Source organism: Natator depressus, chromosome 12 (assembly GCF_965152275.1).
Source record: "Natator depressus isolate rNatDep1 chromosome 12, rNatDep2.hap1, whole genome shotgun sequence".
Classification (NCBI taxonomy): Eukaryota; Metazoa; Chordata; order Testudines; family Cheloniidae; genus Natator; species Natator depressus.
This window is the reverse complement of record NC_134245.1, coordinates 12,088,937-12,233,115: the sequence shown is the minus strand read 5'-3', so window position 1 is coordinate 12,233,115 and position 144,179 is coordinate 12,088,937. Positions and strand designations below refer to the sequence as shown.

General features: G+C 41.8%; 3 protein-coding genes across 3 annotated transcripts in view; all 3 read left to right on the top strand.

Annotated features, from left to right (window-relative positions):
• MMP2 (matrix metallopeptidase 2) overlaps window positions 1-42,225 on the top strand; it is a 51,087-nt gene extending 8,862 nt beyond the window's left edge. Inside the window, exons 4-13 of the mRNA XM_074968597.1 lie at window positions 287-415; window positions 2,665-2,838; window positions 16,286-16,459; window positions 21,159-21,332; window positions 22,750-22,905; window positions 26,391-26,520; window positions 32,547-32,683; window positions 34,971-35,130; window positions 39,047-39,156; window positions 41,039-42,225. Of these exons, the coding sequence (XP_074824698.1) occupies window positions 287-415; window positions 2,665-2,838; window positions 16,286-16,459; window positions 21,159-21,332; window positions 22,750-22,905; window positions 26,391-26,520; window positions 32,547-32,683; window positions 34,971-35,130; window positions 39,047-39,156; window positions 41,039-41,142 (1,448 nt within the window). The 3' untranslated portion in view covers window positions 41,143-42,225. The remainder of the gene's footprint in view (window positions 1-286; window positions 416-2,664; window positions 2,839-16,285; window positions 16,460-21,158; window positions 21,333-22,749; window positions 22,906-26,390; window positions 26,521-32,546; window positions 32,684-34,970; window positions 35,131-39,046; window positions 39,157-41,038) is intronic.
• A 48,720-nt stretch (window positions 42,226-90,945) lies between these two features.
• On the top strand, window positions 90,946-138,414 carry LPCAT2 (lysophosphatidylcholine acyltransferase 2). Its single transcript, XM_074968595.1, has 14 exons — window positions 90,946-91,081; window positions 96,760-96,899; window positions 97,991-98,208; window positions 100,253-100,365; window positions 103,680-103,740; window positions 105,169-105,227; window positions 113,488-113,522; window positions 119,392-119,446; window positions 123,527-123,609; window positions 124,218-124,343; window positions 126,095-126,248; window positions 134,629-134,727; window positions 136,745-136,886; window positions 138,075-138,414. Exons 1-14 carry the CDS (start codon window positions 90,974-90,976, stop codon window positions 138,314-138,316), a joined length of 1,635 nt encoding a protein of 544 aa, XP_074824696.1. The 5' UTR covers window positions 90,946-90,973; the 3' UTR covers window positions 138,317-138,414.
• CAPNS2 (calpain small subunit 2) lies at window positions 128,032-129,776 on the top strand. Its single transcript, XM_074968596.1, has one exon. It carries the CDS (start codon window positions 128,497-128,499, stop codon window positions 129,238-129,240), a length of 744 nt encoding a protein of 247 aa, XP_074824697.1. The 5' UTR covers window positions 128,032-128,496; the 3' UTR covers window positions 129,241-129,776.
• Window positions 138,415-144,179: the final 5,765 nt, after the last annotated feature.

Sequence of the window (144,179 nt, the reverse complement as noted above, 5' to 3'; positions counted from 1 at the left end):
TGAGTATCTCACAGAGCTTCACTAACTCCGGAGTACCTTCCAAATATCCTTAGTGCATATAAAGAAACATGCTGTAATACACACACTAATCTTGTGTGCTTTCTTTTTTATATGAAACAGTTTCCTCTCCTAGGGTCCAATCCTGCAAACTTTCTGCATATGATGTATTCCCAGTGATGTCTTCATTGGGAATACCCATGTGACTATCTTTACTCACGACTGTGTTTGCAGGGTTGGGCCCATTATAACTTGTAAGTGCCCCTCTTCTGTGTTTTCTCTTGTGCAGAGCATGGTGATGGATATCCATTTGATGGCAAGGATGGCCTCCTAGCTCATGCTTTTGCACCTGGGCCAGGTGTTGGAGGTGACTCCCATTTTGATGATGATGAACAGTGGACTCTGGGAGAGGGACAAGGTACCCAAACATTTTAATGTTTCAAAGCATTTGAAATATAGACTGCTGTGTCTTAAATGGTGGCCAGAGATCTGTTACTGAAATGACTTAAGTAGTAAATGCTAGAACAGACCTATGACTCTGGAAGCTGATGGTTATGCATTTTAATAATTTGAAATTCTGCTTTTATTGAACGTTTATATAACTTTTTAGAAAAAGTTGAATATTTCTCCCCAAAATTAGAATTAATTATGGACCTGATCCTGCAAACCTTTACTCATGTGAGCAGAGAGAAGTGAGTAAAGAGCCCTCAAAGCAGAAGGGCCAGGCCATGATTTTCAAGAGTGACTAGGGATTTTGAGTGCTTCCATTTTTGGGTCCCAACCACTGAGATACCTTTAAAGGGGCTTCCTTTTTAGAGGAAGAGAGCTCAGTGCTTTCTGAAAACTGGGCCTCTCTAAGTTGGACACCAGAAATTAGTGATCACTTTTGAAAATGTTGCCCCATTATCTTCAGTGGGACCATTCAGATGAGTAAGGATTTGCCGGTTCATGTAATCTGTCAAAAGCTTCTGAGTTCTGAGCTCTGCAGGTTTATGACTTGAATTGAAATATAGATCCATATCAGGGCTGAGAAAAAACGGGACTTAGAGATGTCTGCAAGTTTGTCTTCTGGAGAATTAGGGGATGTTTTCTTTATGCAAACTATTGACCAAATACTGTTTGCCTTATTCCTTGTGAACCAAACTCTGATCTCAATAAAATACTCACCTGAGGCATGCATGATTTGGCCATTTCTTTCACCTTTTAGAAGTAAATATTACTGATGTTTATTGTCATTTTTTCACTTTAATTTGACAAAAATAATAGTCTACTGATTATAATTCTTTGTGCCAGAAATTTAACAGGAATGGAAGCTCACAAAAGCAGAATTTAAAATGCATACTTATTTCTTTATTTCACTTCAAATTCAAAATTTCTGAAGTCATTTGTTCATTGGAAAAATAATTGAATCCTTATATCCTGGTAGTCAAGTTCCATCTCTTTTGGCTTTCTTCAAACTTTTGCAGAAGCCATAGATTTGTGGTTGTCATTATTGGACTGAATATTTGCCTAAGAGTAACAATGAACAGGAAACAATGAACAGGAAACTGTATTTGGATTTATTCTACAAATGGTCAATTTGTGATTGAGGTCTATAAAATCATGACTGGTATAGAGAAAGTAGATAAGGAAGTGTTGTTAACTACTTCTCATAACACAAGAACTAGGGGTCACCAAATGAAATTAATAGGCAGCAGGTTTAAAACAAACAAAAGGAAGTATTTCTTCACACAGTGCACATTCAACCTGTGGAACTCCCTGCCAGAGGATGTTGTGAAGGCCAAGACCATAACAGAGCTCAAAAAAAGAACTAGATACATTCATGGAGGATAGGTCCATTAATGGCTATTAGCCACGATGGGCAAGAATGGTGTCCCTAGCCTCTGTTTGCCAGAATCTGGGAATGAGTGACAGGGGATGGATCATTTGATAATTACGTGTTCTGTTCATTCCCTCTGGGGAACCCGGCCACTGTCGGAAGAGAGGATACTGGGCTAGATGGCTCCTGAGTCTGACCCAGTAGGGCTATTCTTATGTTCTTAATTAGTTCCTCATATTGAGAAATCACTAAGGGAAACTAAGGTCGAATGCACTTTAAAATAAGTTACCATGTCAGTGTTGTATTCTTAAGGAAAGTTTCTATATATTACAATCTCCTGAAATAAAAGCCAGGTTTGGGGATGTATGCATTAATGCATCTGCTAGCACAGCAGTAGATCAGATTAAATTCTGACTGAAAATGCCAAAATGGATTAAGAGGCATGTTAAGATTACGCTGAAACTACTCCCTGGAACCTTTTGAATTATAGTGCACATTTTAGATTATGCTATTAAAGGATCTAAATTACTAAACAAATTAACAGCTTGGGTATAAATTTGCATTGTTATAGCAACTACTATAATTATCTTTCTGGGCCCTTCAACACGAGTAATATCGATGCTTTTTTTTTTCAAAATTACTTGTTACAGTTCAGCTTTGGTCATCATGCCAATTGGGAAACCAGCAGAATTTATTAGTTCAAAGTGTAAATGCACCTGAAATTTCTATACCAATGTCCCTTATAACTAAAGTTTCACTGCAGAAAAGAAACAAACCTGTATGCAGACACCATAGTGAATGAAAACAATTGGTGACGGGATGCACTGTTGTGTTTTCTCCCTTTACAGTTGTTAAGGTGAAGTATGGGAATGCAGATGGCGAATACTGTAAATTTCCCTTCCTGTTCAATGATAAGGAATATAACAGCTGTACTGATGCAGGGCGCAATGATGGATTCCTTTGGTGCTCAACCACATACAACTTTGATTCTGATGGCAAATACGGATTCTGTCCCCATGAATGTAAGTTGAACACTTGGGTTGGAGGCTTGTCTCATGGCTGATTTTAGCCAAGAGGTGTCAGCTATAGTTATTCTGCATGTAAGGATATCATTGTACCTTTCTACTTTGAATGCTCTAAAGTATGTTGAAACAGATATCGAGACTTCAGTCCCAGGAACAAGTAGCGGTATCAGCTCCTTTGTGTCCCTTCCCTTCACCCTTTCAGTGCACCCAGCAGAGAATCTGGGCCACTATCCTCAGCTCCTGGAATCTAATTATAGCATTGACTTCAACGGGAGCACAGTCGGTCCTTATTAACTACATGAAAAAAAAATCAAAAAAAAGGAATTACGAGGAGGATGTCAACAGAAAACGCTAGCTAAACAACTCCCCACCATCTCCTTCTTGGCATCACAGACGAAATTTGTGCTCAGGTCAGGTGAACTGAATAAAGTAAATGATCTGCCTGCTTAGTAAGAAATCCTCCTCTTTTTTCAGTCCTGTCAGTTGGCCCCCTCCAAAGAAAGGTCCACATAACAGGGGAGCAATGGAAAGGACTAGCATTTGGTTTTTGACTTCAGTGGGACCAGGATTTGGCCCAAACTGGGCATGCAGCCATTGCAAGGGTAAGCACTCACATTTTAACGAGCAGATTAGCATTTTCCCCCACACAGCACAAGTGAGCATTGCAAGGAACTAATCTTGATTTATACAGGTCCTAAGTTTCCAAATGTCTTATGGCGCATCGAGGTCAGCTGAGGAAATCACAGGCTTTTCCCCTGGATAACAGTCGCACTAAGGGTGTGGTGTAATTGCAAAGAGAATGAGAACAGATAAAAGAAAGATTTTTTTCACTTGATTCACCATGCCTAGATTTTTGACTTGCTTGATATTAAATATCACCAATATAGGACCAGGTTGAACCTGCTGCTCAGCAGGAGGAGATAGCACAAGAAGCCTCCTGTGCGCTTGTTCCTTGACACCTGGCAGCCAAGTACAAGCACACTCCCCAGGCTCCCTGAATCATAGGGTCAGCTTCTCCTAGCAAGATGGGGCCAGATTCAGAGAGGGGAGTGTGCTGCAGTTATCTACGCATTGGGGCAGCAAATCTTTCCCCCTGAACACCATGCCGCTCCAGCAGGAATTGTAGCTCCCACAAAAGCAACAACTGAGACCATTGTTTGTGAAACTCACAAGGTGAAGGCAGAAAGAGTCAGAGGGCCAGAACCTCTGTACCTCCATTGACGTCACTGAAGCTCTGTCAATTCATACAGCTGAGGATCTAGTCCATTGTCTTCTGTTACAATCCAGGCCCCCCTTCTCTGCAATGGAATACATTGTTACATCACATCACATTACACTGAAATGCTCTGACTCCTTTACAGAATTCTGATGATTGGAAATAAATGTTGTTATGAAGTGTGACAAAGTTCCTGCTCTATCTTGGCAGGTCTTGCGCTTATTGGCAGATTTGCTCGCCTTGGAGCTTCATGGCAGCCCTCAGCTTGGCCGTTTTTCTGAATTCACAGTCCAGGTCAACTCCTCCTGTGTCTGACCAGGAGTTGGGAGGATTTGGGGGGAACCCGGGCCCACCCTCTACTCCGGGTTCCAGCCCAGGGCCCTGTGGAATGCAGCTGTCTAGAGTGCCTCCTGGAACAGCTGTGCGACAGCTACAACTCCCTGGGCTACTTCCCCATGGCTTCCTCCCCACACCTTCTTTATCCTCACCATAGGACCTTCCTCCTGGTGTCTGATAATGCTTGTACACCTCAGTCCTCCAACGGTCCGCGTTCTCACTCTCAGCTCCTAGTGCCTCTTGCTCCCAGCTCCTCACACGCACACCACAAACTGAAGTGAGCTCCTTTTTAAAACCCAGGTGCCCTGATTAGCCTGCCTTAATTGATTCTAGCAACTTCTTGATTGACTGCAGGTGTTCTAATCAGCCTGTCTTAATTGTCTCCAGAAAGTTCCTGATTGTTCTGGAACCTTTCCTGTTACCTTATCCAGGGAAAAGGGACCTTCTTAGCCTGGGGCTAATATATCTGCCTTTTATTACTCTCCTATAGCCATCTGGCCTGACCCTGTCACATATCCCCCCCTCTGCTCAACACTACGGGGATGGGCAACTTGGGACGTCAGGCAGCGTACTCATGACAAGCCATCTGCATTGCCATGGTGGCTTCCAGCCCAGTGTTGTATGGTGAATTGGAAAGGTTGTAGGGACAGGAACCATCTGGTCACCCTTGTGTTCTTCTCTTTATTTCGCTGCATCCACTGGAGGGGTGCATGGTCAGTCACAAGGGTAAACCGTCGTCCCAGAAGGTAATAACGTAGTGTTTCCATGGCCCATTTCACAGCTAGGCACTCTCTTTCAACCACGGCATACTTCTGCTCTCTCGGGAGGAGTTTCCTGCTGAGGTAGAGGATTGGGTGTTCTTCATCTCTGACCATCTGCGATAGGACAGCTCCCAATCCTACTTCAGATGCATCTGTTTGTAAAATGAATTATTTGTTGAAGTCTGGGGCTATAAGCATGGGATTACTGCAGAGGGCTGTCTGTAGATCCATGAATGCTTTCTCTGCAGCATCTGTCCACTTCACCATGGCTGGACCCCGGGATTTTATCAGGTCTGTCAGGGGACTCACTCTGGTAGCAAAATGGGGAATAAATCGTCGGTAGTACCCCACCACACCCAGGAATGCTCGGACTTGCTTTTTCCGATTCGGCCGGGGCCAATTTTAGATAGCCTCTAGTTTGTTTAGCCTCTACTTGGGGCTTGACCATGCCCCTTCCTACAATGTAGCCAAGGAATTTAGCCTTGGCTAGCCCTATAGCACGCTTGGCTGGGTTGGCTGTGAGGCCAGCCTATCTTAGCGTGTCCAGAACCGCTTCCACCTTTCCTAAGTGGGTTTCCCAGTCGGGGGTGTGAATAATCACATCATCCAGGTATGCCGCTGCATAACTGGTATGGGGCCGTAGGAGCTTGTCCATAAGATGTTGGAAGGTGGCAGGTGCCCCATGCAGTCCAAAAGGAAGAATAGTATATTGAAACAGACCCTCTGGTGTAGAGAATGCCGTCTTTTCTTTCGCATCTTTGGCAAGGGGAATCTGCCAGTATCCCTTTGTTAAATCAAGGGTGGTCAAAAATCGGGCATTGCCCAGGTGGTCAACTAACTCATGGGTATGGGGTATGCATCGAATCTAGATATCTCATTCAGCCGGCGAAAGTCATTAAAACACCTAGTGGTGTCATCGGGTTTGGGCACCAACACAATCGGGCTTGACCACTGACTGTGGGACTCTTCGATGACTCTTCCAACATCCTTTTTACCTCTGCCTTGATCTCCTCCCTTTTTGCCACTGGGACCTGATAGGGCCTTAAAGTTACCTTTGCCCCAGGGTCTGTGATAATGTGGTGATAAGCTTTGGTGGTCTGGCCTGGTTAGGTTGAAAACATGTCCTGTTGATCATCTCAGTTACCTCCTTCTTCTGGTTTGGTGTCTGATCAGTGGATATCCTGATCTGCTCCTGCATATTATTTCCCTGGATCGGGGTCTCTTGGGCCACTACACACGCCTCTCATTTGGTGCCAAGGCTTTAAGAGGTTAACGTGATAAATTTCCGGCGTCCTGGCTGCCGCACTTCGTAGGTTATTTCCCCCGCGGGTTCAACCACCTCATAGGGCCCCTGCCATTGGGCCAAAAGCTTGCTTTCTGCCGTGGGCACCAACACCATCACCTGATCCCCTGATTGGAACTGTCGGACTTTTGCCTGGCGATTGTAATGGGTTCGCTGGGCCTCCTGCGCCGTTTCCAAATGTTTCCGCACAATAGGGGTGACCGGGCTATCCGTTCTCGCTTCTGCAACACATGGTCAATTATATTTCTCCCCTCATTGGGTTCCTCTTCCCAGATTTATTTTGCAATATCTAGTATGCCATGGGGGTGGCGTCCGTATAATAATTCAAAGGGAGAAAACCCAGTTGAGGCCTGAGGTACCTCCCAGATTGCAAACATAAGGTAGGGTAGTAGAGTGTCCCAATCCTTCCCATCTCGACTTACCACTTTCCTTATCATTGTCTTGAGGGTTCGGTTAAACCTTTCTACCAGCCCATCGGTCTGAGGATGATAGACTGAAGTTCTCAGGGTATGTATATGGAGCAGTGTACAGAGGTCCTTCATTAGCTTCGACATAAATGGGGTACCTTGGTCTGTTAATATCTCCTTTGGTAGCCCCACTTGGGCAAAGATCCCCACCAACTCTTTAGCTATCGTTTTAGAGGCCGTGTTCCGCAGGGGGACGGCTTCTGAGTAGCGAGTAGCATAATCCAGAACGACAAGTACATATTGGTGGCCCCGGGCTGTCTTCTCCAGGGGTCCCACTAGATCCATGGCTATTCGCTCAAAGGGGACCTCTATGATGGGAAGGGGTACTAAAGGTGCCCTCAAGTGGGGACGGGGACTGTGAAGCTGACACTCTGGGCAGGACTCACAGTACCTCCGCACTTCTTCATATACTCCGGGCCAGAAGAATCGTCGCAGGACCCGTGCCAGGGTCTTCTCTACCCCCAAATGCCCCCCAAAAAGATGACTATGGGCCAGACTTAATACAGCATTCTGGTGTTTTTGAGGTACTAGGATCTGCTGTACCTTCTGCCCCTGTACTGGTGCAACCCGGTATAAGAGATTCTTCTTCATTATGAAGTAGGGTCCTGGTCCCTGGATTTTCCCTTCCACAGGGACCCCATCTATTTTGGTAACCTCCTTCCTAATGTTGCCGTACCTTGGGTCTTCAGCCTGGTCCCGTCCAAAATTTCCTCTCCCGGGGATAATCTGCCCGAGATCTAGAGGGCTAGTCTCTGTTGCCTCTACTGGTTCAGAGGCGTTAAGGTGTGGGTCAGACTCGGGTGCTTCTCCCTCCTGGGTGGTCTCCTTTTCAGCTGCTCAGGTCTGCCTACCTACGAGAGCGACCCTCTGGCTTTGGGCCAGTATTCGGGTTCCCAAGGCCTTAGTGCCCTTCTTTCCCTTTTCATCTTTCTACGCTGTCTGGGAGTGGAGAACAAATCTGGGGATATTTCAGAGAAGGTTGGGGGTTGACAGTCTACTGTGGATGCCTCACTACTTTCAGGGCTTCCCCCTTTCTCCAATTCCCCTACCGGGAGTAAGTGTCCAAACCCTGGGAAGTCCCTCCCTATGAGCACTGGGTATGGGAGTTTAGGGACTACACCTGCTGCTACCTCAGTAGTGTTCCCCTGAATCTCGATTTGTACTGGGATGGTGGGATAATAACCAACTGTCCCATGGACGCATGTTATCCCCATACGCTTAGCCCATGGCAGCTGACTACGCTTCACGAGCTTCCCCGAGACAAGCGTGATAGCACTCCCTGAATCAACCAGTGCTGTGGTCTCTACCCCATTTAGCTTCACTGGTCTAGTGTACATATGTGGGGTTAGTGACACCCCCACAAGGTGGATTAGAGAGCATGGGTCTGCCCAGTTCCCCAGGTTACACTGCATAGCCTCCTTGGCATTGGGACACTGTGCAGCTATGTGTCCCCACTCCCCGCAGGCGTAACATCTGTCTGGAGCCCTAGGCATTCCCTGGTCTCTTGGTTTGGGTAGTCTAACATCACGATCCTCTTCCCCCTCAGTGCTCCGATTCTTTGTGGCTTCTGGTGGGCCTTCAGCCCCTCTCTTTTTCCACCTGGGTTCTCCTGGTGGCCCAGTCACCCGAGCTCTAGAGCTTGGTGCTGCTAATGTAACCCGGGGTGCTTCTTCCTTAACTGGTCGGGTCAGCTCCCTCGCCGTCCTTTGCCTTTCTACCAGCACGACAACCTCGTCGTAGGTGGAGGGTTCGTTCTGGCTTACCCAGGTGCGAAGGTCTGGCAGTAGTCCTCTCATGTACTGGTCGATGACCAGAACCTCTAGTATCTCCTCCAGACTCCGGGACTCAGTTCATAACCACTTTCGTGCGAGATGGATGAGGTCACATAATTGGGACCGCGAGGTTTTGTTTTCCTGGTACCTCCACTCATGTTACTGCTGGGCCCGCTCTGCGGTCATTACCCCAGATCTGGCCAGGATCTCTGCTTTCAGCTGGGGGTAGTCTGCCACAGCCTCTTCAGGCAAATCATAGTAGGCCTTCTGGGCCTCCCCACACAGGAATGGACCGAGGATGCCAGACCACTGTTCTCGGGGCCAAGCCTCCCGCAGGCCAGGAGGTATGCCTCTACATCATCCTCCCGCATCATTTTCTGCAGCCAATTGCTAGTCCGCATGATCTGCGTCCCATCGTGACCGCGGTTCAGCTCTGTAAGGGCCTTTACCTGGTTTACCAGTTCCCGCAATATAGCCCAGTCTTGAGCAGCCTGGTCCATCAGCAGGCGATTAGTCTCTTGCTGCAGCTGCACTGCCTCCTGCTGGGCGGCTGCCTGGACATGAGTAGCCTCCTGCTGGGCAGCCATGGCTTGTATCAGTGCCTGCACTACCTCCTCCATTGTGGTGAAAAAAAATAAAAATAGACCCTCTTCCCTTTTTTTTTTTTTCCTTCCAAACACCCTCCTTCTTCCGCCGCGCTGTGGACACCAGATTCCACTTCCGACACCAGTTGTGACAAAGTTCCTGCTCTACCTTGGTGGGTCTTGCGCTTATTGGTGGATTTGCTCACCTTGGAGCTTCACGGCAGCCCTCAGCTTGGCCGTTTTTCTGAATTCACAGTCCAGGTCGACTCCTCCTGTGTCTGACCAGGAGTTGGGAGGATTTGGGGGGAACCCAGGCCCGCCCTCTACTCCGGGTTCCAGCCCACGGCCCTGTGGAATGCAGCTGTCTAGAGTGCCTCCTGGAACAACTGTGTGAGAGCTACAACTCCCTGGGCTACTTCCCCATGGCTTCCTCCCCACACCTTCTTTATCCTCACCATAGGACCTTCCTCCTGGTGTCTGATAATGCTTGTACCCCTCAGTCCTTCAACAGTCTGCGTTCTCACTCTCAGCTCCTAGTGCCTCTTGCTCCCAGCTCCTCACACGCACACCACAAACTGAAGTGAGCTCCTTTTTAAAACCCAGGTGCCCTGATTAGCCTGCCTTAATTGATTCTAGCAGCTTCTTGATTGACTGCAGGTGTTCTAATCAGCCTGTCTTAATTGTCTCCAGAAAGTTCCTGATTGTTCTGGAACCTTTCCTGTTACCTTATCCAGGGAAAAGGGACCTACTTAGCCTGGGGCTAATATATCTGCCTTCTGTTACTCTCATATAGCCATCTGGCCCGACCCTGTCACAGAAGTTATATAGTTAATGGTATATTGCAAAATGCTAGTCAGGTAAGTGAGCATGCTTTTAGAATTAGGTTTTTATTATTAACAAATGCCAAATGACTCTTTTATTTAAAAAGCACTTTCAATTGCCTAGTGCAGACAGAGGAATGACACTGAATATTTCAGAAACCATATATTAGAAACCATATTAATGGAAAAATTCTAGTGGGTTTTGAAAAACTGAGATCATATGTAGGATATTTTTATTAAGCTTTTTGAATTGTGAACAGAGTGCTAGGACTCACAGATAATTTGGAACTTTTTTTAGGAAAGATCATATACAGATGAAATAATTTGTATAACAATTTCATTCACTCAGCAATTTTTGCACATATACGTAATGTGGTGATTGTTTTTAAAGTAACACTAATATGGTGAACATTTTTCCCTTCATACATTTTTAATATGTCCATTGTTTAAAACTTGAGGGTGAGTCTGCAAAGTAGAAGATTACAGAAAACTCTTATGTTATGTGAACTTTAATTTGATGTAATGGATGTCAAACTGCAGGAAATATTCTGGAGAGGAAGTGTGGCCCTGTGAGTAGGGCTGGGGCCTACAGCTCAAGATAACTGGGTTCTATTTCCAACTCTGCAACTGACCTACTGTGTGACCTTGACCAAGTCATTTTACCTCTACATCCCCCTTCCATTCTTTTTCTACTTGGATTGTAAGATCTTGGAGTCAGGAACTGATGTGTTGGGGGGAATCGATCTGAGTTACACAACTTCAGCTACATGAATAACGTAGCTGAAGTCAATGTACTTAGATTGACTTACCATGGTGTCTTCACCGCAGTGAGTCGACTGCTGCTGCTCCCCCGTCAACTCCGCCTGCTCCTCTCGTGGCGGTGGAGTACAGGAGTCGACGGGAGAGCGCTCGGGGGTCGATTTATCATGTCTAGACTAGATGCGATAAATCAATCCCTGCTGGATCGATCGCTGCCCACCACTGACATATCCTCAGTGTTGCTCACAGCTGTACGCATGTTGTGTACCATTGGCAGGGGCACCAATTGGGGGACAGAGCTGCCCAGAACAGGGGGAAAAAAGGGGCCCCATTTGGGAGGGCCCCCAAACTGAGTGGCATTGCAACCTGGCACACAGGCTCATGGCATCACTCAGATTTCACCCGGCAGCCCCTTGACAGAGGGTCTGCTGGGATAATGAGTTGTGCTGAGACCCCACGCTCCAGGTCGCAAGCGCTGCTCACTGAAATTTGGCCCATCAGCCCCTCTGTCATGATTTTTTAAGTTAAAGTGAGAGTGGTTCAGCTGTGCACAGCATATGAAAAATTTCTGGAGGGTGTCCCTGGTGTGTTTTATACTGTGCCTAGAACAATGGGCTCACAATCCCATTGGAAGTCTCCAGGTTCTACTGTAATACAATAGTTAATAATAATAATAATATAATGAGTCAGAAAGGAATGATTGAATGAAATATATTGGAGGTTTTGTTTGAAACCAAAAGTTGTTGGAATTATGCTGTTCCTCCCTGGAACACTTGAAGTGCACCTATTTGCAAGGTTGCGGCTGGAGTATATCTAGACTGTAGATTGTATTGGGAAAGGGAGTGCATCTTAATAAACATCTTATCCAGTGCTTAAAAATAAAGCTAATAAAACCAGATATGCTCAGTATCTTGCAGGATCAAGCCCATGCCAGCCCAGTCTAACAACCCTAACTACCATGTAACATATACTGCGGAGATCAGCAGTGGCTCACATAAAACAACTGCCCACATGGGTATTTCTATTTATATATTTATCAGTCCAGCAACCATAATTTTTGAGACCATAATAGCTGTTGTGTAGAAAAATGTTTTCTCATACCCTCCTTTTCAATGCTTTCCTGCTTGTGTTCTTATCCTACGAGTAATCAGAGGCAATCATCATCTGAGGTGTTTCTTGGGCTCCCTTTTCAGAACAGGAGGTTTTCACTATTAGCAAAATGAACCAGGGTTTTTCAGAGTCATCAGTAGTTTCAGGTATAGTGGCACATACTTCAGTATTCCAACCCTGAGGTGACAGAAGGGGGTCCTTCATTTCTGAGGGCATGTCAATATTGCAAAGCACTCTGAGGTGCTGCGTTCTAATTGCCCCAAGTAAACCCTGCTGGTGCACTCAGAGAGGTAGCGAGTTCACATCATCTTAGTGCGCACTAGGTACCTCTTGGAGTAGGTCAGCAGTTACACTGGGCAGTTCGAGCTCAGTTCATTAGAGCATTCTAGAAATCACCCCGCTGTGGGGCACTTTGCTTCATCCATGTCAGCAAGCCCTCAGTCTTTCCGCCAACTTCCCCACCTCCCCGAAATCACTCCCTTATAAACTCATCAAGTTACTTTTCCTTCAAGCTGGAAAGGAGGAGTAGAGAGAACTTGCTGTTGTTACTTCTTTAAAATACTAGAGGTGTTTAGATACTGCAGGGACGATGGTTAGGTAGGTAGGTGGACAGATAGACATTCATGTATCTTGGGCTATTTCTGGGCCTAAAATTACATGGGTTAGAGAATTTAAACAGCCTTGTCAAATGTCAAGGGGAGTTATGATTCTGAATGGCCAAAATTCTGGTGTCAATGTTTTGAAACTGAATTGGTGGTTTTGAGCTGTTTGTTTGTGATGTAATTGTTTTGCAAGATCCTTGAACAGCTATGCACAGATGTTTCTTGTTAAACACGTGGTATTGTTCACTTATTATTCCAAGACACCATTTTCTAAAACCTAGGAATACATTCAAATACGGCAGGATTAGGGATTTACATCATGGAGTCCGTTGGGTCAGGAAAGATTTCTAATTGGCAGTAGGTTGCTCTTTTATTTCTGAAGTCAGTGTCTTTAGTTTTCCTGTAACATTATATAACCAGAGAATACATGTGAAATGATTAAAAGAACTGTTTAAGCCCTGAATATGCACTGAAGGCTTTTTTAAAGCTATTCTGCCCAGAAAAAGTATAGGTATTTTAAACACTATACGTGCACCTTTCAGAACGCCAACCCAGCTATCAACTAACATATATAAGTCAGGTTTCAGAGTAGCAGCTGTGTTAGTCTGTATCCGCAAAAATAAAAGGAGTACTTGTGGCACCTTAGAGACTAACAAATGTATTTGAGCATAAGCTTTCGTGAGCTACAGCTCACTGCTGAGAACATATGGCCTTGGTTCTCATTTACACTGAAGTCCTTCGACAACATTCTGGTAGTGTAACAGGGCCTAGGGTATAACCCACTTGAAGGCCCCTTTATACTGCCTAAGTGGTGTAGAAGGCCCTTTGTGTAAAGGATAATCAAACCCAAAGGTTTGTTTTGTGCAGTGGGCAGGATAGGAGTAGAGAACCTTTATCTCATTTTGTGGGGCCCATGTGAAGGCCGAACTGCATCGCAGACCTGGTGCTCCGGGGAGTGGAGGGACCGTGGGAAAGCCGTGCCTCAGTCCCACACACACCAGCAGCTGAGAAATGTTCAGGGTTGAATGACCTTCCTCAAAGAGTTGAGGGTGCTGCACCCCTCACAAGTTCGATACTTAATTGAGGGCTGGAAATACTGGACCTGATTGTACTCTGACATTAGTGTAACTTTGCATTAGCATTACTCCTGATTTACCCTGCTTTAACATCAAAATCAGGCCCTGGATGATGGCTTGATGATAAGTAACTGCACGTTTATTTCAGTTCTCTGAGCAAGTGATACATTTATTTTTCATTTACAATAAAACTCAAAGAGATTTAAAGTTTAAAAAAACCCTGTAAGAACTTTGTTGGAATGAGGGACTTTTAGCATCACTTGTCGTTACCCGTGGGTAAATTGAAGAACCTTATTTTGACTGTGTCTTAATATTGTACTGAAATGATTTTGCAATGTATCCCTAGAATCATAGAATATCAGGGTTAGAAGGGACCTCAGGAGGTCATCTAGTCCAACCCCCTGCTCAAAGCAGGACCAATCCCCAGTTTTTGCCCCAGATCCCTAAATGGCCCCCTCAAGGATTGAACTCACAACCCTGGGTTTAGCAGGCCAATGCTCAAACCACTGAGCTATCCTTCCCTCCCTTCCTCCCTGTTCAAACCAATCAAAAATTCTACTCATAGACCAAGGCTGCCAGATCTGTACCTGAGAGCCGAATATGCAGCAAATGAGTCATCCAAACAACTCAATTTTGTTTTGCTTTCCAAGTGTCTTTTCTCTTAAAAATCTTTCACCAATCAAAATAAAGGCAGCACTGTTTAATGTATGTGTCCTGACTAACTCACCACCAGAATCTGAGACATAAATACTGAGTCAGACACTTGTCTCCGGCTCTGTCACTTTTGCCCTGCTCCCCCAGCATAGGGGCCATATGTTAGGACATTGCCAGAGCGTCTCGAGATCCAGAGGTCCCTGAAGGATGCAGTGCCCCCTAGAGATAGGTTCCTAATGTGGCCGATTGCAGGATCAGTGAAGCATAAATATGGCGTTAAGCCCCACTCTCTTGGATCCTGTGCAGAGGATAGCTTGGCCAGACCAGAAGACCATGCTTGCTACATTTAAGCAGTAACTTGTTCTTTTATAACTTCTGACCCAGTCCTGGAAAGTACCGAACACCCTCCCCCCAATGGGTCCAAAGCACGCTAACTGGAAAGATTGGATCCTTAATGACCTAGTGAGTACGTACTTTAACTTGGAAAGGGAGTCATCTGTGTCACAATATTTCCCTATTCAGCAGTGATGCCACTCAGTTCAGTTAGTCCATAGAGCTAGAAGGTGGTTTTCCCCCTAAAAAAAGCAAATCAAGCCAAGAAACAATGGATTTGTAAATACAGCCATCTTGCTGCTTACATAACAGATTAAGCCCAGGGAAAAACTAATCCCACAAATACAAAATGTCTGTGATAATTTTTCAGTAGTCAGAACTGGCTGAAATATAGACTTAAAAGTAACATACACCGTAAAGGAAAGATACCGTGTCCTAGGTGCAACTCTCTTACCCCCTAGATTTTGATGCTCCCTTTAGATGGATACCAGGTCATTATCACACACATACATTACTCATTTTCACACCTATTTTTAAAAATCAGGCCAAGACCATTTAATTGCCCTTTCCTGGGCCACACAGGATGTCTGTGGCAGATAACCCAGATCTCCAGCCATAGAGTTAGTTCTGTGGCTTCACTTCAAGACCCTTCTTCCCCATTTATGTGATAGAAGGAGTCATGATTCTCAGGGACTATAGAAATCTTGGGAATGTTCATAAGTCATGAGGCTTGTTTATGTGTGTGTGGGTGAGAGGGAGGATGCAAACCTGAACTTCTTGAAGAGGAGCATCTCATGTCCAAAACTATTAACTGGGAGGGAACTCAGGAGGCATGCCCATCTGTCCCTCTTTGTCAGAGGAGTGAAGTTCAGTCTATCTAGCTTGGCTATTTATAGAGTGTCAATCACTGCAGCATCAAGTGACTGTTGTGTGGGCACTCAGAAAAGTAAAGCAGAGCTATTGAGAAGTTAAAGGAAAGAAAAGTGGGATAGTAAAAATGCCAGGGTATGGTCTCCCCTGCTTGTATCTTCTGTTGCAGTCTGCAGACTAAACAAACAGAGGAATGTCACATAACATGCTCATTAGGAAAACTGTCATCTAAAGCGACAGCGGCAGGCTACAAACCTGTCCACATGTTTAAGATGCTATTTTAGCAACCTCTGTAGCACAGTGTAAATTAATTAGCAAAACACTAAGGAAAATATATGGCTTCCTGGAACACTCCTTCAAAGCCTTGTTTGAAGCAGAAGTATTAGCTACAAATAGGCAGTAATATATTATGAGGCAGGGTATAAAAGATATATTGCCATAAACTTGAGTAGCCCAGTGGACTTCACTTGAGCCATGTTAATAATTATTGTGAACAAGTCACTTAATCTCTGTGTGCCTCAGTTCCTCCATCTGTGAAATGGGAATATTACTTCCTCTCTCCCACCCTTGTCTGTTTAGCTCATGAACTCTCTGGTCTCTTACCATGCGTATGTACAGCACCGAGCACAATGGGCCCCTCATGTTATTTGGGGCCTCTTCATGCTGCCATACTACACATAATTAATCAATAATGTTTTTTCTTACCAATTTCTAGTTATAATGTATACAATTACTCCTTAAAAATATTCTATTTTTTTTTCTGCTTCACTTTCACTTCAGCTCTTTTCACGATGGGTGGAAATAGTGAAGGGCAGCCATGTAAGTTCCCCTTCAAATTTCAAGGCACATCCTATGACAGCTGTACAACAGAAGGAAGGACAGATGGGTACCGGTGGTGTGGAACTACAGAAGACTACGACAGAGATAAGAAATATGGCTTCTGCCCAGAGACTGGTAAATAGACATTTGCTATGCTGGTCTAGTTTGTCATTGATCTGTATGTCGCACAAGTAATTTTCCATCCTTTAATTGAAGAGTTACAAGTAGTTGAGTTAGGGGCATATGTGCTGATATTTCCACTTTATTGAAAATCTGCTGATTGTGGCTTCTAGGTACATGCACAATATAACCTATAGATAAGCCCATTCATAAACCTACATGAGTTTATATGCAATATAATATTAAACCAAGGCAACGTCAGTTAACAAGAATAAAGAACTACTGAATTCCCATCTGACCCTCCAACCCCCAGAAAGAACAAAAATCCTCCAGTCATTTCTGCATCTCAGGAAAAGTCAGAGAAAATAAAATAGCTGTTCAATATGCCTGGCAGGTAGGGAGCAGTGCTCTGTCAGACCAAAAGGGAAGTGGATTCCAGAATTCTGTCCCCTTTACTGTGTATGCTCTTCCAGCAGGCCCCAGATAAATAAATCTCTGGACTATCAGCCCAAGTGCTGGAAAATAGCTAGGGAGAGCTGTGCAGTACAGATCAGAACTAACCCCTTGAATTACACCCAAAAATGAATTGAGGCCTTGGTATGTCTTTTTCCTTCACCACTCTAGTCACCTGACTAGCAGTGAATATATCCATTCAGATGTAATCAGAACCACACTTGGAACATTGGACCAAAGCTCAGAGCTGAAGCTTTCCTGAGGTTTGAAAGAGTTTGCTTGCATTTTTCTAACATAAGTCGCAAATAGCAACTTTCCCAGATTCCTTGGCTCTTTCAGCTTCCAGATGGAAATGGAATTACCCACAACAGTCATATATCTGAGGTATACTGCAGGCCAACCAAAGGATGGCCCAAATTTGTAAACCCATATGCATCTAAGGTTGCATGCAATTTTGCATATACCCAATTCAGATGAAAAAATCTTGGATGCATACACACAATCCTAGATAGCTTGCCCATGGACATCAGGAATTTGCACAGCTAAATCAGGAATGAGCATAAGCACACATGTATGTAGGAGCATGCCTTCAAATTTTAGGGATAAATGTCTACCACTACATGGTAAATGTGGGTAGATGATTACTTTTTAATATCCCTGAAACATGAGCCGCAAATGAAAAAAGCAGTACAAAGGAAATGTGAAACTTAAACAGCCAATGACTAATGCTCAACATTTAATTTTTTTCTTTTTTTAAAAGGGTGTTTAGCACAGTCAGATTTAACTCAATAAACATGCCTTTATGAATTTACAACATACTAGGAAACAAATTGAAAATTATCCCTTCACTCCAGAAGAATGATCTTTCCTCTTTCTTGACAATTTTTAATGCTTGTTAACTTCAGTCGTTACTACGTAGCGTGTCACAGGGACAAAATTAGTTTAGAGGCTTGTATAACTTGGCAGGGATCGTTTTTCTGAGATACAGACTAACGGCACAGTTACTCATTTAAACTGCCTATGATGGTTCAGCATTCTTGGCACTTAAGGGAGCCGAGGTGAAGCCACCAAATGTAATGAAACCCAAACTAAATGTAAGCCTAACTCTGGAGCAATGGCTGGCTGATGAACAAACAGATTGACTCCATTTCCAGGCTTTTTAAAAAGCCATCTCTGTTTAAAATAGGCACTTGGAGCATTTTGATTGGTTGCTGATTATTTCTGACCCTCTGAGCCACCATTCTGCTTAACAGTAAAAAAGAATGTAAAAGTATCAAACTTTGCATAACTGGTAATGGGGACACAGAAAAATCTAAGTGATAGTTAAATGAGCAGGAGAACATTGGAACTAATATACTGAAATTCTTACACAAAACCTTAACAATAACTAGAAGTAGTTCAAACACTTACCTGTAAGGACCCTCTTTTTGTTTTTTGGACAGTATCTAGCACAGTGGGGTCCTGCTCCAAGACTGGGGCTCCTATGTGCTCTGGTAATACAAATAATTACTAACTTTTGGGCAGAAGTTACTACATAATCAGACTGTTGTGCTTTGCATTTGTTTATTGTTTATGTCTGGTTTATGCAAAATACCAATCTTCTAAGTGGCCCGGTTAGTCCTGATTCCAGCTCTCTATAGATTTACAGCAAATATAGGAGCTCTTTCCAAATTATGGCATAAAGCCCCCTATGCCATTTAAGCCCAGTGACGCCTCGGTACAGTGGGTGTGGAAGTGGAATGACCCTATGGCTTTGGCATAGATTCTGCAAATCCACAAAGCAAACCCCAAATCCTGCCATATTTAACTCTCCTATTTTCACAGCATGAAAGTCCGTACGTCCCACATGAATCCTGTACAATCTACATGCGAGCTGGCTAAGCCAGGCTCCTGCACTGTAGCTACTCAATACCCTTCATTCCAACCTTGAGCAACAAATAGGGTGCACTGTTCTTCAGCATCCTTTCCCTGAAGGTTCTGACCCCTTGGCCATATTTAAAAGCAGATCCAGCTTCCTCTCTCTCAGTGGCCCGCACTGATCTGGTCAGAGTTGTAATGCAGCCCCTTTCCACAGTTCACAGCAAGACCTTGCCCTGCCTACCCAACTCCCAAGTCGGCGATGCTGGCTTCATGCAGGAGGTAGTGACTTTCCCACTGTGTAAAGAAGAGAGTTATGTAAGGCAGGTTTGGGGTTTGCTTGGTGGATTTGTTCGTTCCATGTAGGAATGGCAAAATTAATAACAGCCTAAGGCCCAAGTCTTGAATCCACAAGTGAAAATTCCACTAAACACTGAGGAATAAGGGGAAGAAACATCCACCCTACAGGCCTATAAAGTTGGGCTGCAGCACATTATAATCAGAATCTAGAGCAGGGGTTCTCAAACTTCATTGCACCATGACCCCCTTCTAGCAATAAAAATTACTACATGACCCCAGGACGAGGGAACTGAAGCCTGAGCCCGCCTGAGGACCACTGCCCCAGGCAGGAGGGTAAAAGCCTGAACCTCACGGCCCTGGGCAGGGAAGCCAAAGACATCACTGTCCCGGGTGGGGTGACCAGAGCCAAAGCCCAAGGGCTTCAGCCCCAGTTGGGGGGCCTGTAACCTGAGCCCCGCCATTCAGGGCTGAAACTCTCAGTCTTCAGACCCGGGTGGTGGGGCTCAGGCTTCAGCTTTGGGCCTGGGCAGTGATCCACTTTGGGGTCCCAACCCACAGTTTGAGAACTGCTGGTCTTGAGGCTGGAATAGCCCTAACAGCCCATGGATAGCCACTAAGCAGTTTTATGGTCCAGTGGATCTGTTCTAGTTTTGGATGCTGTGGCCATTTCCCTGGCCTTCTCCCAACGCAGAGAGCTGTAGAGATGGTCACTATGGCATGCAAGGGAATATGGTGTCTTTTTGCACTGAGTCTCTGTAGCCCCTGTAAACCTGTTTCACCCACTTCAGTGCTGTAGGTGGAGGATTTTGCTTCATTTGCCTAAATGCCTTATATATTTTCCTTATGTCCATATAAAACAAATTGTTGATATAAAATGAATGTTACTACTTGCATTAGCTTCCGTTCAGGAACCTTTACCACATAAACAACTGACAGTATGTGTCCCAATTAGAATTAAACCTGGACTTGGAAATATTTGTTACTGTGCTGTGTGTATTGTATGCATTATTGAACACTACTAGCTGGAGTTTCATGACTGCAGGAGAATTACATATATTCCACCACTACATAATTATGTATTTAAATTTCTAAGGCAATGTTCGGCTGCCAACTATAATTTGAATCCTGTACAAGAACAAGTGACTTTACAACAGCTAGCTAGTACTGTATATGTGTTAAAAAGGCAAATGATTTTTTTAATGGGGGGGTAAGGGGAGTGTATTCTCTGTTTGTGATACCTGCTTTAGAGTATAATTTCTACTTTGGGTACACACAAGTACAACTGTGGTCTTCCTGATGCACTATGCTCAAATAGACATACATGTTTGCACACACAAACATATATACATCTCTCTCTCTCTCTCTCTCTGTATGTATGTATGTTTACACATGAGTACCATATGTAAGTGTGGGTGGATATGGTAGAGTAGGAAGACAAAAGTGGTCTCCATGAGTACCAAGGTAGAAATTTTACCCCACAGCAAGTATCACTTATGGCTTATATCCTTTTCATTAGAGTTAGTTTAAAAACTACAGCTTTTAAATTGATCCTTTCTATCAGTACACCTCAACCATCTCAGCGTGCAAGACCTGACTTTTTGACTCCTCTAAGATCTTTTTTTGTCCTTAGAAGCTAATTAAACCTCAGTTCAACATTGCACAATCTGCTGATATATAACAAAATTATAAAGTTTCTATCAATAAATCTACTCGTGGAAGACACTTGAAAGCATTATCAGAAAAGATCTTATTAATTAGGCTGATACCAGGTCATTTGTTAACCAGTTCCCCCTCCAATTGCACATGCCATTGAGCTGCAGTAGAGTAACTGCTTCTTTCAAGTGGTTGCCAGTTGCAGTTTTTGTCTTTAGCTTCAGTGGCTTTAGCAGGAACAGTTAGACTTTATCTCTCTTTTCCTCTGTTGCAGGCAATTTCCTTTTCAAACTGTCATTTTCAGTCACAGTTTCCGTGTTTGTTACAACAGTTCAGATTTTCCAGTTGCTTTCTGGGCTTAGGTATGATTTAAGAGAAGGTGATATCAGTTTTATGTCACAAAAGCTGGTTGATTCTCTACTTATTGTATTTAAATATTGTTTCGCCATAGCAATGTCAACGGTTGGTGGAAATTCAGAAGGAGCTCCTTGTGTATTTCCTTTCATTTTCCTTGGCAATAAGTATGAATCCTGCACAAGTGCTGGACGTAGTGATGGCAAGATGTGGTGTGCTTCCAGTGGTAACTATGATGATGACCGCAAATGGGGCTTTTGTCCAGATCAAGGTAACACAGTTTCTTGAAATACTTGAAACCCTTTAACAATGTGTATTACTCCCGCCTCTGTCTCAGGCTAACCAATGATAGAAGAACATTGACCAAAATGCTGTGAGTAATGGATGTAATTGCCATGACATCCTGGATAAGTTTGGGCCCATATTTATAATTCATGTACACTTGCATGACTTTCCCTAAAAATTTGGGAATGCATATTTTACTTTTGAAAATAAAAGAACACTCTCCGAGTGCATCAGGCACCCAAAGTTAGGTTTTGGAAAAAGCTTGTCAAAATAAATACATACAAATGTTCGCATAATATTTTTAAAAGACAACAAAGGAAAGGTTTTTTAACCATAAATGTTCCCTTAAAGCAGTGGTGGGCAACCTGTGGCCCGTGGGCCGCAGGTTGCCCACCACTGCCCTAAAGGCTAGCAGAAAAAAACCCCCAAAGCCCCCCCAAAACCCACATCTCTTGAAAATGTGGGGAAAAGATTTTTTAAAATAAATTCTTTTCATTTTAATAATCTTTGGTGTTATTTGTAAATAAATTAGAGATTTTTTTAAATGCAGTATTTGCAACTTTTACCAACAATTGCTAAATTCGGGTATCTGATATACAGAAGCATTTTCCATTTTCTTAGAACAGGAAATAACTGCTATATTCAGACACTGTGATTTGGTAACTGTTGGTAAAATGCTGCCCTTTTGCAATATGGAAGATTTTTTACCTATTGGTAGTACTTTAACAGTACTGAATCAATGCCTTTCTGTACTAATAAGGATTATGGAGGTGACAACGTGGTGTTGACAAATATGTACTAGACTCTAAGATGGCAAACAAAATTACTAGTGACCTAAGGTAGGTTTTAAACTCAGAAATCCAGAGGTGAAAGGCTACTGCACTAATCCTAGGCCTCCTCCCACCTCAGCTTATCTTCAACTCAAGCAAGACAAATAATGAAAACAGCTATTTTGTTAAAATAAAATAAAAAAAAAACAGTAGATCTGTATATCCCCTGGATGGTTTTTAATGATTGAAAGCAAGATTCAAGGTCCAGATTGTGGTTTAATTCTTCCATGCTAAATAAATCAAACGTTTCACTTAAACTACTTCCTTCCTTCTCAGAAGTACTAAGTTAATGTTCAAGGGCACTTTACATGGGAGACAGTGAAAGTACATGCACGTGTCAACTGTACAATAGGATTTAAAAGAAATCTTTCTGTAGAATGAAATTTCCTAAGACTTGGCAACATGCATGGCATGTTTATTATTATTATATGAAATTCCACATCAAGCAATATTTATTATGGGAATCTTTTGGTGGAGTGAGGAGTGGTGGCAATTTTATGGGACTAGCATAATAGATGTAATATATCTTTATTTGGATACAAGCAACCTGTGTTGACTCATTGTGTTGTTCAGGTTACAGTCTTTTCTTGGTTGCTGCTCATGAATTTGGCCATGCCATGGGACTAGAGCACTCTGAGGACCCAGGAGCTCTAATGGCTCCAATCTACACATTTACCAAGAACTTCAGACTATCTCAGGATGATATTAAAGGAATCCAGGAACTTTATGGTAAAGTATTCAGCATTTATCAGAAGTACAGGCTGCTCTATTGTTTTCAGATGCTATTGTAAATAATGTGCACTTCTGACCAATTAAGGATGCAAATTTCCATTTCCTCGCCTGCCTCACTCAAGATATTGTTAGTGTTCCTACTTCCCATTAATGGTACAATTCAGTAACAAGTGGCCACTTAAGCTTCTGAGCTGTGAAAGCCCCAGAGCTGCAGAGGTTAATCCCAGATCTTTAGGTGGAACTTTCAAAGGCCCTCTCTCTCTTTGGCTGTGAAACGCCACGCTGGGAATTGTGGGCTACTTGCTCTCTAACATGGAGTCCCTAACTCAGGGGTCATGACAAGGTGTCAGGGGATCATAATCTCCTTGCCCTACATATTGCTAAATGGGGTGGTCTATCCTGACTAAATGGCAGAGGGCAGTGCAAGGGTCCTGGTATGGACCCTCCCCATTCTCCCCATGGGCCACAGCCCTGGGGGAGAGGAGCTCTTTCGTTCTCCCTGCTGAGGAGTTCTACGTCCCCCACCATGCCCCACCCCCAGTGCAGGACGAGCTCACTCTGCAGCCCCGGGGTGGGAGAAGCTCTCTGCCCCCCACCCTTTTTTCTATTATAGTATTTCCTCCTAACATGCAGTGCACAAACTCAGTGAGTCATACACGTATCCCCATAATGTGAGGTTATGGATGCACGTACACCTACTTGGTTTGCACATGTTCCCCCCATATGGTTAAGGAGCCCGTATTCGAAGTGGATTAAAGATACAGTTCATTGAAATAGTGAATACGTAGCTGTTTATTTCTTTGCATATGATGCATGTGCATGTGTTGATATGGTTTAATGTGTATAATGTGTGTGTGTTTAATGTGCTCCCCCCAGCAAGAGGTAACATTTAAATTCCTGCCCACACCCCTGTTTCTATGGGAGATGTGCATGCACAGTTCCGGGCAGAACCTGGGCCTAACATGCGGGTAGACATTTCCCAAGGACAGTGTACTACCTACCATCAGCCAGAGAAAACTTCATGCCAGATATTCAGCTCTTCATTTAGTCTCCTTAAAGCAATGGGGTGATAAAGGTTAATGGCTGGGTATACACTTTTCTTCTTCTGACACCAACTAGGGAGGTCACTCTTTTAGCCTGTAAAGGACATTTAAGTCTGTACTCCAAGGGCCTTTTTTGTCGAAAAGCAATGCAAAGAGGGTAAAGCTATTTCACAGATGGAGACACACACGTCATCTTCATCCTCATACAATTGTTTTCAAAGATGGATGCTTCAGAAGATGAGCAATTCTACCTTGTTCATTAAGGAGTCACTCCCCATATCTCGATGTCTGTACTCTGACCGGTTAAACTTTCCCCCCAGTCGGGGAGATTGCAGATTATTATGTGATCCTTGTTCCACCAGCTCCTAAATCGCATTTTGTACCCCTTGATAATCTGTACCTTATCCCCTGACAACCAGAAACTTCTATGCTTGAACTCTGTACCGTTGCTTATTTCAACATTATCTTAATAAAATTATTAAATCTGTTCTTATCAGTTAGATACTAATGATTGCTGGTGGTGGTTAAAATGAAAATAAATTGTGCTGGAGGGACAAGTTGCTTTTCATGAGTTTCTTGTCTCCACTCTGCTCAATTTAGTGATTATTCTCCACATGATAGATGTTTCTTGTTATTTCCTGATAAGTTGCAGAACGAAATGTGAATAATAAACCTCCTCACCTGATTGATTTATTGATGATGGACCAGAATTTGCTTGTATAATGTGCAGTCTGTTACCTCTATCACGGTCCTATCAATCAGCCAACGATTTAGGCCGTACAACAGGAAAAACAACATGTGTAGATAATGTGTGGAAGGTGATATCTGTATATACAAGATGTTTCTTGTGATTTCTGTGGGGAAGAAGGGGATATCAGATATTTGTATTCTGCGTTCATCTTTAATATTTATTTATTTTTCTCCAGAGATCATTTTAGCTTATAGTTCATGGTGGTGGTTTTATGACTTTGATCAGTTAAAATCTATTCAGTCTGTACACTTGGTAAACTACTGTGTAGGGTTGCAAATATCTCTGAATAGAAGGCTGCTGATCAGTTTGAAAGGATCATATCATTTCTCTAGCCAGGCTTCTCACTTTTCTACCTGCATCACTTCTTAATTACTGGTGCCTTGATTCTGTAGTTCTGGACACCTTAGAAATGCTAATAATAATACCAAATAACCACCAGGCATAAGTTCTTTATTCAAAAACCTGACTTGGATCTTCATTCTTTCCAATTCCTGGGCTCTTTAATTACAATTATTTAATCATTTGTGTAAAGTCTGGAGAGCCCAACCAAGATTGGACCTCATTGTGCAAGGTGCTGCACATAAACAGAAAAAGTATCCCTGCTTGGAATATTTTACAATCTAAATAGACAAGACAAAGGGATGAAAGCAGAAAAGGATGCAGCATACTACCAAAAGACTGGGAAGTGAGGCACACTAAGGTTAAGTGGTATTCACAAGTTCATAGAAAAAAGGCTCTGGAAGAGCTCAGAATTTAACCCAAGTCTCTTAAGTCACAGGTCTAAGCCTTAACCAGAAGACCATCCTTCCTGCCTCTTTAAGTAACTGAAGTAATACTTTAACTCAAAGAACTTTTCATTTCTGTAAACAAACTTATATTTTGCTTTTGGGATTATGTTCATTACACATTTCCTAGCATTATTCAGAGCTACATCAAATCAGCGGAGTCACATTTTGTTTAATGATGTAAAACCACCTGATTGCTAAGGAGCAGCCAGATGCTACACCAGGCAATGCAGCTGCAGCCAAATAACAAAACAAAATAAAATCCAACAGATGGCAAAGTGCATGTTTTGAAGAGAACATTTTGATTCTTAATAAGGGGAGAAAGGCTATAAATGGCTCAAAATGGGTATTTATGACTTGCAAACTATTAGCAGGCTGGAAAAACTGCAGTACAAAAAGCTGGTATGTATAGTACTCCTTATTCAGAATTATCTGCACATCAGCTCAGATACCACAGCATACACTGTTTTAAGAAACTTTAGTTTGTTATATTTTAAACTACGCCATCACTGAGAAAAAAATTCTCAAAGTTAATAATTGCAAATTGCTACCAAAAATTGTCAGCCCTGAAAATCTTCCAGACTAAATAGACAAGATCAACTATGGGTAGGAGGGGAAATACAGGCACATAGAAGTGACGTGTCTTGACAAAGGTCACGCAGCAGGTTAGTGGCAGTGCTTGGAATAGACTCCTTCTGCCCCAAGACCTTCTGAGTCCGAATCTAGTGCCCTGTCCACTGAACTACACAGCCTCTGAAACATTTTCTAATTTCCTTCAAATATAACCTCCAGACAACTGAAGTGATTGCTTCCCTTAAATGATTTATAGCAGTTGGGGGTCTTCACATTATTAGAACAACAATACACTCAAACATTACAGTATAAATCTGTTCTTCATTGTAGGAGGATCCACTGATTTTGGGCCAGATCCAGCTCCAACACTTGGACCAGTCACCCCAGTGTTATGCAAACAAGACGTTGTATTTGATGGTATCTCCCAAATTAGAGGAGAAACATTTTTCTTCAAGGACAGGTAAGTGAGAGAAATTGCTTAGTGATAAGAGGCTGCCATAAAAAAGACGGAGAAAAGTTGTTCTCTCTTGCCACAGAGGGCAGGACAAGAGGCAACGGGTTCAAACTACAGCACAGAAGATTTAGGTTAAATCTCAGGACACTAGTCCTAACTGGAAGAACAGGAGGACAATGGAGCAGACTGCCTAGGGAGGTTGTGGAAGCTCCTTCACTGGAGGTTTTCAAAAGGAGGCTGGAGCATCTGTGGATCTTGGCAGGGGTTTAGACTAGATGACCCTTGTGGTCCCTTCGAACCCTGCGATTCTATGATTACTTGGAGCAGAAGGAAAGTTTGTGCTATACTGTCAAAGCAATTCTGTAAAATTCTGGTCAAAAACTGGAATTTCCATCCAAGGGAAAATTCAAAATTCTGAACAAACCGAATGTTCTGTTTCAGAACAAAGTGGAAATGGTGAAATTTCCAGTGGAAGGGAAATCAGGAGGAGGGGGGGATTTAGAAATAATCTTGTTTGTTTGATTGTTTGTTTAAATGACAGAGAGCCAGGAACCTAGAAGTCCTAGGAGCCTCAGATTTTCAGGGCTTCCAGGCTCTCCTCTGCAGGTTTGGGAGGTTTGTCTAGAGCTGGAGCTGCCAAGGGCTTCCAGGCTCCCATCTCTGCAGTAGCTTGGGCTCTGCCACAGGGAGCCTGGAAGCTCTGGGGTCCCCAACTCAGAGACGGTCTGAATGGCAAAGGTGTTCCAAGAGCCACTGGCCTTGGGAGCCTGGACTTCCCAGCAGCATGCCAGGTAAGGTGGCAGGAAACCAGGCAGGGTTCCATTGGAACCCACTTATGTTTTGCCAGAAGTTCATTGAAACAAATATGTTTCTGCAAAATAGTTCAGTTTTGATGAATCAGTCATGAAAAAACATTTAGTCAGAAAATTCCCAACCAGCTCTAGTTGGGGGGAGTATAAACAGCACCTTTGTGCTCCCCACCCCCCATTGCTTAGTTACACCAAGCATTCGCTGGCTATAGCTAAGATTCTGGCCATGTGCATAGTGTGTGTGTGTGTGTGTGTGTGTGAAACTCAAACACAACAGCTCAGATTTAGGACTAGAAAGTGAACCTGGCCAAACTATCCAATGGAACCGACCCATCCAATTTAGTGTCTGAGAGTTGCAAAAAGTAACACAAAATAAAAGAGTGAAAAGTACATTCATTGTTCCAATAATCCAATGTTTTATTATTGCCACAAAAACAGAGAACTCTGTTATACAGGAGAGTAGACTAAATAATGATAATGGCTCTTTCTGGCTTTAAATCTATGAACCCAGCTTATGCGTTTATGTACATGATATGTGTGGGGGAGTATATATGTATGCACATTCACACTCATTTGTGCTTGAGTAAATTCATTTTAGAAATTATGCTTTTTAATAATAGCTAAAAATGTAAAAACGAATCTAACTTGTTTAAAAGAAGCAGACTCCCTTGTTTAAAACTGCTTATGCAGTGCTGTAAAATATGAAATTGGCATGAATCAGAATGTCAGTGGTTATATTATTGTCCCAGATAAACAGGCACAAAGGCCATTTTTCCAGCAGTACTGGAAACCACAACAGCTATGTGCTCGGCTGAAACACAGGAGACTTGGATGCAGTGAACAGAACTAAATAACCAACTGGGCATGCTCACAAAATATCCGCAGTGGAGCTTCCGATCTCAGGCCATTCAATAATCATTTGTGCCTGCTGGTGTTGTAAGCCCAGAAATCTCCTCCACGTTTAATTTGCAGCTGGAACACTTTTGATTTTCTGCGAAATAATATTGCCTAAGCCATGTTCTTTGATCCCATCCTTTCGGAGAAAAAGAGAGAGCAGAAGGGAGAAGCAAGCTCTTGGGGCCTGATTCACCACTATGTAACTCCACTGGTATAACACCAATAATTTAACGGATTTACTCCCACTTTACATGCATGTGAGATCCGAATCAAGGGCCAAGGTTCAGAAGATTTAACTTTTGCTCTGTTACTGGGTTTCTGGTCGAGTAACAGAGACTGGGGTGACAGATGGAGGAGAGAGGAACACAGTAAAGTAACTATGAAGATAACTCTCGCTGAAGCTTCTTTGTGGTGCTATCGGTATAAGGGGCCTCAGGAGATTTCCCTTGGGAAGGAATCTCTGCTGGCATTGGGGCACATAGAAGTTCCTGTGCTATTCCTTTCAGCCCCCCAAAAAGTAGGTGTGGCCAGGGTTTCCCTACAATCTGGTGATGTGCAGCTGCCAGAATGGTCCCTTGTGGGCTGTGGGCAGTTGCACAAGCAGTCCATGGATGGCAAACATTGCAGAAAGCCACCTTTGGACCATTCCATGCCTGAGCTGCAAAGGGCTGGACCCCAGGACCTGAACCACTTCCTGTTTACCATACATATGGCACACACTTCTGCTAGCCTCGATATTTGAGGGCAACCCTCAGCTCAGGCTTCCTTTTAACTAAACACATGGCCTTTCAATAAAGTCGATCATTTTTAAACAAAACAACAACAAACTTTAAATGCAGGGGGAAAGAATCTGTGGAGTCAAATTTGTTTCATTGCACAAAAGTAACTTGAGACGTTTGCAAAACCTGCCTGACTGGTGGCTATCTCATACCATTTCTGAATTGTGGTATTAAAATTGGTACTCCAATGCCACACGTATCATTTTTAGCACCCAATTGTCAGCCAGGCCCCAAGCCAGCCTCCATTTTTGCCAATGGAATATTGCTGGTGTAAATGGGTAGTCATTTAGGCCCAGATTTGTAAAGGTATTCATGTGTTCAGCATTGCAACACCTAACTGACTTAACAGTCTAAGCACCATTTTCAAAAGCGATTTAGGCACTTACATTCTAAGCCCCTTTGACTTTCAGGTCCTGATTCAGGAAAGCACCTTAGTACTGCACTGGATATTAACATTGCACAAAAATACAGCCATAATTATTTTCTGGTACTAATGGAGTTCACAAATAGAGGCCATCTCTAAAAACAGATCCTACTAAAAACAGTTTCCCAGCCTTTAAAATCCAAGATTCCTGAAGAAATCTCCACTCAATCTCCTGGGAAAGAGAGAGGAGGCTGTCAGGTGTATAAATACGCCATACTTAGTTTCCTAATGTAGGGCACCTCTGCTGAGCCCAGCAACAGCCTCTTGCAGTTCCTCTCCAACTCGCTCCCCTCCTTCCTTTGTTTGGCAGCTGCTAGTGGGGGTAGTGCAAGTCATAGCATTAGTGTAATCAGCAACTGCTTAGCTTTAATCAACTATATTATTCACATAGGTCTCTTACACTTGAAACTCACGGGCAAGTATGAATGTGTATATACGAGGCATCAGCTGTGCCAGGTCAACATTTTATAAGATACAAAATCATAGGGAAATATGAAATTCAACATGCAGTCAGTATAATTTAGTTGTTCCAAGAACAATATAAAAGACTAAAACAAATTGTTCAAACTGATTCATACTTTATCTAACATTCAGCAAAGACAGGGTGTGACTACTTATTTGTTTTACTTTGCAATTCATTTGCCTATCAGTCTCCTGGATTTCCCAGCATTAGGGAGAGAAGGCAGAAAACAACCTTGTGATCCATTTCTGGAATTAAGAAATAACCCTGAATCATGGGGCCTGTGACTTTTATGACTCACCCACCTTAATAATAAAATTTACCAAAGAATCCAATTTTTATATCACACAGATAGAAGACTGAGAGAGGACTAAGGAGAAAGACTAGATGAGCTCTTCAAAACAAAGGGTTTTGTTTTTGTTTTTCCTCTCCATACAAATGTATGTAGAATCAAGAAATGAGGGAAGGGAAATACTGTGCATATGTGCTACTCTACATAAGCAAGAGGTCTGGTATTAAAAGACCTGCCAGCCCTTCCAGTGAGGATGTATGAAGCAATCTTATGAATCAGTAGAGCTGGGAAGAAATTGGAATTTGTGTTCAGTGAGAAATTCCAGCATTTAGAAATGTTTTTTCATTCAATTGGAACAAAAAAAAATATTCAAAATTTCCTGCAAAATGAAAAGCCCAAAAAATTTAAATTCAGAGCCACTGAATCATTTTGTTTCACTAATGTAAAAACATAATATATTGTATGCATTATATGTATATGTAATATACACTATTAAATTAATATTTCATGTAAAAGTCTAAACAATATGTTTCAACATTATTGAAATGAAACAAGAAAGTTCATTTCTCCTTTTTTGCCATTGAATTTTTTTGCTGGAATCAACACGTAACCACAAAATGTATCAATTTTGACTAAACTGCATTTTCCAACAGCAAACTGTTGTGTCAGAAATGTGGGCTCCATTCATTAGAAAGGGGCTTTCGAACCCTTCTGGGCTCTGGGAGGTTTAGAATCCTAATGTGGATATGGATCCCTGGCCCTTTTCTCTGACTAGAGCCTAAATCTGATCCAAACTTAGCAAAGGGGAGCAGAGTCACTAACATGGATCAGAATTCTGCAGTTTAGGTCCTTCTCTAAGGCTAATCATTTATTAAAAGCTATATATGTAGTGGCAGATATGTGTTACATGGAGTTCCTTATGTCACATGTGATCTGCTTTTCTGTGAAAGAAAAGAAACATATAATAGGCAATAGGAAAAGGACTCTTTTCATACAGTGTATCAGTACATTAGCTTTTTTTTTTTTTTTGTCGTCCTGCTATAGCTCTGATTACTTCATTAAAAATAAAAATAAAAATGAAATTGATGTTTATATCTGTGGAAAAATAGAACACATTAAGACATCATTATCCCAGTTATTAAGACCGTATCTCAGGTTATATCGAACAAAACTTTTGTAAAAAAAGAGGAAAAGTAACACACATTTAGCCATTTGCTGTCTTGCTCATATCAGCTACTACACCCGATTATCATAATTGTTTAATTTTAAAAATGAGACAAAACCCTGTCGTACTTATAAATACATATTAAAATGCTCTCAGTGTGTGTCCTTGCTAGCTCCATTTGTTCATTGTCAGATTTCAGCAGATGGTGGTACAGCAATCTATAAAGGCCACTTAGGGCCTGATCCTCCAATATTTAGGCCACCCTGAAATACAATTTCAGACTCTGAGAGTTTCATGAGAAAAGGGTTCCAGGTAGGGGTGAGCAGAACGGGCCCATTTTTTCAGCTCCTACTTTTCAGACTGATGAACACTGGATTTGACCTGAGGATTTGTTTACAAGCTACCAGCTAATGTATGTTGCAAGAGGGATTCAGCTAGCTTGTTGATTTTTCATCTTAAAAAATTGGCAAACTGCTGTAAGCTTTTGTTCTGTTGAGGGGGAAAAGGCTGTTCCTTCAGCAGGGGAGGAAAACAGTAGTGCCTTTGTTACTATCAAGTGCCTTCTACAGAATGCCCTGCCACTGAAAGACGATTACAGGTTTTAAAATCATAAATCAAATTGAGGATACCGCTTGTACACAAAATAAGCATTTCTCTAATGAACATTTTTAATGTTTAAGGTTTCTCTTACAGCCAAGCTCCCTTCCCAGCTGCTTGATATATAGTTCTTCGATTTGAACTTTTCGTCACTACAATAATAATGGCAAGAGCAATTCATGGAATGCAAATGTCTGCATTTGTCAAATGCTTGTCCATCTGCTCCATACACAACAGCAGGATAACTGTAATCATGTCACTGCCTTGTAAATGGTTCTATTTGTACAAGTGAAGCGCAGAATACATTTTACTCTGGCGCAAGAAGCAACGTGAGCCCTTCAGCCATCAATCTACTCCATTTCAGTGAGGTTCCGGCGTGCGGCAGATTATGCAACCATTCCATTAGCATGCGGCAGGAGGATTCATTTAACCTCTCAGGCACCGTTTTGAACGTATAGCCAAGCAGTTATAAGTTTGTGCTGCTGTTGCTAGACCATGTGAGAGCATGTGCGTGTGCTTGCACATAGGTCTTTGCCAGATATTATGAGAAACAGATGTGCTAATGAATCAGTTCATTGTAAAGCCTGTGCCATTTTCTGTTCTGTTCAGATTCATGTGGAGGACTGTAAACCCCCGAAATAAACCCACAGGTCCCTTGCTTGTTGCTACATTCTGGCCAGAGGTGCCAGAAAAAATCGATGCTGTCTATGAGGCCCCTCAGGAAGAGAAGACAGTGTTTTTTTCAGGTATTGGTTTCAAGTTGTAAACATAGCTTGTATAAGCACTGCATTCAAATTCGATCTTTTAAATGCTAAGCTGGATCAGGGACATGTACCTCTGAGGACAGCCATATCAGATCTGTTATGAATGTCAGATTTCAGCCATTCCTTTCCTAGGACTAAAGGTCCAGAACCTGCAAGTTGCTGAGCACCCTTCACTGCCATTAACCCCCTGGGAGCTGAAAGGCTGTTAGCATCTTGAAAGAAAAGCTCAGCAACATGCAGAACCTGGATTACTCAGAGAGGCAGAGAGGATGCATGCGGGCATGCTAGCTAGCTTGATGGGAGAGGATAATAATAGATACAAATCAGTATACTATCCATTTTAACACGGTTGGAGCCATATATATGCTCCAGCTAGCCTAGCCAAACTAGTGCAGCTGGGAGGTTGTTTTCAATGTTTGGAAAACCGAGCCAGCAAAAACTAACCTCCAGAATCCATTGCAACATGACTAAACATCTCCAACCATGGAAAAAACACATGGTTGATGCTGCTGTACATTTTCTGCACAGGAGGGGAAAGTATTGGTAATTTATTCCACGTTTGATTGGCTATTGGATTAAGCTACATGATAAAAAATAAAAATTCAGCACAGTCAAAATGCTTTGATATGCCATCTCCAGTAAATATTATTGTTAGTTGCTGGGGACTTCGGAGATTTATTTTGTTTGGTTTGGTGTGTGTGGGGGTTTTGTTTGCTTGTTTGGTTTTTTTGTTTTGTTTTGCTTTTGGATTTTACATTTTCCAGGGAAATGCAATTGCTTTAGAAGAATTCTAAACAGGAAAGACTAGCGAACACTAAAAGATCAGCAGGAAACTGCCTGTAGCCCAAGTACCCTAAAATCCTTTGTACAGGAGCATCCACATTTTGCTCCTGAAAGGCCACACTGGTAACTTACAGGGTGGAGAAGATTATCCTGGGAAGCTGTGACTATAAAAAGATTTGGGGGTTGTAGTGGATAATCAACTCAACTTTGAGCTCCTACTGTACTCTGTGGCCAAGATAGCTAATGCAATTCTGAGATGCCTAAACAGGGGAATCTGAAGTAGAGCAGAGTCTATGAGTACCTACAAGAGGAACAAATATTTAATAATGGGCTCTAGTCTAGAAAAGAAACGTATAACCCGATCCAAGTTCAAGCTAGACACATTCAGACTGGAAATCAGGAGTAAATTTTCAATGGTGAGAATAAGTAACCATTGGAACAATCTAATCTGGGCATGGTGGATTCTCCATCACTGACCATTTTAAAATCAAGATTGGATGTTGTTCTAAAAGCTCGGCTCTAGGAATTATTTTGAGTTAGTTCTATGGCCTGTGTTGTACAGGAGGTCAGACTAGATTATCACAATGATCCCTTGTGGCCCTGGAATCTGTGAATCTATGAGTTTGCTAAGAACTTCACCTTACACCTTTCTCGTGTTATATAACTTACTTCCGGATCCAACTCCCAGTGAAGTCAATGGAAAGCTTTCTGACATTCATAATTATTGTAATATAATTATGGCCAATAGAAATATTCTCTCATGGTGAAAGCTTCCATGGTCACCGGCGGGTAATCTCACTGGCATCAATGGGAATATTCACTGAGTAAGGTACCAATCAATGTAAAGGTTGCAGAATTTGGCCCTTTGATTTGTATGTATTTTGGGTCATATTAGAAAGTTTTCCTGAATCAAGGACCACAGAATCAGGGCCTTTTAAAATGGAGATATAGATGACCACTTAATATATGATATTCTTGTATCTAACTTGATGGATGAATAGAAATTTCTGAAATAAACAAACCACAGATACATGGAGAGGGTGCGTGTGGGATATGGGCTGCATTTGGCCTTCAGACTATCCTGCTTTAAGACTTCATCATCCAACCAGATTATCATTGTTAATTATTTGTATTACAGTAAACCCAACTGACAGCAAAGCCTATGCATGCTCATAGTCAGAGGCACTCCCTGTCCCCGAAAGCTTACAATCTAAATAGACAAGCCAGATGACAAGCAGGAGGGGAAACAGAGAGGGGAAGCTATATGTCCAAAGCCAAGCATCAGGTCGATGCCAGAACCAGGAACAGAACCATAATTCCTGAGCCTCAGTCCAGTGCTCTGCCTACTGGAACACACGATTTACTAGTAATATAAGCAGGATGATAAAAGATCTTATAAAGTGTCACAAAACAGAAATAGCTTTTTCGGTTAATCCACTTTGTAACAGAGTTAACTACCATGTAACTAAGTGTTTTTCCCACTTAGGAAATGAGTACTGGGTTTATTCAGCCAGTACTTTGGAGAGAGGATATCCAAAGAAACTCACCAGTCTGGGGTTACCTCCCGAGGTACAACACGTCAATGCAGCTTTTAACTGGAGCAAAAACAAGAAGACATACATTTTTGCAGGAGACAAGTTTTGGAGGTGAGACATATTACAGTTAAGGTGGTGAGCCCTTAACTAAGCTCACAGCTGTTGCGGTGGATCCTTGTTCTCATTTAGGCTCAGGTGTTTGCTGCAAAATGTTTTGCCAGACAAGAGCCTAAAAAGATTATATCCCTTGGCAGCACAGAAACAAGGTGGTCAGGTGACAAGGCCTGGAATAAATCTCTGAGATTTTCAAAGGCACATACAGCAGCTAGGTGAAAGTCACTGGCAGTTAAGCATCTAACTGCCATCTGTGCCTTTGAAAAATCTCCCCTTAAACCACTATTCCTGAAGGGCATTGGACATAAAAATGGGGAAACAAGGGATGATATAAGGATAGCAAACTTTGGGATAGCTGCTCTTCTTGTCACAACAGAAATAACAAAGGGCTAACATATTTGCTTTACTTATCCAGTTGGTGCTGAGGGGAGCTGGGCACATCCTGCCAAAATATATCTGTTAATCGTTTGTCAAATCTTAATTTGAAATTTATTTTGACAGCATCTGCAATCCTTTTCATATGTTTTCTATGCACAGAGAGGCAAGCACCTTTTGTAAGGATGTCCACAGATACCCAGAAATACTAGCGTGTATATTAATGTACCCTAAGAGTCATGTTGGAAATGCCTCTCAGGGAGTTAAAATAATGTTATGCAACATAAGTAACCAAATGCAGAATTCAAATGTCATATTATTATTTTTGTTATTTATCACATATTATGATGGTGCCTAAAGGTTCTAACAAAGATGGGATCCTTTTATGCTAGGCATAGTAGTTACATATAGTAAATGACAGTTCCTGCACCAAAGAGCTTATATTTTAAATAGACAAGACAGACAAAGGCTGGGAGAAATTAAGGATTATCCCCATTTTACAGAAAGGGAATTGAAGCACAGAGAGACTTGACTAAAGTCACATGGAAAGTCTGTGGCAAACCTGGGGACTGAAACCAGATTTCCTGAAAATTATTCTTCCTTCCCAAATAATCAAAGTAATACTCAAAGAGTTGCACAGCAGGAAGTTTTGGCTAACTTTGTGCTACAAGGAAAGGACAGCTCCTTCACACCCATCCCTGACTAGAAAGTCTAACTGAGTCCCATGCTAGAAGGAAACGTTTTTAACCGTGGGTCTATGAGTGTGATTAAAATAGTATCAAACATCTTATGTTGTATCTGAAGAAAACTGGACCCATTTTATTTGATTTAGTGGAGTTGCAGGAGTATAACTGTCAGCAGGTTTGGGCACAAAAATAGGTTCTTAAAATTAGTCACCGGTCTGAGTGCTTTGCTGAACTGCGGTGACTTACCTAAGGAATACACATCAAGAAAGGAGTAGAGCTGGGAGCAGAATCCAGAGGTCCTGACATCCTGGCTCCTGCTTTAATCTCCAGACAGACCTTTCTCGCACATGGAGTTAGGGCAGGGTTTGGTTTTGAGAACACACACTTTACATTCCAGGTAGAAATAAGAGCCAGTCATTAATTGATAATATAGAACGACGGAAAAATCAGGAAACTCCTACTACAGATGTAATATATTCCAAAAGTTTCAAGTATTCTTTCAGTGAAATGTAAGCTATATCACACATCAAAGGTATATTTAGGGTGTGTGAATCCTTTTTATATGAACAATAATTTCATGTTGTGAACAGAGTAGATGAAGTGTCTTTTTTATATCCTAGTAGCTATGAATTCCTATAAGTACATAAACTATCCTTTCAGAAAGGTTGCCATTTGAAAGACAAGTATGATTAATTACCTTTGAGAATAGCACTCTTCTTTTCCCCATTATCTGAAAATACAGGCATTGATCTTAAAAAGCAAAAGATTGCTTATCACTCACTTTGAAAATATTAACTATGCAGCTGATCATGTTTCATGTTTTCAAGTATTTACAATATAGCTACTTGTAATACTTCAAATTACAGACCGTGAGTTAGCAAAGCCGCTAGTTTGCTCCTGAGCACTCGCTGTTTTGATTAACTGTACATTTGGGTCTCCAAGAAATTTATCACTCTGATCTCAGACACTATTTCGATCAAAGCCCCTTCCTTATCAGTTGCAGTCACTGTAGAATGTATAATTTATTGTTAAGCAACTAAACAGCTTAACTGATTTATATCTGTATAAAGAAGATAGCAAGCAATCAAAAAACATTTGGTAAAAGGCAACGGTGTTTAACACAGACATTATAACCGTTAAATATGCAGCTGCTTTATTTTATACAAGTACTCTGCCAGACAGAATGAAAATAACTACTTGGCAAAGTCCTTTTCATGTCATTATCACAAGCTTTAAACTGAGGTATAAGAAGGAAGCCCACTGCCTCCCTTTCAGTGTCTTCAGAACAGGATGGTTAAGCCAGGGAGGTTTACTGGGCTGGTGGTGAGGGGAGTTGGTTCATAAATTCCACAGCTAAACTTTACCGCAGGATGGTTTAGCCCCCCAAAGTGGGTTTTGCTTAACTAGTAATAGAAAAAATAGTCATGATTTTAAACCTCTCTCTGAATATATGGGCTTAATTTTGATCTAAGTTACATCAGTATAAACCAGGGGTAACAGTCAAAATCGAGAGGAGTTTAGGTGTGTAAAACTAGTAAGGGAGAGGAGAATCAGGCTCTATACAGAACAGGAATATAAACACTTCTGTAGACTATTTGTGTGTAGGAAGTGAAGATGACCATAAAGAGATCAGTCCACTATCACAGTTTAAAATGAGGCTCACTGATGCAGTCCTGTACTGGGGGCATAGGTACATCCATTGCTACTGTCCCTTGGTAAATCCTGCATACTCTCCTCTCTCCTCCCTCTGGGAATCAGTCTCAGTTACTAGGTCCATGTGAGGTGGCGAGCCAGGCTATAGCTTCCCTGCCCCCTTGGGGATATCCTTAGGGTGACCAGATGTCCCGTTTTTAAAGGGACAGACCTGTTTTTTAGGACTTTTTCTTACATAGGTGCCTATTACCCCCCACCCCCTGTCCCGTTTTTTCATAGTTGCTATCTGGTCACCCTAGATATCCTTCATCCCGAGGGTCACAGAATGGGATTAGTCCCTGTGCTCCTATGTGCATAGGGACAGTCACTTGTGGATTAACTCTATGTGGGCTATGAAAATGGGGGAAAGGCTTCTTACATCTTTCCTCTCCCTGTGCACAGGCTAGTCTAGAGCGAAGTGCCCAAAGTGAACAAAGCATCAGATCCTCAACTGGTAGAAATCGGCAAAGCTCCAGTCACTTCAAAAGAATGTTGGAAAGTAGATATGAGTTCAGTGGAGCTAAACTGATTTATACTAGCTGAGGATTTGGCCCCAAAAGTATAATGAAGGAAAGTAATTGGGATGGTTTAAATTCTCTGTTTTTCCAAGCTAAAGTATTACTGGTAGTAACACATGTAAGGAAGTTTAGCTCTTGTAACCTTTTTTATCATCACTGGTAGGGCTGTGTGAAAACGGTGGAGATTTGGGGTGAAATTTCATGCAAAACTATTTATAATTTCATTCTGGGTAATTTTTATGGCTCAGAAATGTCGCTTTGAACGGCCATTATACATCAAACTGTGCCATTTTGAAAAGTTGCTGGTTGCAGAGCTCCTTCACTGGAATTACGTTTTGAAGTTTAAAATATGAATTTTGGGAACTCGATGGCGTTGCTCAGAAAAGACGATCTGTGAGTGAAAGCGAGGTCCATGTTCAGTTCAGAACTGATTGCATTTTCAAACGGAAAAGCTGAAAAAATTCACAGGATTTTCACAAAATTGGACCAGTTTAGTGAAACTCAAACAGTGTGAAAACAGAGTTACTGAATTTCACATGTGAATGTTTTGTACAGCCACAGTTACTGGTGACTTCCTGAAAGGTAGTGTCAGACGTTACAATTAAATAAAGCCGTGTGATTATGGGGTTTTATCTTCTGCAGGTATAATGAAGTAAAGAAGAAAATGGACCCTGGGTTCCCTAAATTAATTGCTGATGCTTGGAATGGAGTTCCAGATAACCTAGATGCGGTGCTGGATCATAGTGGAAGTGGTGAGCGGCAGTCTGTCATAAGTCATTATAGAGCTTCCTTTCAAGAGTGTATTGCCCTTGTCTACTTCTAGACTTCCTGGAGACATTCAATTCTAGTGGTTAATGAACATGCAGCCACTCCGTCATTCTGCTTGGCATGCTGCCAGCTGAAATAAGTTTTTCAGTTAAATATCCCATTGCTCTCAATTTATTCTTTAGGAATTATCAAAAGCTTTAGGAATTATTACATTTCCTGAACGTTTCTGGTTCCTGTAAAAAACAATCATCCTTTCAAATCAGCACCACTTTCATGCAGTACATGTATTTAAAAAGTCTGCTACCATTGATATTGAAAGTATTTAAGCTCCCCTGACACCGGTCCCTTAGAAAGGAAGTCTCTTAGAAATAGGGATTTAGTAGCAAAGGAATCCTTTGATTTTTGGTTCTCATTTTCCCTTTTTAGAAATGGGCAAACCAAATTAGATAACACAGTTCCTCCCCATTCCAAAACCATATTTAAAACAGCCCATTAGAGAACTGGTTGGAGTAGAGATGGGTTTAAACCATATTGTGGAATATGGAATCCTGAGGGGAGTCAGAATCCAAACTTGGGCCCAGAGCCAAATTTTGTCAACTGGAACATATCTCTACTTTGGAGGAGTTTTCTCCACTTTGTTTCCATTGTGGACCGGAAGTGGAAGTAATAATATACCTCAGGAAAGGGTCTTCTTCCAGAATACTTGACCAGAACCAGAATGCCAAAAACCTCATGGGGAAAGAGACTTCTCATGAGAAAGTCGGTGGAATGTTAGATTTTGTCTAAACACCTGAACTTTTGAATTGAATCCAAATTCTGAACTGTTGGGGACTTACCCGACATTAACCTCATTGTCAATATAATTTGTATACTGGGTCTTCTTTTTGTCTTTATGTTTTATATGCCATGTCTTGTCCATGGGTAGCTTGAAGGCCTTAGTTTTTTTTCTGTCACTATGCTCCAGGAGGTTACAAACCTGTTCTATACGTGGAGGAATGTAAAAAAAGAATCAGTCACACACACGCACTATAAATGTGTACGACATAATCCTTAAGGCTTGGACTGGATGTCTGGGTCCACTTTCTCGGCTTTGCACCAGTCTGGTGGTGTGAAGCCTGAAAACCAGATTAGCTGCCTTCCTGTGGATTCTCCTTCTAGTCCAGGATAGGGTCAGCATAAGATCATGCCGCATGGCCTCTGATATAAGAAGTGTTCCAAGAGGAAAGGGCGTGACCAGGAACTCCTTGTGCCCAGGAGATTTCCCCACATGGGTCCTTGGAATCATGGGTGGCCAGTTAGAGCATGTTCCAGCACTGCTCTAATTCTCCCAGGGTCTGAATCAGACCATGGTAAGCTCCAGGACTGGGGGAATATATACAGGTAGCTTGGAGCCACCTTTGCTTCTTCCATCTTTGAATGTATCTCAGCTGCAGCCAAGGACCTAGTCCATGGTTTTCAGAAGTGGCCTGCCATTTTTGCACTGACAACTTCACAGGCACAAGTGTTTGTGAGATGTCACGGAGGTGCCTACCTGTTCGCACCTTCATACCACGTAGCTAAATTTTAAAATGACATTAATTGTGCCAGCAAATATTTGTGTGCATAAAACATAGGCTCACAAAATCGGCTTCCTTCAAAATAAGGCCTCTCTTGATAGCCACTCTGGATTTCATATATATAAGTTATTAATACAAATGTAATTTTAAAAACCCTGTTAAAAACAAAACACAATTTCTTCTAAATATCCTTAGAAAAATTTCTTCTATTCCTATAGGTTTAGCTGAAATAATAAAGAAACAAACAAAAACTATTATCAAGAATTGTGTTTTCCATAATATATATCCTTCTTTTTTTCTCTCTTCACAGGGTACAGCTACTTTTTCAAGGACTGGTATTATCTAAAACTGGAAGACACTAGCTTGAAGATTGTTAAAGTCGGCAATGTAAAATCCGATTGGTTGGGTTGCTGAACTGTATAAAATATTAATAACCAAATACTTACTCTTTTTCTTATATGCCTTTTCTGTAATTAGAGATAGATCTGAATGCTAATTAATGGACCAGTCTGGTACTGGTACCAAAACACTAAGTACCAGTACTCTACACTTTCTTTCATCAGATAATTTAAGAGCGTGCACCTCCTAAGTATACAAAAGATGTTTACTTACGTATCCCAAAAATATGGTACAACTTTCCAATTTTCATGATCGTCATAGTGATGTTAGTAGCAGAACATCCATCACCTTGTATTCCCCTGGTGCCTGAATCAAAATCCAGTGAAGTCAATGGAAACTGACGTCTTTGGACCTTGGTTCTGTCTCCTGTAGGGTACCAGTCCCAAATAGGCCCAAATGAGATGTACCAGCAGTGCACTTTGAGTTTTTTTTAATACAACTCTGAATATAGATGGACTTGTCTCAACGCTTGTCACCTTCTTGCAGGTTTTGGTCATCGTTTCCATTTATTTACATAGTAATACGGAAAGACTGTCAAAGGCACAGGTTGCCTCAGGATTTGATTTGTGTTGATGCATGATGGAATCATGGCAAGAAACTGTATTAAAAGTATTGTTTTAAAGTACTTTTTATTTTAATATCTTAGTTAAAATTTAGCAATTTGCTTCATGCACTTTGTTACTACTATCACTTGTGTATATGGACAGAATGACTCAGATTTTTGAGGTCGATGCATTATACATAAAAAGCCAAGTACTAATGTTTAACTTGTTTTATTTTATTTTGTTTTGTTTGTTCTCTATAACATTGGGGGCTTTGTTTGTTTATTTGTTTACCTGCTTGCTTATACATTGGGCGATGGAAAATTTTCAATCTACTGCCTGATGGAATGTTTTTATTCATAAAAAAAAAAAGAAAATCACACACACAAAATGCCAGTGATACAAATAAAACCAAATGACGCTGTCAGTGATTCTCATAGACATGCTTCCTTGAATTGTTTGAATTTACAAAGCATTTTGGTAGCATGTTAAATTGAGTGTCTGTCAAAGGAAAGACAATATTACCCCACAACAGAAATGCATATCGGAAGTGTTTAGGAACTCAAGTTCAAATGCTCAGTTGGTGACTTCAATAGAGCTGCACCAATTTACACCAATCCAAATATTTCATAGAATCGTATGGTCAGAAGGGACCGCAAGGGTCATCTAGTCTAACTCCCTGCCAAGATGCGGGATTTGTTGTGTCTAAACCATCCAAGATAGACAGCTATCCAGCCTCTTTTTAATAACCTCCAGTGAAGAAGCTTCTACAACCTCCCTAGGCAGTCTGTTCCATTTTCCTACTGTTTTAACAATTAGGAAGTTTTTCCTGAGATTTGATCTAAATCTGCTATGCTGTAGTTTGAACCCATTGCCTCTTGTCCTGCCCTCTGTGGCAAAAGAGAACAACTTATTTCTATCTTTTTTATGGCAGCCTTTCAAGTATCTGAAGTCCTCTTTCATATCCCCCCTTAATCTCCTCTTTTCCAGACTAAAGATATCCAGTTCTTTAAGCCTTTGCTCATATGGTTTGCATTCCATCCCCTTGATCATCTTTGTCTCTTGCCTCTGGATCCTTTCCAGTTTCTCTACATCCTTTCTATACATTGGTGACCAAAACTAGACACAGTACTCCAGCTGAGGCCTAACCAGTGCCAAGTAGAGCGGTTCTATCACCTCCTATGACTTGCATGCTATGCCTCTGTTAATGCAACCTAAAATTGCATTTGCTTTTTCTGAAACAGCATCTCATTGCTGACTTCTGTTGAGGTTGTGATTCACAACTCCTCCCAGATTCTTCTCAGTAATGCTGCTGCCAAGCCAGTTTCCCCCTATTCTGTATTTGTGCGTTTGGTTTTTCTTCCCTAAGTGTAGCACCTTACATTTGGCCCACAGCTGCAGAAGAGAGCACTGTACTTCAGCATTTAGCTTCCATGTTTTTCCACTGTAGTAGCCTTTCCAGACAGTGCCATTTGTCCATTAGCCATGCCTTTATTCCCTCAATAGCCTCCTATCACCTTGTCTGTTACTGCCATTGGTCTACAACTTACTTCTCTGGTTAAAGGTGTAAGCAGCCTATGGCTGATGATGTAATTCTGGCATCTGTCAGGAAATGATTGAATAAGATTGGGTATGGCATCTGAGCAAGAGACAAGACACATTGCTTCTACAATAGATGGCCTTGCTGATCCCAAAGAGTTCTCCATTCACTCCCAAGTCTTGATTCCAGGCCTTCTTCACAGACATAGAAAGACACAATTGAATAGCAATGCAAAGTCCCCAATCTGAAAAGCAATGCTGGTGGGCCACCAAGAATGTGTAGTGTTTAGTGATTTTAGTTCAAATGGACAAACCCCACGTACTGTTAAAAGAGAACACTGAGAATATACAAAAAAATCATAGGACCAGTTGTTAACATGCGGTCAACTTTATCACAAATTCATCACACACATCTAATTATCTACTGTTGATTTATAATAATGTGATTTTAAAAAATCTCACAAAAGGAAACAAAGTGCAAAAACACATCTTTTCTCAATAATCTGGGGATGTAAAATTGAACCGAAAACTAGAATTAGCACTGCTGTTGGGGACCAAATACTGGCTAGTGTACAGAAAGTGGTTTAGCAACTTCTCGGACTTTTTGGAGGGCCCAGAACAGAGCTCTTATGGTATGTGCACACATCTAGTGTATAAATCCATGATCACAAACAGGACACAAACTGCCAGCTAACTCTCACCCCTTCAGCACTGGGGCTCAAAAATAGCAATTAATCCAAAGACCAGACCTCTACAATTTGAGTAAAGGTGAAGTCTCTGCTAGCTGCAGTATGATTAGGGCTATGTCCTCTGTAGGCCAGTCACTTGAGGTCTGACATTTTATCCAGGAGAAAGTGATTATACACAGAGCTAGGCAGAAGATTTTAATCTGATATATCTGAGTGTCTGGGAGTTTTTGTTGCCATGTTTTGCAGGTTTTAAAAAAATTTGGTGCAACCATTTTGTATTGGAAAGTAGTGACTCTAACAGGAACTTTAGGGGTCATGGCGCATAACCAGCTAAATGTAAGTCCCCAACACAATGTAGTGGCTAAGAGAGCTAATGTGATTTTTGGATGATAACCAAGGGAATATTGAATTGTATTGTAATTGTATAGAACATTAGTGACACCTTTACTGGAATACTGTGTCTAGTTCTTGTGTCCACACTTTAAAAATAATGTTTTAAAATTAACAAGTGTTCAGAAAACAACTACAAAAATGACCTGAGATTTGGGACACAAGTCTTACAGTCAAAGACTAAAGAAATTACTTGATCACAATCTGTAAGTACTTACATGGGAAGATTTCTGATAGCAGAGGGACCTGTAATCTAGCAAAGACATAACAAGATCCAGTGGCTTGCAGCTGAAACTAGACACATTCAGATTAGAAATAAGGTGCAAATTTTTAACTGTAAAGAGAATGAACCATTGGAAAAAACAGACCTAGGAATGTAGTGGATTGTCCATCACTTGAAGTCTTTAAACAAAATGGGATGACTTTCATTAAGAAGTGATCTAGCTCAACTAGAGTTTATGGCCTGTGTGATGCAGGTGGTCAGAATAGATTATCATAATAGTACCTTCTGGCCTTAAAATCTATGAAAGTTCGTGTCAATGCTTTTCTTCTGCACCCATAGAGGAAAAAATATAAATGGTATGATTATTTTAAAAGCACAAGAAATCACACTATGGACTACAATATTTTCTTTCTTAAACTAAGATGGGAGCAATCATTTATCTAATTAACTCTTAGTATAAGTAGAAGTCCAAGAGACGGGATTTTTAAAAACCATATGAAACCTAAATGTTGCTTTTCCTAAAGAATGTCTAATTTGGTCACATTCAATCCATTTAAGTGTGTTTAAACTGAAAAACAGAGGGATCTGACTTAGAAATAGAGTAAGAAACATTAGAAATAAGCATATACATCGGGAAAATGCTCAAATTGTTGATCGCTAGTATTTGACAATGCTGGCCTGCTCTTGTACAACCAGGGGGCCGCGAGCAGGTTTCAGGGGGTCCGCCAAGAAGGGATGGCATCAGACTTGCTGGGGCCCAGCGCAGGAAGCCGAAGCCCAACTGCCTGGGGCTGAAGCCGAAGCCTGAGCAACTTAGCTTTGCAGGGCTGCCTCTGGTGTGGGGCCCCGGGCAGTTGCCCTGCTTGCTACCCCCCTAACACTGGACCTGGCTTTTATATGTGGAAAAACAGTTGTCACACAGACGGGCCGTGGAATTTTTATAGCATGTTGGGGGGAGTGGGGGAGCGCAGAAAGAAAAAGGTTGAGAACCCCTGACCTAAGAGACTCTGGTATTTGTTGCAATAAAATTAGGGTTTTGATTAAAGAGCATTTGTTGACGCGAACAGCTGAAGAAATGAATGGCTTTGTACCGTGTTTTTGTTTAAGAGGGGATGAATACAAAAAGTCTTTCTTATTATAGTTGCTTTAGACCAATTGTAGTATACCTGTATCCCTGCTTTTAAAAAACATATGATGAAAAAGCAATTTCTAGTTATAAGAACAAATCTCCAGGGAATTGATCTCTACCTATATAATTTTCTGCTTCTAGGAACACTGATCTATTCATATGAGAATGGTTTGGAAATCAGATGTCTGTCTGTTTACTTCAGGGCAATGAGTGCATGCAGCTTCCCAGATTAGCCTCTCACTTCCTGTGTAGAAGTCAAGTCTATTAATTAGGCTGCTTCCCATTAAAACAAAAACAAAACAGGTTGACCCTGGATCACCATTTGTTGCCCTGCAATAGTCTCAAATACAATTTTGAATCTTTGTGACCAGTTAACATGGGCTGATAAAGTCAACATGTTGGATAACTAATACTGTTCAAGGAGCAACCTAGCCTAATTTTGCATACATTGTTCAGTGTCTGAAGACTCCATATTTTCAAAATAAGCCATATGCACAATGAATCTATGAGAGATCTTATAGAGCATGGCTAATGTCTTCATGAAACAAAGTGAAAGTAAGGTGATGTTGCAGATGAAGTTAAAGCAGATCGGGAGACAAAGAATATATCAGGGCCTACATTCAGAGATACTCAATGACGGGCTGGCACAAATAAATGTTAGTTTGAGCCATCAGAATGAAGCCTATCCTTCTGAAAAACATTTTGAAGAATTAAAATGGAGATACAGACTGAAATTCACATATATATGGCACAGTACAGACTTGGTTACAAGTGCTGTAGGCAAACCACAAAAGACATGGAGGACTGGTGTGGTTTGGTTCAGATAATCACCCGTGAATAGATCTAGGCATTCAGTTGGATCTAAATTTAGTTCAAACTACACATCTGATTTGTATAATCCAAAGTTAAATAGAGCATTAAAATTGAATTAGTGCAGCAGTTGGATATGGAACACTTAGTTATATTGCAAAACTCTTTGCTAACACACTCTTCGTATGCACAAAGCTGTAAAATGCAATGGTTGAGAGATTTCTGAAACACAACTCAAAAGGAAGTTTATATTGCAAATCTCTATCCTTCAGCTTTCAAACTCTGCTGACGTTTTCTGTGCCTGTGTAACTGAAAGGGGCAGGAAGCTGAATAGTGAGCAAATGAGGGAGTTAGATTTTCAAACACTGATGCCTTAACCACCCTGACTTTGGCCAGTCAAATCACATGTCGTGTGACTGCCCATTTTAAATGCTCAGCTACAGAATTTGACCAGCATGTACAGGTGCCCATTTCAATACTGAGTCCACAGTCAAAAATGAAATAAAGTAAAAGGTTCTATGCACCATTGATTCTTTCTTATTGTAACGTTCCAGGATATCAACTTCAGTGACAAGCTGTAACTTGAGGATGCACCATTATTATTTTCATCCCTATCACCTACTTAACCAGAGTATCTAGGAGAAATCTCCACATACAGAAAATCTTATGAATTCTGAGGAGGAATTTGGGTCTTCCAGTGGGTTCTCCAAAAGCTAAGCTTTCATTATAATTTTTTTTTTAAAAAAGACTTCTGATTTCAAAGACAATGTTGACTAATTGTTTCTCCTTAATGAGACAGAATAAAACAATTGTAGTAAAAGAAATTATTTCTCTCAGATACCACAGTGATGAGTGTGGTATAAATCTCCTTAAAATAGAATATCTCAATTAACCATAAAGTCCAACTGTGGTCACTTAAATACCATCATTGCTAATCACTTCACTGTTGATTGTCCAGTGCACCATAAATACCAACTCAAAATTCATCCAGTATGGCTAGATGCACAGTATCTTGATGGTCTATGTGCTTGCATAAGCAATAGAAAGAAGTTTTTAATGTTCTGAATATGCAAACAGGCAAATAAACTTTCGGTTATACTGATGATCAAGGTGATTGTTATTAACCTTAAAATTATGGTGAAAGTGGTATTTAGAGTCATGTCAGCTAAAAACCTGTGGACTCCTGAGGTGCACTTTGTGGCATGCTAAATGACGTTACTTGATTTTGTGGGTTTCCTCTTTTTAGAGCAGGAAAAGCACACACTTCACATTTTTATTGAATGATTTATATTTAATTATACTGATACCTGGTACTGACTTTTCATGCAAAGCATTTTTGATCTTGTATTTCTAAAATAGCTCACAGATCTCTAACGGACTCTGACTGTGACCAGTTTGGAAGTGGAATCAGTCATATTGTCACAGCACCGACACAAGCAAGGTCTGAACCCCAGAGTTTCTTGTTTCCTATTGGGACAGAAATTTGTTGACTCAGACAAAGGATCCTAGTCTAGTTTACCAACAGTAGATAGATATTTTTAACAGAGTTATTAAATGTGAAAAGCAAAGGATATCTTCTTTCAGTCTCACATGTAGCACGCCATTTCCAGAACTCAACAGAACAGCTATTTTCAAACCCTCATTTACAGTGTTGTGCTCTCAGACCCAGTGAGTTTTATTCTCCACTCACTGGGGTTTCACACCAATGCAACTCCATTGACTTAAATGGAGTTACTCCTGATTTACACCAGTGTAAAAGCTAGATAAGGCCCTGTGGGTTTAAATCCCTCCACAAGCACATTAAGGGCATGTCTTCAGTACATGTTAACTGTGCAACATCTTCACCCAGGTTATTTCTCTCACATTATGCTAGCTCAGGTTAGTGCAGCCCTACTATGAAATAACACTTGAGCCCCTGTGTCCACACTGGTGTGCTGCACTCACTCATGTGAGACACTGAGACTTGGGGTTGGGGGCGCATCCCATGGTTCTTTGTGCTGCAGTAAGATGAGCTGCTCTATAAATTCTTTCCCAGTGAAGTGTGAGAAAACTTGTCTACCTAAACTTGTCTGCCTTTTCTGGGCTCACGGAAGGCAGCGGAGGACTAATGGCATTCAAGTGGAACTTGCCTGTGTCCACAGTCCGGAATAGTTGAATTAGCAGCCAGCGGGTTGTGCTCACTCGAGCGTTAGCCTGTACCCCCTCTTGGGTCAGGCAACTCAAGTCAAAAGCATCACCACACTTGAGTTAAGAATTTCTGTATGTTGACAGGACTCAAGTGAGGAGCAACACTCGAGTTACAACCTGAGTCAACTCCACAGTAAAGACAAGCCCTAAATCTTTTGTTATGAGCATGGGACTGGGCTGTCACTCAAAAGCACTCCTACCTTGAGAAGCTGAGTCTGAACTACCCCTTTTCCACTGTTACTGCCTGTGATGGGGCAGAGTGGCCCCGCACTGGTACCACAGGGGTTAACCCTTCCTTCCTGGCAGACAAAGCCCCGCCCTGGAAGCCCTGCTGGGCATGCTCCAACTGGAGACTAGGTATAAAAGCCTGCAAAGCTGCTCGGTCTGGGCTGACCATTGGAGGAGGAGGTGGCACACCACCAGCTCCTGAGGAGGGACAGCCAACGCTCCAGGATCCAGGGGCCAGCCAAGCCGGGATACACCCGGCATCCCAGACAGAGGTCTCGACAAGAGGGGACAGACCGGAGGACCCCCCCTCCCCCAGAGTGGAGAACACGACGTTGAGGGTAGGAAGTGACCTAGGGGAACTTTAGAGACAAGCAGCGTTAAAGCTGCACTGATGCTCGGCATGTTGCGGGCGGATCCCCACCGAGCTAAGCACGAGGGGGAACCCCGCCAATAGGTGAGCCCTGGGTCGGAACCTGGTGGAGAGGACAGACCCAGGTCCCCCTACTACTCTGGCCATTGGGCCACCCTGCCCTGATACTTGGGGTGCGACACATGGACTTTGACCATTAGGGCCTGCTACCCCAACCAAGGGGCAAGCACGGGGAACCCAGCCATTGGGCCACATTGGGATGCCCTTAAAGGGACGGGTGTGGGAACTTAAGAGTAGTGAGGCCCCGACACCCATTCCACCCCTGCCACAAAGGGGCGCTGCGGTGCTGGACCCGTCACACTGCCACCAGTGCCAATCTACATGTGGCAGCAGCAGTGACTGGCCTAGCATAGAGAGAGCACTAGGCAGCCACTGGAGTCTCAATCCTTGTTGTCTAACCCTGCACAGAGCAAGTCTAGATTCAATGCCAATGCCTTGTCTCCATTAGCATTCTCACCTTTGCTACCACTGCTGGTGCTTCTCCAGCAGTATCAATGGTAGGAAATATTAGGGGGAAATGGTGAATATAGACAAGACCATATAGTGCTTTTCCTGCACAGGTCTCAAGACCCTCTACAAAAATAAGTAAGCATTATTGACACCCTTTCACACAAGGAACATACAGCCCATGAGTTTAAGTGACTTCTTCAAGGACACATAGTGAGGAAATGGCAGAGCCAGGAGGAGACCTCCAGCTCTCTCAGGCGGGTGTCTTAACCACTTCACCACATTCTCTCCCTTCTATTATAATGCTGGGATAAATTCAAGTCCACTTAGGACTTTCCAGTGGTCATTATGCTATAAACCATGGCTACAGGGATTTTGGCAACCCTGGAGGTTGAACTAGGTACTCCTGTTCCAAAGCTTAACCCTTGACCTGAAGGAGAATTTCCACTAGTTGTTAGCAGTACAGGGTCTATGACACACAGTGGGGCAGTTCCAGTTCTATCCAGTCAAGGGCAGCGGTGTACATTCACTAACCAGTCTGTTACAATACATACAACTTAGAACATAGCAGAGGTTATAGTAAAATGCCACAGTTTACATAGACTAGGTGGATGAGGTAACAGCTTTTATCCGACCACCTTCTGTTGGCGAGATCGATGAGCTTTCGGGGCTGCCCAGTGCTCTTCTTCAGTTTTGGGAAATGTATTCAGAGTGTCACAGTTAAATACAAGGTGGAAGAGATTGTTTAGCATAAGTTCCTTTCAAGGTGTGGGAGTCCTACACATGCCTATCACAACACGTGCTGTACCTCATCCAGTGCACTAAATGCCCCAACAACAACTAAGAGGGTGAAACCAGACTCTTACTGTGCTCTTGAATGAACTCACGCAGGAAAATAAGAGATGAAAACATCCTATCACCTGTGCATGAACACTTTTCACAAAGCGCGCACTCTATATCTGACCTATCAGTCCTCATCCTCCAAGGAAACGTGTACAACACCCTCAAAAGACAAGCCTGGGCACTTAAATTCATAATTTTACTACACACTAAAAATCATGGACTGAACAGACACTGGATTTATGGCTCATTACAACAATCTAAAACCCACTAAACCCCCACCCCACCCACAGCTGCCTTCCTTCCCCCGCTATGACTGGAGAGGTGTTAACAGTCCACTTCACCCTCAATGGCCCCTTGAAATATGCATTAAACATCTTATGCTAAACAATCTGTTCCACCTTGTATTTAGCTGTGAGACTCTGAACACATTTCCCAGACCTGAAGAGCTCTGTGTAGCTTGAAAGCTGGTCTCTCTCACCAACGGAAGGTCCAATCAAAGATATTACCTCATCCACCTTGTCTCTCTAACCTTCTGGGACCCACACTGCCACTACAAGAAGAACGCATATGGTTTACATAAGCAGTAAACACACCAGGCTAAAATAGAAACTATAGTAACCATATAGTTAATGAACTCTTGTTGTTATTTTTCTTCTTGCCATTTTGTTGTGATTTGACAAAGCAACAGTTTCCTGTGAATTTAAGCAATTGTCATTAACTAGGCTGTTCTTTACATCAGTAGCAAATCGATCCTCTGGGCCCATTTTGGAAAAATGACTTCTCTGCATGGGCTTGCTTTTAACAGTACAAAAAACAACAACAACAGAACAGGAGCCTAAGCTTTCCTCTGTTTTAGGAAGAGATTCACGCTAACAAATGACCATGCACTGGGCTCTGGGGGATCTCTGAGGCCAAATATATACATTTACATCTAACTGCCTACATATACAAAGGGGAAATATTCTGTTCATTATTGGCTACACAGAAAGCTCATAAGATATAGCCATGAAAATCTTTTAAGTTTAAAGGTAGGGATATCTGTTGAGAACTAGAGGGGCAGGACCCAGAAACCCACAAGAGAAGAATAATGCAGTCAGAAAGACAGACCTGGAGGTGTGTCCAAAGCTGTCCGCTTAGCTTCCTGCATACCAGAGTCTGTCAAAGAGCTGCATGCTGCTATTTGAAACATACTACCTTCTGAAATTGCAATCCAAAAAGGAAGGGAAAGCAAAAGAACAGCAAAAATGGCATCCTAGATTAAACTGATAGCTTTGATATTTACAGTTGCACACACAATTACTATGATTTCATGCACAACCAGCCAGGTAACTTGGCCTTTTACACACACAATCAGTGCAGTTAAATGTGCATCTGTGATGGTTACACATAATTTTGCACACAGAGTGTATGCAAATCTAAGCTTTTTTGTGTAAAAATTCTGAAAATGCTTTTATATTTTAATGTATAAGACAGCTTTGCATAACAATATATTCTAAATATAATTGTTCAGAAATTAAACATTTTTTAAAATAGCGTAGGTGTTTATTAAGTACACGTACAACATTTTAAAACAGTGATTATGTCGATAACACATACAAATAGATCATTGCTAACTAACAAAGTTCAATATCAACTTCAAGACATCCGCTTCAAAACCTCACTCAACACCCCTGCCTCAAAAACAGATGGGCCACGCTCTGAGCAAGGATAAACAGCATAGTGACAAAAACCTACACTCACATTTCCCCAATAGTTGTTAGCAGTAGCACAGCCATGGTGGGAGAATTTCAGAACCTCAGTGAAGAGGCAGCCTATGGGACTCACTCATGATGCCCACACCCCGAATACAGGCCTCCACATTCTTGCAATGCCGAGATGATGAAAAGCACTCATCAATAGACACTACCTTGGCAACTTGCTTGGCTGGCTGCCTGCCAAAGGGTGAGCATTCCCCATCTATTGAGGGTGCTGATTTAATCTATGCCCAGTTCTTCTGGTTGCTTCCTCAACTCTTTAAACTTAACCTCCCACTTCAAGTAGGCCACACCCAGACTCAGTCTCTATTAGAGGATGGACAAGCTGCTCGCCTGCACTTGCAAGGTCAACAAAGATTGGAAGATAAAGCTGTGTGTCTTCCACATGCAGTACTGAAGACACCACAGCCTGCATTTTCCCGTCACTCCTAAAGATCCCATGGAAACGGAGGGTGGCAGAACAGAAACCTTTGGAACCTTCAGCTGCCTGTAACTGCCCAGCGCTACCCTTTGGCACTTCCAAAGGAAAGGAACAGAGCCACTCCAAAGCGACTAACTCGCTTTCCGATGAAGAGTTTGTCAATCTTGCCAAAATAAACTCAGTATTAAAAGGATAATAGTTTAAATTTGCATTAACCTGAAGTTTGTCAAACTGATCCCAGGGGTTATCCAGAGGTGGGTTCCTTCTCTACGTGACAGGAATTCAGAATATTATGGTAGTGGGGTTGTCTTTAGGTTTTCATCCACTCCTTTGATCTTGGGCTGCGTGGAGCTTCATAGCCATGTCCCGCCTTCCATATGCCATCACAGCTGTAGTCCTGATGCCAAGAGGGCTGGCATTTTCTGAATCTATAACGCAGTTGAACTATCTGCAGTAAGATGCTATACAAAGATGAAAATCCTGCACCCTCCCTTGTACAAGACTTCAAATCTCCACCAGCCTAAGAATTAAGAAACTCAAGGTTAAATCTAAGCTTAGGCCTCCCACCCAGTGCGATGTCAGCCAGCCAATCAAGCCATGGAGACATTATTAAATACTCTGTGGTTGCCCCATGAAAGATCATGCTGACTACTGCCTTTCTCTTCTTTGTCCACCTTTTCAGCTCGTTTATTCCCATTTGTGCTGAACATTGGTGCACTGGAGTGTAATGCCTAAGCAGGGCAAATGACTGTTGTAGTAAGTAAACCAAGTTGAGGCCATTTATTTAAATGCAAGTTTTGCATGGGATAGGAAAAAGCCAGACCATTTTTCTCTCAATAGTCAGTGCACTAGCTGCTGCACCTCAGTCCATCTTCTCTACAGAGTTGGAGAGAAAGTTCATTACATATTCCCCTCCTAGGATTTTGGTCCATTCTTTCCCCAATAATATATGTACCCTTTTCTGAGGCCTCTGCCAACTCTCTTGTTTGGCAGTGCCAGAGATGAAATGGGAGGACATCTTGGTACTTTGTAGGAATGTGGATGTTTCACACACACACACACACACGCCATCTGACTTTCTTTCAGCAGCTTGGGAAGTCCATGTGCCAAATGCAAGGGGTTTGTGTTACTCCTATTCAACAGCCTAAACAATATGCTGAGAAGAGGAGTAGCCAGAGAACCAATGGACAACATGATGAAGTTACCTGTGCCTGTCTCATATCAAGGTGACAACACTAGAAGGAGGCAGCCTTCTGTTTCCTCAACAGCCTCCCACCATAGGGCAGGCAAAAGCTGCAAGTCCTCACCCTCAGCATACTTGTATGGTACTTATTCTGTCGTCCCTTAGCTGTTCTCATTTAAATGTTGTCTCTCCCTTCTGTCCCACTGAAGCATTTGATTGATTGAGAAGCCAGAGGTCATCTTCCCTTCCTTACATACTTCTAGATGGGTAACCATCACCGACCAGATCAAGCTCCCTCTGCTGGACACTCACCAGGCTGATGGGTTCAGATCCAAACACTGGATCCTGTATGCTTCTACCCTCCGGATCTGAGCAGTGTCCAAGCACTTGTTCTGGCCTCTCAGGCTCACAGCTAGGGTGCAGACACCCTGTCTAATATCCATTCTTGGTTGGCCTTCAGGTTTGCTCTCTCTGTCCCTGTAACAAATGCTTTCTCTAGCTAGTTCAGGTCTGGTAGCTCAGAGTACATATCTTTTTAATGGAAGCTTCTACGGGGGGTCCCTGGTATACATCTCCCTCTTATTCGTTTTTTAGGATATCCATTGCTCATCAATAGGGGAACGTGTTTGATTTATGTTGGTCCTGATCTGCATATCTGTCGTTTGCATGGATTGGCACCGACATGAATTGGAACATGTTCCCCTGTACTTGCATCTGCCAGCTCTGTTCAAGGCTTATTACCTACAGAAGATGTTCTCCATGCTGATTAAGGAGATGGCAGGTGAAGGAAAACCCAGTATAAAGGAGTTTTGGAAATCCTGCAACATTTTGAATGGCGTGGAAAATAATGATGCATCGTGGGAAGAGGTCACTTCTCAATGTATGAATGGCATTTGGTGCCGTGCATGGCGGGATGCTGTCCACAGCTTCGTGGGATTTGATGCCATTCCTCTTCTCGAGCAAGAAATTGTCAAGTTGGTGAAAGATGTCAGGAGGTGGAGGAGGAGATGTACAGGAGTTGTTGGAGTCTCACCCTGACCAACTGACAAATGATGGAACTGATTGAGCTGGACCAACAACGGATATGGGAGGAGTGGTAGATATGCTGGAGGGCAGGGATAGGATACAGAGGGACCTAGACAAATTGGAGGATTGGGCCAAAAGAAATCTGATGAGGTTCAATAAGGATAAGTGCAGGGTGCTGCACTTAGGACGGAAGAACCCAATGCACAGCTACAGACTTGGGACCGAATGGCTAGGCAGCAGTTCTGCGGAAAAGGACCTAGGGGTTACAGTGGACGAGAAGCTGGATATGAGTCAGCAGTGTGCCCTTGTTGCCAAGAAGGCCAATGGCATTTTGGGATGTATAAGTAGGGGCATAGCGAGCAGATCGAGGGACGTGATCGTTCCCCTCTATTCGACATTGGTGAGGCCTCATCTGGAGTACTGTGTCCAGTTTTGGGCCCCACACTACAAGAAGGATGTGGAAAAATTGGAGAGAGTCCAGCGAAGGGCAACAAAAATGATTAGGGGTCTGGAACACATGACTTATGAGGAGAGGCTGAGGGAACTGGGATTGTTTAGTCTACAGAAGAGAAGAATGAGGGGAGATTTGATAGCTGCTTTCAACTACCTGAGAGGTGGTTCCAGAGAGGATGGTTCTAGACTATTCTCAGTGGTAGAAGAGGACAGGACAAGGAGTAATGGTCTCAAGTTGCAGTGGGGGAGGTTTAGGTTGGATATTAGGAAAAACTTTTTCACTAGGAGGGTGGTGAAACACTGGAATGCGTTACCTAGGGAGGTGGTAGAATCTCCTTCCTTAGAAGTTTTTAAGGTCAGGCTTGACAAAGCCCTGGCTGGGATGATTTAATTGGGGATTGGTCCTGCTTTGAGCAGGGGGTTGGACTAGATGACCTCCTAGGTCCCTTCCAACCCTGATATTCTATGATTCTATATCTGAAGAAAGCAAGGACGATGATGACTGTGACATAGGGCAGGAAGCCAGGAGTCTGAAAACAAAGAATCTATCCTGTTTCTTTGGATTGCTGGATGAGATGACAGAAATCATACAGAGTGGTGATCCTTTTTGTGAATGGTCTGCCAAAGTCTCCAGGCCTCTCATAGAATATCAGGATTGGAAGGGACCTCAGGAGGTCATCTAGTCCAACCCCCTGCTCAAAGCAGGACCAATCCCCAGTTTTTGCCCCAAATGGCCCCCTCAAGGATTGAACTCACAACCCTGGGTTTAGCAGGCCAGTGCTCAAACCACTGAGCTATCCCTCTCAATGATGCAGTGGCTTGTTACAGGGAGCTCTCTTATTCAAAGATTCATGCAGGAGAGCAGACGTCAATAAAATCCTTTTTAAAGACTTCTACAACCAAAAAGCCAGCCACGGAAAAGCCAGCCCAAGAAAACCCAGCTGCCACCCCTACCTAAGTTTAGTATAATTGACACTGCTTTATACTGTATTACTGTACTGTATTGACTATATTAAAATGTTCTATGTGTTTGAATGGTGTTAGGAGGGTTCTACATTATTTTATTCAATGTTTTATGTGTACAATGTGTACTGTATAACCTGTCATTGTAAAAAGATACACTGTTTAGGCAAAAAGAGCATTGTCATAGGCGAGTGTCATGAAGATGTGAACACATCCGCCCCCTTATTCCATTATTTCTTATGGGGAAAAATTCCCCAGTATTCGTCATTTCGGTATCCATCGCCCTTTAGAAGAACGCAACCCCAGTGTATACAGGGGATCCCCTCTAACACCACTTCTTCTAAGCTTCTAATACCTCTTATTTGTTCTCCTTTTCTACTGTGGAATTTCCACTGCTCCAACCCCATGATCAGCAGACAGCTTGGGATAACCAGTTTCTTTCAGCTTGGCCAGTCTCTTTAGCATATTCATTTTTTTTTACCAGGGCAAAGACATTAGATGTTAATGACTTCTTTGATTGTCCCATAAGCTGCTTCTAGACAGTGTGCATAAATGTGAAGTGGCATGCTGTCTGTGTATGTAGGGCATGCATTGCATGACCGACTGGCTGTGCATTGTCCAACTGGCAGCCTGCGGGCCACATCCAGCCCGTGGGATGATTCCATCTTTCCCTCATGGAGGACACCACTTTGTAGAATATGGCGTCCTCCACACTGCATGACCTCACATTCATGGTATGTGCAACGTCACTCTGCCTGGAGGATGCCATTTTGGGCCAAGTGAGTTGTTGCATACCTTACTAAAACTGTCGTGGAACAGCACTCCACTGGATAGGGGACATGCTCCCTGTCAGCAAATGGCTGATTCCATACACCCTAAGGATTAGAGTTATACATGGAGTTCATAAAAATCAATCAGAATTCATAAGTCTGACGTCGACATATATGGGGCTCAATCCTACCCTACCCTAATAGCTGAAGAATGGTGGTTAAAGCACTGACCAGACTCAGGGGCTCTGGGGTCAAGCCCCTGCTCAGCCCCAGACTTTCTGCATGACCTGGGACAAGTCACTTAGTTCCATATCTTGAGTAAAATTCTGTGGTTTGTTATGCAGCAAGTCAGACGAGATGTTTATAATGGTTCCTTCTGGCCTTAAAAATCTATTAATCTATAAGAAAGCACATGTTTCCACTTAGCCTGTGAATTCCATGACGGCACAGTAGCTGATTTTTAGGCATGTAGTAATGGGCTTGCAATACTGTTTTGTACAGATGAAAGACGATGATGAGGTGGCTCTGTAGTGTTGCGAAGTATACACTGCCATATGGGAACCTATATTGCAAACTCCACCTTACGTAATTGTTTAGGGATCTGATTCTGAGAGGTACTGAACACCCACAAGTTTCTTTGAAGTCAATAGAAGTTGCAGGTGCTCAGACTCTTACAGTAAACTTGTTTTTTATACTGTTGATTTGTTCAGTTTAGGCACCAGGTAATTTTAGGTCTACTTACCAATGGAAGCTTCCATCACCAGGACATTACGGTGTGTGGCTACAGAAGCTGAATAATGACATTGTCCTGGTTCTCTGAGGAAAAAATTATGCACAAAACTGTTTGTATATTAAACATTGCTACACCTTCCAGCCAGTGGCATCATTTGCTATGGGACAAGCGGGGGAAGTTGCCCCCTCAAAATAAACTTTTGATAGGTCTATGTGCTCCATTATGTCTTCCACTTTCTGCCCCACCCAGACCTTGGTCACAGTCGTTAGGAAAGCAATCATTGTCTAGTTTATCTCCTCCATGATACTGTTCAGGACAGAGAAAGTTCTATATGCTGACACAATTTTCCCACATCAAATTTCTCTCAAATGATGCCTCTGCTTCCACAATCTACACCTCATTGCATACCATTTTGAGAGTGAAACTGGTCTAATTTCACCCTGGCATATGTTCAACTCCTTTCAAATGAATGGATTTTTTCTGGCTTATGCTCACAGTAAGTTTGGCTCCTTGACTCTTGTTCAGTTATTTTAACCCTCTGATAGCAAAGGTAGAAGAGAGAATCTGACTGACAGGGCATGGCAGAGACAGGAGAATGGCTATCTGTAGCTGTGGTTTGCAACTAGGATGAAAGGAAGAGATAGCAGAGACTCCACACAGCCCTAGTGCTGTATTTTTAACATCTGTGCATTACTGGAAGGGAATACGTTGCTGGACTCAGGCTAGGATATGAGTTTGTTCTAAGCAGGATGTTTCCCAGATGTCACTATCTGACTAAATGACATGGAAGGACTGTGTGATGTATAGTGTAATGGGCCATGCTGTTTATACAAGAAGCAAGGGGATATGGACCCTGGAAATCATTGTTATTGGCTGACTTTGACTTGAGTTGTGACCAAAAAGAAAAACAAATCTATGCTTCCTGGACATGCAATACTTGAAAGTTTCAAAGGCATCTAAAGAAGTTTGGTGCATCGTTTCACTGATATTCAATATGAGGTAGGTGCCTAACTCCCTTAGGCTCTTTTGAAAGCATTAGCCTCAGTTTACATCTGAAGTGTTTCTACTAGATGTTTTCACTCGGGCAATTCGGAAGAATCAAAACTCATTTAAGGTTATATTTTATATGATTTGAAATTTCATGCCTTATATCATTTGCATTGGTGAGGACCTTTTCTGAGCATAGTTTTGGAAGTAATTTATTCCATCCCTCTGTGAATAACTGTAATAGCGAATTTATGCAAAGAAAAATGGAGGCAATGTTTGTAAGAGTGCTGACTTGGTTATTTACAGTTAGTACCTGTAATATGTAATTACTAGAACTAGTATGAAAATTACAAATGAAAAATGAGGAGAAAGCTTTTGGAAAATGGTTGTGATTTTGGCGCTAACTAAGCTTCCTACCAGCAAAAGCTCGGGTTCCAAATAAATGCACAAAACACATGTGCAATTGTCCACACATACACATGCCTAACTTGCATGCACAGCTTCTATGGTTGTAAGCACAAAGTGGGTAACTGTGGGTCTGAGCGAAAGCATTTCCACTGAATTTAATGGAAAGCTTTGGATTAAGCTATTTTCATGAGCAATTCCAAAATAGCCATGCACAGCCAGGGTAACTGTATGCATCTTGGAAGTGCAGCTGTGCACCTACCTCATTTGAAAATCTGTCTACTATCCTGTTTTCAGTGTAACCCAAGTTCTAGATCATTTATGTCCTCTTTAAAAAAAAATTTCACTCTTGCTGTGTACCTTCCTTTCCCACTCTTTGCACTATGAATAATGCCCTTAAATCTGTCTTTAACTTTTAGGTGTTATACATCTTACTCATATGAGGATAATCTGGTGTCTAGGCAAGATCGATACCAATGAAACAAGTCCTCTGATCTTTATATTTATCATATAATCAATTATATTTAAGCATAATTCTGGCCTGGTTTTTATTTGAATTAGTGAAAACCATCACAGATCTTATAACATTAGTCCAGTATCTTTGAAAGTAAGGAAATCCTAAAGCTAAATGAAATCCATTCCCAATCCATTCACACAAGGGGGACCTATATCTAATCTGTCTTAAGTATTAGTTTTTACTTAACTGGTGTCATACATGTCTTTGAATGAATTTATAATATATCAAGTTATACCTGGCATTTGCAGATATCATTTTGGTTTCACTGCACTTCGCCACTGAGGTTTATTCAGAGACTTGTACCTCCAGATTTATTTCCTGTCTACTCACAGTTGGACACTGGGAGTAAAAACTTTCCATGAAGAGTGTAGTGAGGGGAGGACTTAACCTTTCACCCCTAAATCATCTGTTCAAATCCCCACGAGAAAATCAAAAGCTCTTTGTCAGCACCAAAGTCAATTTATTTTAAAGTATGGGTAGATTTAATATTTTGTGGGTGAATTTTGTGCTTATGAAAGAAAAAGGCTACTAACATTGGCTAGAGCCAATTTTAATACAGACAAGTGCTGTGCAAGCTTCCCCACATGGCTCTGCTCGTGCCATTCTCCCCTGACCGAAAGCCCCTTGCTGTTCCAGTCCCAGTCTCCCATGAGCAGAGACTGCTAATGGTACTAAACAGGCACATATTGTTCTTTTCAGAAGACTCTTTACTTTTAATTAGGTAAATGGTTAGATTGGGAAAGGGCGTGGCCTAACCTTTATACCAGCTTGATGAGCCAAATAAGCACTATTAAGGTAATTATTACTATTTACCATTTGAATTACATTAGTAACCAGGGGCTCCCAACCAAGGTCAGCACCCTATTGCTCTCAGCACAGGCAATACAGCTAGTGAGAGACAGTCCCTACCCTGAATAGTTTACAATCTACATAGACAAGACAAACAGAAGGTGAGAGAACTAAAATTCCCCACTTTAAAACAGGAGAACTGAGGCCTGGAAAGGCTAAGAAATGTGTCTTAGGTCAGATGGAAAGTCTGTGGAAGAGACAGGACTTGAGCAGGACATCGGGATTCAAGGCAATATTTGCAAAGGTATTTGGGCACCTAAAGATGCAGATAGGTGCCTAAAAACCTTTGCAAAGCAGCTCTTGCCCCCTAAGTATTTACACTGTTACATGTCATTAGAGATTCAAAAGCAAGGCTACTTTACATCATTTTCTTTTATATTTTTGATCTGTAGGGCATGGTGCTGCAAATCACAGTGAGGATGGACTCTCATTATGCAATCTGTAACATTAACAAACACATGCCATTTTACAGAGAATTTGGTCGCAAACCTACATTTCAGAAAAATGTCCAAGGGTTTAAGAAGCCCCAGTAAAGCTAAAACAAAAATACTAAATCTATAGAACTTTCCAGTGAAGTGAGAAAGTCTTTGAAGACGTGGTAGGTTCAGAGCTGCACATTCCCTATTTAGGGCCTGATTCTGTAACCATTGCTCACAGCAGCAGTCCCCCTGACTTCTGTGGGTCTACCTGTCGAAGTGTATAGTACTCAAGGGCCAGATTCTGCATCCCTTGTACTATGGATTTGAAGAGTTGTGCACGCTTGTCAGTGGACGGTGATGGCACCAGGGGGGCGTTAGCTACTCTGACCCTTTGTGGCACACAGATTCAAGCAGCATTGCCAAGAACGGAGTGTCTGTACCAGTAAATCAGCTCCAAAGTTAAAGCAGTGCAAGTATTTAATCATAACCCTTTTATTTGGTGACTCCCCATAATGCACATACCACTGCCCGTATAGACCAAGCTGATGTGAAAGACACTCACCTAAGACATTCTTATCAGATTATCTTCAGTACAATAAATGCAATTGATTTTTCCACTGTGTTAGCAATTCCTCACATTAAATTATTGAAGCCCACACTCACCAACACATCCAGAAAGCTATTAAATATGGATTGCTTTAATACTAGGAGATCTTTTTTCTCATGTGAAATAAGCATTGTGGTGAATTTTAACCTACGGGAAGCCTTACAGCATGCCAAGGTTAATACAGCAAACTTCACCAAAGCACTTCACTAGGTTTTGCTAGAGGTTGCTGCAAGCAGCAGACTAGCCACGTAGCCCAAGACGGTGCAGATAAACTCTTGCTCAGAGATCACTGCAGTCTTTTCTGGCCAATTTAACACATCTCTGGGGTCCTGTCTACGTTAGCACTTTTCCCACCACTGATTCAGTGCCAGTACAGCTCCATTGGTGATATCATGGCAGAAGTGCTGGTATAGGCAGGGCCCGGGCATTTTTACTATCCTGTCATGTTAACTGTGTACAATATGAAGGTTCAGTCATACTCATCTACATTAGCGCCCCTTCCAAGACGGGATTAGGGTACTATAGGCCGATGGCCCCAGATCCTGGAATTTGATGATTACACCATAATTGCTGTTTTCATTTTTAGAAAAATTACAGTCTCTTGCCCCAACGGTTGCAAAGAAAACCTTCAGAATGTGGACCAAGCATAACCAGTGCAGCATCTGAGTCTGCAGAGAGCCCGAAACAATAGTTCTTAGAGGTGTAAACTGCAGTATGCATCTCAATGAAGTGATAACTCTAAGACCCACTGCTCTGAGGCCCTGGCAATGCCACCCCAACAGAGGAGTCAATGTGGGGCAAGAACAGATGAGTAGAGAGGGCCCAGCCCTCCCACTGTGATGGATACATCCTGGCAGCTGGGGTAAGCAAAGGCGGGCTCGCCCAGCTGCTACACCTGCTTCTCTGAAGAGGGTGGGGGACATCGATTGCCACCTCTGCTGCTCTCATGAGGAGCGGACCTTGTCATTCCTAAACTGGAGAGAAGGGGACTCATGCTTTTCCCCCTGACTCTCTGCCAGGGCAAAGGAGTGGGCCCCTCTGCCATCACCACTCCAAGTGGAGGCAGGATCATGCTGGGACCGGTGCCATGGTGTGCCTAGGGTCCCAGATTACCTTGGTCCAGCCCTGGTTTCCTCCACTGCTACCACTAGTGGAGGGAGCTACACTGTTAGCAGCCCAACGGGGAGAGAAGTGCCGGAAATCCCCAGTGCAAACACAGGCTAGGAATGTATTCGGAATGTCAGCTGAGCATATTGACGCTGTTTGAGATGCGTTGCCTGCATAGAGTCCCTTCTGTGTGAGCATCCTGGAAAGCTTTACAAACATTAACATCACAGTAGCTGAGGTAGGTGAGAACTGCTAAACACATTGCAGACAAGAGTCCCAGAGAAGGAACTAAGTGGGTTATCTGCACCCACAAAATGGTTTTGTGTACTTGTTTATTTTCAGCAATATATATTGGCATGACATATGATTCTGCAGCGTTAAACCTGGATTCGATTTTTTTTTTTTTTTAAAAAGCATCACTTAGCTTTTGGTCTGTGGAAGTCTTCACGGTCAGCAAAGTCGTTCCCTTCCCCCAAAATGAGGCTTTTGTGGATTTTGCAGCACTGCAGGGCTTGCGTGGTGTGGAAGTTGAAAGTATTTCTTATTCAACAATTCTGATCTATGGAAAGCATACCTCAGTAGCTTAGCTGTACAAAAACTAACCACCCCAAACTGGATCTTTGCCTCTGAAAAATAAGACTATCATAATAACAAATACTGCTAAAATGCAGTGTGTTGGAAGGGCACCCTACAGCAGCTGGGCCTGCCAAAGCCCTCGTACTAGCCCTTTAGAAAGAGGACTTCAGATTCAAGGGTTGTCATATTCAGGCATCTAAATACTACTTTCATATAAAGAAATGGGTCAGCATAAGTTAGACACGAGGACAAATTCCTTCTGACCATTTTGAACCTTATATGTAAATAGCAAGAATTCACCTCTTTTCAGACTATTGCATTCCTTCTAGTTAGCATCTTTATCTCAGCTGGCAAAGGCTGTGCACTGTGGAATTTGAACTGCTTAAGACCAGCATAAATTACAAACATATTATTACGTGCCTGATTTTGGAGATTAGCCTCAGCCTTTTGGCATGTACAGAATCGAGCTGAGTTTCCTTATCCCTAAAATTGAGGATAATGATACATAACCTACTTCATAGCCATGTTGTCAGGTCTAACTAGATGTTTGTCAAGCACTATATAACTACAAAGGGGTTTTTGTAACGTCTGTAATAGAGGTGATGAAAGAATCCCGGCTCCCAACTCTATGCTTATTCCTCTGCACTGTGTGACCTCTAGGGCTGCAATGTCACCTCCCCTCTTTGCTCCAAAAGTTTTTATTAGGAAAAGGGGCCTCTAAGTTTTTTCACTCTTCACTGAAACACGTTTTTGGTCTCCCAAAATTTTAGGGATGTAAAATGAAGTGGTGAAAAATGTTTGCAGTGTTGATGTAGCCCTATGAAAAATGTTACTTTAATGAAATTTTCCACCCATCTCTGGAATGACACGTTTAAAGTACTAGCAAACTATTCTAGACTTCTCTGCATATTTCCCTGTATAATCTTGTGAAAAGGAAATGAATTGGCTGGAACAGGAAAAACAATAACTGCTTTTTTGATCGAAAAAGGAGCCTTTTCTATTAGGTTTTGAAGGGTTTTTTAAGATGATGTTATAATAAAGAAGTATGTCTTAAAGAATTGTGCAATGATACCATAAATACAGCTTCCATAAGTAACTTCTGACCATGTTGTGAAAATTACATAGTAACTTGTGTGGGAATTACAATGGAAATAATAACTGCACAAGGTTAGTTAATGTGATTTCAACTAGCCCACGTTCTCCTAGCTTTGCAGACAAGTTGGATCCCCACTGCAAACCCCTGTATTATCCAACATACTCAACTTATTCAGTAGAATTGAGAAAGAAGAACATCTATGAAATGAGAAAGTTAAAATGAAGGAGTTCATGAAGACTAAGGCAAGGAAGACTGTAGCAGTAGGACTGGCTTTGCAATAATTGATATGTTCAGAGAACAGCAAGTGAGAGTTGCTGCAGTTGCCACCGCATTGTTTCGAGTTTGCTTTTATTTTCAGAGTCAACAAACAGGCTGATATTTGGAAAGCATGAAAGATGCTGAAGTAGTCCAGCCTACATATGGTTTTGGGATAAACTATGTGACATAGTCCAGTAACTGGACAAACAGCGCCACTCACAGGCCAAACTGAATCACTGCACCATTGTGTTTCAAAGCCATGGAATGTGCTAAATTAAAACTGATGCTAAGTTAAAACCTAGTTGACTTCATTAAGTCCCAGTCCACACGACCCTCCTCGCCTTGTCAATCATGGCATAAGAGAAGCTTCACTTAAGATACTCTCTGAATTATGCTTAACCGTGGCCAATCCAGGATGTGGAAACTGCCAAAAACATGCACTCCACTTTCCCACGAGACAGTTACAGATATTTACCCTGGACAGATATTTCAAAGTACAGGCACACAAATGACTTCTGCTGAAAGCAAGATTAAAGGGTGCGGTATCCCCTCAGTCACTGCTTCCCCTAATGCCTCCTCCGCTCAGTACCTTAACTCTAACCAAATAATAATTCCTGCAATTTGAGAGTGACGGAGCTCAATGATATCCAGGTTAAACTGTCTTTTCATGACAGCAGCTTGGGGCATGAATTAAGCCTATATAACCCCTCATTTAATACTTACATCAAGACATACATTTGAGGACTAGATATGAAATTTGTGTTTAGAACTTAGAACATCGTACAAAAATGAAGGTGTGGGTATTAATATGGATAAGGCATGGCATGAATGTGTGGCACTAAAGTACATTATATAATGTCCTCACACATGCCTATATTAGTCAGATGTCCACTACTAATCCTCTATATCAGATACAGAGGCAGATTCTCAGCTGCATTCAGCTTCCACTGTCTTTGAGTTGGTTACAGTGCTCTGATTTTCAGCCTGGCAGAGGTTAGAGCGGCTGGGGGATGGTGCTCTGTCCACTTCCTGCCCCCACATGGCCTTCTGCACTAACGGCTTTAGGAAGAGGGGCACAGGAGCCATAGTACTCCCTTGGGTATTCCCCCAACATCAGGGCATTCCCCCAACATCAGGGCAATGCCAAGCCGGGGACTTGCAAGTGTTTCCCACTCCCTTTGTGCTGACTATTTGGGACTAATATCATGCTATGCAAACAGATGCCATTAATTAAAACAGCAGTTGACATAAAAGGAAGATATATTTGTTGAACATATGTGTGAGAATACATTCCAGGCAAAAACAGTTAAGCAGCAAGAACACTGCCTTATCAGCTCTCATGACTACTTATATATACCCACTTTCCCATTTTCCTCAGGCCCTGCATTTTAGTGATCATTCCTTCAGCCAAGGAACTAACTCCCTCCAGAATCACTGAGCATATCAGCCAGAAAGGGGTGCTTGAGGCCAATTCAAGGCATTTCCTTCTTCTAAGATCTTGCGGTTTCTGTCTTGACTCACAGTCTCTCCTGGCAGTCTGCAAAGCAACGATCTTCTCTGTAGGAACAGAATATGCTGCCACTAATTTTAGGGTATGTCTACACTATGGAATTAGGTTGATTTTATAGAAGTCGATTTTTCAGAAGTGATTTTATACAGTCAATTGTGTGTGTCCCCACTGAGTGCATTAAGTCAGCGGAGTGCATCCACAGTACTGTGGCTAGAGTCGACTTTCGGAGTGGTGCACTGTGGGTAGCTATCCCACATTTCCCGCAGTCTCCGCTGCCCATTGGAACTCTGGGTTGAGCTCCCAATGCCTGATGGGGCAAAAATATTGCCCCGGGTGATTTTGGGTACATGTCGTCAGTCGCCCCTCCCTCCCTCTGTGAAAGCAATGGCAGACAATCATTTTGTGGCTTTTTTTCTGGCTTAACCATGCAGACGCCATAGCACTGCTAGCCATCCTCATCAATGGTGTTTTGCTCGCTCCACCACTTCCACTGCAACTCTGCTCTTCTACGAGCTGGAGGCTTCTGCTTCAGGCTGGTCTCCCAGCCGGCAGCACTGCACGGTCACACCTACCCTAGCCTACCCCTTGCTCCCATGGCTCATGAAGCCTGGACAGTAGTAAGGAGCAGTTCAACTATAAACTGAGCAAGTGCAGAATGGTGGTAGAATGTGCCTTTGGACGTTTAAAAGCTCGCTGGCGCGGTTGGTCAGACCTCAGTGCAACCAACATTCCTATTGTTATTGCTGCTTGCTGTGTGCTCCGTAATATCTGTGAGAGTAAGGGGGAGACGTTTATGGAGGAGTGGAAGGTTGAGGCAAATCGCCTGGCATCCAATTGTGAGCAGCCAGACACCAGGGCGATTAGAAGAGCACAGGAAGGTGCGCTGCACATCACAGAGACTTTGAAAACCAGTTTCATGACTGGCCAGGCTACGGAGTGACAGTTGTGTGTGTTTCTCCTTAATGCAAACCCGCCCCCTTTGTTGTTTTTAGTTCCCTGTAAGCCAACCACCCTCCCTCCTTCGAAATAAAATAACTATTGTTTTGAAACCATGCATTCTTTCTTTATTAATTTAAAAAAATTGAGATAATGGACAAGGTAGCCTCTGATGGTTTTGGGTACATGTCGTCAGTGACCCCTCCCTCCATGAAAGCAACGGCAGACAATCATTCCTCACCCTTTTTCCTGGATTGCCCACACATATGCCATAGCACTGCAAGTGGGAGCCCACTCAGATCACCGCTGCAGTTGTGAGCATTGTAAACACCTAGCATTTGCCCTTGGAGATTTTGGCATATATATTGGCATTACGTCTTTTGGAACGGAGTTCTGATAGCACAGATTCGTCTCCCCATACAGCGATCAGATCCAGTTCCTCCCATTCAGTCCATGCTGGAGCTCTTTTGCAATTCTGGGACTGCATGGTCACCTGCGCTGATGAGCTCACCATGCTGGCCAAACAGGAAATGAAATTCAAAACCTCCTGGGGCTTTTCCTGTGTACCTGACTAGTGCATCTGAGTTGAAAGTGCTGTCCAGAGCAGTCACAAAGAAGCACTCTGGGATAGCTCTCGGAGGCAAATACCGTCAAATTGTGTCCACACTACCCCAAATTCGACCCAGCGATGTCGATTTTAGCGCTAATCCCCTCGTTGGGGAGGAGTACCAAAACTGATTTTAAGAGCCCTGTAAATCAACCTAAATGGCTTTGTCGTGTGCACGGGTGCAGGGTTAAATCGACCTAACGCCCCTAAATTCGACCAAAACTCGTAGCGTCGACCAGGGCTAAGCCGCTGGCCCAGCCCGCATTTCAGCCGTGGTTCAGCTATGCATCACAGCTGCTCGCTGCATTTATTTTGGAAATGCACAGTACTGAACACAGGTTTTTAAATTTCCGGAAGGGTCGTCACAGCCTGTCCAAGAAATCTTTACTAAAGCCTGTTTAGCCAAAAAGTGGACTTTTGACCTGACTGGCTGCGACGAATTCTTGACAGGAAACCTCATCGTACATTGTATCAGTCCACTGGGTGAAACCAGCAAGAATTTACACAGCTCTCCATGCCCCGAAAGGTCATGCAATAAAAACAGCATGTGAAGGAGGCACTTTCAAAACCAAGCCAGTCTAACTCTTTGCTTTTGCATTCTTGAAGAACACAAGGTCGGCATCATTCCAAGGTATTTTTAGGAGACCGTGTGTTATTTTCCGTTCTACTTACCCAACCAGCTCATTAAGAACCTGGTCCAAAGCCCACTGTAGTCCACATAAAGAGGCCCAACTGACTTCAAAGGGATTTGGACCAGGCCTTCAACCCATTACGCCGGTGCGGGTAAGTCATATCTGTCCACATCTTTATGTAATTTTAAGAGAAGTACATAAATATATTAAATCCCAAGCACAGGTTTCATCAGCCGCTTTGCTTCAATTTTCTACCGCAACATGCCCAACCGTGGATTTTATTGTACACTTTTATTTCCACAATCACTTATTAGCATGGCAACCTTTCAGCACAGAGCATGGGGAATTAGGCAAGCAACGCCACTAATAATAAAGGGTGTTGCGCAACTAATTACTGTGACCACGAATGAAAAGTTACTCCTCAGTTTCTTGCAAAAATTTGCGACTTAGCAGAGACAGTGAGAAATCATAATAATTAAGAGCAAGGGTCGTTGTACGTGCTCATTGCCACATGCATCTTTGACAAATGAACGAGAGTCCTCTTTCTAGCCTATAAAATGAAATAAGAAGAGCAAATCCAACTTTAGAACACTTGCAATTGGTCTTTACAGTGGCTTAATAATGGAAACATGGGCTTGCAGCCCATGCACCTCATCAGGAATACCTAAAAATTGTGATCAAGTTAGAGGAACTAAAAGAGAAGAGAATGGAAGGGGAGAAGAAGGCAAATGAAGAAGCAGCCCCAGAAATATGGACATTCAAGATAAGCAACCACATGTACACCTCCATAGTGTCTATGTACTCTGAGTCAGTTTGTCTCTCATGAAACAGTCACTGTTATTTTCTGTCCCTCAATTTTTAAAATGTCTCCCAGTCATCAATGCAGCCTGACTTCTAATATATTTAACTAGCTTCCAGGAAATTCATGGTGCCCTGGTTTGCTGAAGGGGAGATAACATGGACATCAACCATGGTTCCTTCTCCTCAACAAATGGCATTTGATGCCTGATGTTTTTGGTTCACTCAGGTGGTAATAAGAAAAGGAGTACTTGTGGCATCTTAGAGACTAACAAATTTATTTGAGCATAAGCTTTCGTGAGCTACAGCTCACTTCATCGGATGCATTCGATGAAGTGAGCTGTAGCTCACGAAAGCTTATGCTCAAATAAATTTGTTAGTCTCTAAGGTGCCACAAGTACTCCTTTTCTTTTTGCGGATACAGACTAACATGGCTGCTACTCTGAAACCTCTCAGGTGGTAATATCTCCCAAGCATAATGGAAATTCCAAAATCAACCAGTCATTGACTAGATCAAACAAACTTCTGACAAACCCAAATCTACGACATGAGCTGAATGGTTTGAATTCAGATTTTTTTTTTTTTGCCACTGAAAAGAAGAACAAAGCAAGGGTTTTGTCTCTGCTGCTGTGTGCCCTAACAAGAGCCCTTTGCCATAAGAATCAGGCATGGTTTAGTAATAAGAGGAATTGTCATAGGTAATGCAATAAATAATTGATTATTCTATACAGTTCTGTTGAATTCCATTCCAGCATGGGGGGGATGTTTCCCATGACTGTGGAGAGTGATCAGGATATAAAATCAGTTCAAAACAGAAGCCATATTACTGGCAGTCTCTTTATAGCAGCAGATGTTTGTCAATAAACAGAAATTTAACTGGGTCTCTCTGATGTTTCATTATCCAAGGCTGAAAAACACCCTCTAAATATTTCAAATTTATACCGATTAATCTATTCTCCATTACCATCTAATATACAACAAGATCTAATCTTTATTGGCAAGACCTCTCCATTTCCCCGATGGGAAGGGTAAATTCTATTAATATGAACATTAACAGGCTCTGTCTGTATTGCAGTCCTGGTGGCTATTCCCCAGCATACTTTCAATTTACTGAAGTGCAAGATCCTCTTGTTTATTATGGAAAAAACACTGACCTAGAATTAAATACAGCAGCCTTGCATTATGGAGAAAGAAGGGAGGTCCTTACTTTCTTCCTTTCTTTCTTCCATACTGTCTAGTAGGTCAACTCATGGCAATTCCAAGTGATAGAGAATTTATCACATCCATAATAATGTGTTCCAGTGGTTGCTTATCTTCACTGTTATAAATGATTGTTTCAGAACTGTAGTGTCTTCACTCTTTATCCAACTTTAAGGACCTGGTGAAACCACATGGACATAGTTGGGTTCCAAGTACCATGTTTACTACTTACGTACAAACAAGGCCTAGTACATATATGTGGGTCCTCTGATAGATTCTGGTGGCTTGTGCAAAAGAAGACAAGGAGGCCCATGAGAGGATGCACAAACTATTTTAAGGGTACAACCCAATACCTACACACTACAGAAGCAGTCTATACTTATCGTGTAACTACATATTTTCCTTGCTCCCTGTTGAGCTTGGATTTTCTCATGACCATCCCATGACATGGGAGGGAATAGAATTCAGATAAGTTCCCCAATTAATTACGCACTTGCATTTAAAATCTTTTCACTAACTCAGTTCAATCGATCGAGACCAGCCTTTTAGAAATAACTGCAATTTAGGCACTTCAATTTCTCTCACAAAAATTCGGACACAGACTCCCCTCCCACACCGAAAAAACAGGATTTCCCCTTCCTCAGAGCACAAAAGGAATACGCATCCAGGACATAGTCCAAAAATATATACTTCAAAATTCTGAGCCAAAGCCCACTGAAGTCAATAGAAAGGCTCCCATTGAGCTTTGGATCAGACCCCAAGAGAGTAAGAACGTGAGAGCAATTATGTTCTTCATAATTGAGTACAAGAATTTCAGATCGATATAGAATTTGCTTTCAATGGCTTTGTCCATACCGCCCATTCCCCATTCAGGATTATTGACTCTGTGGTTTTCCAAATTCAGCACCACTATAGATGGTTCAGAATCGCCTTGTGATGAAATATTCATTAACTTGTATTTACATTGTGATCTCAGCATAAGTTAAGACTAACTTAGCCTTCCTGGAACCATTGAACTCAGCATGGTAGGATTAGCCCCTCATCTTTGCAAGAAAAATAAACCAAGCTCCAGACAGATTAGTGGGTGGTGGACTTCAGGTGAGACTTTATAAACTGAGATCCTGCCAGTTCTGTGTCCACATCAAAGAGCCCATTCTTCATAAGAACAGAAGCTTATCTAGTGTCTAAAGTCAAAATGTCCTCTCCTCCCCACTATCATTCTGCTGTACACCAGTTAATTAATGCCCTTCAACACTGGACGTGGCTGTGGTTTTCAGTGATGCTGCCTACTCAGAGTCTGTAAAGCACTTTGGGGTCCTTAGAGATATAAGGTGCTATATACACGTGTGTGTGTGTGTACACACACACACACACATTCATATAGTCTACCACATGGATATAGTGTAATAGTTGAAGTTATATTCACTATTACTCACATTCAGTTAGAATAAATTAAAAATATTACCATCGTTTTTGAAAATATTGTGCATGCAAAATATTCACCATCCCACCTTTTTGTGCCAAATTTACTTGAGATTTGGGCTTCTAATGATTTAAGAGCCTGAACTAGAAGAAATGAGGTAGGAGAAATCTCATTAAAGGGAGAACTAAGAAGAGACTTTCACTTTCATCATATTGCAATAGCTGTATGTGATGGATTGGCAGTGGACTGAGCAACTTCAAAGGGGGAGATGCAAGGAAAGTTTCCCACTAAACCCCAAAGCACATATTAATAATCAGCTACAGTATTTTGGAAGCATCAGAAGCTACTTCCAACTTACTCTCACTTTGTGATGAAGAGCGATCCAATGAACTTCAGTGAACTATGTCAGGCTATGTTGAGTCTACAAAACAATGTAGCTTACACGCAAATTGATTTACACAGCTTTTTTGGAATTCAGTAGCGTTTTCTTACCAAAGAGATTTGGATTTTCTCCAAAGAGAAAGTTGTTTTCATTAACCGCACTACAGCTAAGCAACAGAGACAGACAACTAATTTCCTGAAATGCTGAGCACAAATAAAGTCTACAGCGATGTGTTTGGCAGCCTAAGTATTTCCAATCAAAGCAGCTCTGCTTGAAATTAAAAAAAAAAATCTAAATATTTTAACATCAGAAGGTAACTATCCAGTAAATCACATGCTCTCAAGAGACAATTGCATTACCATCAGAAAACACCAGGGAAAACTTTCTGCATATGGAATTCTGACAGTGGGATTCGGTTTCTCACCATGCACAATTTTCGCAATTAAAACTTGTTAGTCTTGCATCTCTATAGCAAGAAGAACTTTAAGTAATAATAACCATACATTCAGCTTGAAAGCACTTTATAAATATACATTAATTAATCCTCATAGCCCCTTTGTAAGCTGTGGGGTTTATTATCCATAATACAGAGGTGAGGAAGCTGAGGCAGAGAGTTAAGTGATTTGTTGAGGACATAGAAGAAGTTCATGGATTAGATCTCAGGTTCTCTGAAGAGTATATAGGGGCTAAAAAGGAGAAACAATAGTCCTATGCTACTCCCCCCATTGCAGAAGTTTGTGTAGGAAGTGAGACTAGGGGCAGGAGGAGGTGTACCCGTAGTGCTCAAAATTATAGGGATTCTTGTCTGTGGCACAGCTTTAAGCAGCAATGGGAAAAACTGCCATAAATTAGAGCTGCCTCAGAGCCTAGGGATATTTCTGTCCCAGCAGCACCCAGGAATCCAGCTACCTTTGCATCCCCTCCTCACAGCATCTGTCCAAGAAGAACAGAACACGGTCTTCTGCTAATAAAGATATGGTGGTTAGTGATCCCAGCACTCATAGTTATCACAATAAGCAGACACTATTCTGTTATATTACCTGTGTGAATGTTTAGTGGACTTCTTTCTGTCCTCAGGTGAAGCGTCACACCAATCAATCCCTGGCAACATGTTTTGAGATATTATAAAATACAACTTATTCCCACTAGCACTAACAGAGCAACTCCAACAGACAATATAGTCTGAAATATCACATTCTAATTAGCCATGTATCTGACTCCACTTGGATTCCCTACACTGGTTTCTCCTACATTATACTGAGCGCCCTGCATGATGATGTTTTTACTCCACTGGAGCACAGCATCTGGAGTATGATTCCATGACTGCTACCCCCATGCAAGAATATTACCACATTGATATATGTAGCTCATAAGACTATCCCAGGGAACATCAATTTACAGTTACTACAAATATATACGTGCAAGTTAAGATTAATGGTCCTCTTGTCCCAAAGCTCCTTAGATGGGGTTATCCTGTAAGATGTCCTTCACCTGAAGGGTGTTTGCACCCAAAAATTTCCACAGTGGAGCCTGAGTTTCTTTATTTCAGAACTTCCAGAATAGCCCAAATTCTAGGTTCTCAGGTGTTTAAAGCAATGTATATCCTGTTCTGTTCTCTATATATGCATCTGTAATTCACTGGTCGTTGTGGTGCCTAGGTAGCATGTACTTGGTCAATCTTTCTCCAAAATTCAGAGAGCTCACCAAATTCACCACCACACCAGCATTAAACTACTTTCTTAAGTGGGGCTGTTCTTGCTTGTTGGTCTCCAGCTCAACAGGGCTGGGCCCTGGATTCCTAAAAGTGGTTATTTTTCAGGCTCCAGGATAGGACTGTGGTTGACAATTCTCCTTCTCAGGCACAATGGTGATGTTTATCACAGGGTATAGCTTGTCTGTGCTGGAGACGGACCTTTCTCCGGGGCAGGTCCAAGGCTCTGGAACCAACTTCTCCAGGATCTAAGAACCACCACAAACCTCTCTGCTTTCTATTCCAAGTGTAAGGCACAGTTTAGTAATAAACACACAGCAGATATCAAACATATAATAATAAACAATTATACTGAATTGAAAAATCTCACATACTTTTCCCCTTTGGAGAGAAAAAGGGAGAAACAGAGCACTACACATAACAGCTGTCAGTCACATCACTCACAACGCTACTGGAAGGCCATCAGATACCATGGTGATGAGGGTGGTACAAGAACCTGAATAGAATGCAAAAGAAAAGAAGAAACATGGCTAGCCATTCTGCAGCTACCATTAATGAGGTAGAGCTCTAGTGGCACATGCCATTCCCTCTTCTATTCACCCTCTCACTCTCCTCACTAACAAAACTCCATTATTTTGATCCTCAAATTAGTCAGTTGGTTTAAATAAAGGTAATGAAAATGTTTTAAAGAACGTATATATTTGCTTTTCTTGCTTTTCTTTCTGCCCTTTAACATAAATGCAACTAGCCTTTCAAAACTGTGAAAACCATCAACATTACAAATCTGCCTTCCCAAGAAACTGAATGCAGGAATTAGAAGATTTGAGTACAGTCACTCAGGGATATTTTAGAGAAGGACAGTGTTGGCCTTGGGTTTATGGCAGGAAGTCCTTTGATATTGAAGATAGCCAGTAGTGAAATGCAACTGGCGTCAAAGCATTAACATCTCCAGTGTTCAACTTCCATGTATTAATGGTTAGGCTATCCCTTGCCAACCTCTGAAAAGTGTCTTGAGTGATATTCCAGGGTAAAGTGAGTGGATAAAAATGCCATCAAGAAAAGATGAGCAGAGAGCATTCTTACGGAAAAACCTGAACACTTTATTCTGAGGCGTGATAAGCACTCAGAAATAAATCTTGTGCAGTTCCCTATCTGCTAAGAGTGAAGCTGTAAAATCTGGACAGAGATATAAAACAAATAAAAAGAAAACCCAGCCTATTAGGCCTCTTTCAAAGGCTCTGCCTTTCTCCCACCTATCTTGCTTTTAAAACTTGAAGGTATTTTAAAGCGTCCTGGAGATCAACTCTCTCATCCATTTTAGCTCCACTGTCAAGAACCACAATCCAACAGCATAGGAATATATGGCGCTTAGAGAGATTTGGTAGGTTTTATTGAATTTCATACGGCCTCAACTGGATTTTGGTCTGTTTGCAGGATTTACCACAATTCTTTTTAGACAAAAAACAAACGCAACAATTCTTTTTAGAAAAAACAAACGCTGTGATTTACAAAGGAAACACATTCCCACCCAGGCGAAATACATGCTCCTGAGGAAAGTGTTTATTGAAATTTAAGTATAAGATGGGGGTTCAGTAGGTTTCCAATATTTATCATAGCATTTTTTTTTCTTTGAGAGGTTCTTTGTTTTGCCTTATTGTTCTTGACATTTCATACAGCATGTTATGAGTTTTCTCAGAGGAATGCTTTTTCCAGAGAAGCACAAATTGCTGGGTTTTCTCTCATGCTAAGCATTATTAAAAGACGCTCCTTTCCCAAATAATAGATGAAGGGCAAAGTGCCTTATGTGCACTTGCAAAATGGAAGCACAGAGCCTCAAAGAGAGATGTGGTCTAATTTCTAATATGAAGAAAATCCTCTGAGCAGGATGGTGTGTGTTAGCATTTCCCTTTATGCAGCTCTTCTGTGGTTCTGATGTAATGCTTCACCAAGACTTGAGATAAAAGCCATGTGGGACCATGTATAGGTAGGAAACAACTTTCCAGATTTCTGTTTATATGGTACATACCTAGAGTTCTACTGACTTCAGCCAAAAGACTGGAAAGCCCGTCTCTCCAAGCACAATTCCAGGGAGTCTGAAAGCCTAATCCTACTTCAATTCCCTTTAAAAGCCACAGAAGCAGCCAAAAGATACAAATAAAAATCAGAATTTTAAGCTAGATCCATATTCTCCCTTATAGTAATCCACTGAGATTCAGCCCTATTGGTAGTTACTCTTAAGTAGATTCTAGATGAATAGTGGGTGATTGCAAAAGTGTTTTGTTGCTCTCTTGCTGGGCTGCTTTGGTGATTGCTCTTATATACAAATTGCTTGCACATCTATATAGGCAGAAACTCTTAATAGCAGTTATGCTTCTCAAATGACTCAGTTCAGTCAGACATTTACTAAAGATCATAGACTACAAGGCTAGGAGTAAATACTGTATTAGGCTTCTCCCAAACCTCCCCTCTCTTATGTTAGCTCCAGTAGAAAAAGCACTGAGGGAACTAGTTATTTATAACCTGTGTCAGGAATCACATGATGCCTGGCTTTTAATGGAACACACCCTTTCTAATTACACTCATGTAGTCAATTAACATACTTTAGCTTCTGTCCCTTTTCTGCCAAAATCCTCAGGCTTTTCAAGTGCTTTTCATCCTTACCTCCTTATATATCAGAAATACTGAAATTAGCAGTTTCCATAAAATCAGAAATTAATAAATTGCTAATTAATTGATTTACTGAGCAATACTGCATCTACTCTTTTGTCTTTGCCCTGTCCCAGTAAGGAGCAGAGACTGAGAATAATTAGGCCCATCAGCATAAGTAATCTGGTTTCTGAAGCTCCTGCTTTTGTCTAATGCTTCCCTGTGGATAAAAGTCACAACTTTTTGCCAGATTAAGGGCCTGGGCCTGTCCCCATTGAAACCAATGAAAGATTTGCTACTGACCTCAATAGGAGCAGGATTCCCACCTCAATAATATAGAGCTTTGATATTTCTGATAATTTCCCAACAAATAGCTGGAGTTAAGGAATTGGTCTCCAAATTAACTTCTGGGCCTGCAGCAATTGATAAAAGATATTTGCACTTTGCACCTTCTTTTTCAATCCACTTTACAAACAACATATTAATCCTTTTCCAAACCCCAGTAAAATAACCACCACATATTACATGTGTTGTGAAACAGGCAGGGAAGTGAGTTGCTCCAGGTTGTATAGTGAATCACTGGTGGAACTTCGGACTTCATTCACTGTTCCTACTACTAGTCCACACTCCCACTGCTGCTGCGGACTCAAATGTCTTTCTTAACTAATCATTTCACTGATGTAGTGCTTTCTTTTTGGCAACAGAGGTGCAACACATTTACTTATTTATTATAACATTTGTGATCTGTGATTTGACAAAATCATTTATCATGTTTTATAGGGTCTTATTACAGACTGACCCAGCTCCTCACTAGTGTAACCCCTTCAGGGACAATGTGTCAGGACAGTGAGGAACATGGGCTTAGCAAAAGAATTTCTTAACCATAGACACTTTACTCTAAAAGCACTTGAGCAGTACATGACTTTGAAAATAAAGTCCCGAGACACATCCTCCCTGACTCTGAGCTCAATCCTCCTTGTGAGTCTCAGGTTTGACAATGTTTCAGGCTGGGTTGAGTCTCTTTTGTTCTCTTTCTTCTGCAAGCCCTTCTTAGGTATGGTGAGGGTTGGTCGCTCTGCACAGAGCAGCACCCTGTTTTTAAGTAGGTCTCCATCTCTCTTTGCCATGTGCTCCACTGGGAAGCCCCAACCCCCTTTTCCAGTCATGCTGGAAAAACTATGGGCAGGCCATTAGTTGAGAGTCATTCAAAGTCAATAGCTTCAGATCTAGGTCTTGAGGACATAGTATTAGTCTTTCAGCAAGGTGTCAAACCATTTTTCCTGGGGAGGGAAACTATCTCTAATGTAGTACAATAGGTTATCTTTGGCCACGTCCAGGCTTGTGTTCAATACACTACAAACTGGAATTAAAATTTGATACAGACCACACTGTCATAGGCCTGCCCCATTTTCTGATCCATGAGAGTTCACTGGCTCTTTGTCCTGAAGACTCTCCTTTGCTATTTTCACATCTTATAAATTGTGCAGAGCCCCACTGAAGTCCATGTGGATGGAGAAGTCCTTCACACAGCTACAGGATTGGGGGCCTTTGGATTTAAGTGTTTTATTGTACTTCCTCCTTCCTTTTTTTTTTATAGATAAAGATATGACATTTGAGGACCCTAATCCTGCTTTCTTTATACATCCCAAACTAAGTCAACTCAAACTCAAGTAAGAGCTGGTCTGAAAAAACTTTTGTTTTTATTTTCCATGTGGAAAAGTTAAACAAAAACGGGCAGAAAATCCATTTTCATTTACATTTTCCACAGAAAATTCAAACACCAAAAGATTTTGACCAAAACCAAAAATATTTCAATTCAGAAATGCTGCTGTGGTGTCTCATGTGAATTGAAATTTGGGTGTCTAATGCTCCCATTCTGCTCTAATGGCTGGCTTCTATGGTTGGACTATATCTTCTATGATCCACTGCACTATCCTCTCTTAGAGAGCAGAGGCAGAGCATGATGGGAGTTCCTGGTCCTGGTGCATCTTGGGAACGTAGTCCAGCCAGGAAGCATAGCACGCAGAGGAGAATGGGGATGTGAGGCAGGTGAACTACAACTCCCACGAGACATTATGGCAACATATCCAAATTGAAATATTTTTGTTCTCAGGTGTTTGGTTTTTTCAACAACTAAAAGTTAAAATTTTTCAGGAAATCAAACACTTCAGGAAAAAAGTTGTTTTGTCAAAAGCCCAATTTTCTGTCAAAAAACAGTTTTGAATGAAAATTTTCAGACCGCCTTATCTGGGAGTTCTGGGGGTACAGGGAATGTAGGATTATTATTTTTTTCTTGGCTTTTAATGGATGGCCTGATCCATTGTAAAAAAAAACAAACCAACAACCCTGGATCATCTTCTACATAGAAGCTCTGCTGATACTACAGTGTGCTTGCAATTTTAAGTAATAAGACAAAATGTGACTTTTGAGGATCGTTTTACATATGGATGGAGTTTTGGAGGGCACATAGTTGTGGTAAGAAGGGTTTGTTTTCCTTAACTGAATACGCATGAGTTATGGATTAAAGTGAGGTACGTCCCATTTACAGTTGACTTTACCCTATTTAGTTTTGCTCTTGGGTGCATAGCAGAACTGTGGCTGCTTGTGCCAAGGAGGGTATAAGAAGTTAATGGAACACAGAAAACTGAGGTTTTCTGGAGTGAAGCTGATGTTAAACCCACATAAGTGATGCCACACATTTTTGTGATACGGTTTTGAACTTAACAAAACCAGTCACAATGCCTGAATCTCCTGGGAGAAATAACTAGGGAGTGTCTGGTGATAAGACCTGATATCTTGTCTCAGAAACCATTGGCTATGGCAGGAAAGAGGCTCTGAAGATTTTACTTAAAGATACAGACATTAAAACTTCTCTTGGCATTTGAGCCTGTAAGACACAGCAAAGCTAAATAGCCGTACCTTCCGTCCAGCGATTATGGAAAGGATGGGGCAGATTCTGATTTATCTCAGTTACACCTGTGCAACTAAGATCAGGGTTTGGACCAGGAAGTTCAATCCTGTGTTCCTCACAAACGCCACTCAGCAAAGGGTCAAAGGGTGGCTTTACTGCTCCCTCAATGAATAGTGCCAGTGCAGGGCCATCTATATGCCAAGGGTGGGGACAGCCCTGTCAGCTCTGTGTTGCCCCTGCAGAAGCCCTTAGTATAGAGGGAATTGTTTGTTGGGACTGGAGGAGAGCAGGGAGTGGGTGGATTATTGGCTGCAGGAGATGTGGCCAGGGTAGTCCTGCAGCCTAGCAAGTCTCTCTTGCTGCAGGCACCAGGAAGCTTTGGCAGTGAAGTCTGCCCTAGCTTATGGTTGGGGCCAGAAGAGCCCTGGAAGCAGAAAGCTACAAGTTCTTGAAAGAGAAGATGCAAAGGTGGTTTGAGGCACCTCTTGACCCAGCCCTCTGCATTAAACCTAAGCACATGCCTTGTGCTTAGCTGAACGGGGTCCGTGGTTCTGCATGCAGATTTTCTATGCATTAGAAAAAAGTATACAGAAGTATATTATATCTAATAATAAATATTTTCATTTAGGAGACCCAGTAAAACCATTCTTCAGGGGCCATATCATGCTATAAATTTTATTAAGCATTTACTTTAACAGTGATTGCCATTGACATGTCTTTTATTCATTACATTTACCATTGCCATTGCCATGTCTTTCAGCAAGGTGTCAAACTGAAATAGGCCCAGGTCCTTCAGATCCAGCGCCTGGAAATGAGCTCAGGTAGCATCAACAGAGACACAGAAGTATTTAATTTTTGAAATCAGGGGTTCTTCTTCTTTTCCTCTTTTCCTTTAGGATGCTCTGGCTAGAGCTGGCGAAATATTTCACAGCAAATAATTCACTGTTCTTAATATAGCAGAAAGCAAATCAGACCTCACAAAGATAGAATGGACAGCAAAGAAAAGCAATCACAACAATCATTAAAATAAAAGAATCATAAGCTTCTTAATACAAAGTGAAAACTGATTATATTGGATTATATTGCTATTCTGAAACCTATATTGGAAGAGAAACCAGAAATGCTAAATCTTCCAAATAGCAGCAGCTTCTGCTTTCCATCATTATTATGTAGATCAAGATGAGGCAGCCTGAGAATATGGCCCTGGTCTGTAGATGTGGTATCATTGCTATTAAAGGAGAGGGTCGACAGAAGGAGACGTAGTAACTTGAAGCAAAGGGCCGAAATTAAGAAATGGAAAATTCAGACAACCAGGGAAATGTCCCAACTCTAAGAAACACACTTAATGGGTGCTACTTCAAATAAATAAAACACTGTTAGGCTGTGGGATAGCCTCCCAAAGGGAGTCATGTCGTTAGAGACATTTAAAACTAGCCTGGACACAGCACCAGTAAATATAACGCCCCTGCACTAGTAGTGGGATGGAGTAGTACTGTGCCTTAATAATGAGTAGAGGTTTATCGCCCCCTTGTGAAAAGGGAAAAAAATTGCAATGGTCTAGGAAAAGGAACACGAGTGAGTGTCGCTTATAGACAATACTGAAAATGTGATGATACGGTGTCCATATAGTAATTTCACTGAACGCAAGATTAAGGGAGCCTGAGGCACTGTTCTTATTAACAGACTGTAACAATTTTATGTGAAAGAGATAAATGTGAAGCGTAAAAGAGGAAACTACAAACATGAGGAACTGAGCCAATTGGGAGTTTTTTTTAAAAAAGCAATTTCCCAGTGCTCCAGTCCCAAAGTTGTGTGGCTCAGTACTGCCTACAACATAGACCTATAATGGCACTAGCTGGCCCTAAGCAGGCCCATCTGGAGAAATTTGGGGCCCTGGTACATCATGTTCACTGGCCCCGTTGTGTGCCAGCCCTCCACTACACAATCATCCTCCCATTTTGCCCCACCTCTGTGCCCAGGTTTCCTCCATGGGCAGCCCCAGGTCTCTCTGGTGCCTATCATTCCTTAGCAGCTTTAGCAGAAGACAGAGAGCCCTGAGTATTCTACCCTCTGTACAGACTGTGATGCCATCATGAGACTTTATTGAGCTAGGCACAGTGACTTATTACATGTTCTACCTCCTGCCTTCCCCTGGCTGCATTCCCCACCCCTCTACTGACCTGTCTGACTCAAACCCACTCACCATTCACCTCTTCCTTTTCATCTCCCTTGTTTTCCATTCTCTCACCCCCTTCTTACTTAGCCACTGGGTCCTTCTCCACCATCTTTTCCCCTGGCCCCATACTACTCCCCACCTCATCTTCCTTCCCCCTACTTTCCCACCACACCTCCCCCTTTTTCTCCCCGCTTGTTTTCCCTGAGCTTCTACCCACCTCACCATGCACCCTCCTAAAATCAAATGACTACCGTCACTTACCAACCTTCTCTCACCCTCTGCTGTCTTCTCTGTGTTAACTGTAAGCTCTTCAGGGTAGGAATAGTCTCTTAACTATGTATGGGGATCGCCTACCATAAATTGCCAGTGGCAGTTGGGGCTTCTAGGCACAATAGTCCGGATTGTGAAAAGTATTTAGGCATTGCTCTGCTCAGCACTGCAAGGCCTAAGTGACTTAGGAGTCTAGAGTCTTATGCACTTAGGAGCATAAATTCCATTGACATTCAATAAGACTTATGCTCCTAAGTGCCCACCTTTGAAAATGAGATTTAGGTCTTGCAGTTCTGAGCAGAATAATATCTAGATACCTTGAAAGATCCGGGCCTATGTCAATACAAATCAGTACTACTATTTCTACTATTAATAATAATAATAATAATAACAACAATAATTAATAATAATCCTGTCTGCCATAATGCTTCTATAGCTCAACAATGAAATCTCACCTAAACACTACTTTGTGACATTTCCACCAAGTCGTGGTAGCAATACAGCCCTAAATATTACTTGATCATAAATAACAGAGGACTTATATTGTGAGGAACAAAAAATATAACAGCCTTCTACAGTAATCCTGTCACTTCTACTGTGCTGCATTGGGTTATGTTGCCTCCCCTGATTCAGAATACACAAAGCATAAATCCTATCCAAATGAAAGTTTTGCTAAGTCCTGCTAGCATAATGTAATACCCACTCATTATCACAAGCAGTGTATTATTACTACTGAGCTTAGTAAATATTTAAAATTATATTACAGTAAAGAATACAAATTCACCTCCGTGCCTTTACTGTTCTTAGTTGTGACATTTAATAAACACAATTTTATAGCTACTATATTTAAATACAATTAGTTCCATACGTTTCCAGCTTAATAAGAAATAATACATATTCATTTCTGCTCATTAACAGTCAGTAAATAACTCTTAGCTAATGAACATTCAATTATGCTCCATGAATACATTGTGGGATAAATTCTCTTTTTGTTGCTCGTATCAGTTCACTTCAATTCAGTTTTTTCTAATTAAAATTATTTTGCCTCATGTAGACAAAACTGGGTTTTTTGAGTCCCTGGAGACTTCTCTAAGACTTCTTTTTTATCTCTATGTACTGTCAGCTCCCTAATTAATGTTTTAAATAGGGTAAACTTTACTGTTCCTCCTGGGTTTAGTTCAAAGGGAAAAAAACAGCAAGATTTTATATTTCATACACATCCAATTCACTGATTCTCTCTTTTTCTTGTAAATCTACTTTTTTTCTTTTGTTTTAAAGTGAACTCAGTGATCATGGAAGATGACACTACAAGAGTCCTGGGAGTTGGATATGTAATCCTCCATCACCAGTTTGGACTCCCTCTGACCAAGGAAACATACACATATAAGAAATTCTCATCAAAGTGTCCAGTTCTGCAGCTGCCTCTGGCAGGGCACTCCTTGATGTAAATGAGAGTGTGTGTGAAACAGGCTGTAAGTCAATACTAACTTTACCTTCATTTAGAATCAGCAAGCCACATCTAATCGAACATAATTTAGCTAACTATTCAGTGTATCTAGGTAACCATATAGACCCATATCCAGTGAAGGATTTAAGCAAATGCTTCTCTTTAAATCCCATGGACTTGCATGGGACTAATCACATGCAAGCTAAGCACATGTTTAAGTGTTTTGTGGAGACCCTGTGCTGCACTTCTGATACACGACTTCCAAATCTAAAGGACCTGATTCTGGGTGCTTGCTTTTTCCTGCTTTACTCCACTCAAGTGGTGCAAAGAGCAAGGGAAGTCAGATTAAATGGCTAAGTGGGAATTCTCTCAGCATAGGGGGAGTCTCTTCCCTGTTGTAGGGTGCATGGCCATGGGAACAGGGCATCACTTCACTGCCATTATATGCCAGCTATTCTTGGATGCCTGAATGACCCATTAGAGCAATGGACAGTCCAACTGTCAGGCTGCTCTAGCTTACGCTATGGACTGGACTGGATCCTGGTGGCCCCAGAATCCAGGAGGCTGTGTATAGTTACTTACACCCCTCTTATCAATTGCTAGAGCTTTGTTCACAGATTTCAAGTTATGTTGCTAACTCATCCTGGCAGCCAGTGAATGTGATGCCTATTTGCTTCCACCCAGGATATGAGAGCTTTGAAAGTCTCAGTAAGGCAGAAGGAACAAGGGACGGAGACAGGAATGGGAATTTGTCTAAAAATACTGTAGGAATAGCCAAGCTACGGAGAAAACTTAGGTTTAGCTTTGTTTTGTTGTTGTTTAACAAGAAAGGAAATCTCCAGACATTAGATCAGTTTGGACCAGAGCCAAAGTGTGTGTATGTGTGTGTGTTTGTTTTTCAGGAGCAATGACAGGACTGCAAGTTGTGTGCATCCATGTTCTAAGTTACATAACTTTCTGAAACTTTCAGTTTTGGGGCTATGATTTTGCGGACTTGATTTCTTACTGAGGGGGGATTTTGTTTAAAAGTTGAAAAAAAAATTCTACTCTGACTTCAGTACCAGACAAACTCGTTGAAACTATAGTAAAGAACAAAATTGTCAGACACATAGATGAACATAATTTGTTGGGGAAGACTCAACATAGTTTATGTAAAGGAAAATCATGCCTCACTAATCTACTAGAATTCTTTGAGGGGGGTCAACAAGCATGTGGACAAGCGGGCTTCAGTGGATATAGTGTATTTAGATTTTCAGAAAGCCTTTGACAAGGTCCCTCACCAAAGGCTCTTCAGCCAAGTAAGCAGTCATGGGATAAGAGGGAAGGTGCTCTCATTGGTTGGTAACTGGTTAAAACATAGGAAACAAAGGGTAGGAAAAAATAGTCAGTTTTCAGAATGGAGAGAGGTAAATAGTGGTGTCCCCCAGGGGTCTGTACTGGGACCAGTCCTATTCAACATATTCATAAATGATCTGGAAAAAGGGGTAAACAGTGAGGTGGCAAAATTTGCAGATGATACTAAACTACTCAAGGTAGTTGAGTCCTACGCAGACTGCGAAGAGCTACAAAAGGATCTCTCAAAACTGGGTGACGGAGCAAAAAAATGGCAGATGAAATTCAATGTTAATAAATGCAAAGTAATGCACATTGGAAACCATAATCCCAACTATACATATAAAATGATGGGGTCTAAATTAGCTGTTACCACTCAAGAAAGAGATCTTGGAGTAGTTGTGGATAGTTCTCTGAAAACATCCACTCAATGTACAGCGGCAGTCAAAAAAGCAAACAGAATGTTGGGAATCATTAAGAAAGGGATAGAGAAGAAGACAGAAAATATCATATTGCCTCTATATAAATCCATGGTACTCCACATCCTGAATACTGCGTGCAGATGTGATTGCCCCATCTCAAAAAAGGTACATTGGAACTGGAAAAGGTTCAGAAAAGGGCAACAAAAATTATTAGGGGTATGGAACGGCTGCCATATGAGGAGAGATTATTAAGACTGGGACTTTTCAGCTTGGAAAAGAGGCAACTAAGGGGTCTATAAAATCATGATAGAGGTCTATAAAATCATGACTGGTATGGAGAAAGTAAATAAGGAAGTGTTACTTGCTCATTCTCATAACACAAGAACTAGGGGTCACCAAATGAAATGAATAGGCAGCAGGTTTAAAACAAACAAAAGTAAGTATTTTTTCACACAATGCACAGTCAACCCGTGGAACTGCTTGACAGAGGATTTTGTGAAGGCCAAGACTATAACAGAATTCAAAAAAGAACTAAATAAGTTAATGGAGGATAGCTCTATCAATGGCTATTAGCCAGGATGGGCAGGGATGGTGTCTCAAGCCTCCGTTTGCCAGAAGCTGGGAATGGGTGACAGGGAATGGATCACTTGATGATTACCTGTTCTGTTCAGTCTGTCTGGAGCACCTGGCATTGGCCACTGTTGGAAGACAGGATACTGGGCTAGATGGACTTTTGGTCTGACCCAGTATTGCCGCTGTTATGTTGTACTTTATTTTATATATATATATATATACTTACATACATACATACTACATACACACATACATACTTTGTACCAGATCCTCAGCCTATTAAAGTCAGTCACTGGAGCTATGTAACACCAGAGTATCTGGCCCTTTGAGCAATACATATAAAATTTGTTTTATGTTTGTTTCATAATTAAATAGATATTACCTCTAGAAACTGATCACTTCTAGTATGTCTTATATCCTTTTAGAATGTGACCCCTTTCTGTTTCTAGATCTGCCAATTATAATGATCCTTATTATTATGGACCATAGCTTGTGCTACTGGTTTTCTTTTCTCAGTCTGCGTTTTGGCTACCTAACAACTGGTAATTTCTACACATAAAGTGTGATTTTTTTCTCACACCAGTTTTACACCACGTATAACTGAATTGGTTTCAACTGCACTCCTTCTAATTTATACCAGTGCAAGCAAGGAGAGAGTCAGGCCCATCGAATTTAGTAACCTCTTATGGCATTATTTGTGCAGGGTTATTGGAGCCCACCTTGAGAAAGGGCTGTGGGGATCAGTTACTGAACAAAGTGCTGAGTTTTGTTGTGGTAGAGCAGTGTGACCACCAGATGGGGCTCATTTTTCAAAAGCAAGTGGGAATCTGCCTCAAACAAAGTGGGTTTTCAATTTATATGTCAGAAATGCCTTTGTGAGTGTGTTCTATAAAGATAAGACACTGGGGCTAATCGGGATAATTAATCAGTGAATGGCTATAAGGAGCAACATCTGTTAGCTTGTGGTACAGGGGAGAAATGACTGACAGCAGATTTCAAAAATGTGTGAGTGCATGTATTTAGTCTCACACTTTAGAATATGTATTTTCTTCCATTCCATACGTACTGGAAATAAACACTAAAATGAGTTTCTGATGTTTTATTTCCCATCCTTATGGTATGAAGATCTATAGGAACAAATTCTCGCTAACGCAAAGAAAGGAGAGTTATTTCTTCCTGAAACGAGTACTAAGGGGAAGATGCTAGTGTGGTATAATTTATCATAGCGCCACTGACGTCAATGAAGTTATGACAATCTACACCAAAGGAAAATCTACCCCCTACAGGATATATTCTGCAAAACATGGCACAATCTGCCAGCATGTTTCACATGGGTTGTATGTACAGACTGCAGCTGTACTGGACACAGGGGTTTAACACAGAGGTGAAAGTAAGCTGGTACTCCCCGGTATGGTGTACCGGCAAGAGCCGGTGCACTGTACTGGGGCAGCCTGGCTTCCCCAGGGGGCAATTTAAAGGGCCTGGGGCTCCCAGCAGTGGCTGGAGCCCCAGGCCCTTTAAATTGCCTCCAGAGCCCCGCTGCTGGAGCCCTGGGGTAGTGGCTGCGGGGCTCCGGCAGCTATTTAAAGGACTGGGGTGGTAGAAGCAGGGGAGCCGTGGGCCCTTTAAATAGCCGCTGGAGCCCTGCCGCTTGCCCAGTGCTCCGGCGGCTAATTAAAGGACCGGGGCCGTAGAAGCAGGGGAGCCCTGGGCCCTTTAAATAGCCCTGGGAGCCCCGGGCTGCTGCTGCTACCCCGGTGGGGTGGGGGGAGGAGGAGAAGGAGGAGGAGAAGTGGGGGGCACTTACCTTACAGGGTGGGCTGGGGCTGGCTCTGACCCCCTCAGCCCTGCCCCTTCCGCCCTAGGCCCCGCCCCTCTCGGGGGCCAGAGCTGGGCCCAGCGTACCCGTAAGTCACTCGACTTACTTTCACCCCTGGTTTAACATCAGCAGATTTAACTGCAGGATCAGGATCTTAGATTGTAAGCTCTTCTAGGCAAGAATCTATCTTCCTACATCCCTGCAAAGTACTTAGAATACTCTTATAAGCTAGATCAATATTTTATAGTAATAAGAATAAACTACCCTTAAATTGTACACATATATAACGCTGTGTGTTTATCTGTGGATTTTGGTGATGTATAATAAAAAAGCACTAGGCTTTAAAAGGAGATCAAGGATTGGCAGAGAAGGTCACTTTTGAATTTATGGCACCGTGGCTCTAGGCCTAAATGCTTGAATCTTGGCATCATCCCAAATGGGAGGAACGTAAGTGAGAGATTTAGTACCTGAGGGTTCTTCATTATAAGTGGCAGTGGGGGTCACAGAGGGAGAATTAGGCAGAGCGTTAATCTCTACACAAAGCTCATTTAAGCCCAGTTGGGGTGTTTGCATTCTCTATGGAAGACTGGCTGCCGATGAAAGAGGAATTGGTTGCTGCTCACCTAGCCAAGCAGTCAGGTTTTTGAACAAACTGTTATTCATAGAGAAACTACAGCAAGTTACAGAACAGTGCAAAAACAAAGCCAGCTCCTCCCTCCAATACCCTCACCACTCAGAGAACCCTTTGGATTTTCAGTCAGTCCTTTCAGGGTGGACTCTCCTCTCCTCCCTCTCAGCCTTCAGATTCTCTCTCTCTCCACCTGTACCAAGGTCTCTCTAGATAGTTCAAGCGTGGCAGTCAAAAGGTTCTCCAACATTCCATGTTAGCAACTTCTTTGATTGTCCTGTAGCTGTTTCCAGACAGGGTGTGTGACAGGTGACAGTGAGAAACCCCAGCATTTGTGGGGATGGGATGGCAATAAGGACAGTGAAGAAAACAGCCTGGCCAGCGTTCCATTGCAGACAGATAGTGCGGTGTGTGCCTACCTGAAGTCAGAATTTGGCAGAATCTTTGTATTATTAATTAGCCGTTACACTATGTTTTGCACTTTCAAAGCACAAATACTATTTAAAATTATTTGACTGCTGTTAATGTATTAATCCTCATGACATCGCTGTGAAGTAGGGGTAAGTACTGTTCTCCCCAATCAGAGGAACTCGATTAGAAAGGTTGAGACTTGTTTATTGTTATTATTTAGTTGTTTGATGGTAGCACTTACAGACCCCAACAGAGTTAGGGTGCTAGCCACTACATGAATGCTTAGTTAGACACAAGACAGACAATAGGTGAGATAGGAGACAGTGTCACAGGGAGATCAAGGGACCCACCTAAGGTAACACAACAGGTCAGTCATTTGAGAGCAAAGACTAGAAGCCAAGTCCCAGCCCAGTGCCCACTCCACTAGACCCTCTGCCTTCGATGGGGCAATGAAAAAGTTATGTTCTTACATCATAATCTGGTTAATAAATTTATATCAACTCTGTTATGAGTGTGGTCTGAGGAACTAAACGTACCCCAAATAAAGTTAGGCTGAAACTTTGCTTAGTTTCAAAAAGTGACCAAGCTTCATTCAGGTTTGAAGACAGAAGCAGTTCCAGCAACCCTCAACTCTGACATGGAGATGGAGAATGAATAGCCTTATAAGCCTCCCTACCTAAAATTAACTCCTCTTCACTAATTATGCCACCTGACCACTTAACTTTATCTTTCTGGCAATGAATTGTCCTATCTCCACCTAGTGGTAGATCATTACAAAATAAAGGTTTCAGGGCATTCGGATGAGGACCTGTTTACAGGATATGACATCTATTTTAGGTCCACGTTTACCCCAGCTTCTACATAAAAACCTGGGGCTATCTCAGTGTTAATCCCTGTCAAATACTGATCAGAAATGGTGACAACATGATATAAAGGGATGAAATTGATGTTACTGAAGTAAACTTTACATATATTAAAGAGACAGACCTCACTGACCCAGACCTGGCTTGCTCCTATATGATTTATTGGGCTGTGCATTTGAGAGATTTTTGGTTTTGTACCATCACAAAGGAAAGGGGGAAAGAAAAGCTCCTTGGAGCATGGACTGTCTTTTGGTCTGTGTTTGTAGAGCGCCCAGCACAATGGAATCCTGGGCCACGACTGGGGCTCCCAGCAGGTACTAACAAGGGATGCAACCTCCAAGCAGAGGCCTTGGGCAAGTCATTTAATTTCTCTATGCCTCAGTTACCCAATTGTGAAATGGGGGCAATAGTAGTTCCCTGCCTCACAGGGATGTTGTGAGGAGAGATACAGCTAGGGTGAACAGACAGCAAATGTGAAAAATCGGGGGCGGGGGGGGTAATAGAAGGCTATATAAGAAAGGTTTCAGAGTAACAGCCGTGTTAGTTTGTATCTGCAAAAAGAACAGGAATACTTGTAGCACCTTAGAGACTAACAAATTTATTAGAGCATAAGCTTTCGTGGGCTACAGCCCACTTCATCAGATGCATAGAATGGAACATATAGTAAGAAGATATATATACACATAGAGAAGGTGGAAGTTGCCATACAAACTGTAAGAGGCTAATTAATAAAGATGAGCTATTACCAGGAGGAGAAAAAACCTTTTGTAGTGATAATCAAGATGGCTCGTTCCATTCTATGAATCCGATGAAGTGGGCTGTAGCCCACGAAAGCTTATGTTCTGATAAATTTGTTAGTCTCTAAGGTGCCACAAGTCCTCCTGTTCTATATAAGAAAAAGACCCCAAAACCGGGGCTGTCCCTATAAAATCGGGATATCTGGTCACCCTAGATATTGTAAAGATTGTGAGGCATGTAGATACTACAGTGATGGAGGCCAGATAGGTACCACAAATAGAGAGATGTGAGGCTTTGTGTGTGCTGCCTGCTGTGTGTGGGGGCCTGCTGTTCAAGGTCTGGGGTGCTGGCAAGGGTCCACCCCCCACTAGCCCGAGTCCAAAGAAGTGGGAAGTGTGGGGGTCCAGCCTCCTACTTTGGTCACAGCTCCTGTAGGAGGAACGGGGGGATGGTTCCCTTCCCAGCCCCCAAAGCTGGGGGCCACAAGGGCCCTGGGGTTGGCTGTGCTCTGGGGACAGTTCCCTCAGAGACCTGTTCACACGGGTGGGGGGGGGCGGCGAGCTGCCATTAAATCCCCCCTCCCGTTCCCAGCCTTCCTGGGGGCTCTGGCTGCAGCCGGGGCAGGGGCTGCCCAGCAGGACCCCCCCCCCAGGGACACGTGAAAGGCCGGGAGCCGACCCCCCCCCCGCCTGCGGCGGCCACGCCAGGAGGGAGGCCGGGAATCCCTCGGGGCAGCCCCCCCCCCCGGGCGGCTCATGCGCAGGTGGCGGCGGGAGGTGGAGCAGCCCGGCGGCGGGGACTCGGAGCCCGGCGGCCGGCGCGGCGGGGCCATGGCGCCGCGGCTCTTCCCCCTGCCCAGGCAGCAGTCGCTCTACCCGCCCAGCGTCCGCAACCCCTTCGTGCACGAGGGGCGCCTGAGCGCCCAGGACAAAGCGCGGGTAAGGCCGGCGGCGCGGGGCGGGGGGAACGGGGCAGCCCCGCCCTGCAGCCCCGCCGGTGCAAACGGGGCACGTGCAACGGGGAATAGACAGGCGCCCGGGAGCGGGGAAGGGTCCGGGTCCGGCTCCCCCAGCCAAGGGCATGAGGCGGTTTATTCCCGTGCCGTCCTTCCGCCCAGGCTGGAGTCGATCCCGGGCGGCGAGTAGCCGGCCTCCGGCGTGCCAGGGGCAAAGCGCCTCCCTCCAGCCGCCCCCCCCCCCCCGGGGCTCTTCAGGGGAGCGGCCCGTCTGCCCCCCGGCGGGGGTGTGCACTAGCTGGACAAGGTGGTTGTCTTTCCCCCCAGTCCGCGTGTCCCCGGGGTCGTTGCAAGGCGCTTGCACGGACATAGTGCAGCGCCGAGCGCTTCGACGGTGGGCTGACAGGAGGAGCCGCTTATACCAACAAACCAACCCCATCGCCCTCCCGCAGCTCGCCGAAACCCACAGCGCTAGTTTACAAATACTGTGTCTCGGTAAACGTTGATCTCTCCCCCCCCCCCTTAAAAAGTAGCTCCCATTGCACTGAGATGTTGTTATTATTATTATTATTATTTTATTTTTGAAGAGTTAATCTCTCAGTTTACAGTGGCTGTTGGGTCCAATTAAAGCAGGGGTTCTCAAACTGGGGGTCGGGAACCCTCAGAGGGTTGCAAGGTGATTACATGGGGGGGTTGTGAGCCATCAGCTTCCACCCCAAACCCCACTTTGCCTCCAGCATTTATAATGGTGTTAAATATATTTTAAAAAGTGGTTTTAATTTATGAGGTCGCACTCAGAGGTTTGCTATGTGAAAGGGGTCGCCAGTACAAAAGTTTGAGAGCCACTGAATTCAAGGATAGAACTTCTGAGGTGCAATTACTTTTGATGTTAGCACTCTGGTACCATAAGATCAAAATAGGCCCATGAGTTGGCTCTAATATACAATTAGATCCAGTTGGAGCACTGGGATTTTAGATTCTGGTGGGTTGGGGGAGCATTTTATAAAATGCTCAACAGCAGTAGAAATTTTTTTCAGGGAAAACAAATCCAGTGGAAACATTTCCTTCCCAATCATTTCCTCATTTTTCTGGTTCATGTCACCTTGAAAGTGAAATTGAATAGCAATAAGTGACAATGACTAGGCTGTTTATATTATCAAAGCTTAGGGGAAATGTAAAAGAAATCAGCATAAAGAGTAACTCACTGTTTAAAATGATCTTACTTTAATAATCTAATGACCCAGTCCTGCAAACGAGCAGGTGAAATAATTATGTAAATGAGTAGTCCCACTGACATCAAAATTGTAACTCATGTGAATAAAGTTACACCCTTGCATAAGTATTTGCAGCCTGAGGGCTACGGTTTTTATTTATAAAGTAGGAAAGAACATAGCTTAAAACATTATTTTTGTTATAACTATGAACTTTTAAACACTGTTCCTTGGGTTATTAATCTATACAATGTGAATAATACCTGCCTCGCTTTGAGATGGTAGTATAAAAAGCTGAATTATTATAATATTGATCTTAAAAGGACTCATGTTAAGCACTTTAAAAATTCTTTCCTGTTCTTTTCAAATTAAAATTAAATAATTTGAAAACATATAATTTTTTTTTTTTACATGTTGACTATCTCTTATTTATCGGTTAGCTTGGACAATGCAAAGAGGGTAGCCAGTTTCACATTATCGTTAACAGATTTTGCTGAATTGAAAGGCTCAGTTGAACTAGATTCTACGGGGTAGTGGATGCAAATGCTACAGGGATTGGATGACAGACTTTTTTTCCTTTCACCCTTTAGAATTAAAATATGTGGAAACAATTATTTTAAAACATTAAAATCCTATAGTATTAAAATCTAAACTTTGAGCCAAATTTGACCTGCTTTAATGGTGGGCTGAAATGCTTCTTAAATACAAACACACCAGGATCTGCAAGCACGGACCCCATGCCTCTCAATTGTGCCATGGACTTCAGTGCGATTTCCCCAAAGATGTAGGTTTCCATACTAGCAGACCTGGTTATAGAATACAGAAACTTGTTTTCAGAAGCCTGCAATTTGAAACCATGGTCCATTACTCCAGCTTTCTACAATAATCTCCACTTTGTTAAGCACTCAAAGTATGTTCCTGTAAAGCTACAGGGGGAGTGGGGGGAGATTACACAATGGTACAGTTTCAGGCCCCAGTGCTGCAAGGTGCAGTGTGTGGTGAGCCTGGCACCCATTCACAGCCCCCTCGAGGCCATTGGGGTTTTCCATGAGCGCTGGGTTCTGCCCGTGAGGTGCACCTTGCAGGTCAAGGCCTGACAGAGAGACAAGGGGCCAATGGGAACTAAAGATCCTGATTTTCACTCACATTTTACTCGCTGAATCTTTCTTGTGGACATTGGACAGCATAGAATGTTCATGTTCAAACTTCTGCACACAAACAAATGCTCTTCTCTAGTTTAGCATTGAGAGGGAAGAAAACGAAGTAAGAAAGGATACAGCCGTGGGTAGGAGAATGAACATAAGGAGGAAGGGTGGTTTAGATACCAGTCTGATAGGTGATACTGGCCGTAGAATGTCTGTGCCTAATCAGGTAAAGAACGTGAGCAAAGCCAAATACCAAAAATTAAGATACACCAATGCGAGGGAGCCTAGGTTAACAAAATGGAGGAACTAGAGCTACTGGTGCAGGAAGTGAAAGCAGATGATATAACGATAACAGAAACATGGTGGAATAGTAGTCATGACTGGAGTACAGGTATTGAAGGGTATGTGCTATTTAGGAAAGACAGAAATAAAGGCAAAGGTGGTGGAGTAGCATTGTATATCAATGATGAGGTCGACTGTAAAGGAATAAGAAGTGATGGAATGGATAAGACAGAGTCTGTCTGGGTAAAAATTACACTGGGGAAGAAAGCTACTAGAGCCTCCACTGGGATAGTGCTTGGGGTGTGCTATACACCACCGGGATCTGAATTGGATATGGATAGAGACCTCTTTAATGTTTTTAATGAAGTAAATAATAATGGGAATTGCGTGATCATGGGAAACTTTAACTTCCCAGATATAGGACAAATGCTAGTAATAATAATAGGGCTCAGATTTTCCTGGATGCGATAGCTGATGGATTTAGAAGATAAATAAGGACAAATTTACTTTTGATTGGAGATGATCCAATTATTTTTGGAATAGTAGGATGTCACGACAAGATTGAAGGAACGCTGAAGGAGATGAGAGAGACAGACAAAAGGAACATTGTAGCCAATGGAGTATATTGAAGAATAGAATGAATAGTACTTAGAAATGTTTTTAATCTCCAACGTGAATTACAAACATTTAGTTAATTTAAAGGGGAGAGGTAAGAATCAAGACAGTGATATAGTTTGGTAATGATCATTCAGCTGTATGAATCAGAAATTGCTTTCCGGAAGTTATTTCCTGATTGGGGCAGCTGTTTGGCCTTGCTTTTATTGAAGAGGAAGTAGTCATTTGTAAAGATCAGATTAGAAGTGCTGTCTTTGAGGGAGGAATGCTGCTATTTAGTTGCAGGTTCAGAAAAAAAAAAAAGGTAAAGCTTGCATGATTGCTAATAAGAGCCAATCACCTGATATGGCACTAAAATACTTAACACAACTTGCTCGTTTTTGGTACGATACACTTCTTGCTGCAATGTACCTGTCCGGTTTTGGAAATTCATTGTTAAATGACTGTGGATGTAATGATCCTTCAGATATAAAACTTTCCAAATGGGGGTTTCCCAAAACTAATTCTTCTGTTTCTACTTTCTGTTGTTTGTGACCTGATTGAAAAACATTGCAAAATTATTTCAAGATTCAACTTAAATACAACACATTAAGCTCTTTCATTGTGATTAGTTATGTTGAGAGGCTTCATGACATCCAGTATGCCTTTGGATGAATATGGTTTGTGCATTTATTCTGTTAAATACAGCAGCAGTATTGTAGAATAAAGCAGGATATGGTTACATCATGATAAAGTTTAATACCATGTCAAATATTTGCATTCATATTAGCATGGTTTGTAGTTTTATAACCCTTACTGAATAGCTGGATTATCCAGTCTGCATTTTCCTGGGTACATGTGTCTATGATATACCTACCTAGCATGTTTGAGAGAGCTTTACGAACTGAGTCGAAGAGGAACAGTTTGATTGTGGCAAGACTGCTTTGTGTGTATTATACTATGTGCAAATATTGAGTCTGTTCTTGTCATTGACCAAGGAACAGGGAAGCTGTGTCTTTTTCCCTTCAACAGCTCAGCTCAGGAACAGAGTGCATTTCAGTTTTAGCCTATCTAAACAAAGTTTTTTCTAAATTTATGAAAAATAAAGTTGAGGCTCTATCTCAGTGTGTTTTGAGGATTCAAAGAGGCACATTTCAAAGCAGTCAGGAGGTAGGAAGTAAAATAGATCGTGTTGTCTTCATCAAGCCTGTATGTTTTTAATACTTTTAAGTGACTTCAGTGTTTGTGAAAAATTCCCAGAGTGACTGCGGACTGAAGACTTTATTGTCCATAGAACTGATATCTCCTGGGCAGCCGTAATGACATGGGATACTCGTACTATGCTAGAACTTAAATAGTAGAGATTGTCTTTGGGGTGAACAGGCAATTTAGGTATGGCTTCACTACATTTATAGCTCAGGGTACAACCTGAGTGTTCCCCCTAATTCAGTTCCCAACCATGCCCATAAATGTCTAGCTGCAGGTAACTGGGGCTTCATGCTCGACATAGCTAGCTCATCAGGGTGTGTGTGCATGTGTGGATGCTTGAGTGCCACTAAAGCTCAAGCTACTAATGCAGGGGGGACTTAGCCTGTTTCCATCTTGGTGTTTCTGCTGAGGCTATACCAACATTAGTGCACGTTACAGTGGGCTTGTTGTGGATGTGTTCCCTAGGACCGGGACTGAGACACATCAAGCAGATGTCAGTTGGTAATGATGTTTGGTTACTAGCTATCTGGACTGGATGTGAACTGGTCACCTGGAGGCGACCATTACCATTTCCAATCCGCCACGCCAGGATGTTAGGGCGGAAACACTCTGGCGAGAGGAATGATTATTTGTTATAATCCCCAACCAGTCCCTTGTCGCCAACCCCACAATTTGCCAGCCTGGTTTTGACCTGTCCCATTGCCAGTGGTCCCTGTTGAACAGGTTCCAGACTGGGCAAGGTCTCTGTGTAGCGAACCAGTGTCGCTGGGGCCTTTGTTACAGCCCTTTGTGCAGCTGCGGTGCGACACTGCCGATGATACAGGTTGTCGAGGAATGCCTGCTGACTAGGTTCAGCGATGGCCTAGAAGAACTGGATCATGCCACTGAAGATGCCATCGCTTGGCTAGACGACTATGCACACGCTAAATAAATAAGTTTTCCAATCCCCTATGCCAGTCATTCTTGTAAGATCCTTTACTTAAAGATTCAGAAATTCCAATTCCAACTATAGAATTTTCCCAAGCACCGTTTGTAGAAGTAAATAACTTCCCCCTCCTTTTATGTAAACATCTGTAGTTGTGTTAGAATCACATAATACTTTTCGTTTTTAATCATGTAGCAGTGACATAAGTACTTTAAAGTCCACATTATGTAACCAGAGCAAATGAGTGGTCAGTGATTTCTGTTGGTGCATTTTCTCCCTTTTTTTCCCCTCGCAGACTGTCCTGTTGGGGATTATCCTGCTTCCATTTCGTGCCATATGCATTGCATTAATTTTGCTGCTAACATGGCCAATTGCAGCAATTGTGACTTTCTGCCACCCTGAGAGAGGGTCTGTGCCGCTCATGGGATGGAAGAGGTAAAAAAGCAATTGTCAAACTTTAGGTAACTTTTAGCGATGTATTTTAAAAGCTTCAAACTTTAATAATTTTTTTCCTTATTATTAACATGGTCAAAGAAATATTGCAAGTACATGCTGCGGAGAATGTGTCTGCTTCATATGTTTCAATTCAACAGCATTTTAGTGCGTTTTCTCTGAGTGATTGTAAAACAGAAATAAAGTTTCTGCAACCTCATGCAAATATCAGAAAATCTTCTTCTGTGTGGTGGGCTATGTAGTTTGCTCAGCTCATTGCAGCAGAGACCTTGGGAGCTAGTTTAGATGTTAAAGATAGACACTTTGCAAGCCAGGCCTTTCCTTAGAGGTGGTGCTGGAAAGGAATATTTGGGCCACAGAGTGGGGTACTCCTTAACAAAGGAAGTAAAACACCTTGGAATTCTGCCCAAGGATGATGGGAACAAGAAAATACATCCCCATATATTGCTGATGTTACATAATAGGCAAAGTTTGTATTTGGCCACATTTGTGCCCAGATTGCTCAATATTATTATGCATGACAACAAAAACACTTGTGGCCGCTCACAAGTCTTTTCTGTTAGGTGTGATGTCATCAAAGGGCTGTTTCACAGCTATATCTGTTATAAGCAGGGATTCTGGGTTTTGATCGCTCCGCTTTGGGCCTTTCAATATCTTGGGTGCATTCCAGATTCTTCCCTCTCTGCAGCCATAGCGCGAATAATAACAGGAAGTGGGTTACAGCAAAACCGGGGAGTAGCTGAGAGTTAAAGTTCCTCTTTAAAGGAACATGATCATTTTCCATCTTAATCAGGGTTTCTTTATTAAAACGGATCATTTAAAAAAACAGGATTGATGTTATTTGACTGGCTAATTTTGATTCAAAGCGGAATCCCTGTAGTTTTTAACGTAAAAAGGAGGCAGTAGTGTCTGACTTCCCACATAGCTGGTGCATGAGTCCGGTAGTTATAATGCATGATATGGAAACCTTACTTACATGCTCTTTATTCTAAAGTGGGAAAGAAATGGTGGCCGGGGCACGTAATGGAGTTTATTCACTTACGCATGCTATTCGTTTTATTTTCTTTTTAAAGGAAAGTGATCCAATGTGCCTTCCAGTGCTTAGGTCGTACTTTGTTCTTCTTGATGGGCTTCCAAATTAAAGTGAAGGGGAAAGTAGCAGGTCCCTTGGAAGCCCCAATCTTTGTGGCAGCTCCTCACTCAAGCTTCTTTGATGGAATTGTTGGTGTCGTAGCTGGCTTTCCATCGAGCGTATCCAGGTTAGAGAACCTGTCGACCCCAGTATTTGGCAGTAAGTATTGATAAAGTTACAGATAAGGGATAAAATTTTCCTAAGTGCCATAGTGACTTAGGAGCCAAAGTCCTATGTTAAAAAGTGACTGAGGGCCAGATTTTCAAAGATATTTAGGCACTTAAAAATGCAGCTAGGCGCCTAGTGGGATTTTCAGATCTCAATGGAAGATAGGCTCCTAACTTGCTTAGGTATTTCTGAAAATCGCACCATGCACCTATCTGCATCTTTAGGTGCCTAAATGTCTTTGAAACCCTGACCTATATTTCCGCTGTCTTTCCCTCCCTAACACTGTCCTGCCATAATTTCTAGCTCTATTGTCTTCCTTTGTGTACATGACTCAAGTGACCCTTGACAATCATCCTGTAAGTCATTAGCCAGAAGATTCTCCTGTTGACCGTGTTTGCCTTTGGCAACTTAGATGGGAAATTTCAGACTCTTGAGGGGAAGGAGGCAGGAAGACCATGGGGCTTCAGGAGTAACACAAAGAAACCAAAGGAACACGGTTCACGTGACTTTGGGGGGACTTTTGCCACAGGGAGACCTTCTTGCCATAGAACTGGATGTAGTGAGCCCACGCTTAAGGCTTAGATATGCCCCTGGCCTGTGACAATGAGTAGCTCAGAGGAGGCTTGAAGGAAGCTGTGGAATTGACAATCCCAGTGCAGATCTGCCGGACGTTTCCAAGAATGGGCAAGTTGTGCAAAGGCTTCTTTACTTGACATGGGTGGATGGAATGGACTTATCAAGCCCTTAAAGTGCTGAATTTGCAGATGAACATACAAATTACTCGAGGTCTTGGGGGTGGGGAGTTATGTAAAGAAAATGCAGACAGACCCAGACCAAGGAAATTCAGAAACTGGCATATTCTTGCCACTGCTTTCTACATTTGAACTCTCTGAGCATTTCTCCTTTGTGTGTGTGTGTGTGTGTGTGTATGTGTGTGTGTGTCTGTCTGTCACTGAGCTGTGAAGAAGTAGTTCTGCAAAAAGGAAACCATTCCATAGATTAGAATAGAATATATGCTTGATTTTTTCCCATTGTCTGATCCTTCCTCCTCCTCCCATTGACCCAAGAAAAAAGAAGACCCACACTTATTATTACTGGGGCCATATACATGCTGTAGCCCTTTTACTAATCTCACGTCCTTTATTTTTTATGGTGGCCAGCCTGAAGTTTACAGCATTCTTCATAAGCAATATAACGCAAAGCCAAACTCCCAGTCGGCAACTAGAAGTAACCTAAGAACACTAGACTAGCACGAAAGACTTACTGATATTTGCTATGTTTCAGAGTAGCAGCCGTGTTAGTCTGTATCCGCAAAAAGAACAGGAGTACTTGTGGCGCCTTAGAGACTAACAAATTTATTTGAGCATAAGCTTTCGTGAGCTACAGCTCACTTCATCGGATGCATGTAGTGGAAAATACAGTGGGGAGATTTTATATACACAGAGAACATGAAACAATGGGTGTTACCATAATGGATTTTTTTAAATGCAAACAGATGGACATCATACCAAAAGGACTGACAGTAAAAAATCCATTATGGTAACACCCATTGTTTCATGTTCTCTGTGTATATAAAATCTCCCCACTGTATTTTCCACTACATGCATCCGATGAAGTGAGCTGTAGCTCACGAAAGCTTATGCTCAAATAAATTTGTTAGTCTCTAAGGCGCCACAAGTACTCCTGTTCTTTTTGCTGATATTTGCTATGTAGTGTTGGGAGCACAGGAGCAGGGAAGATGGTCTCGTGGTCAAGGCAGGACTGGGACTTAGGAGATCTGCATTTAGTTCCTGACTCTGCCACAGATTGTATGAACTTGGGTGAAAAATCACATAAATTCTCTGTATTAGGGGCAGTAATATCTTGTTTTTTCCCATTCTTAGCCTGTCTTTTCTATTTAGACTGGAAGCTGATCAAGGCAGGGTCTGTTTCTTACTATGCGCTTATTCAATGCCTAGGACAGTGGCACTTGATCTCAGTTGGATCTTCTAGTGTGCTATGAATAATAATGATAACTTGAATCTCTCTTTCACAGCAATTATCAGATCCTTCCAGCCTATATTGGTATCACGTCTAGACCCAGATTCTCGAAGGAATACAATCGATGAGATAACTAAACGAGCAACATCAGGAGGCCAGTGGCCACAGGTAAAATAGGCTGTAAAGTGTCAGTTTTCCTTTTAAATTGTGACGCTTAAGGCTTAAAAGTCCCATTCAGTTGGACACTTGCCTGTAGCTGTAACTTTCAAACCGAAGGAGACGTCATCAACCCTTCTGGGTTTATAAAAGGCTTTTAAAAAAGAAAGGGAGTTCCAGCGTAATTACTCTTGAGTGACTGAGGAATCAATTCAGAACCCAAACGTACTAACAACTTGTAAAAAATATATGTCAAGAACACTCACAGGGATGCTTTTTTTCCCCCCTCTCCCCGCCCCGAAGTTTGGGGCCTTGAGCCTGTTGACCAGGTTGCTTGAAACTTAGTAGGCATTTAGCTTCACCTGTATTTTGGAAGCCACTTTACCATCTGTGTTCGAGCTCAGCATGAGAGTAATGGATATCAGCACTGCACACCTACTCGCTTATGGTAACTTTTCAGCACCACGCTGTTTCTCTGCTTCTAGGACTACATTATCTTCCCAGCCTGAGTAGCTGGATGCTGGGGACCTCCATGGAGAGAGTGGTGTTTGGAGGAGCAGCTCCACAGATACTGTGCCAGGCCAAGGGCTGGGATGGGCCCTGGAGCCTTCGCACACCCCATTCTTCTTGGAAGAGCAAAGCCTAAAGGATCCCTGAAGAAGCTGATCCTCTAGTTCTGACCTCTGCCCACTGCTGCCCTGTTATAAAACCCCCTGACTGACAATGCACAGGGAGCCTCACACAACTGAACTCCCGAGGACAATTTGACCAAATCCTGAGCCTGTCCTATCCCACGCACTGGAATGGCACCTCTTCTATTGTGTGTGGAGATCTTAAAGGCAGAGGAGCATCCAAGGTAGAAATCTGCCCTGATCTCGTGCGTGTGCCTGTGTTTGTTTTTGTTTTCAGTGACTGAGAGAACAAGTTCAGTGGTTGAAATATCATGAGATATATTTTTCTCAGAGCAGGTCCCTTCCTGGATGATTGAAACATCATGAGGAAACTAGCTATCAGTTTATTTTTTGTTCCATAACTGGCTTCCTGAAGCAAAAATAAAAAGCTTGTGAAAAGTCAGAGATGCCAATAGCAAGATATTTGTGTTTCTGTTGAACCGGAATGCACAGCCCTAATGATAAAGGGGCGGTCGGGACAGCCAGCAGCCATAGATCCCCATTTCCAGGAAGCAGAAAACCAAAACACATGTCATTTTCTCCCTGGGACGAGATTACTTAAATGTACCATGCATCATTTTCATTTCACGAGCAGCTTGCTCCAGGTTCTTTAGTTAGGATTTAGGCTTCTTTAATTTGACTGACAAGTGCATGTTCAAATTTTCCTTACGCATTCTTACAGCCACCTTGGTTGTTTTTCCATTTGTCACAGGTATGGAACTCTGCTACGCAGGAATTTTAATCAAACACTCTGGTCATGTCTAGGAAAGCTTTTGAGTAATGCTGTGCTTAGAAACGGAGATGTGATTGAGCCAGTGCAGTTCATTTTCCTGGAGGAAATGCGTGGTTGGATGGAATATAGACCAGGTGCACCAGAGCTCTGCTGAAGACAGGGGGCAGACACAGTGGTGGCTTTAAGACTGTTTTGCGCTATCCCAATCCCCAGAGGTATTGGGGTCTGTTTAGGCTTGTGGCATAAATTAGAGTAGACTCGTGGATTCCCAGTTTACCAACGAGGAAGCTGAGGCATAGCTATGTGACCAACCCGAGGTTGTGGAGTGAGTCAGTGGCCAAGCTGGGAATGTAGTCCGTGCTTACTGACTCCCAGTCCTGTGTGTTATCCTTCCTCTTTTTTGGAGGAATCTGACTGTAAACATGTTTTCACAACATACTCTAAAATATCTAGGGCCAAATGCTGCCACTGTTACGTGGGTGCAGTGGAGGAGAAAGCAGGGGCCCCTTCCCTTAGAACAGTGCGCATCAACAGAAGACTACTCCTGTTAGCAACAAAGGGGCCCAGCTGTTGTTTCCCCTGTACTCCTCAGCGCAAAGGAGGCATGATCTGGTTAGAGTGCTTTGTCTGTTCTCAGCATGTCTGCTGAGGTAAGTGGCATGTGCTAGCCAGGAGCACATGTGGCTGCTCCCATCACGTTTCTTTTAGGTTCTCAAAGGGTGGCTCTCTTGGTCTAGAGAGAACTGGTTGCATTTGTCTACTTGATTCTGGAGGTAGGAATATGAAAATTTCTCTCTCTGGGCACCAGCCTCATGTCCTTTAAGTATCAGTTTTCACGCCCAGGTACCTAGGCAGCAATTTTTGTTCTGGTTGTACTATGGTTGGTACAGGAATGGTCATGTGTGTACCACCTTTGTGCTTCCTCTATCCTTGGAGCTGCCCCTCTGTCATACATTGGAGCATCCTTGGGGTTGCTCTAACTTACATCTACCTACCTATGGCCCCAAGCAGAGTATCACTGGAGCACAGGGATGCCTTGGGCATGCCTTCTTTTCCCCCAGCCATGCCCTGTGCACTAGGAGGGAGTGAAGTAGGAGCGTCTCTTTGTAATGTTTGCTACAGTGACACTATTCAGGAGTTGCATGTTCTTGCCCAGAGAGTTCAGAATTCCAATAGGTGTTGCTAGAGTGCCCCGAAAAGACGAAGCTGCTGGTGTGCTCTATGTTCCTTGAAGGGTTGGCTGTGCTGTGTCATACTGTATCTCCTTCTAGTCCCATTGCTTCCAAAGATGATTCTAAGACCTCCTGGGTATCCAGTGTGTCTGATTCTTCCAGACTCCAAAGCCATTGAGTAGTACGTAATGCTTTCAGAAGTCCTCACATCACAAATGCCGCCACTCTAAGTCTGTGTTTTGCTGTTGCCCCTTGATCCGTGATCATATCCTGACAGTTGGCATCTGAGCTCATGTTGATAGCATCTGCGTCGGTAAGTGCTTGAGTGCCTCCTGTGCACTTGATGTCAACCCAGACTCAATGTTCATTCAGCTTACAGATCTGTAAGGAGCGTCTGGCAGAGAAAGAAACAATCGCTCATTATTTCCAACACTAGATACTGCAAGGGAAACATTGGAGGCCTTTTGTGCTCTACTTCAGACTTGACAAAGACCTTCCCAGAAGTTCCTTCTCTTACAAAGCATTTGTTTCCAAATCCAGACGAATAAAATTGCTGTCAGTCACTGGCATCCTTCACTAGTTCTTTCATTTCCTTGCTGACAAAGTGATAAAGTTGTGGTGCAGTATCAGGGCTCATCGACAGCTCAGAGAGCTTGAATAAGAAGTCACACCTTCAGGCATGTATAAGTTGTTAAGGCAGAAGTATAAAGTATATGTATGTAAATATATATACACTTTTTTCCATCCAAGGTACTGATTTTCCCAGAAGGCACCTGTACAAATCGTTCTTGCCTGATCACCTTTAAACAAGGTGAGAGACATTGTGTTGCATGTATTTTGTTAGAAAATCATGGACAGGCATGATTTACAAAGTCACTTCATCAGTTTGTAAAATATTAATTTGGACCAGTGGGTTTCTTTTGTTTATTTACAGTCTGCAAGGGTACTGTCAAGTCAAGCATGTCTAAAAAGCCACTTTTCTTCACCTGTGCTACTAGTAACACCTTAGATTATTAAAACTGTTTTTCAAACCTCTACTACTTTATACCATTTGCTGTGAATTTACTTTTTTAATTTCCAGCAGCTTGTAGAACGATAATAGACTAGTTAGTTGCACTTTGTTTCTGGGCAGCTTCTAGACAATTTAACTGTGTCTTTTTCATGCTTTAGAGCAATGACAATAGTTGTGTAGTTCACAGGAATGTCTATTAGTTTTATATAAAGCATCTTCATTAAAATTAAAAATAAACAGTGGAAACCCATTTTCACAAAACCTACTTCTGAGAGATTTGACCTGACAACGTTCCTGTAATTTGAGGTGCATTTGTTTTTTATTTAGTTAACCCCTAACATTTAATATACTTAGTAATGCTTCAAATGCATAAACAACTCAGAATTTTACTGGTTCCTGCAGGATAATTGCATTTATTTTGGTAGTTTCATAATAGTCTTGTAATTTTTAAAATTTAGAGCTGAGCAACTAACTGAAGTAATCTCAGTGCTTCAGTGTATATTTGTTCAGGTAGTAATGAAAGAAATAAAAAAAATCTTTGTCATGCAGCTGATTTATGAAATCTACTCTGGTTCATATTTAGCAGAATTAGCAGAACAGATTATTGGCTGCACAGAATAGATGTTCTATAATGGCACTGTCTAGCAGAAAGTGGTCTTTGTTGCTGCTTGCTCACCAAAGCTATGCTGGTTTCCCACGTTATGTCGTTGAAAAAGCAGCTCCTTATTCCAAAGCCACACAATGCTAGTATAGGCACCTATGTGACTAAATAAGAACCATAAGCAATACGTGACCATCTTGACTGTCATTCTCCCCAATGGTCATGTGAACATGTAGCCAATATTGTTCCCTTGGTGACTGGAGAGACAAGATGAGTGAGGTAATATCTTTTACTACCTCACTCACCTTGTCTCTCTAATGTCCTGGGACCAACATGGCTGCAACAACACTGAATATGTTCCTTGGGAACTGACGTTCATTCCTGACATTCATGAGGGAATCACTTCTCTCTGATCTAAAACTCTGTTCTAGTAGAAGAGGGGGTCTCCTTTATCTGGAATCTGACTAGTCATGCTTTTAAAAAATAACTGTGAAGTGATAACTTTTTCTTTTCTTGTTTTTGTTTCCCCATTACATTTTATTTGTCCTCCAGTCCTCTCTTGTCTTAATCACTTAAGAATTTTAAGTGATTATGTTTGTATATTAAAAAGTGATTTGTGGTTACAGGAGCCTTTATTCCAGGAGTTCCCGTGCAACCCGTGCTGCTCCGATATCCAAACAAACTGGTGAGTAGAACATTCTCCTTTTTGCAACTTACAAAGCTGGAAATCAAAACATTCTTCTTAAAAGACACACAGGTTCTAGGCAGTCCATTGTCATCAAGTTTAAAGGCATTCCTAAAGGCCCCAGCTGCTTTGCCTTAAAGGGTTGGCTGAGAATTTCCCTGAGACAGGGGAATCCTCCAGTGATGCAAAACTAGTGTAGCTCGCTCTACTGCATCGTTCTTCTTCCTTCTTGGTGTGGCAAGACTGAGGGGCTATCCTAGAACTGTGGGGGCAGAAAGGTTGCTTAGTCTTCTACTCATGGCTGCACCAAGATTGCACTTGGCACATCTGAAGATTGAGGGCCTACCAGTGTAATACAGCAGAAAGTGCTTAAGAAATTAAATACTACTTTAAGAGCACTCTTGCTATATTTTGTTTACTAGGGGTGAAAAGCAAATTTGTAACAGTAATGTACAACATGTTCCCTTTGATTGACTGCAAGCAACATGGAAGCAATTCCCTCAAACTACGTCTTATTGTTTGAGGAGTGCTTAGTCTTGGCTTCTCATACTTCTACATACGTTTTCCAAATACAAATGAGCTTACTGCATTCTTCCTAATATTGAAGCAACCAGTGTAGCATGTGCTTTGGAAATGTCCCGTTTAGCGCTTCAGTATTAGTATTTGGTTTTGCAATGTCTTGTAAAAAATTGAAAACAACAACCCAATTGTCTTTAATACACTTTTTCTATATTCTAGCATATATGCAATTGGAAATCAAATACAAATAAATTTACCATAAGAAACGCTTATGTCCTCCTCCAGTGCAGTTATGTTATGCTGCCGGCCCAATTAAATTATTTAGAATAATAAACTCTGCTTTCCTTTTTGTCGTTTCACACTCGTTAAATTAATTGTAATATGTCATAACTTGATTAGCTTTGCGACAGAAACCATGTTTTATCTGTGTTCTGTAAAGCTGCATGCCAACTTCTGGTTATGTATCTTTCACAGTAATGTGCGGGGGAGACCAATTGTGAGCCATTAAGAGAAACAACCTTTGAAACAGTTTCATAAGATAATTACTAGAAGGCCGCAAATAAAGAGAGTGCACTGCCTCTCAGTAACACTTTTTATTAGGCGTGCGTGGAATTTTAAGAATTGTCCTCGATTGCACATCTGGTTCCATCCTGCTGAAATACTTATATGGCTGATAAACTTGAGGATACTTTTAATCCCCGATTCACGTATGTAATTCCCACACTACTACTTCCTCTGTCTGATACGTGGGGCAAAAATCACTGCCACTGTTCTCACATGTACATAAGAATAATAGTTTGCATTGCATCCAAGAAACTCAAGAAACGTACATATATTAAAATGAACTTCCCTTCACAACACATGAGTGAGGAAGCTAGGGTAAATGTTACCCCTAGTTTACAGATGAAGAAACTGAGACAATTTGTCCGAGGCCCCATAGGGGGTGAGTAGCAGAGCTGGGAATAGAATTCTGGTCTCTTCACTCTTACTTCTATGTTTTAATTAAAAAAAAACAAAACACTCTCTTTCATTTTTTCTCCCTCCTCTGAATTGTCCCATATAAAAGAATGCCACCAGTGCAGTGGCTGCATCAGATCCCAATGACAAGGTGGCAAAAGTCAACAGGAGTGAATACTGAAGGAAGAACAAAGTCCTTTAATATTTACACAGCTAAATGTTTTACATCAGATTGGAAGTAAGCTGACTAAAGCCATGGCCTCCTGAATATAATTAGATCCTGATCCAAAGCTTACTGAAATCGCTGGAAAGGTTCCCTTTGACTTCAGTGGGCCTATATTGGACTTGGCTAAGATCCTGGCCCTATTAAAATCAATGGAAGTTTTGCCATGGACTGTAGTGGGGCCAGGAGATCACCCTGGTCTTAAATAAACATATAATTAAATACATTTTTCTCATTACCTGTCACAACTAATTAAGGTAACTTTCATTCCTTATGAGCAGGCAGCTGCAAGCATTTAGCATATGGGAATTTGGGGACTTCTGATTCAGTTTTACTTCTACTCTCTGCCACCCTATCTTTCCAAGTTTTTGTAGCTGTTAGAGCAATTCTTCTCCCTGAGTAAGCGCAAAAGACCCCCAAGGCAGACATTTAATGCTCTTTATTGTAATTTAATTAAGCTGAAATAGATGTGCTTGTATTTGTGGTCCGGGTGATGTGCTCTTCTTCCCTGAGGGTTAATTTATGACTGCTGTAATACACCTAACTTACAGTGGTGTAGGCTAGTACACTCCTGTTTTTCTGCTGCCTGTGTGCCACCCCTCTTTCTCTCCCCACCCCACCAGAAGGATCAAACATTTTGAGGTGGGGGCCGGGGAGTGGGATCACTTGTGTCCTGTGTCTTTTAGGGCAGGTCTGTGCTACTGCTTAAGTCGACCTAACTTACGTTGCTCAGGGGCGTGAAAAAGCACCCCCCGAGCGATGCGAGTTTTGCCCTATATACGTTCTGCTGCCGACATAGCTTCCGCTTCCCACCGAGGTGGAGTAATTATGCCAACGGGAGAGCACTCATCTGTTGGCATAGCACGTCTTCACCAGCCACGCTACAGCGGTGCAGCTGTGCCAGTGCAGCACTGTGGCCTAGACTTGCCCTTAGATGCCAGTACTCTCCTCTGATGGTGTTTCCCCCCCCGTTACCACAATGGGACCCACACCTGTGTTGGTGAACTTTCGCCCCCCACCTTTTTTTCTAAGCCTTCTTCCCATGTGGTTAACTCGCGAAGCGTATGATTACGATGCTAGACATGAGTGTAATTTTACTACTGCAACAGGGTGTAGAAAGATGTCCTTCAGCTGACTTCCACAGGGAAGTTGCAAACGTTTCATTACATGCCCATTGCAACATAGTGTGTAGGTTCAAATTAAGTTCAGGGGCAAAGGCCCAGTGCAGGTCACAATAGTTTTTTTTATTAAGAATAAGAGGATTGGAAAATCAGTTTTTTGGTAGTTTTGTTTGGAGGAAATGAAGGGTGCACAAGTAAATGTTACAGCAGGAAGGGGCAGAAATTCCAGGTGGGAGACAGAAGTTACTGTACACAGGGAAGATTACAGAAATTGTTTTCCCCACTTGAGAAAGTACCAGACAAGTAGCATGCCACCATTTCTGTTGTGGCATTTGACAGTAAAAGAAGTCGATTGAATGCTTGTAAGACATCGCATAAAAGTCTCTTAAAAACTTGCTAACTTTTTCTTGGAGAATGTCAACTCGTTATTAGCCGTGTCTTCTATAAGTTCCTGCACTTAATAGAGGGGATACTTAGATGAATTTAGGGAGTGAAATAACACAGTATAAAGTAACTGGCAAGTTTTTGCTTTCACAAGTTAGCAATACGTTATTACTTAGTTTCTAAGCTGCTTGGGGTAGGGTGTTTTTTCCCCTTGTGTTTGTACAACGCCTTGCACAGCTGGCTCCTGGGCTTCGATTAGGGCCCCACAGTACAAACCATAATAATAATTAAACAGTTTAAAATCTGTAGAGTACATCTTTTTGTTTGTTTGTCGAGAATCTGTCTCTGGAAAATAGGTTGATAAAATAGGTGTTGCAAGATATAGTAATGAAGAAAAACTATGGTTGATTATTCATATGAATGTTTTTTGTCTTGTCACACATTTAAAAGGCATTTTTATCTTTTTTCATGATAAGCAGAAGTAATCTTAAAAATGTGCTTATCCTTGTAATAGTTTTGATAATGCAGCATTATGTTTTCATGCAGCATACGCAATGCATGGTTTTAGTCCTGAATTTAAGGATGTGTAGTTTGCAATAGGCATCAGAATCTTGATCAGTTGTGGTAACATGCAAAGTATCCAAACTTCCTTTGCGGTAGCTTTTGTGTAAACCGTCTATAGATACAGCTCAGTGTGTTGGACCAAAACTGAGTGGGTTGATAGCTGGGACATATGAAGCTGTATTTTCTTTACCTATTTAGTGAGGCTTGTCACAGTCCAGGGCGGGCACCTGCATCTGTATTTCCCCCTTCATGGTCCAGCAAGAGCACCCATTCGCAGGGTTCCAGCTCCACAACCATCATCTCTTGGGCAGAGACATGCATCTCTCTCCTTCCTGTCCTGGGTATTTCCAGGCTGCACAGATCCCTTCCTACACTGTGAATTCCCCAGCAAGGCAGAGTGCCTCTGCAGGCCTGCTCTGCCTTCCTTCCTCAGGGGCTATAAGCAGCATAATTGCCCACAGTTACCACCCAGCTCTTCCTGAGCAAGCACCTTTTAAGGTGAAAGTATTACAGAGAAAGTATATTAAAAACAATAAAAGAATCTACACCCATGCTAATACGCTTACCAGAGATCACCTCAGCTCCAGCAAGGGCTCTGGCAGGTAAACAGTCTTTCAGACCCCACCAAAGGGTTTGCTGTGGTCATAAGTTCATAGCTGCTGTTAGCTCAAAACAAGCACCCCATGAATCTGTAAGTCATTGCTGTGTGCAGTTTGGGTCTTTGATCTGGGAATAGGCAATTTGTAGACCATGGGTGTCCTCCTCAGGGCGAAGCTTCAAAAGGCTGAGTTCTTGCATAACTGAAGGGGACACATTTGCCTGTATACTTCCCCCTAGAGATTTCCTGGAAACTCACTTAACTTTAAAAGTTCAAATAGTTTCAAATAGTCCTTTGAAGCCCCTGACATTTCCCATGCTTTGCATTAATCCTGTCTCCCCCCAGAGACGTTAGATACAATCCCACAATAGTACATCAGTGTTTGCATTTTTAATACAATGAACTACTCTTATTCTTAAACTTGATTCAGTAAGGTTTAACTTCATCCTATAATGTTTCTCCAGGGTATTGCAGGAAATTGCCATATCTGTTCACAAGGCTGTCCAAATATGTTTGTGTTCCTTGATTCCTCCAGTCGTATTGTTCCATGCACAATTGATCAGGTACCCAGTTCATTCCCACAGTTTTCAGAGTGGCAGCTGTGTTAGTCTGTAGCAGCAAAAAGAACGAGGAGTACTTGTGGCACCTTAGAGACTAACAAATTTGTTACTCTAAGGTGCCACAAGTACTTCTCATTCCCACAGTGTTTCAAAGCAGAATCCTCCTTCAGAGACCCAGGAATGGTAATCACTTGTGTAGCATTTGAGAGCTAATGTAAGAAGCCAGGGTCTTTTTAGCATCAAACCTGGGCTGTTGCTACTTTGGCTGTGAAACCCCTGATAGCTGGGCTCTTTGGTTTTAATTGCAGCTTAAGTAAAACAGTAAGCAAAAGTAGTTTGATTATAGCGGAAGTTGGAAGTTTTCTGCCAAGCCACAGTGTCCGCCTCTTGAATCTCAGATTTCCCCAAAGTACATCAAAAATTCTGCTGGCGTTCTCTTCTGTTAAGATTCCAGTATTTTATCACAGCAAGGTTCGGCAAACGAGGTCAAAAGGGAAAAAACAGGCAAGAAGGCCATAACCCAATTGAACGTATAGTCAGACCTGGTTATTTTGAATCAGTTTGTACCTTCTTACAAGCGTATTTTCTATAGTAACTTCTCTGGCATACAGAGGTAGACAAAGTCTTATTTCAAATGCATGAAATTGATACCATGAGGTGATCACTGCAGCTGTCTTAATGGAGAGTGCTTTTAATACATAAGTGGCTTTGATCAAGCGATATAAAAATGTTGCCTCCATCTATAATATAAATGCTCCCTTTGTCTGTTTACTTGTGTGACAGTTTTGTCAGTCCCTTGCTTAATAATGGAACAGTATAGATACAATGAACTTTGACGACAAACACCTTTCTGTTCCGGCTAGCCTTGCAGAGCCCATACAGCTGTAAGTGACTGAGCAGGGTTGTAGTCTTCCTCGTGCAGCACCAGTGGAATTCAGCTGCATTCCTGTTGTAGAATTTTTATTAATTGCTGTTGTAGAAGAGGCAAAAAGAACCCAGCGTGACTTTTCACATCCCAGGCTGAGTTTGATCATTCTAAGGGCAATGGGCAGGAGGGGGCAGGCAATAAAGGGAGGGGAAGCATGGGCTAGTCGTGGTTGGGGAATGGCCAGCAAGTCAGAGATCTGAGTTCCATTCCTGCCTTTGCCACTGGTATGCTGAATGTAACTACATCTTGCCTTGCCTTAGCCTGCCCACTTGTCACATGGGGATAGTGATGTTTTGTAAAGCACTTTGACATCTATGGATGGAAGTAGATTAGTACTAGGCAGAGTTTTAAAACTTAAAAAAAACACCAGGTCATTTATAAAGAGGAAATGACCTTAAAGACAACAGTCATTGTACGGAAGTTGGAGGAGGAAGCTAAAAGTATAAAAAGCAGTTTAATGAGGCAGTCAGTAAATTCAGGGTGTTGAGAATAAGGTATAAATTGGCAATCTTGTCCATAAAATATTAATAGGGTAAATCTGTGTCCTTATAAATGGGAAGTTTTGAAAATGTATTAAGCAGCTTTACAGAGTTTAAAGTGAAATACTATAGGTAAATTAGCCTTTCTTGGGTTTACAAAGTACATAAGAATGGTCATACTGGGTCAGACCAATGGTCCATCTCGCCCAGTGTCCTGTCTTCCAACAGTGGCCAATGGCAGGTGCCCCAGAGGGAATGAACAGAACAGGTAATCATCAAGTGATCCATCCCCTGTCACCCATTCCCAGCTTCTGGCAAACAGAGGCTAGGGACACTTTAGAGCATGGTTTTGGTAAATTTTAATCTACAGTATAGTCATCCTCTATTTATGAGAACTAGGGTAAATGTGCACCACATTTTGTTTCTGTTTAGGGCTCCTTTTCTCTCTAAGCATGCTCAGTACGGATGTGATGGTAGGAAGATAGGAACAGCCTGCAACAACAATTTAAAAAAATCATTTCAACTAAGCTGTGATTATCCCTGGTCTGATTCTATACAAGATGATTGGGAAAAGGAAAAAATATGGGCTCGTGCCTTCCTTTAGCTTCTTTGTGCTGTATAAAGAAGGCCTGAAATACACTGTTGGTGGTTTTTGTTTTTAAAATTTCTGTATGTTTCTACACTAGAAATTCAGATGCTGTCTAGATTGATAGATTCCAAGGCCAGAAGGGACCATACTGAATATCTAGTGTGATCTATATAACACAGGCCATAGAACTTCCCCAAAGTAATTCCTAGAGGAGATCTTTTAGAAGAACATCCAATCTTGATTTCAAAAATGTCAGTGATGGAAAGTCCACCACAACCCTTGGTAAATTGTTCTGATGGTTAATTACCCGCCCAATCAAAAATTTACGCCTTATGTCCAGTCTGAATTTGTCTGGCTTCAACTTCTGGTCTAGGCTGGAAGACCCTTTGATGTCTGGAGAGCCTTGTGTAAATGATGAGATCACGTGTGCTAAAGGAGTAAAAATAGTACTGTTAAGTGGGAGAAGATAATCTTCGTCAGACTGTTAAAATAACATCTGTTTGACTTCAGGGATTAATATTTCAGAATAAATGAAACATTTGTTGAAGATTCCACATTTGTGTCCCCTGCTTTAGGGAGATAAGAGCTTAGTGCCTCTCACTGGTCCTCCAGCAAAACCACAGAAGATCAAGGCTTCACATTCCTAACATTTCTATGATGAAAAAACAAGCAGAATTTGTTTCTTAATTAAACCGAACAAACGGACCCAGCCTTTCAGGCCCTTAAGTAGCACAAGCCCCTCAACTCCCCCCTCCCCTCCCCTTTTGGTATCCTTTGTAGGTCAACTTTAAAACACTGGAGTGAAGCAGTAATAAAGGATTGGTTTTGCATAAATGGAAGGCATTCCTTTCTAAAGCAGGAATTAGGCAAGACCATGTATACCCTAGAACGATGTTCTGGCACAGCTAGTGCTGTGATCTCAAGCAGAACTACCAAACCACAGTGTAAAGCTGCTGTTCCTGGAAGACAAGGAGTAGATTATAATTAGGGCCTTTTATAGAGCTCATGTCAACTCCCAGTGAAGTCTTTTAATGGGAGCTCAGTAAGCATCTAGGTGACGTAAAATATCAGTCAGTACAAAATTGCGTGGGCAAACTAATGCATGGGTTTAATCTTTTCTCTTGGCACACCTGTTTCCTTTTTCATATGACAAAAATGCAGCTGGTGAAGATATTTATAAGGCTAAGGATTCCGGTCACATTAACATTTTTTTCTTTTTTAATAAGACAGTAAAACATCCTCTGCTTCACAATTGTATGCTTATAATTTTCTGTTGTGTCATGTCTGTTCTCCCCTCTGGCTTGACTTGTCATACATTTCTGTTTTTTTTTTTTTTAGGATACTGTGACCTGGACATGGCAAGGCTATTCATTGTAAGTTTCCTAACCCTATTAAAAACAACATACAGGAACGTCTCCCATTAATAAATACACTGGCAATGAGCAAACCAGCCCTGTTAAGTCCACAGGAACACATTTCTTGGTTTCTTCTTCTAATGGAATGTATTTGGGGGGTCATACTGACATTATGTGAGAGACTCCAATGTTTAATCTCTTAGTAGATAGAGCACTAAACTGGTGTTCAGGACACCTGGGTCTGTTCCTGACCCTGCCACTGGTTTGCTGGATGACTTTGGGCAAATAACTTAGTCTCTCTGTGCCTCAGTCTCCCCATCTATTAAAAAGGGGATAATTTTCTTTGTAAAGAACTTTGAGATCTACTGATAAAAAGAGCTAGGTATTATTATGGCAGCAAATTTTGTACTTGTTTTATTTTTCTGTCCTATAAGGATCTGTCATTTTCCAGTTATATCACCCTGAGGATCCTCTTGCTTATACTGGTCTCAATCTGGAGTCACTCCAGTGAAGTCAGGAGTTTTAAGCTGGTGTGCAAAGAGTGAAAGTGGAGGAAAACCGAGCCCTATTGTATGTGGAGCTGCAGGTGCATTGCATTCGTAACATTTCTCGAATAATTCTTTCCAGTTATTCTAGCATTAAATTTTATAAATGCAAAGCTTCTGCCCCTGCAGTAGAGTGTCCAGTGAATAGTCTAAGGCTTGACTGCTTACAGACTTTGCACTGTAGCTAGATCCAGATGGTTCCCACAGATAGTAAAAAAGTTCAGTTCTGGATTTTCTGGTTGCTTGTAACACCAGAATAATAACTGTTATAGAAGAGAAAAATGTTGCAGTTAAATAACTGCATATTGTCAAAAGTTGATTTGGTTAGTCTTCTCCTTGCTTTTGTTTTTTTCACATGTTACAATGAAGCAGACATGGAAGTGAAATTCTTAAGGTTTTTGTTTCCTTTTTCTTTTGGACTGTCACTACTGAAAAATCACAGGCATCAGCAACTTACTTTATTTTTATCTTCTTTGGTGTCATTTTAACCTCCAGCATACTCATTTCTCTGTCTGACTTGAAGTGTCACCCCAACATACAGTAGATAAAGAGGCCAGGACATAGCAAACATCTCTTCCTCTCCTTCATCAGATACAGAGAGACGTTCTTTCTATATTCAGACCCTTACAGTACTTTTCATCTTGCACAATTAAACAAGAGTGCCTTTAGCTTTAGGAGATTCCAGTGAAGAGAGATCTCTTCGATTTCAGATACTAAAGAGTAAAAACTCTTCAAGGGACACCCTCAGAGGCCAACAAAGGTCAATAGCTTAACGAAGGTGGCTTTCTAATAAGAATGATTCTAAATTGAGCTCATGCAATTGAGCATATTAAAGCTTAAATATTTGATGTCATATATTTTATTTATAAAACCTCAGTAGAAACATTGTGTATAGTTTTGTAAAATTCTTATAATTATATAGTAGTGCTGAAATGAAAATGCATTAAAATTCCAATGTAGTATAGAATTTCTTTCCACATTTACATGAAATAACCAAGGAGAACTATACTTAAGTATGTTTTAGGAGCATTTTAGTCATGGTGTCCTCTGTCATTGGCTGATTCCAGTATTTACATATTTGATGCAGTCTTACCAGTTGATGATCTAGTTCTTCTCATTGCTAATGAAGGAATTTCCTCTAATGTTTTGTCCAGCCTGGACACTGGTTCCAGAAAATTCCATTCACACAACTTGTACATGATAAAGATTTTCTTTTTTGAAAGTCAAGTAGAGAAAGTAGAATTTTCTTAATAGCAGCTAAGATTTAAGGCCAAGATTTTCAAAAACAGGTTCCTATAAACACTCCTAAGCAAGTGTCCTGATTTTTTTAAAAATGTTAATAGTCCCAGGCAACCACGCCTTCGGTGTGAGTTGGTCCTGTGAAAATCCTTGGTTTTATTCATATAATCGCATACTGGATTTGCTGTTGGAAGGATGGAATGTAGATTTTTTTTTATAGGCTTTGAATGTGTGTGATTTTTACATGAGCTTTATTGCACACAGGTATTTTTTTATCTTAGTTTATTACTTAGATGCTAAGGTAATAAAAATAATAAATACAGTGGATGGGTGTGTATTACCTCAAGTGGCTTGAGTCACTCAAGAAACTGCCCTTTCTTGCCCATAAACTTAAGAACTCTATTCAAGAACAATAAAACAGACACTTTACAAGAAGAACAGTCTTCACTTTCATGCAGATTACTTGAGACTCAATTTCTGAACCACTTTGAATGAAAGAAGTGTTACCGCAGTTACATCGATCATCTTTTCCTCTTCCTGGCCCCGGATTTAGGGCTAAGCATTATTTTTCTTGCCTTAAGAAACAAGTTGCATTTGAAGAGTGACACCTTGGATGTCACAGTCGTGGGCACACCAGAATATTAAGAGTAATGAAAAGTATGGGTCAGATTTATCAGAGAAATAGGTGAAAAGTTTGGGATATTGTAAACAGGCAGTCTGCAAAGGGACTTCAAGAACTGAATCCTCAAAATCTTACTCCCCATTCAGTTTGACTAATGTCAACATCAACAGTGTGCTTTCCCTTTGTTCCAGAGCATCTCTTCTATACAAAATTATTCTAGATCCTTGTAATTAGACCATATCCATCAAGTCATTTCTTAAGCCAGTTATTTCACGTGTCCTAGGAAGGGATGATGCTAGAAAAGAATTTTCCAAATACATTTAAAAGAAAATGCTGGAAACAAATGGGTGCTAATGGGATCTGCCAGAATTGTATATCTGGGCACACAATTGCACAATACACATGGAAAAGCCCAGAACTAATTTAACAAAAGCATAAGTAAATGAACTGAATGGAGTTTTAAAAGGAACATGAGGATAAACTAATAGGATATTAAGTATCAGAGGGGTAGCCGTGTTAGCCTGCGTCCACAAAAACAACGAGGAATCTGGTGGCACCTTAAAGACTAACAGATTTATTTGGGCATAAGCTTTCGTGGGTAAAAAAAAACGCACTTCTTCAGATGCAGGCATAAATATACTGACACATGAAGAGAAGGGAGTTACCTCACAAGTGGAGAACCAGTGTTAACAAGGCCAATTCAGTTGGTGGATATGCTCCACTCCCAATAATTGATGACGAGGTGAGTTCAAAGAGGAACTGCAGAGCTGCAGTTCATTTGCAAATTTAACACCATTAATTTGGGCTTGAATAGGGACTGGGAGTGGCTGGCTCACTACAAAAGCAATTTTCCCTCTCTTGGTATTGACACCTCCTCATCAATTATTGGGAGTGGACAACATCCACCCTGACTGAATTGGCCTTGTTAACACTGGTTCTCCACTTGAAGAGAAGGGAGTTCTCTTACATGTGTCAGTATATTTATGCCTGCATCTGTAATTTTCACTCTACGCATCTGAAGTAGTGGGTTTTTTTAACTCATGAAAGCTTATGCCCAAATAAATCTGTTATTCTTTAAGGTGCCACCGGACTCCTTCTTGTTTTAATAGAATATTACTTTCTTGTGTAAAAGGACAACGTGAAATGGCATAGGTGGGCGTAAACACAGAGGTAAAACTGAAAACCTAGATTTAATACTTGAATAACTGAAAATGTAATCAAACCTTTTAAAGTTGCACTCCTTACTCAAATATGACATTTTTTAAACTAGAAAGGAAACCTCTTTAGACTGATAATAGCATTAAGAAAAAAACTCCCTCCATGGGGGCCAATTAGTAAACCAGAGCGTATGGGAGAATGACTAGCTATATGTAGCGAGACTCTTTCTTCTGCTTCCCATACTGTGTTCCTCTATTAGTTGCTCTCACTTCTCTTGCTGGCACAAACCCTTATGATTACTAGGATGTGACCTCAGAACTTAAGATTTGCCAGAGTAGATAGGAGCACTGGTGGAGACATGACTGAAGGGCTGAAGCAGACTTTGAGAGGAGAGGATGAAGGGAAGAAGATTGGGGGAAAAGCAGGGGTGGGGGTGAATGGGGAAGAATAGCGGGAAATGAGAGCAGAGGCGAAGGGGTGATTTAGACTCTGTAGGCCCTTGAATGAAATTTCATTATATCCTGAATAATGTCTCCCTTGTTACTCAATCTGGAAATAGTGGAGGAAGGTCTAATAAAAGAGCTAATCGATTGCATCTTACAGCGCTGGCATGCATTTGGTAGAGCACTTCTTGGCCCCTCCCTGAAACCTGTCCACCCACATTCTGCTTTCACTCACTCCTTTTCTTTCAGAGGGGTAGCAATGTTAGTCTGTATCAGCAAAACAACGAGGAGTCCTTGTGGCACCTTAGAGACTAACACATTTATTAGGGCATAAGCTTTCGTGGGCTAGAACCCACTTCATCAGATGCATGGAGTGGAAAATACAGGAGCAGGTATAAATACATGAAAAGATGTGAGTTGCCTTATCAAGTGTGAGGTCAGTCTAACGAGACAATTCAATTGACAGCAGGATGCCAAGGGAGGAAAAATAACGTTTGAAGTGGTAATGAGAGTGGCCCATTTCAGACAGTTGACAAGAAGGTGTGACTAACAGTAGGGGGAAATTAGTATTGGGGAAATTAGGTTTAGGTTTTGTAATGACCCAGCCACTCCCAGTCTTTATTCAGGCCTAATCTGATGGTGTCCAGGTTTCAAATTAATTCCAGTTCTGCAGTTTCACGTTGGAGTCTGTTTTTGAAGTTTTTGTTGTTGAAGAATTGCCACTGTTAGGTCTGTTATTGAGTGACCAGGGAGTGACCTTTTGTGTCACTCTTTTAACCTGTGGGATAGGAGCCTAAAATTGTTTTATAAATTCAAGTCAGCTGTTTAAAATTCATAAGAAAGGTCCAGTTGGCCCTCCCACTCCACCTCCTCTTCTCTCTCCCCGTCCTTCTCAGAAAACTCTTCCCAAACAGAATAAAGTTGTCTGTAGAATTTGCCTTTATTTAAGGTTACAAGTAAATGCTTCTCTCTTTCAGCTTGAAAGTGCTAACAGAATGAACATTTTTGCAGTCAAATGTGGAAGTGGTTAACTGTACCTCATTTCCCAACTTCCCCCGTGTTAAAACTTCATACTGCCTTTTAAAGCATTCAAGACCCAAAGTGCACTGGTGGTTTCGTGTTATAATAATGGTTAGCATTTACATGGTACTGGAAATGTGAAAAATCCACATACCTGTAAAATCTTAACCAGTCCTCCCTCTGCTCCTGGGAGGGAGGTCAATAGGTAATAGCCTCATTTTTCATATGGGAGAACAAACACACAGAGATGAAGCTCATACAGGGTGTAAGAGCTAGAGCCAAGGCTAAAACTCAGGATTTCCTGTTTGTCAAGCCACTAAACTTCACCTCTTACAAATTCGTAGATTAAGTGCAGAAGGAACTGTTAGATCATCTAATCTGACTTCCTGCATGACACAGACCAGTTACTTCTGTAATGAGCCAAACAGGTTGGGTTTGAATATCATCTTCCAGAAAGGCATCAAGTCATGATTTGCTGTGTCCCCTAATGCATCTTCAGCCACGTTTTTACAAAAAAACAAAATAATTGCTAGCAAGATGTGAACTCTCAACTTTATATAAAGCACGGTGAATGTGTGTGATAACTACATATATAGTGCTGTAAATGCATGTGGCACTAGAAAGTGTAACATGTTCTCTGCTCCAAAGAACTTGCAGCATAAATACTAACTTTAATAGGAGCAGGAACCAGCGCTACGAGGAAGAAAACCTAAGGCAGCATCTCAAGAAACCTCAGCTCAGGGCATATAGAGATTATTGCCAAAAATAGACACTGAAAAAATGTTAACAAAAGGTATTTGCAAGTCAGCTGAAAGTATTTTACTTTTTTAAAAAAAATTAATCTTTTCCCCCCTCCCTAGCAAACAACTTTGTGTGATGACTTTTTGCCAGCTGTTCACCAGGATAGAAATTGAGGTAAGAATTGGAGCAACGTTATTAAGTTTGGATTTTTTTGATAAACCTATTGTTCCTGTATTTTTTTTTATCAATATCTACCAGTAAACAAATGTCTTTTGGCAATAAGTGCAGTTCTTGTCTTAATAGATTAGCTCACCTGACAGGGAAACATGGTAGGTACAGCTCTGAATCTGCTGCCCCTGCTGACATGTCTTTTAACTTGACAAGAGCCCGTATGTGGAAGGGTCGAAAGGGTATTTGTTATAAAATCACAGTTAAATACCATTGTTCACAAACATTTGGACTCACTGTTCTTGTAAAGACTGAACAGGTTGAATTACAAAATAACTTGTTCTCCCTCACCGCCACCCTGGAGTGGCAGTAGAATGCTATCTATACCGACTTCCATCACGTGGCAGTTGTCATGTGATCTGTGTAACGTGTTTACACTAATACTTCCCTACATCTCAGAGCTAAATACTTTTAAGGAATTCAGTGACTAAACTGAGTGTTTTCATTCTCAAAAAAGAGCGTACCTTGTCTAATGAACCTGTTGTCTTATTGCTTACTCTTAACTTTATTAACGTGTATGGTACAAACAGTTGTATCTGATAAGAGAGAGAAAAATACATGCATGTCTCAGATCTTGATGAACACAAAAATGGATCACTCACTTCCGAGCAGAGACTTACTAACCAAGTGTAATAGTGAGGGGCTATCTCATTACAGCTAAATTACTTTGGCAAAGGATTCTACACAACACTTAATAATATACCAGGAAGTACTAACAAATATTGTAAGCTAAATTATACCTGTTAAATAGAAGAACAAAGTTGATTTGGGTGGAATACAGTGCCCTCTCTGTCTATTTTCAAAATTTAAGACTTAGCCATGGGTCTCCCAGTAGTTGATGTGAGTTAGCAAGTTTCCTTGTTGGTATTAATATGCATGAATTGCTGTGTAATGCAAAAGAAAATACAGCATACCTGTTTTATATTTGTATGCAAATACTGTGGGCCTGATTCTCGTCTCAATTATTGTGGTTTTACACAAGAATAACTCATTTGAATAAATGTCTTTATTAGACATGTAAAGAAAGAAAATAGTTAACATTCTGTGTATTTTTTTAAAAAGGACTCTTGCTGTCTCAGAATTTAGTGCTAGTGCACCTGTAATAAAACAAATCTGCCCTCAAATTTTAAAGTTATAAAAATTAGACATGAAGCATTTTACTGTCTGCATCTCCCCCCAGCAGAGAAATAAATTGAATTAATAAACGAATTAAAATAAAGTAGGCATCACCATGAGCTTCCATTTATTTCTGTGCAGAGATGCACAGCAATGTACCAGTTGTATTTTAAGAACATATCATGAACATATTCCACTGAATTGTATATATTGGACGTGAAACAGTTAAGCTTAGAATCTGATAGGCAGACTTATTGCAAAAGATATACATGGTAAATAGCATAGGAGGGAGGGAGAAGGCCAAAAATAGGTCAGGGAGGTATTTTCATTACTTGAGTGAGTTTAAAAGGATTTTATCTTGCAGGGCTGGAATTTCCCTCTGCAATGCTCAGGAATTTCTGATTAGAAGAGAGTATTTATTCATCATCACCTGGAAAGTAGTCGTGCTAGCCCCAGTAATGCCCCAGTCACAGATGGGAGAAATTAAATCAAGTCCTTCTCCAGAGTGTGTGTGGTTATGGGCAAGTCACATGCAGTGAGCCTCAAACATCACCATTGCCTTTGGAGGAGGTAGAGGTGTAGTCACAGCTGGTGAAGAGTAAGCTTGCTCCTTCATACAAGGACCTGAGACCCAAACGAGCAGGCTTATGTAGATCAATCATGTCTTTGGTTCACATTTTTGGATTGTTCAAATGTGTTCTGACTTCATCCTACTTGAGTGCCTGCATAGTGTGAATAACTGTGACAGCAGAGGATGTCAGTGCTTTGCTTTGCTAGCCCAAGAGAGTTACCCACTGTTTCACCCAGGACACGTGGGGGAGAAGGAGTTAACTTAATAATGGGCAGGGTGGGGTATCGGACTCAGAACAAAGTGTATGGTTATCCTCAAGGATCAGCTCTAGGACCTTCAATGCCAGAAGCATAGACCTCTGCCTCTTGAACACCTGCCATTTGAGAGCACTCCTTTAGTGGGGAGTCAGTGGTTGGTTGTTACAGCCACTTGAAAAGACATGCTCGCAGGCAGTAAGCCAGTGCATTGCTGCACACAGGCATCAGGAAGGAGATGGCTCACCAAACTGCAAAAGAAAACTGTGACTGTTAGCGCTGTGTTTATACAGAGAGCACAAACAATATATGACAAATGAGAAACAGAAACCGTTATATGGCAAATTACTCAATTAATATACAGGACTGTGTGCAAACATCACACTGAATTAAACAGGAGTTATGCATCCCTTTCCCATCACATTGCTTTGAAAATGAACTTTTGCCTGTTTGTGTTATATGGAAGCCAACTATATTTACGCAAGCCAAGCCCATTTTCCTTGTACTCCTTTGTTGACTTGTTATAAAGAATCACAGATGCTAATAGTGCATTTATTGAAACCCTTAACAGCAAACAGTGATGTCTTTTTTTAATAACAAGAAAGACATTATGTTCACTCTGATGCAAATTCACTCATTTTTTCTCTTTATTTGATGTCTCAGAATAAAGAGTGACTTTTATTGTGGTAGTAGAATTATGCACATTTATGATGATGTGCTAATAGTTCAAAATGGACTTGTAAACTAAGTTACCAAGTCCTGACCTTTTGGTGATGCCCTAGTGATTCAGAAAGTTGAATATAATTGATAATGCTTCTTACTTTTCTAATAAATTACCACAAGTACTCCTTTTCTTTTTACTCCAGTACAATAACCCTTTTTATAATTTCATAATAAATCTACTCAGTATTTCGGGGACACAAGCTATTTCAGGGGTATCTGCACACCACCTGTTTTCCCTAGGACCCAGATTTTCCATTTGAATCTTTGAATTAGTTGTAAGTCTTTAAACACTCAGCTTCAAATTAGTTAAATAAATCCATTAAATTTATGAATATGTATGCCCCCAAAGTGGATAATGACTCAACTGTTTCAAATAGTAGCATACAACTCACTTCAGGTTTTTTGCTAGTAATGCCCATTCTGGGGTCCAGAACCCATCTTCTGGACGTTTTCTCTCAACCAAATATGTCTAACTTAATTCTCAGTCTATTTACTACCTATTCCTGAGTGCTGTGGATCAGAAGACAAAAAAACCTAAGAAAGAACACAATTCTTATCTAACTCTTGTTGATCTCCAGTTGCTACAGAAAAAGAGCAGAAGAATGGATAGTCATATAATGATGTTTTGACAAATTTAACTTTTTATTTTATCATTATTGACAAATATTTAAAAAAAGATCTTTGCAAGATTCATTTGTGTTTGCTCAGCCTCTTATCTTATCTGTGTATTAATTTTGTTCAAATTCCAAAAATAGCAAGCATATATTATAAAATTGACTTCATCCTGAAATAAGACCATTTATCATTTTATTTCTATTGGAAAGATTTCCAGTCATTTATTTCTCCATGTCACTATTGTTGGGGCATCTGCCTTTTTCCAAAAACAAAATATAGAATACCAGTCCTCAAAGTTCTACAGTTTAGCTGCAGCATCAAAATGTGTTCAAAAGATTAGCATTAGTATAGACTGAATTTAAGTTGTAATATAGAACTAGGTACCTAGGTATTTAGCACACAGTTTTGAAAGTGTGCGTACAGTCCCTCAGGCCCAAATACTGGAGCTCAACTCCTAATTTTATGAAGAACTGTGTTTTTAGGCTATTTGCCCCTTTGGTTTTGGATTTCATATTAAAGCAGCTACAACAGATCTCACTAAACCAACATGTAGCAGCCACAGATCTGCTGTGTGGTGTTTTGTTTGCGTAAGTAAAAAAAACCTGAGCTGTTTCTAAGGCTATGGAGACCTCTAGTGGCTGATTACTTAATTGCTTGACTGATATTTTTTTCTCCTTTATGATGCAAAACGCTGTCAGTAATAAATTAGTGGCTGTGCAGATTTACTGAATAAATTATATTTTTCAGTTTCTACCTGTTCATGTTCCTACTGAGGAAGAGAAAAAGGATCCTTCTCTTTTTGCCAACAGAGTCCGTAATATCATGGCAACGTATGTATCCATATAAAAAAAAATTCTCACGCGCTTACCAAGAACTGTCCTTATATAGCCTGGGCACTGATTCAACTATATTTTGAACTGTTTTAGAGATCTGAAATATTTCAGGGAGTGGTTGACAAGCCATGATTCACCTGAGTCCTAGGTTTTGTATTTGGATCTCTAAATTAATTGTATAAGATGTAAAAGCCTCTGTAACTAGACAGTTCCGAATTGGCTAATTATTACTGACTAGTAATAAGTTTAATTGTTCTGTGCTCCACTATAATGCATTTAATTGGTGTAAAGCTGGGGTAATCATTTGCATGACAAGACATAAGGGCACAGATTCAGTCTTCTCTACTGTGATTAATGGGCCTAATTCTGCTCTGTTCCAACAGTGTAAATCTCAAACAATTGTCTTGACTCCAGTGTAATGATTGTGGATTTGCACTGGCGTAACTATGAACAGAATTTGACCCACTTAAGTGGTGCAAGGATAAATTCTCATCTTGTCTGTTTATGTATCACCTTTGAGACCAGCACCGAGGAAGGTTTTGCAGGGGGGGAAATTAAGATTCAAAAATCTCTTTCAGATGTTTGTCTTTTCTACTACATTTCAGGGCTTTGAATTTGCCAGTTACAGACCATACTTTTGAAGACTGCAGACTTATGATTTCAGCAGGACAGCTGACCTTGCCCATGGAAGCAGGCCTGGTGGAGTTTACCAAAATCAGCAAGAAACTGAAGTAAGAGTGGTTTTGCTATTCAGAGTTCTTTAATGACTTCAGAGCTGCACAAGACATTGTCGTGTTCTCCAGAAACAGTAATATTGGTCTGAAGTAAATAGGGTGAAATTCAATAAGGACAAATGCAAAGTACTCCACTTAGGAAGGAACAATCAGTTGCACACATACAAAGTGGGAAATGATTGCCTAGGAAGGAGTACTGCAGAAAGGGATCTGGCGGTTATAGTGGACCACAAGGTAAATATGAGTCAACAGTGTAACACTGTTGCCAAAAAAGAAAACATCATTCTGGGATGTATTAGCAGGAGTGTTGTAAGCAAGACACAAGAAGTAATTCTTCCTCTCTACTCCATGCTGATTAGGCCTCAACTGGAGTATTGTGTCCAGTTCTGGGTGCCACATTTCAGGAAAGATGTGGACAAATTGGAGAAAGTTCAGGGAAGAGCAACAAAAATGATTAAAGGTCTAGAAAACATGACCTATGAGGGAAGATTGAAAAAATTGGGTTAGTTTAGTCTGGAAAAGAGAAGACTGAAAGGGGACATATGTTTTCAAGTACATAAAAGGTTGTTACAAGGAGGAGGGAGAAGAATTGTTCTTCTTTAACCTCTGAGGATAGGACAAGAAGCAATGGGCTTAAATTGCAGCAAGGGCAGTTTAGGTTGGACATTAGGAAAAACTTCTTAACTGTCAGACTGGTTAAGCACTGGAATAAATTGTCTAGGGAGGTTGTGGAATCTCCATCACTGGAGATTTTTAAGAGCAGGTTAGACAAACACCTGTCAGGAATGGTCTAGATAATATTTAGTCCTGCCATGAGTGCAGAGAACCTTCGAGGTTCCTTCCAGTTCTATGATTCTATGAACAGAGGACAAATTGCCTGGTTGACTATTTGATCTTACGTAATGTATTTTAGGATTTGAAAAGTAATATAATCTCTATAGAAATTAGAGAAGGAAAAGGCCCTCTGGGGCTAAATTATGCCTTGGACTATGTGCCTGTGTGAGGAAGTAAGAATCTGCCTACTGTAGTTAAATAGCCCCCTGCTACAGTAGTATCTAAGCACCTCACAATCTTTAATGTACCTGTGAGGTAGGGAAGTACTATTATCCCCATTTCACAGGTGGGATGCTGAGGCACAGAGAGCCCAAGTGACTGCCCCAGAGTCACACAGGAAATTTGTAGCAGAGAAGGAAATTGAACCTGCATCTCCCAAGTGCTGCCTACCACCCAAATCATGGGACCACACTTCCTGTGTTGGGGATAGGGTGCTGTCACTTCTCCTGACTGAATGAGATGTGTTCTGGGGTGCACCAGATGTTACATCATTACTCAGCTAGCAGGTTAGTTGCAGCTAAAAGGTGCCCTCTCCCATTTGGGAGCTAATGCTGTGACATGAAACATTGACGGCTGGGTGGATTCAAATTTAAGGCCATGAAACGTTGTCTTTAGTTCTGTTGCCGGATGTTGCCTATGCTTCTGAAAACTCTCATCTTCTGTGCAGTGAGTGCTGAGATACCGAAGCACAGAATTAGCTTTAATAAAAAACAGTAGTTTTCAGGGGTTTTGTTAAACGCTGATTCAGTATGCAGTATCGCACATTGAAAGCACAACCTTTTCAGTGCACGACATACTCCGTGCTATCCAGTTTTCTGTTGTGGAAACTGCAGTCACTCTCTTGCTACTAAAACTCCGTCTCTCTTGAGCCCTGCTGCACAGAAGTTAATTATGTCTCCTTCTGATTCTTATAGTCTAAAATGGGATCCTATCCGAGATCAACTGGATACATTTGCTGCTATTGCAAACGCCTCCAAAGGGGGAAGAATTGGAATGGAGGAGTTTGCCGAGCATTTGAAGCTGCCTGTCTCAGATGCTCTCAAAGAGCTGTTCCTACTCTTCGATAGGGTAAGGATTTATGGCACTGACTGAAATAAGGTGTCTTAGTAACATTCTCTTAAGAATCATTTTCCCTAAAGATATTTGCAAGCGTAAGTCCAGCTCACTAAAGGAGTAAATTGCCAACCAAAATCCTATAGACTAGAGAAACCAGTGGCTGCCTTTCTACATTTTTTTAGCAATAAAAGTTTAGGTTAATCTGTTGCTTGTCAGATGCCATCCCTGCAACATGAAGTCCTCTGGTTAGTCCCTAGAACAGGTACAGCACAACATGCAAATGGTGTCACAGGGCCCAAAACCTGGCCTGGAGGGGACAAGACAACATCTGTGGAAAAAGGACTAGCTCAGTTCTCATGCTCATTCTACACCTGACCTTCCTGCTCAGCAAAGGTGCTAGATGTGATGAGTATTTGAATGTATCAACTGGACTCCGTCCTTTCACATAGGCCACTGAGCATCCATCAGATGGCAATAACTTGGAGTTTGTCAGACATTGATTAATTGATTCACTTTGCCTACCTCAGTGGGTCAAATTCTGTGCTCCATTACAGCCAGGCAATGCCATTATAAATTGACAGGATTGTAAGGCTGCAGGTAACTGGGCGAGCCCAGTACGTGTAATAGAAGTGCACGTCCGTGCTCGTGAAAACATGCTGTAATTTGAAAGGTTGCCATTATGCACTGTGCGCTATGTACAGTCAGCATGGTATGCTGCAAGCACTCCAGGATCTGTTGTTCACGTTTTATTTTGGGAGTTTCGCAAACTCTGCATGTTTTTCCTGGTCCTGCTTTTAGTAAACTTCCCTATCAAGGAATTGTGCCATATAGCACTGACAAGACTTGTTTTGAGATTCTCCAGGTCTGAATGAATTCATCAGCAGAAAATGAAGGGTCCAATTTCTTCTTCTTTTTAAAACGCTGTATTGAAAGTGCCTGACCTACAGGCGTATGTGAATATTTCATCGCCATGGACCCTATTTAATCCCAGCTGTTCAGTAATGACCATAGGGTGTCTGTCTCTCTCTCTCTCTCTCTCTCTCTCTCTCTCTCTCTCCGAAACTATTGGCTAAGGCCCTTCTTTTCCCCAAGCTGGGACTTTCCCGTATGCTGAGTAAGCTGTAGTCATTTGAGGCTCACTCTCCATGCTTACAGTGTGGCGCTGATTACCAGATTAATGTACGGCTTCATGAAGCAGGGTCCTAGAGCAGTAGAGTAGTTTTTTTTTTTTTTATTCTTACTGAAAACTCTATCCACTTGCCCCAAATGAAATCGGCTATGCTTAAAATCCCAGCTCTTTGACTTAGGATAGCAAGCTTAATGCTGATGCTCATGTAAGTCTGGCTCGAGCATCTCATCAACACCCTGTTCTTCCTGCCTGCCTTTTTTTTTTTTTATTTCAAAATACTCAACTTGCATGCAAGAACACAGCTGTCTGGGGAAAGAAGGGAAATGGGTTTTGAGAACTCTCAGCTCCAGGTCACTGACTTGAGCCTCACCCAAATTTGTAGCCACCAAAAGGCCATCAAAATCTCAAATAGTAAAATGAGTAGACAGGGGCCTGTGATACAGAAACCCCCATCAAACCTGACTCTTGTTCAGTCTAAGCAGAGAGGCTAAAGACAAAAAGTGAGACTAAACTATCCTGACCGTTAGCTTGTGGCCATCACAGTAAGTGGGAGGTTGAGACCCATTGGCATGGCTGGCTGGGCAATCTTGTATTGCTTCTAGCCATGCTGCACCTATTTGGACAAACAAGTTACTTTAATTTCTAGGATTGTCAGTGCAGCACCGAACTCCAACAAAAGTCGAGACATTGGAGAGGAGAATGCAGGGGTGGATACAACCGTGGTAGACTGAGCGGATCTCCTTGGGAAGTTAAGCTAGTTGTCTAACCTTGGCTGTGGTCCTTTCTAAAGTTGCATTGCTCAAAGTACCACCAAGGACATTTTGAAAATTTTGCTGTATGGTTTTCAGCGCCTCAGTTTTACCCTAAAGTGGTTTCACATCAGATAAAACGAATCTGATCTGTAAAATAAAAAACAAGCGTTCGGAGAGAGAAATACTTGTCAAAAGCAGAGGGTGGCTGCAGGGAGTTCAGGCAACCAAAGGCTGCATCAGACATGCCTGGGCATGGTGAATACTAATACTTCAGACAGATAATCTGTATTTTGCTCACACCCAGCTCAGACTCCATGAAAGCTCTGAGGCTGCAGGATTTTCAGCTCTCATCTGGTTAATTCTCTGTAACACATTCACCATGTTCCTCGCTCAAGCCTTGCTTGGTGGAGGGAGCAGTGGTGGAGGGGGCCTTGCGAGAGGCCTTGGGGGTCTTTTAGCAGGAGGTGGACAAGGAGGAGGAAATCTTGGAGGACTCGTTGGAGGACTCGTCAACATTATCAGTGAGGTAGCAGCTCAGTACACCCCAGAGCCACCCCCACCTCCTCGCAGCCACTTCATGAATGTGGAAGCCGGCGAGAGCGAGGAGATGCGTCAGTTCCGCCGACTCTTTGTCCAGCTGGCTGGAGATGACATGGAAGTGTGCGCCACCGAGTTGATGGACATTCTGAACAAGGTGGTGGCCAGACATAAAAACCTGAAAACAGAGGGCTTCAGCCTGGACACGTGCCGGAGCATGGTGTCGGTCATGGACAGCGACACAACCGGTAAGCTGGGCTTTGAGGAGTTTAAGTACCTGTGGAACAACATCAAGAAGTGGCAGTGCGTGTACAAAGAATACTACTCTGACCAGTCGGGAACTCTTGGGAGTGCTCAGCTGCCAGGTGCCTTCAAGGCTGCAGGGTTCCAGCTGAATGACCAGCTCTACCAGATGATCATTCGCAGATACTCTGATGAAAATGGGAGCATGGATTTCAATAACTTCATCAGCTGCTTGGTGCGACTGGATGGCATGTTCCGTGCCTTCAAATCGCTGGACCAAGATGGAGACGGCCTGGTGAACATGAACATTGAAGAATGGCTGCAGCTAACCATGTACTCCTAAGAGAGCACATTGGAATGAAATACACTCCAACTGCGTGCTCTTGTTAATGCCTGTGTTACTAATGGGAGCCTTTCTCCTTGTTGCTCAAGAGCCACTGTTTGTAAAGTCATTACAAATTGTGCTGCTATGAAAGAGCACGCAATACTTTAATGCTTAAAAACCCCTTAGTTTATTGTGAAATGTTTGTTTTTTCTACTGTGTACGTTTTACGGTTGTTTGGATTGCTGAGGGGCTCGAAAATGGAGCATTTCTTGAGCTGTGCAAGATTCTGTGTGTGTGTGTGTGTGTGTGCGCACGCGCGCATGCATATGGGTACCTATAATAGAAAACTAGATTTGGGTTCAAAAAGGAGAGAATGTTGATGGGTCAGAGTAGTTGTTGCTAAGGCTTTCTTCTCATGTAGCTTGTTGGTGGCTGGTGGACGTATACACATAATAGAGAATACATTTCTGATTTTTTTTCTCAAGATTGGGGTTGTTCTTGATGACTATTTTGATTTTTATGTATTATCTATCAGAGCTTATTTTACTGGAGACAGAAGCGGTGCTTGCCTGCAGGGAAATTGCTAGTAAATAGAGGTGTACTGATTTCTAATTTGTAAGGAATTATTTGTAATGGGGAAAATAAATTGGAGTTGTAATTATTATAATAATCAGTGGATTTTGAGAGACAAATTAAAATCTCTCCTCTTTCCTACTTTTGCTGTCTCATTGTTTTCGGCTGAAATGTTTCCTGGAGACCTGGTGCTTGGCATATACTCTTTTTTTATTCCTGCAGCCTTCTAATAAATATTTGTATTGTAAAGTGCAATAATCTGAGTAGTGTTAAAATACAGAATTGCCTGTTGAGAGGGCTGTTGAACTGTTGCGGTCACCTGTTAGACAGACAGATGGACAAATTCAGCCTTGGCTTATCTCCATTGAAGTGGAGTTTCCTCAGGGATGAATTTGACCCACAATCTCCGACTACAGTAATTCCATTCATGTCAGGGCAGAGATGCTTGCAGTGGCGTTAAAAGGCAAGAAGCAGCAGGAACTGTATGTGTGTGTGCCTGCGGTTCAGAGTGTCCTTGGCTGCTTTAAAGCAAAATTTATTTTACATGGGCCTAGTTGATATTAACGTGTGTGAGAGAGAGAGGGAGAGAGCTGAATGGAATGAGTCAAGCAGCCATCTCTAGTTACAAATATCCAGAGGCCTATGCCCCTCCTACACTACCTTTGTAAGAAAGTGTCAGCAGCAGCTAACTAAACAACAGAGGGATTGCATTTGATTATTAACAGGTTGATGTATTTTGAAATCATTACAGCTTCCATTTCTACGTTTCTGGAAAATACCGTTCACTGAGTCTGTGTACAAATTGTCATTGAAATCTGATCACCTGTTCGCGATGTATGAACCATCGTTTAAATCGCTTACGGTGCATGATACCAGACTGAATGACAGGAACTTAGTAAAAATAAAATAGTCAAATTGTGACAAAATAGGCTAACTCTTGAACCACAACCACCACTCATTCACAAATTAATCTATCAAAGAAGCATACTTTTATCTACATAAGCATTAAGACTAGGTGGGTAATAATCCCAGTGAAAGAGAGAGAATGACACCTTTTGTGAATGTTGCTATATTAATGTTTGCTCTAGAATCTGTGTCTTTCAGGCTAGTGAGATCTCACCTGTGGGTACAGGTAATTGTTGGGCAGGGAAGGATTAAAATAACAACCTCCTGCAAGATGTTCCCTATTATGAAAATGAGACCTGTAAAAGCATGTCCCTACTGCTGTGTCCAGTAGAAATTCCTCTCTCTCTGTTGCAGACCTATAAGCGATTGTGATGATTTTCTTTGACATGCATGAACAGTTCTCCTAGGAAATATGGTTTCCGAATCGAACTAGAAACGATGGTAAAAGTCAACATGAAAACTATCCCTGTTATGACGCCTTTTATAGGCACAGTGCAGGCTGGGCCCCTTGGGCAGTGGCACCTTAGGCTTTTTCCATATCACTTTTGCATCCACCTGGCCTTGGAAGGGGTTTTGCTAGTTGGGAAAAAAGGGTAATTCACGGTCCGTGCCCTATCTTTCTCCCTATGGGGCTCTAAAGAGACTGTTTTTTATGGGGCAGGGAGGAGGGGTTTTTTTTCTGCAATATGCAAGCTTTACTGCTCCTGAGACCACCATAAATGTACTTAACTGAGCACATGTTTCTGACTCAAAAACGGAAAATACTTCTTAAATATATAGTACCCCATAGTGTAAATGGCAATGCAATGCTGAAGTCTGGTTTAAACTCAGAACACATAGTAAAATTAAGTTATATTTAACTTTTTACTTTTTTTAGCAACATACAGATATTTAAATGATCTACATGTATTTGCTATGCCAAATACCCAATTAATAATAATAATAATAATTATAGCTGGGGAGCGGCATTCAGCACACTGCAGGATCCCCAAAGTCACACTACCCAGCTGCTGCTTCGTTCATGCTTTCCAGACCCGTACACCCCATGCTCTGTCATAGCCACCCTGAACTCTGCTGGGTATATCGCAGGTAGCTAGCCCATGGAAGCCTGTTAAATGCCGCTATTATCGTAGTGTATGACTTGGGCTATATAATAACCAGAGGCAGTGGCTTCTGCATCACCACATGGTATATGCAGGTGGTGAGAGAATTGCAGGGGGACATTTCACCATACCATTGCAATGAGTTAATGTGACAGAAAGACCTGAAATGAAAACCAAATTTTAAATTGAAAAGGCAGCTGTGCATGGAATGCTCCACCCCTTACCTTTGCTATTTGGGGAATTGACGTTTTGGTTCACAAGTCACCTCTCAGAATAGCTTTGGCTGCAGAGTTTAAATTTTGCATATCGTGCTGCAAAGCACAATCTCCTGTGAAAGCAGAGAAGCTGCTAGGCCAAACTTATCTGCAGTGACATTGCTTGTTACTGTTTAGTGTTTCTCTAGATGCATTTTTAATTCAGTGCCCATCCTTTTCCCTCCTATCCTTTCTCATGCCAGGAGCCATGTAAACATCTCCGTTTCTGCTCCTGCCCCTCTCACCTCTCCTTTCATCGAGTGTCAAACCATCTGGCAAGGAGTCAGCATCCTAGGAGTTTGTATGATTAAGTCACAATATGACCTTGAAGTGCAGTTTTCACACCCAGATATCCAAAATGCTGGAATGAAGTACTTCTAATTGCACTGTGGTTAATTCTTGGTTTTGATACCTAGATGGAAATAATTTGACCATACTAACTTTGTCATGCTCCATTTATTAATAACGAAAGCATTAGACCCCATTATGAACCAACTGGATTTCCAAATTCTGTGTGTTTTTGTTTTAAACCAAGGCCATATTCACTTAACGTAGCTACCTCCCCCCACCTCTCACTCTTGCATTCATATTTTTATGCACCACTGGGACAATCTTAAACCATTTTTTTTAAAAAAAAAATATTAAGTCCTACCCAAGCTAAAACCTGTACTTCATGCCATGCCACATGTATGAGGGAATTGTAAATTCCTGAAAACAGTTCTAGTGAAATCAGCAAAAAACCTTCATATAATACAAGCATTTCCTGGACCTTTGATGAGAAATTAACAATCCAGGTATTCAGATTGTAAAACTACACAATAAAAAGCAACGATACATTGTATATCTGCATTTTGGATGTTACGAGATCCACAGTGTTAAAATGTCTGGTGTCAGAAACCACTGAACGAAAATAAAAAGAATTGTACTGGGGTACCAGCTGACTATTAATCGCAGAGGTTAAAGTGCAGAGGTTGAGTAGAAAATTGCCAACAAACATCGAATATACCATGCTACCTGTCTAACAGGAGGCTGGTAATTTTATTAGCAGTGAAGAATTGTATAAAGAAACTTGTTGGCAAACCCGCAAGTCTCTAAACAGTCGGTGATATTCAACATTCTAAATGCTTCCACAAAGATTCTTTACCCTGTCAATAGAAAACAAAACATGGGTGTCTGTAAACTGGAAGTGTATTGGCTTTAGAGACTGAGTAAACTTGGATCTAGGTAGCGATTGTTTTAAACCTTGCAAAGTGTATTGGTTATTTTTAATTGTTTAAGAGTAAAAATACTTTCTCACCCACCTATCTGAATCCAGGACCATCCAAAGTACAGAAGTATTCATTCAATAAAGGAAATCCACAGTATGCAGATCACAAGGATCTCAAGGCACTCTACAATTTAGTCTTGGCACTGTTCCATTAGGTAGCTTATTAGTCTATTATACAAATGGGGGATCTGAGGAACAGAGACGCTAAATGTGTTGTGTTGAGCTTGTGCTGTCCTCTTGGTAGCAGAGCCAGGAAGTTATGCAGATCTCCCTTCTGCTCAGTGTGTTTACGTACAAGACCATTGTTCCTTCATTTGTCTGTAAAACGTTTCATATTGATCAGCTTCGGAGGATCTTGACACTACTATTTTGCCTCCTGGAAGAATATTTTAATTCAGAAATGTACCCTCCCCCCCCCATGAATTCTGCACCACCAACGTTCAGTTTTTACAAATTTGTTTGCTGTTTAAAAAATTTTCATGACTGTCTCATGGGAACATTTCAGCCCAGGGATCGCCTGTCACCTTAACCTCAAGGTAGTTGCTCTGTGTATGGTCACCTAACTTTCAAATGTTACTGTTTCTTACCCATAACAGAATATCTCCCAAGTCCACAAAGAACTTTTAAGATGGTCACATAAATACAATCAACTCAAATACGCATGTGTTTTTCAGCAGGTATTTGCCACTTCCCCTCACTGCAAATAGACTCGCCAATAATTTCACCTCACCTGGAACTGATAGCCCGTCCCATCAAAGGAACTGCAGTTTAGGTCTGAATGAATTATTGTAGTATCTTCCTACTGAAAAAAATCTGGTTTTCCTACTTCCAATACAGGCCATTAGGAGTAAAGCACAATATCTTGTTGTTCGACTCACGAAGTGTCTCAGGTATTTTTACAGCCTTCTGAACGTACACAGAAAGCGCCTGGTAACTTCTTGACGATGCGCATGCTATATCCTATCTTGGTGTTCTGTTTCTTATAGCCGAAAGTACTTTTTGAGGTGAGCAAACGCTAATAACCAAAACTCTCTTCTTACGCAGGTAAAGACTTTAATCCTTTTGTGAACTGGTGCTTACAAAACAGCAACCAGAAGTCAATTGTTCATCTATAGAAATGGTTTCTCTGGTCACTTTTAAATGGTATAAATGTACTGATTTTTTTTTCCAGATTTTTTTTTAAAATAGTAAATTAAGCATTAGTACAGATTGCATAGCTTGATTCTATTTCTCATATGATGAACCTTTTAAGTGATCCAAGCTATTAACTCTTAACTTTTGCCATCTGTCTTTGTGGTTACAGAATGGAGATGGTACCATAGACTTCCGAGAATACGTGATTGGTTTGTCTGTTCTTTGTAACCCTGCCAACACAGAAGAGACTATTCAGATGGCATTTAAGGTAAGTTCAGTTTAGCACAGCTCTGTAAACCTGACAAACCTGGGCTGACTGTAATTCTGTTCTCTTTCAAATCATAATATAAATGTATAGATTCAGTCTGTCATGTGAATGTAAGTAATGCTCTTAAACCAATTGACATTTGTAGTGAAGAAAATGCAGATGTCAGCTTCATAGATAAGTTCTTCAAAAGCCATGTGAAGGTACTAAGGAATATGTAACTTGGCAAGATAAGTCCAAAAATGATTCAGCAGCAGTTACACACTTCTGTGAGGGCGTGTTGTGAGTGATATGTAGATCAGAATAGTCTGGTGGGGCTCAAGTGTTCAGTTATTCTTTAAAAAAAAAAAAAAAAATCATCAATGGACATGGTCAAGGCTCATAAAATCAAAAATGAGTTACCAGCTTGTTTTGGATCATGGACACTTAGACTTTGAGATCCCTCCATTCTCTCCACTGCTCTGCTTTTGTGTATTCCTCATGCAGTGTCTTGAGATCTGAGGGACAGTTACTCTGAATAGGACTCTCATAAGAGAGAGCAGTGCTTACTCAAGAAGTTGCCTATATTTTTATGTGAAATTATTGTGTCCTATTGCTGCTATATATAGCTAAGTGTTCCGGCAATCCAGCCTGTTCAACCACTGCTCCAAAAGTTGTGCTTTCTCAGAGATGTTTTGTGTCTGAAGATCCTCAGAAAGACTGGCCTCCAAACCATAGCAACCACCAATGGTATATTAACTGTTGCATTTACTTTGAAGCAGATAATTTAGACATCATTACTCTCCTCAGTGGGAAGCGTTCTACTCTGAAATGGAGCTATGACTTTTCTTCCATTATCTGCTATCAAACAAGGTTGCATTTGCAATGGGTTCTGCTTGGTTGCAGGGGTTCACCCCGGGGAGCTCTTTGCAGAATTGGAGCCATCATCATAGGCGCCAACTCTGTGGGTGCTCCGCGGCTGGAGCACCCATGGGGAAAAATCAGTGGGTGCTCTGCACCCACCGGCAGCCACGCTCCCCTCCCCCCACCACCCCACCTCCTCTGACTCCTCCCCTCAGCGCACCACATTCCCGCTCCTCCGCCTACCTCCCAGTGCTTCCCACTCGGCTGCCACCAAACAGCTGTTTGGCCGCTCCGGGAAGGAGGGGGAGGAGCAGGAATGTGGTGCGCTCAGGGGAGGAGGCGGGGAAGAGTCGGGGCCGGGGCGGGGATTTGGGGAAGGAGTCGGAATAGGGGCAGGGAGGGGGTGGAGTTGGGGCAGGGACTTTGGGGGAAGGGGTGGGGGTGGGGCTAGGGGCAACAGGGGGTCGAGCACCCACTGGCGGGAGCAGAAGTCGGCACCTATGGCCATTGTTCCCCTTATTTCTGACACTAGTGAGCGGTTAGTGCAGCTGCTCACTGCCACTGTCATGCTAGAAAGGATGGGATGAGCTATGTAGTGGGCGACAAATCATGCATGTTATTACAATATGGATTTTCATCCTAGCCGAAATAGTAGCAAGTTCAGTCAGTGTCATAAAAGTTTAATTTGCAGAAAAAGAAGACAAAAGCCTGATGGTATTATTTTTAGTACTTGTACATGGGACACTTTTTGTAAGTTATCACATCCCTTTTAAATATAACGGTTTATAACAAACTATGGGCCGTGTTTTTTGAAAAAGCTAATTTAGTGGTATTTTTCATTACTAGTTTCTGAGCATATTCTCCAGTACAGCTTATTTACAGCATATCATGGAGCCTTTGATCTCAATGTTGTCTTTCTTTTGAAAAGTTCCTTGAAAAATGTCCCATCTCATTCTCTGGGGAAAAAGTTTTTTTTTTTTTTAAATTAAATACAAATTAGCTGTTGGGACTCGAGTTTTCAAATCACAGTGACAACAACTGCTGAGACATCTTGAATGGCAGAGACCATTACTGGGTGCTTTCAAAGGTTAATTTGAATTGAAATTGCTGGTCTACCACGTAGGCAGACTCATACTATGGGTGTTCGCATTACATTTTTGTAATCTTTCTACTTCAGCTCTTTGACATTGATGATGACGGCAGCATAACAGAAGAAGAGTTTGCTTGTATTCTCCGGTCATCTCTTGGAGTGCCTGACCTTGATGTTTCTCAACTCTTTAAGGAAATAGACACAAATAATTCTGGGAGGGTCACCTATAGTAAGTATATTCCATAGAACTAATATGCTTATACTAAGAAAGAGCTTTGATATTACTACTCTAAGATCTCAGTCTCCGATTATTACAGATTCAGAACTCCTTTTCCCCACAAAAGAAGTCTAACAGGTGCCTAGACCACTCATATATTGCTACTGTTGAGAAAAAATGTGTGGTCGGGGAACATGAGCAAAGATGATGTATTCATTTCTCCTTAATTATGTCTACTCTTGGAGCTGGGGATATCATTCCCATTCGAGGAGACATACTTGCCACTACCGTGCCAGAGACCCTAGGCACATAATCAGGGCTGCTAGCCAGTGCCGCCACTCTCGCTGCCATGGCTACATTCTATTTTTAGCACATGAGCTCAATGGGAACAAGTGCAAGTATTTCTCCTCATGCTGGGAATCGCTCCCCCAGCTCTCAGTGCACATGTAACATAAGAGATCTTACAACATCATTTCTTCTGGTTTTTATATGCCATCTCCATCACCATGAGTGCCTTACAAGAGATTCCCACAAGCAGCCAATGGATTAACTTCTTCCATACTTCTGCTGACACAATCGCAACAATTGGTTAGATTTTCTGCCTTCCCATCTGCCCCCCCCCCCTTCTTCCTTCATTGCGGGTTTTATTATGGCTGAGAGAAAGCTATGCTGAAGCCGTGAGCTTTGCACATCCCTTTTAAGGCAATGAGACTTGTGGTCGTTCTAAGCCCCTGTATTAGACAATTCCAAAGTCTGGGATTTATGCTGTGAAATCTGTGTCTCCCACACTAGTGAATTCCACCATTGAGACCGATAGTTACCTCTTATGCTTCATAGCTGCTATGAACCATTATTTATAATGAAATAGTCCACAATATCCTCACTTGTTGCAAGAGTTTTGACAGGTGTAAAATTAACTTTTTTCAGGTCACCATTCAGTTGGCATTTCAGTTTCTGGACGTTTTAATAAGACTAAATATAAAACCGCTACAATATAAATAGTAATTCCAAAACTTCCCACCCTGGAATCTGTTGCCCCTTCCTCTGAAGCATCTTGTCCTGGTCACTGTCAGTGAAGGGATACTGGTCTCAGTGTGGCAGTCACTATAATTTTCTTTTCTGTCATGCTGTTATTGTGCGGTAGAATATTTTGCATCGTTGCTGCTCAACACGGTAAAAAAAACCTGTCTTTAATTTCAGATGAGTTTAAGCACTTTGCATTCAAGCATCCAGAATATGCCAAGTTATTTACTACATACCTGGATCTACAGAGGTGCCAGCTACAGACATCAGACGAAGAAGACGATTATCAGACACCAGGAGACACATTCTCACAGAGTAAGACATCAGTCTCGGAAAAGACCCCAATCGCAAGAAATAAAGTTTGTCCTGACGGCAATGAAGAAGACCTCTCAAGTACTTCAGACAAAAAGGATGACTAAGTATAAACAGCCTGATGATTTTGCATTTACACTGTGCAGATTTCACTGTTTTATATCAAATGTGCTTGTTGAATATTGATAAAAGTTAAGATTAAGAATTTTTTTTTACTTTTTTTGTATTTCTCTGTGCGTCAAAATGTGGGGGGAGGGGAGATAAATAATTTATTGTGTTCTGTTAATGTATTCCATTCGGTGTTGAAAGTAAAAATGCCCCCTCTCAGGTAGATTGCACAATACATTCTGAATCTAAGTTAAATGAATACCATAGCCTCTCTTGGTGTCGGTCTCACAGGACTGTGAATATTGATTACTCTCTTCCAAGCAAGGTGTTTACAAGGTAGCAGACATTGTTAGGGTAGCCACTGAGGAAAAGTAATCTCCCGATAGGGGCTGAGGAGAAGATTTGCTGCTCTCTCTCGCTATAGGACATTTAAATGTCAGACTTTGTTTTCTTTAGTCTATGGGCACCCTTCATCATTTCTGAAATTTCAAAAGTATAGAAAATTTAGAATTCATAGGAGAACAAATGTTAGGAAGTTGGTATTTTAGTGAGTGTGTGGCTGTCTTGAGGCTTTTCTTAATCTGTTGTCAGCCACAGTCAAAATTTCTCAGCAAAGCCATGTTGATTCACTGATGTTAATAACAACATCTTTGGACAAAGGCCTACTGAAGATGGAATGGGTTGTATTTGTAACAGTAAAAACGAATTGGAGTTCAAAGATAGCAGATCATTATTTGAATAGGAAAACACAGAAAACAGGGCCTCAATGGTTAGAACACTAATTGCGGGGGGGGGGGGGAGCATATAAACAAAACACAGTTTTTACTAATTTAATGCCATATGAAAACTAGAGGAAAATTTCGATCTAATAGTCATCAAGTGATCATGACCTTGTTCTGGACAATTATAAGGTAATTGTCAAGCTATAGTTCTAATAGTTAAAATCTACTGTAAAATCCACTTTCAGAAACCATATCTGCACCTATCACACCCTGAGAGCATGCTCCAAAGGCCACTTGGTGTCAGTGGAAAGATTCCTGTTGATGACAGTATTCTTTGCCTCAGTTCCCTACTGTGCAGTTTAGGACCAGAGGTTTGAAATGTTGCTCCATCATCTTTTCCTGCCATTAACCTGTAAGGGATTTATATTCTTAGCTTTCAACAGTCCTAGGAGTTACTTGCATAAAATACCCTATTCATCAAAGGGAGAAGTGGCAGGTTAGTTTCAATTAGAGAATACCTGCTGAAAGATAGCCAAGAGGCTCAGGAACATTACCTCAAAAGCCTGGAATGTATTGTATAGCATCAGCAAGAGACCTAGTTCTGCTATTTAAGGTCCAGGTGCAATAGTGGCTTCTGACCTTTGATCAATCAATGATTTCACTGTCTCCAGGTATATTTACATGTTTCAGCTTTCATGTGTGCTCTTCTGTCATATTGTGGCGTTCTCATGTTCCAGATGCTTTAAATAAATACTTATTTTTAAAGAATGTGTGAGAGTATTGGAGGAAAGACACACTGGCTACATGGGCTGCTGGGGTTTTCCAGCAAGTCGTCCCTGGCAATGTCTTCGTATGGTGTAAGGTACAAGGTAAGCTGAAGTTACATTCTTAGCCCTGAGAACAATGGTGCTGTCATTTACTGCAAGGCTAGAGAAGTATCATATGGTCGCCACTTTCCTGGAGAGACAATGGCAGAGAATTCTCCCTGCTGACTCGCCTAGTAAAAGGGAACATTGGCACAAAGGAACCGGACACAAAGGAAAAAGAATTTTGCAGTCATCCCTTTTGTGGAGATTCTGAGGTGCTTGTCCGTCCACAGACTAAATGAGGACACGTCATAGGCAAGTAAAAGGAATCAGTGATTCAAACCATAATTCATAAATAGAAATTATGTCTGAGTGTAAGTTGAACTCTAGGAATGTGCGCTCTGACCCCACAATAGCAAATACCAGTGGAAGGATCTAACCATCATGATTTCTGAGACACCTTCCTACATGTAGTCAGTTGATCCCTCACTTTCAGAAGCTGTGTTTGAAAGTGTACTTACAGTCCCAGCCTCTGACAGATTTTTGGCTTGCCTGTTCAGCCAACTGACGGGATTTTTTTGTTGCCGCCTCCTGCTAAGCAAACAGATTTGCCCACAAAGTTAGGAACTACCTATGTGTGTGTGATTTGCTACCGGTGTGTGTGTGTGTGTGTGTGTGTGATCCAGCTTAAACTTTGTTATTGGCTGGGGCCACCTCCCTACCACTCTTTGCCATGGCTATACAGTACCCCATTCGCTGAGGGCTGGTATAAACAGACACTTACTGGGTGTGAACCTACCTTGTACTAGCATGCTGCACTCTGGGTGTCTGTGTGGACCCTGCTGGTGTACTCTAAAAGTTCCCTAGTGCACTTTGAAGTATTGCTGTTTTAAATCAGTGTGCTCTAGGGAAATTTTAACATGCATCAACAGGGACACTTGCTGCTCAGGAGGTTAGTGAAGGGTAGATTCATCCCTTAGCTTGCAAATGCAGTCAGTGTTCATTTAAACAAGCCCTTAGAGGCAAAACGAATATGAATTTCTTAGCAAAGAGCATTTTGCCTTACACACACATCAGAGGAGACTGCAAGTGTTATTCGTGGTTTGTGTCAGGACAGAAGGAGGATGCTTTTGTTCCAGGTAACTAAAGTAAGAGAGGGAGTGTTAATGGATAGACAAAACAGTTTTTTCTCCAGAACCTTTATATGGCAAGAGTTGCTTATATACACACCTTGTATGTAGGGGGGTGGGATGCAATAAGTGAAACACCACACTGTAGTGCATAGAAACAATGCGAGGCTACCACAGCTCAAAAGGTATATAGCCCGATACATGAAATGGAAAATGCCACAAATGGTTGCAGAATGTAGCAATGGTTCCACCATCCACTGGAGAGAATCAATTGAGCACGAGAGACACTAACTCAATAGATGCACATCTGGTTGGTGTGCAAGAAGAGAATAAATTAATTTCTAGGCATCCTCAGGGCTTCTGGGTGCTTTTAAAAGACCAACTAAAAGCAGTTTGAAGTAACCAGGCACTATGTCTGTCTAAGTGGCAGAGGGGAACTGACTCTGAAAGGAAAGTTTTAAAAAGCCATGCTAAAATAAAGGAAACAGTTCTCAATTTAGCATTGAAGGATGGTACATTTATATTTTAGCGTAGGGTAAGTGTAAGAATTCAACAGCAGTGGACCCCTGGTACATAGGACGCTCATCTTGTGGTAGAAGGGACATTATTTTGAACCTGATTCACTTCTTTGGGGGTGAAGTGACTCAATAGCCAGGGCCATCACAAGGCAGGCCAGGTCATCCAGTTTACTCTGCTCTACCAGTAATACCTTCTTATGGGGAGTGATTCATCCAGTTGTCAGGCGTCCACTGTGCTCTTGTCAGCCAAGCAACATGATGATATCAAGCCAGCTTAGATGGAAACAGAGATGAAAGAATGCCAGCATGCCTTAACCAGGCTTCTTCACAGAGATAGTCAACAACAATGGTAATTAAACTGACCTGCACAGGAGTCCAAACAAGAGGGCTTCTAGGCTGATGAGAAATTCCCCAACACCTCTGATGGAACCCTACCCAGAAAGAACTGGACAGGATCAGTGAGGTCAGTAATACATTGATGGCTAGCAGACAAAGCAACTGTTAGATCTAATACTTTCTCTAGAGCCAGCTGCCTAGCATCCATCACAGATGTGAAACCAGGTCCCGATTCACTATTGCCTTCTGCCGTGAGCTATTTCCAAGATTGTGCTTTGTTTTGTTTTCACTGTGGAGTTTTTGCCCTTATAGGAACTAACCCTTCTCCTCCAACACATATTAAATCCACACATACCCCTCCCCTCCCCCCCCAAAACCCCAAACCCACTAGTTCAGCTTTTGACTGTAAAAATGAAAATTCGTAACAGATTCAAAATTAAAATCCTAGGGCTTGGTGGGAATTGGCATTCATAACTGTGCAGGCAAGCATACAAGATGAAGTCACATGTAATCAGAGGATGTATCAGGTTTTAATGACAATTAATTAATTTTAAATCCCAGGAGTAAGAGTACCCTTTCCAATGAAATAACATTTATTAGATTGATTAACAATGAGGTGAAGTTTGTCAGTAGCTCTTAAGAGAGCAGAGACATAGTTACTATACATAGAGAGGCGGAAGGTAAACATCTTATAGGCTTAGTAGCTATGTTCTTAGCTTGGTTGAAATTTGGCCATTTCATTAGTTCAAGACAGATTCTGACATTTCATAAAGCCAAAATGCTAACAAAAAAATTAATCTGATACAAATACAGTATGCAGATAAAGTTCAAGACGTGGTACATTCAGCGTCACAATGGAGAAAGCATTGAAGGCTCATTTAGGGCCCCAATTCAGCAAAGTGCTTAAGCATGTATTTAATCCCATTGCCATCAACCATATGTTTTGTTGATTTGGGGCCTTAGTCTGATGATAATGCAGAGCATGAAAAAATTGCACTGGCAAATGATTATTGATAGGACTAATCATAAAGTATCATCACAAAACAGAGAATCAATACAATGAGTGAATAGCACGGATATTTTGATTTATAATGTCATCCATTTAGCTTTAAATCTTTCATAATCACTGCAACATGATTGATAAGATTTAGGTGATACATGGGATTTTTATGCTTAAAAAACTACTTCATGTGGGCATTAGGGTTTTTTAACAAAGGTTCAAGGTAGATAAACCCCCAAATACCTATTATCTTAATTTTTCAGACTGTTACTTTCAGTTCATTAAGTCTATATTCAAATAACTTGAAAATCTCAACTCATTCCATTAAGGCTGAAAGGTTCAGATAGCCAAATAATCAAATGAATATTAGATTATCTGTATAATGTTTCTCTCTGCCCCCTATTTGAAATGTAAAATCAGGTTAAAATGAGGGGTTTATCTTTTAAAGGTTTTAGGGTTGTTTTTTTTTATTTTGTTCTAATCTGAACAAACATATGTAGATCATCATGTCACCCTACTGTGTAACCAGAGCTTGAGTATGTTATATCCTGTTAAGGCAGCTCTATTCATTCCAGTCCTGGAATTTTATATACAAGGACTGGGCATTTTAGTATTTACACAAGTTTTGAGCCATCGTTAGCCCTGATCATCATCAGACCGAATCCTGCAACCCTTACGGTACAAGGAAGGCTATTTCTCAGCTTCAGAAGAAAAGACTATGTGGCAATTTTATTATTATTTCAGAGGCGTCATGAAGGCTAATGTTCATATAACAAATCCCTATAATTACCATTTTTATCCATAACAGTTATTATCCATTGCTAGGCAGGTGATATTTGTCCTTAAGGATGCAAAAATTACAGAACTAAAATGAAATTATTTAAATCCCAAATCTTCTGTTAACTGTTCACTTAAAGGCCCTGATTCAGGAAAGCTCTTAAACACATACTTAAGCAGCCTTCCTGAATAAGGATGCTTGCATAAAGTGGGGTCAATAGGTTTGTCTCACTGGGTTTTGATCATCCCAGCTTCCCATGCACTAACTGGTCATCTAGACAAGCAACTTACTGAGGGTTGCTCAGCCGGCGCGCCATGCACAAAAGTAAACTGGCTTGTAGGTGTACAACTCCCCGTCCCAGGGCACTTTGGCGGGGAGGGGAGAGAGGAATGGTGGAGAATGGGAAGAGTCTGAGCTGGTGTGGGAATGTTGCTGGGAGAGGAGTATTTCAAAGCCCAAGGATTCAAACAGCATGTATCACGCCACTCAACGTCTTTTCATTTTTAAGCCCATCTCATGACATTAGTTTGGGGTCTTTTGTCTTATTGGTCTTGGTGCCTTTAGTGCCCACA

Coding starts and splice junctions, on each gene's coding strand:
- LPCAT2 (XM_074968595.1), top strand. CDS start 90,974: ATGGCGCCGCGGCTCTTCCCCCTGCCCAGGCAGCAGTCGCTCTACCCG. Junction 96,900..97,990: donor CCGCTCATGGGATGGAAGAG/GTAAAAAAGCAA, acceptor TTCTTTTTAAAG/GAAAGTGATCCAATGTGCCT. Junction 113,523..119,391: donor ACATGGCAAGGCTATTCATT/GTAAGTTTCCTA, acceptor CCCCCTCCCTAG/CAAACAACTTTGTGTGATGA.
- CAPNS2 (XM_074968596.1), top strand. CDS start 128,497: ATGTTCCTCGCTCAAGCCTTGCTTGGTGGAGGGAGCAGTGGTGGAGGG.